Source organism: Oryctolagus cuniculus, chromosome 10 (assembly GCF_964237555.1).
Source record: "Oryctolagus cuniculus chromosome 10, mOryCun1.1, whole genome shotgun sequence".
Lineage (NCBI taxonomy): Eukaryota > Metazoa > Chordata > Mammalia > Lagomorpha > Leporidae > Oryctolagus > Oryctolagus cuniculus.
The window spans coordinates 76761200-76904843 of NC_091441.1; the positions used below are offsets into that span (position 1 = coordinate 76761200).

A 143644-nucleotide genomic window follows, 5' to 3' on the forward strand; every position below is an offset into this window, starting at 1 on the left:
TAAATAAATAAATCTTGAAAAAAAAAAAAAGAATCTATGACGTCAGCTCCACTTAGTTAAATTCTTACGTCGGGGTGAGCACCTGCGTCAGAAGTTAAGATGCCCACACCTATGTCAGCGTGCTTGGGTTCAATGCCTGCCGTGGCTTCTGACTTCAGATTTCTGCTAATGCGGACTCTGGAGGCAGCAGACAGTGGCTCCAGTAACTGGGTCCCTGCCACTCACGTGAGAGACCTGGGTTGAGCTCCCAGCTCCTGACTCAGGTCCATGCCATCCCCAGTCCTAGTGGGCTTTTGAGTGAACCAGTGGATGGGAACTCTGTCAGTCTCCCTGCCCCCCTTACATAAATTAAAAAAATAAAAATAATTTTTATCAGAAGAGATTGATCTGGGGGCAGGGCCTATACCAAGAGATTAAAGCATTTAACAGAAGAAAGCAGTCAAAAGCATCGTCTTCGACTACCGCTCCATGGGTCTCAAGGTTTCACATTCATGCAGCTCCTGTTCCATTCTTCTCATCCTAGTCATACTGCTAAATACTGAACTCCATCACATCGCATTACCTTCAATAGGTCTGGAAAATGTGCTCCTGGCATCAAAATTCCTAAAGGGAAGAATCATTTTCCCTGCTCCCCACCTCACCTCCTCACTTCTGCTCCGAGTCTCAGTGTGAATCTCCAGTGGCCACGTTGAGCTGTCAGATGAAACTGTAGCCCTGGGAACAGCTTGACTACCTTGGACTGTGAGCACCAGGCTGAGCTGCACCAGACTACTACCCCAGAGCTTGGGCTATAATGATGACTTGCATTTTGGAATAATTTGTTATGCAGCACTATTGTTTGGTTATCAATTCAGGTGCATTTTTTTAAGATTTCTTTTTACTTATTTGAAAGACAAAGTGATAGAGAGAAAGATCTTCCATCTGCTGGCTCATCCCCCAGATGGTCACAATGACTGGAGCTGAGCGAGCCTGAAGCCAGGATCCAGAAACTCCACCCTAGTGTACCTCCTACAGCGGTGGCAGGGGCCCAAGTACTTGGGCCATCTTCTGCTGCCTTCTCAGGTGCATTAGCAGGGGGCTGGATTGGAAGAGGAGCAGCCAGGATTGAAACTGGCACTCCAATATGGGATGCTGACTTCATTGTGATGCCACTGAATCACAGTATGACCCATGCATGGTCCATGTGTTAAAGGCTTGACCCCAAAGTCTCATATTAACAGTTAGAGGATGGACATTTCAATCAGTTGTGTTATCTGAAGGTGGGGTCTTTGGGGAGCAGTTGGAATGGATTAGGTGGCTAGGGTGGAGGTTCTGTGACCAAATCATGGTGACTTTATAAGGAGGGACCATATGGGTGTAGATGACAAGCAGGCTCCTGTCCCTCTGCTTCCTGGCTCACCCTGTGATTGTTCCTCTGTATGCACTCCTCCATGGCTGTCCTCTAGCCTCCCTCGACAGTCAAACCCATGGGGTCTGTCCGATTCTGGCCTGTGACCCTCCAAAACTGAGAGCCAAATAAACGGCTTTTTATCATAAGCAACTTCTCTCAGGTATTTGTTATCACAATGGAGAGCTGACTGATGTATGTAGTGATAGACACCTAACACACCGTCAATGCATCTGGCTCAGGCAGAATATGATGCAGACTCTTCCATTGCTTTCCAATACATAAAAGTATATTTTCAAGAATGCACACACGGGGGCCAGTGCTGTGGTGTAGTAGGTAAAACTGCCGCCTGCAGTGCCAGCATCCCATATGGACGCCGGTCCGAGTCCCCGCAGCTCCACTTCTGATCCAGCTCTCTGCTGTGGCCTGGGAAAGCAGTGGGAGATGGCCTAGGTCCTTGGGCCCCTGCACCCACATGGGAGACCTGGAAGAAGCTCCTGGCTCCTGGCTTCAGATAGGTGCAGCTCTGGCCATTGCAGCCAGTTGAGGAGTGAACCAGGAATGGAAGACCTCTCTCTCTCTCTCTCTCTCTCTGCCTCTTCTTCTCTCTCTGTTTAAATCTGACTTTCAAGTAAAATAAATTAATCTTTTTTTTTATTTGACAGGTAGAGTTTATAGACAGTGAGAGAGAGAGACAGAGAGAAAGGTCTTCCTTCCATTGGTTCACCCCCGAAATGGCCACCACGGCTGGCGTTGTGCCAATCTGAAGCCAGGAGCCAGGTGCTTCTCCTGGTCTCCCATGCGGGTGCAGGGCCCAAGCACTTGGGCCATCCTCCACTGCCTTCCTAGGCCACAGCAGAGAGCTGGACTGGAAGAGAAGCAACCGGGACAGAATCCGGCGCCCCAACCAGGACTAGAACCTGGTGTGCTGGCGCCGCAGGTGGAGGATTAGCCTAGTGAGCTGCAGCACCGGCCAATCTTTTTTTTTTTTTTTTTTTTTAGAAGAATGCACACATTTCAAAATTTCTTGCATCCAAGTAAACAACTTTAGTTCTATTTTCCATGAACTTAAAAAAATTTTATCTATTTGAAAGGCAAAGTAGAGGCTGATGCTGTGGCACATCTGGTTAAAGCCACAGCCTGCAGTGCCATCATCCCATAGGGGCACTGGTTGGAGTCCCTGTTTCTTCACTTCTGATCCAGTTCCCTGCTCATGCACCTAGGAAAGCAGCAGATGATAGCCCTAGTCTTTGGGTCCCTGCACCTATGTAGGAGAGCCGAAAGAAACTCCTGGCTCCTGGCTTCAGCCTGGCCCAGTGCTGGCCATTGTGGACACTTGGGGAGTGAATCAGTGAATCAATCTCTCTCTCTCTCTCTCTCTCTCCCCCCTCTCTCTGTCTTTTCCTCCACCACCTCCTCCTCCTCCTCTTCTTCTTCTTCTTCATCTTCATCTTCTCTAACTCTGCCTTTCAAAGAAATAAATAAATCTAAAAAAAAAAAAAAAAAAGGCAAAGCAACAGAGAGAGACAGAGACAGAGATCTTCTATCCATTGGTTCATTCCTCAAATGACCACAACAGCTAGGGCTGTCCCAGCCTAAAGCCAAGAACCAGGAACTTCATCCAGGGTTCCCACATGGATGGCAGAGACCCAAGTACCCAGGCCATCATTCTCTGCTTTCCTGGGTGCATTAGCAGGGAGCTTGAATAGGAAGTGAAGTAGTTAGGACCTAAACTGGCACTCTGCTTAACCCACTGAGCCCCACAATACTGACCTCTCCATGAATTTTTGAGGTACCCTTGCATTGTGATAGGCCAAACAGTGGGCCCCTGAAATGTCCACATCCTAATCCTTACTACGTCACATGCCAAAAGGGACTTTGCAGGTACAATCAAGGTTACAAACTTTAAAACACAGTATCTTCGAGGGTCTGAGCGGACCCCACTAACCACGTGAGGCCTTGACAAGCAGAACCTTGGCTGGAGACAGGAGAGGCTCCGTGGCGTGGTAGATGTGGAGGGGTGAGGGGTGAGAGGAGCCTCTTTATGGCTGGAGGGGGCACAACGTAAAGCGTGAGAATGAACACAGGCAGCCTCCCAGAGCAAGGACCAGTCCCCACGGGTAGCCAGCAAGGAAGTGGGGTCCTGGGCCCTACAGCCCAGGGAACTGGATCCAGCCAACAACCTGAAATGGCTGGGAAGTGATTCATCTCAGAAGTCTCTAGCAAGAATCTCAGCCCTGCTGACACCTTGATGTTGGCCTTGTGAAACCTGGAGCAGAAAAACCAGTTGAGCCAACTGGGATTTCCAGACCTTGCGGAGGTGAGCAATGAATAAATGTGTTTTTTCCAGTCGCTCAGTCTGGGGTAATTTGTTATGGCAGCAACAGAAAACTAATATATACACCCCTGCATATGCTATTTATTGGTCTTCCGTCTGTTTGCACCAGGTATCATTGCTATGCAGATGCTGGGCAGCGCCATTCATCATTTTCCACTTACCCTACTGAAGCCATCACTCACTCTCTTAGTGGCTCTCCATGCATCGCTCTCAAGGCTCTCTGGGAAAGACACTCCTTCTGTGGGAGCCTGGCGTCTGACTGGAGAAGACTGAGTGCCTGCGCATTGTTTCCGAGGCTGCTGATCGATACTTACCATTAGGACGACAACTCCATGCATCACTAAACTTTGACCTCCGTGCCCTGGAGCAGTCCCAAGACGCCAATTGACGTACAGGCAATATACATATTCCATGAACGCAATACCACTTTCATAGACTTGCCTGAATTAAATTTTAGAGGCTTTGGCGATTGCGAAATAACGCTGCTAATGTACTGGTGAGGCCAGGATACTCAGAAAGGGTGCTTGGATTAAACCAATTGTGTTTATGATTTTTTTAGAAAGATCTTTTGGCTGGGTACTGTGCTGGGAATGTTGACTACATGGCCCTGTCTTTTGCTCAGCCAGTTGGTGCTGGCATAGGGTGCTTTGTAAGCCAACTAAGTACTTGCCTGTGAGCCCAGCACCTGAAAGCAACCAGGTTGCCTCTCCCTCACCACCACCCCCAGCCCCATCCCTGGAAATCAGAAAGCAGGTCTAAAAGAACTTCCATTGCATTTTTTTAAATATACAACTTTAGGAATTTTATTTCCCCGGAGGTACTTATCTTTCAGGGAACCCTTCATAATGGTCTATTATCAGATAAGAATTGTGGTATTCCCAATAAAAGGCAATGATACTCCTGTTTCCTGGATTTGTTCACATGAGATCCATTGCCCAACAGCTATCCATATTAAAACCAAATGGTTGATCAGGTTTTTAAGAGGCAGTTATTTTGCTTAAAAGGATCATACCTAATGACCTTGGCAGCTTCTTATGTCCGATCAGAGGGCCCCACACACCCAGCCTTTTGCAGAACCTGGAGCCCTTGATGGCCCAGGGAGAAAGGGGTTTCCAGAAGAGAAGGTGCATGAACCCCTCCCTGTCCCCCGAGGAAAGACGGGATAGTCCAGCCCCAAGGAGCTGGGCAGCTATTAGGAGGCGCAGAGGGCTGCTCCTCCCATGTTGTCTCATCTCTCTCAGGGGCTACTTGACCTCCCAGTGTTGCTCTCCTCTGCAATTCTCTGCTTCCTAATTGGCATGCCCCAGGCAGAACACTCCATCCAGCTCTGCGGAACTGGCTCTGCACACCAACTTCATCCTGAGCTTGAATTCGTGTTCACTCACTTTTAAATTCCCAGGAGAAAATGTGATTGGTTTGGCAGGGGCATGTGTCTAGCTCTGTCCAATCAGCTGCATCCAGGATGAGTCAGGGGTCACAGGACATGGGGAGCTGACTCTTCCCGGAGGGTGGTGGACAGGGAAGAAGTAATCGATGCATCCAGAGTATTTCCTGAACTGACAATACAGGTGCATCTTTATGACTTCTTTTCATACCTGCAAACTCGAAGGTACAGGACGTTTTTTTAATCTTCACCTTCACCACCCTCCTTAGCTCAATACCTCATCCAAAGAAGATGCCCATACATTTAAAATATATACAAAGCTGGTCAGGCCTATTTCCAACCATGCATCCTTTTTTTTTTTTTTTAAAGATTTATTTATTTATTTGAAAGGCAGAATGAGAGAGAGAGAGAGACCTTTCATTCTCTGATTCACTACCCAAATAGCTGTAATCATCAGAGTTGGGCCAGGTGGAAGCCAGGAGCCAGGAACTCCATGCAGGTCTCGCACATGGGTGGCAGGGCCCCCAGGCACTTGGGCCAACTTCTGTTGCTTTCCCAGGTGCATTAGCAAGGAGATGAATCTGAAACAGAGCAGCCAGGGCTCAAACCAGCGTCCTGATATGGGATGCCGGTGCCGTCACAGGCTGTGCCACAGTGCTGGCCCCCTACGCAAACTTTGAATGGTGCTGAGCACAACTCATCTCAGTGTTAAGTGAGAAGAAAAGAAAAGTCAGCTAGGTTGAGCATTTCTGAGCTCTTTCTTCTAGTTCTGCTTGGCTCAAGGATAGCTGTCTCCATCCGCAGAAGTCTCCATCCCCTGATTCACTCTCCAAATGGCTGCAACAGCCAGGTCTGGGCCAGGCTGAAGCCAGGAGACAGGAATTCCCACGTGGGTGGCAGGGTCCAAGTGCTTGGGCCATCTTCTGCCACCTTCCTAGGCACATTGGCAGGGAGCTGGACTGGAAACAGAGAAGCCAGACTCTAATCACATTGCCGTTTGAGATGCATCCGTCACCAGCTATGGCTTAATCAACTGCACCACAACACCAGCCCAGGATAGCTATTCCTTATTGTCCATTTTCCAGAGGGGAAAAGCATTGTGTAAAGTGCTTTCTACATTAATATCTCATTTATTCCCTACAATACTCCTGTGAGGAAACCAGAGCTCAGAAAAGTAAAGCAACGTGCCGAAGGACACGCAGCTCCAAAGAACTGTGGCTACTTCTGAACCTGCATCCTACGCCAGGCCTCCCTCCAGTGCTCGGAGGAGTTGTGAATGAGGCTGACTCAATGCCAATTTTGTGGAACTAAACAAAATTGTTCCAAGCTAACAGTTTTTGAAAGCCTTTTGAACATGGCCTTGGGCCTTGCATGGTTCTGAGGTTTTCCTACAACTCATCTTAATGGAGTCTTTCCAGGCTGAGCTGCGGGATTTAAGCGATTCGACAACCAAAGAATTCTCAAAGAAGTTCCCTCCTTTCCCCTTCAGCTGGGTGCGAATGTGGCCCCCAGCTTTCTGCTGCTCACCGCAGGAAAGCATCCTGGTTATCAGGGTCCAGACCTGGTCAGGGCCTCCATTCTCTAGCGTGCCTTGTACTGTGGGCGGTGAGACCCAGTCCGGCCTGCCCTCACCAAGTCACCTAGGCTGGGCTGGCACAAGGCTGGGCGGCCTAGGGGAAGGAGTCACCCGCCCCACCCACAGAGCACTCTGGGCTGGGCACAGGGCTGGTGGAGGGCAGAAATAGATACCTTCTGTCTGCAGGTACTGCTAAAACGCCTTACCAACATGCCACTGTGATTTTACTTTATGTGTGGGTATTTGTCCTGAAGTGCATGTGGGATAAATATATGCCTTGGAACAGAACTGGGATTTTAAAGAGATGGAAGGAATGTGAGTCTCTGCATCTCCTTCCGCTGGCCCTATCTCCAGGTGTGGGGTGAATGCCCAGGGAAGTCTCAGGGGAAGGCATCCTGGTACAAGGAGAGGGGAGCGTGAGGTGAGACTCCTATTTGTTCCTGCCCACTTCCTCCCTGCTTCCAGTTCTATCATGTGATGATGGGATGCTTGGAGCTGCTGCTGCTATCTTGTGACCATGAGGACATAAGCAAGAGGACAAAAGCCAATGCATTTAAAGATTGATTTTATTTCTTTGAAAGGCAGAGTTACAGAGAGAGAGAGAGAATCTTCCATTCTCTGGAAACCAGGAGCCAGGAGCTTCAACCAGGTCTCCTGTGTGGGTAGCAAGAGAACCAAGTACTTGGGTGATCAACCACTGCCTTCCCAAGGGCATTAGCAGAGAGCTGGCTGGGAAGTGGAGCATCCAGGACTCGAACTGGCGCGCGCATAGGATGTCAGCATAGTAGGCGGCGTCTTCACCTGCTGTGCCACAAGGCCGCCCCAGCCGAGGCATTTCAGATGGCAAATATCTGGAGATATTTCTGTACCACAGCACCTAGGGAATGCCTAGTCAGTAAAGCTCAGTAGTTAAACATGATCAGCCTGGAGGGACAGATTTGAGTGGGTTCTCATTTCCTCTCTGCCATCCACTAGCTGTGACGTCTTCAGCCAATTGCTTAAACACGCCAAGCCTCATTTTCCTCATCTGTGAGACAGAGGGAGACAATAGAAGCTTCTTCCTCTAACTTCATTAGGAGGTTCAGTGAGCTTGATGCATGCAGAATATTCAGCACAGAGCTGAGAATCTGGTTAGCCCCAGGGAAGGCCAGCTCTCGCCACATCTCAGGGTGGGGCCCCGCGTGCCACCTGGGAGCTTGTTGAATATCTGAGGCCGCCTTTGCCATCTTTGGCTGGAGATCTTCCCCCCTTTTCCTCCGACTGGATTACCTCTGCATGTGTTCGCCGCTCCTGGCATCTCGTCCACGTGGCTGCTCCGACCTGGGAGAACTTCTGGTTACCATGGCGTGCACTTATGCTGTGAGCACGCCTCGCCATCTCATTCTCCAGGTCCCAGGGGTGCACTGCATGGTGAGCGAGCTTGTAAACAAGGGTGCCAAGCTGCTGGAACGGTGGCTTCGCTGTTGTCGCACAGGTGCATGGACAAGCAAACGCTGAAAGCTCAGGACACTGTTAAAGGGAGCCTGCTCACAGCAGCCAATGTTTCCTTCTTACGTACAATCATTCTTACCGCCAGAGTATAAGAAAACGTTCCAGTGACTTCTTTTAACCAAAGCAGGTAGTGGCCTGTCGTCAAAATAGGCACTAGCCAAGGCTGGAGACAGCCCAGGATGACTGCTGCTAGCTGAAAGACCTTGGGCAAATTATTGAAGCGCTCTATACCTCAATCTTCTCCTCTCTAAAATGGGACTATGATTAGCATCTGTGTCACTGGGGTTCCGGGGAGCAATCAGGACCATGGGTGTAAGGTGCCTGGCAGGTGGTAAGCTCGCAATAATCACATCCGATCGCCTGCACTAGCAGCACAATTATCTCCCACTTGGTGTTACGGAGTGTGGATCTGCCGAGGAACCAGCCTGCTGCCGGTAGCTGGGGTGGATCTTCTGATGTCGCCGGTGTGCAGATCGTTAACACTGATTGTCCTTGTCACTGTTCTCCAAGGGCTCAGTCTCATCGTGGCAGGCCTCCCTTCTGCCCTCATCGGCCACACTGCCTCCCTGCCCTGGGCGTGGCCAGTGCCCCTTCTTCCTTGCAAAGAGAGCACCCATTTAGTTCAGGCAGCCAGGTGCCTAGGCTGCGGGAGGAACCACGGTGGTGCAAGCTACGTATGGCTATCTCACCTGCCTTTGCGGGGCGTGATACAGGTCAGGGCGTGGGAAAGCATTCTAGGCAATGAGCCCCAAGGGAAGGCATCGTGATACAGGAGAGAGGTGTGTGGGGAGAGACTCGTGTTTGTCCCTGGCCTCGTCCTCCCTGCTCTCGGGAGTGTCACGTGAGGATGGGAGGCTTGGGGCTGCTGCTGGGATTTTGTGGCCGTGAGGATGTGAGCAAGGGGACGAAAGCCGTCACGTTTCCGGTGACAGAGCGGAAAAGTGGGAAGTCTAGATTCTTAATGACATTGCTAAACCTCCAAATCAACTCCAAGGCTGCATGTCTGCAGACTTCTTTTTAAACCTATGATAACCGCTCCGATCTGGGCTCCTGTTAATCTGCTTTTCTGCCACTTAATCGGCGTACTCCTTTTGTTTGCCAAAGTTGGAAAATGACTGCTATTCAAATTCTGCCTCTGTATAAAGACATTGCCTGTCCACTCTCTTCCTCTACAATTGGGTCATCAAGTGTCTTTAAATGAATTCCACCCGCAACCTTGTAGTGAAACTGCTCTTGAAAAGGTCACCGGTGACCTCTTGATTGACATGTCCAACAGCTTCATCCAATTTCCCATCCTGCCTAACCTCGGGTGCAGGGGCAGCTTGACCAGGCTCTTGTTCTTCACGTGAACCACTCCCTTGGGAGCCCACACTGCTCTTTCTTTCTGCCTCTCTGGTCCTCCTTCTGTGTCCCGTCTCCTCTGTCCCTTAATTCAGTACAATCACTGACACTCTGCCCTCTGCCTCCCTCTCTCACAAGGTGCCTTTCCTCAATGTTACCCTCACCTGCAAGTCTTTGATTCCCCCCACCCCTCGTATTTCCAGGGCAAATCTTTGTTTATGGACAAGTCCACGTTTCTATGGAACATGTCCTCCTGGATGTCCTTACAGGACTCTCAACACCATCTTTTCTTTTCTTAAAGATGTATTTATTTGAAAGATGGAGCACAGAGAAAGAGAAAAAGGGGGAGAGAGAGAGATCAATCTTCCATTTAGTTCACTGTCCAATGGCTGCAATGGCCAGGATTGGGCAGGGACAAAGCCAGGAGCCCGGGACTCCATTGAATCTCCTTCATGGGTGGCAGGGGCCCGAGTTCTTGGCCCATCATCTGCTGCTCCCAAAGGGGAAGAGTCACTTAGAGCTACTGAGAATGGAGAGCTCACTCCGCTCCAAGGTGCTGTGTGCGCATGCTCTTCCCGCACTGGATCCTGGGAGGTGTTAACAGCCTGATGCTCACTTGCAGGCGTCCTGAGGACACTCTGCAGCTTGCTCGCCACCTGATGGCTCGGAAAGCCGGAGGCTCCCGTGGACTCCAGGAGACAAGAGAGCTGTGAGCTTGTTTATTTATTATAGTTTTTTTTTTTTTAAGATTTACTTATTGATTTGAGAGAGACACAGAGAGAAAATGATCTTTCATTCACTGGTTCATTCCCCAAGTGGCTACAACCGCTGGGGCTGGGCCAGGTGAAACCAGGAGCCTGGGACTCCATCTGGGTCTCTCACATGGGTGCAAGGGCCCAAAGACTTGGAACATCCTGGCACTGCTTTCCCAGGCACACTAGCAGGTACACTCTGCAGAAGTAGAGCAGCCGGGACTCGAACCAGTGCCCATATGGGATGCCGGCAATGCAGGCAGAGGTGTAACCCACTGAGCCACAACGATGACCCCTCCACAAACTTATTAAAGTAAACATTGAAAGGGTTGTTAGAAAGGGGACTCAATTGCTTGGGAGAAGAGTTTCATACTCAAAAAAGAGTTGGGTAGCTTTTTATGCACCATAGGTGGCTAATATGCATCCTTTAGTCACAAACGCCCGTGGGGAGAAGATGCTGAAGTTAATATTTATATATTTGGCATCCAACTCTCTGCATAAATAATAGCACAGAGGCCCAGTGTTTGAACTGAGGTCAGTTCCATTTAAATAGCTAGCCCAGGTGCAGGCACACACACTCGGGACCTTTGAACCCTGCATGTTGCAATCCAGCTGTTCAGCAAAGGTGATGAGCTCGGGTCACTGACGGTGAGAGAGTGTGTGCTACTCTTTTCCAGCATCTTCCATGGGGAGCCCTGGACAGAAGACCTGGCCCCAAGCCCACTTTCCCCGCCAGAGTCGGGAAACAGTAGCAGCTGCAGTTGTTGCTAGGGAAGAGGAATCATCCACTTGGGAGTAGAGATAGCCAGGACGGGGAGGTGGGTAGCAGGAAGGAGGTCATGAAATTGACCGTGCTTAGCTGCTGCCCACGTTCGGATTACTCAGAGACATTGTGCAACGGGAAAAATATTAGGCCTCTAATGACAGCCCTGACAAACAAGACCAAATCAATCTCAAAACCAACTGCTCTCATTTATTAAAGGAGGATTTACCAAATTGCATGGTTCTTCTAGAATTTTCTACTTCTACACTTTGCTTCAAGCATGCACACAGAGTGAGGGGTTTGAACTTTCTGGGTTTAATGCAAAGCACATATGTTTGAGTTTTTTTTTTTATTTTTGCAAAAATATGCTACATAACAAAGAACCACACAGTAATAAAACGGCAATGTAAACACGACCCCTCCAAAAGGATGGAACATATTTCTAAAGAAAGGGAACCACCACCTTCGTTTTATCCACAAAAAAATTTAAACAGAAAAAAGGATGGGGAGGGCCATTTGGCCCGCAGACGATGGACCCCTGCTGTTTACTGCTCTCCAAATGAGTATGTGCGTCTTCTAGAAAAGCAGCTCCTGGCCTTGGGCAAAGACCGCCAACGTGACAGCCAGCGGACAGGGAGCCTGGGCTGGCCTGCTGACCCCTGCTTCCTGGCTCGCCGCCCCAGCACTCCACTCCAAGGGCTCTCGTCGAGGGGACCACGGCCGGCTAATTGCTAAGTCCAAAGGGCATTTTCCAGTCCCTCTCTGGCCTGACCTCTCTTCAGCAGAGGACATAATTGCCCACTCTCTCCTCCTTGACATCCTCTCACCCCGGCCTCCACGACACCTCCCTCCCCGGTCAGTCCCCTGCTTTGCCATCGCCTCTTTGAAGACTCTCTTAAAGCTGTCTTCTTTCCTCTCAACAGCCGGGAGCAGCTGTGGCGTGTGTCTGAAGCAGGTGTGGACACTTTACATGCATTTATGTTGTTGATGTTAAAGATATTTCTTTCTTTATTTGAAAGGCAGAATGGGGCAGGAGGAGACAGACAGACAGATCCTCCATCTGCTAGTACACTCCCCAAATGGCCACAACGGCCAGCCCCAGCCAAAGCCAGGAACCCGGAACTCTCTCTGGGTCTCCCATGTGGCTGGCAGGAGACCAAACACTGGAGCTATCTTCTGCTACTTTCTAAAGTGCCTTAGCTGGAAGCAGGATTAGAAGTGGAGCAGCTGGGACTGGGACTGGTACTCTGATATGGGATGCTGGTGTCACAGGTGATGGCTTAACCTGCTGTGCCACAACGTCGGCCCCTGCATGCATGTTCTGATCAACTCATCATGCCAACCATGGGAGGGAGGCCTTATCGGTCCCATTCTACAGATAAGGAAACAAGCACCAAGTGATAAAGGGATCCTCACCCAAGGGCACGTAGCCCATGAGTTGCAGGCCTGTTACTAAACTGCAGTTTCTCTTTCTCAGCTGGGCCCTCCCTGACTCAGAGGTGTTCTCCAGAGATCTGGGTTTCTGCTCTCTGCTCCTGTCCCTACAGGGCTCATTCACAGAGCTTGCCCTCGGCTAACTCCCAGACAATGCCTTAGCTAAAGCCTGTCCTGGTTTCCACCTGTCTCTAAGGCATCTCCACTTCCATGGGTCACCTCACCTTGCAGAGGTAGGCATGGGGTCTCCCCAGTCCTAATTCCACTCCTGGTGATTGGCCAAAGCCAGAGATTGCTTACCAGAAGGGCCTGTCACCCAACTCTGCCAGTAAAACAGAGGAAGAAAGGGGAAGATTTCTGGGGACATCTAGGAAAAGTCGTTCTCCCTTCTAAAAAGATGTGTGAAAATGGTCCCTTTCCCCCTGTAGATGCTGGGCTGCTATTTCTGGAGCAGTGACAACAATCCACCACATCACAAGACACCGACAAGAACAGAACCTGAGTTGTTTACAAAGATTTGGTTGAAAGACAGAGAGCTCTCCCACCTGCTGGTTTACTCCCCAAATATCCATGGGCTGGGGCCAGCGCAACACAGGAGCAGGGACCCAACTACTTGAACCAGCCCGACTGCCTCCCAGGAGGCCCACTACAGGAAGCTGGAAACAGGTGCAGTGCTGGGACGTGAACCCAGGCACTAGGATCTGGGATGCCAGCATCTTAACTGCTACACCACATGTGCATCCTGGAACTTGGGTTCTTAACGACCAGCTAATTGCACCTCATCTGGTGCCGGAGCATCCAACTATGATAAATAATGCATTTCCTTGTTGTTTGTATAGGCTTCATGTTTCGTTTCATTTTCATTTTCATCACTTATAGCCACAAGCATCCTAAGTGACACATTAGAGTTTCCATATCCCCGATGCTACTTGGTATCTCCTCCATGACGCTATCTCTGTTGACACCACCATGACTCATCAGTCACCTCAGTTGGGAACCTGAGTTTCATCCTTGGCTCTTCCTTCCACCTCTCCCCTAAAGGCCAATCTTAAATTCAGTCTAGGAGATTCATTCGCTGAAATCCTTCTTCTGTTCTTCTGTCCCCCCCTTCCTTACTCTGGCCCAAGCCACTACCATTTGCATTGCTCCCAAAGATACACACACACACACACACACACACACATGTATATATATATATATATATATATATATATTTAAGATTTATTTTATTTACTGGAAAGATAGCTACGGTTGGGGGGGGGGGTCTTCCATCTGCTGGTTCATTCCCCAAATAGCTGCAACAGCCAGAGCTGAGCCGGTTTGAAGCCAGGAAACAGTTTTTTCCAGGTTTCCCACGTGGGTGCAAGGGCCCAAGGACTTGAACCATCCTCCATTGCTTTCCCAGGTACACCAGCAGGGAGCTGGATCTGAAGTAGAACAGCTGGGATTTGAACTGGTGTCCATATGGGATGCTGGTGCTGCAGGCCAGGGCTTTAACCCACTGCATCACAGTGCCCACAACCCCAAAGAGATTTTTAAAATTCAGTGTGTCTTGATCTCTCTGATTATGATCTGTGGATAGCCCTTCCATCGGCTTTGGGACGAAGTCAAACCAGTCAACATGGTTTATTGGGTACGGCAAGCCAGGAGCCATTTCTGCATTCTCACCCACGCCTTCCACCCAATCCACAGCAGCCCACAGCCATCTCTCTGCGTGTGCTGTGCCCGGCCCAGGATGCCCTCCTCCACAGCCATCTCTGCGTGTGCTGTGCCCGGCCCAGGATGCCCTCCTCCACAGCCATCTCTCTGCGTGTGCTGTGCCCGGCCCAGGATGCCCTCCTCCACAGCCATCTCTGCGTGTGCTGTGCCCGGCCCAGGATGCCCTCCTCCACAGCCATCTCTCTGCGTGTGCTGTGCCCGGCCCAGGATGCCCTCCTCCACAGCCATCTCTCTGCGTGTGCTGTGCCCGGCCCAGGATGCCCTCCTCCACAGCCATCTCTGCGTGTGCTGTGCCCGGCCCAGGATGCCCTCCTCCACAGCCATCTCTGCGTGTGCTGTGCCCGGCCCAGGATGCCCTCCTCCACAGCCATCTCTCTGCGTGTGCTGTGCCCGGCCCAGGATGCCCTCCTCACCTATCTCCCTGGCCCGCTTGTTCTCCCCACCTAGGTTTCCTCTCCTAACTCATAGCAAACATGCATTTCAAGTGCATGCCAGCAGTGTCTTTCCTTAAGTCAATTCTCACCCGTGGATTCTACCTAGGAGTCTCACTGTGCAGGGGGTGTGTACCTGGTCTCAGATCATCTGTTCATCACAGGTTGCCCCCAAGGACGTCCCTGGTTTTACGATTTATTTATTGGGAGCCGGTGCTATGGCAAAGCGGGTAAGGCCAGTTCGAGTCCCGCTGCTCCACTTCCAATCCAGCTCTCTGCTATGGCCTGGGAAAGCAGTAGAAAATGGCCCAAGTCCTTGGGCCCCTGCACCTGCATGGGAGACCCAGAAGAAGCTCTCCTGGCTTTGGTTGGCACAGCTCCAGCCATTGTGGCCAACTGGGGAGTGAACCAGCAGGTGGAAGACTTCTCTTTCTCTCTCTGATTCTCCTTCTCTCTCTGTGTAACTCTGATGTTCAAATAAATAAATCTAAAATTAAAAAAAAATATTTATCTACTTGAGAGGCAGAGTTAGAGAAAGGGAGAGAGAGAGGGAGATCTTCCATCTGCTGGTTCACTTCCCCAGATGGCCACAACAGCTGGAGCTGAGCAGATCCGAAGCCAGGAGCCAGGAGCTTCTTCTAGGTCCCCAATGTGTGTTTAGGGGCCCAGGCACTTGGGCCATCTTCTGCTGCTTTCCCAGGCCACTAGAAGGGAGCTGAACTGGAAGTGGAGTAACCAGGACCTGTACTGGCACCCATATGGGATGCCGGTGCCACAGGTGGAGGCTTAACCTACTATGTCACACCACTGGCCCCTCCTTGTGGCCCCTTTGAGTCCAGGAGTACCCTTGGCCATATCCTGCACGGTGGATGACAGCTTTGTCTGTGTGGACGTGACCGCCCTCACTCCAGCTCTGGGGTCTTGGCACCTTCCCAGGGCCTAGCCTGTGGGCGGACTAGGCCACTCCCTGGCCCGCTGTGCTCCCTGTCTCGTGAATTCCTCTCTCCTTGTCTGAAACAAGCTCTCCCCTCCCTTTGCTTCTTCAGGACATTTGTCTACTCCCACCCTGCCCTGTTCTCTGGTTGGGAACCTTGAGACGCGAGGACTATGGAACACAAGAGGCAGAGAACGAAGAACCTTCCTGACTTCTCTTCCATCACATTCATTCCCCAAATAGCACACCTGCCCACCTGTCTTCCTGGGGAAGGGGACATCACTGGGAGCCCCGACAACGAGTACTGATGACCCGTCACCCTCCACCGCCCCCTTCTCAGGACGGACTTAGGCGTAGAGTTCTCCCTGGCTGCAGGTCCAGCCTGCCTGGCCCTTTATCCCAATGTTGTCGGTCCTTGATATGTGGCACAGGTAGGTTTCCCGTGTCCAAACTGAAAGTGGAAATAAGGAGAGAATGGACTTTGGCGTCAGGAGACCGGGATGGAGCCAGCCAACTGCCTCCCTGGCTGCATGACCTTGGGTAGGACACGTCACCTGGCTGTCTCCTGGCAGGTGGAGCGAGGACAGAGTGTGAAAAGGAGGGGAGGGACAGGGTGCTCTTCCATGCTCTGTGGCTTGTACTTTCCCCCTCTTAGACTCTGGCTCAGTTTTGTCGTCTCCTCTCTCTCATCCTTCAATTGCCTGGACTTGATGTCAGAACCTCCCCTCCCCCCACCTCCCGCAGGTGAAGCATCCCCTGTACAAGCGGATTTTGGCCCCCCTCTCTCTGGATGGGTCCCTTCCCTCCCTCCAGTTAACAGCTCTCAGGATTCTTGAGTCCCAGGGATTAGGTTGGTGAAGTACCCAAACTCGCAATTCTAGATCCGCCACACCTTAACTGTGGGATGTTGAACAAGTGCCTGAGCCTTAAGCCTCCTTGCGTAGAAGGCGGGAATGATGATAACTAATGTCCTAGCTCCTTCAGCACGTGCAGTCCTGAGCCCAGGCTGCCTAGGTTCAAATCCCAACCTGGCCACTTTCCAAATGTGTGACTTCACTTTTCCTCATTCATGACAAGGGCTCCGTACCATCATGGGCACTACCTCGCAAGGTGGTTTTCAGTCTTCACTTTGTTAAAATGCCTCAAGTGCTTAGCAGTTGCCTGGGTCAGCCCTGCATGGGTTATAACCATCCTGTGGGCTGCCCACTGCTTAGCAACCCCATGTAGATGGGTGAACGCAGGCTGCTGTTCCACAAAGTTCCATAGGCAGGGCAGCTTGGATGATAGAAAACTGCTTCCTCACAATTCTGGAGCCGAGGGCCCGAGATTAGGGTGTTGGCAAGCTTGGTTTCCTCTGAGGCGTCTCTCCTCGGCTCGCTGGTGGCTGCTTTCTGCTCTGGCCTTTCCTCTGTGTCTGATGTCTCTGCAAGTCCAAATTCTCTATTCTCATAGGGAGGACAGGGCTCACCCCTAGGGCCTCATTTTAACTTCAATAACTCTTTAAAAATCCTATTCCAGGGGTTGGCCTTGTGGCACAGGGGGTGAGGCCATCACTTGCAATGCAGGCGTCTCATATTGGGGAGCTAGTTCTAGCCCCAGCTACCAGCTTCCAATCCAGCTTCCTGCTAATATGCCTGGGAAAGCAGTGGAAGATGGTCTAAGTACTTGGGTCCCTGTCACCCATGTGGAAAACCCAGATGGAATCCCAGGCTCCTAGATTTGGCTGGCCTGGCTCAGCCCTGGCTATTGTGGCCATTTAAGGAGTACACCAGTAGATGAAAAAATCTGTCCAGTTTCATGCTGTCTCACAAATAAATGAATAAATCTTAAAAAAAAAAAAAAAGACTTGGGGCTTGAACTGTGGTGTAGTGGGCTAAGCCTCCACCTGTGGCGCCAGCATCCCATATGGAATGAACTGGCTGCTCCACTTCCGATCCAGCTTTCTGTTATGGCCTGGGAAAACAGCAGAGGATGGCTCAAGTCCTTGGGCCCCAGCACCCACATGGGAGACCTGGAAAAAGCTCCTGGCTCCTGGCTTCAGATCAGCCCAGTTCCAGCTGTTGTGACCATCTGGGAAGTGAACCAGCAGATGGAAGATCTCTCTCTCTCTCTCTCTCTCTGTAACTTTACCTCTCAAATAAATAAATAAAATCTTAAAAAACAAAACAAAACAACCAAACAAGCTGCTGAGGAAGCCATTTATGGGCCCCAGGCTTCAATGAACCTGTTGAACAAATGAGAGAAATTATACTTTTCTAGGGGACCAGCCACCTGTGTGTTCACTAGGCCCAAGGCGGGCAGTACTGAAGTGTGCCATCCGTTTCCTGGATACTGGCACCTGCAGCAAAAACTCATGGTAAGATGAGCTCATAAACAAGGCTGGCCAGGGCCAAAAGCTGCCTGCCTTTAGGAAGCCCCCTGGGATCCTCTCTGGGACATGACCACTTGAACGTCCACCTCAGCCTGGCTTCCCGGGGCACCCACCAAGTGACCTGGCTGTTTTTCAATGCTTTAGAAGCGGCAGAATAAAGAGAGAGATCAAGACATGGAGCTGATGAGCAAGGCTGAGTTTGAATTCAAATTCTCTCATGTGGGTGCAGGGGCCTAAACACTTGGGCCATCTTCTGCTGCTTTCCCAGGTTATTAGCAGGGAGCTGGATCAGCCACAATCCAGTGCCCATATGGGATGCTGGTGTCGCAGGTGAGGGCTTTACCCACTAGGTCATAACGCTGCCCCTCCTCCTGCCCCATTCTCTTGCTGCTCTTCCCTTCGAAGTCAAATCCTCCTTCTACCCCAATCCCTGGCAACCACTGATCTATTGTCCATCCCTACAGTTTTGCCTTTTCCAGAAAAAAGTCACAGATGTGGAATCAAACAGTACATGGCCTTTTGAGACTGGCTGCTTATTAGGGTAATGTACCTGTTCAAGGGCATTTGTGATGTTCCCCAATTTTGGTCATTATGAATAAAGCTGCTACATATATCTGAATCCAGTTCTTTTTATGTAAAGGATTAATTTATTTGAAAGGCAGAGTGACAGAGAGAGGGAGACAGAGAGAGAGAGAGAGAGAGCGAGCGAGAGAGAGCACATGAGCTTTCATCTGCTGGTTCACCCCTCAAATGACTACAAAAGCCAGGGTTGGGCCAGACTGAAGCCAAGAGCCAGGAACTCCATCCTGGTCTCTCACATGGGTGCAGGGGCCCAAACACTTGGGCCATCTTCCGCTGAATTCTCAGGTGCATGGAAAGCAGATTGGAAGCAGAGTAGCTGGGGCTCAATTCAGTACTGAGTAGTTTTTTTTTTTTTTTTAAGATTTATTTTATTTATTTGAAAGACAGAGTTACAGAGAGAGGTAGAAACAAAGAGAGAGGTCTTCCATCTGCTGGTTCACTCCCCAGATGGCCACAACGGCCGGAGCTGAGCCGATCCGAAGCTAGGAGCCAGGAGCTTCTTCCGGGTCTCCCACGTGGGTGCAGGGGCCCAAGGACTTGGGCCATCTTCTACTGCTTTCCCAGGCCATAGAAGAGATCTGGATTGTAAGTGGAGCAGCCAGGACTAGAACCAGTGCCCATATGGGATGCCAGCGCTTCAGGCCAGGGCTTTAACCTGCTGCGCCAGAGCGCTGCACCCCCCCCCCCCCCCCCCCGCCACCAGTAGTTTTTTTTGTGAGAACATATGTCTTCATCTCTCCTGGTAAATCCCTAGGAGTGGGATGGCTGGCTCGTATGGTAAGTGTGTGTTTAACTTGATAAGACACTGCCAAGCTGTCTTTCCAGAGGAATTGCACCATATTGCACTCCCACTAGTAAGGTAGGAGGGTCGGTCCACATCTTCCCTAGCACTTGGGATTGTCAGGTTTTTTTTTTTCTTTAAGCCATTCTAAAGCACAGTAGTACTTCATTGTGGTTTTCCTTGGCATTTCCCTCATGAATAATGATGCTAAGCCTCTTTTCATGTGCCCACTGGACAGTCATGTATCTTCTGTGGGGTGAAATGTCCATTTATATCTTCTGCTCAAGTTTTCATCAGGTTGCTCGTCCTGTCATAAAGTAAAAGGTCTTCAAATATTCCAGAAACAAGTTCTTTTTTTAAAAAAAAAACAATTTTAGTGGGTGTTAGCTATCTTAAGTTTTAATTTTTACTTATTTAAAAGGCAGAGAGACGAGCCAGCATTGTGGTATAGAGGATAATCCAATTGCTTGTGACACTGGCACCCCATATGGACTCTGGTTCGTGTCCCTGCTGGTCTGCTTTCAATCCAGCTCCCTGCTAATGGACTGGGCAAAGCAGTAGAAGATGGGCCAAGTGTTTGGGTCCTTGCCATGCACATGAGAGACCCGGTTTGAGTTACAGGTTCCTGACTTTGGTTTGGCCCAGCTCTGGCCATTGCAGCCATCTGGGGAGTGAACCAGCTAATGGAAGCTCTCTTTTTCTCTCTTGTTGCTCCTTCTCTCTCTTTAACTATATCAAATAAATCAATAAATCTTAAAAAAAAAAAAGGCAGAGAGAGAGAGAGAGAGATCTCCTATCTATTAGGCCAGTTGCAAATGCCTACAATAGCTGGGGCTGGACCAAGCCTGAGCCATGAACCAGGAATTCAATCTGGATCTCCCATAAGAGTGGCCTGGGACTTGAACCCAGGCACTCTGATATGGAATGCAAGTGTCCCAAGAAGCGTCTTAACCATTATTCCAAGTGTTCATTCCCAGAAATAAGTTCTTTATCAAAGAAGCGTTTGTGCAGGGGCAGGTGTCTGGCTGGGCTCCACCCCTGACTCCAGCTTCCTGCTAGTGAACACCCTGGGAGGCAGCAGTGATGCCTCAAGTAGTTGGGTCCCTGCCACCCACAGAGGAGGTTGGCATTCAATTCTGGGCTCTTGGCTTCGGCCTGGCCCAGACCTGGCTGTTGGGGGCGGGGGGCATTTGGGGAAGGAAATGAACAGATAGGAATTCTCTCTCTCTCTCTCTCTCTGACTTTCAAATAAATGAAATAAATATGATAAAAATATAAAAATAAGTATGTTCCAATTTTTCTCCCAGTCTTTGTCGCTTGTCTTTTGCATTTTCTTAACAGTGTCTTTCAAAAGAAGTTTTTCTTAAATTTTGATAAGACCCAAACAACCAAGTTTTTCTTTTAAAGCTCATGTGCTTTTGTATCATATTTATGAAATCTTTTCTGGAAATTTTAGGTTTTACATTAAGGTCTGTGATCTAGTTTGAGTTTTTTTTTTTTTAAGATATATTTATTTATTTGAAAGTCAGAGTTACACAGAGAGAGAAGGAGAGGCAGAGGGAGAGAGGTCTTCCATCCACTGGTTCACTCTCCAATTGACCGCAACAGTGGGAGTTGCACCAGTCTGAAGCCAGGAGCCAGGAGCTTCCTCTGGGTCTCCCACGTGGGTGCAGGGGCCCAAGGACTTGGGCCATCTTCTGCTGCTCTTCCAGGCCATAGCAGAGAGCTGGATTGGAAGTGGAGCAGCCAGGACTTGAACATGCACTCATACGGGATGCTGGCACTGCAAGCAGCAGTTTAACCTGCTGCGCAACAGCATCGGCCCGAGTTAATTTTTTTAAAAGATTTATTTATTTATTTGAAAGGCAGAGTTACAGAGAGGCAGAGAGAGAGAGAGAGAGAGAGAGAGAGAGAGAGAGAGAGAGACAAGTGTGCTTCTATCCGCTGGCTCACTCTCCAGATGGCTGCAATGGCCAAAGCTGAGCCAATCTGAAGCCAGGAACCAGGAACTTCCTTCAGGTCTCCCATGTGTGTGCAGGGGACCAAGGCCTTGGGCCATCTTCTACTGCTTTCCCAGGCCACAGCAGAGATCTGGACCAGAAGTGGAGCAGCTGGAAATCGAGTCAGTGCCCACATGGGATGCTGGTGCTGCAGACCAGGGCCTTAACCTGCTACACCAAAGAGCCGGCCCCCAGAGTTAATTTTTAAAAATGACTTGAGGTATAAGCCAGGACAATTTTGACTTGTGATAATTCCTACTGTGGAAGACGCAGATCAATGCAACTTCACATTTCTGATAAGCACGTGCCCCGGGTGACATTGTAACTGATTGCAAAATCTGGTTAAGGTTCAACACAGATGGCCAGGGAAGCCCCACCTCTCTGAATCAGGGTTGCTCCTTTAGAAGTTAATCATTTAAACATATATTTTCATTTTTCGAAAGACAGAGAACTCTTCCATCTTGATTTACTCCTCAAACACCTGCAACAGCCAGGGTTGGGCAAGGCTGAAGCCAGGAGCTAAGAACTCAATCTAGGTTTCCCATGATGGGGAAGTGGGTGGAGGCGGTCTTGGGTGGGGGCGGTAATGGGTGACTGGAACCACTTGAGCCATTATTTGCTGCCTCCCAGGGTGCACATTAGCAGAAAGCTCTCTTGGAAGCAGAGAAGCTGGGACCCAATCCAGGTACTCTGATAGGAGATGCAAGCATTCCAAGTGGCAGCTTCAGCACTGCAAACATCTGCCCCCAATGTTAGTCTCGTCGGCATCATTCTCCAGGTGTCTCCGGTGATAACCGGCTGGAGCGCTGTCTTTAAGGGGCATGCTCTAGGTTCTTCCTGGTTCCTAAGATACGCCAGGATATGCATTTTCTCTCTGAAGCCACCTACAGAATGTTCCTTGCAAAGCAGAGCAAGAATTCTTAGCAATTAGGAATGGAACCTTAACCTTCCCAGCTTCAGTCACCCAGGGATCCTGTCTTCTTCCACTTCCCCTCACTCGCACTGGCTCGAACATTTCATTAAGATTATTTACATCTTGCTACCCTGAAAACTTCAGGGATAGAGCTAGGGAGGAAAGAGGGTTGCAGAAGCAACCTGGAACTGCCCACTGGTGATTTGGCCAATAGAAGACATATCAGGAAGCTCAAATGCCATTTCCAGCTGTGATCTGTTCATTAGAGACGGGACATTTAAATTACCCAGTCCTCCAAGAAAAGAAAAAATTGGAAGGAGAGAATCTCAGGGGGAAAAAAGTGTTCTTCCCAAGAACTGACCTTGAGTGATTGATTTACTTGGACTTGACCCATTATTTTTCTCATTTCCTCGCAGACTGGGGAAAGCCTCACCCTAGCCCACAGCTGGGACTCCGGACATAAGGCATCACGAGTGGGGCGGGGTGAGCCCAGAAGTGTAGGGAGAAATGCTTTTCCCTCCCACGTGGTTTACCACACTTCCATGGGTATTTCTGAGGTTCAAAGTCCTAGGCTTAGGGAGCGCTTGGGTTTCCTGGCTGGGAGGAGCACCTGTGTATTTAAAGGTAGGAGGAAGCTGAGTTGGTAACTTTCCAGCCTTTTTCTCTGGCACAGGCTAATGGCTTTCCCTTCTTTCTTGAGCTAAAGAAAGGAGAGCTGCTCACCCAACCTGCCTTCCTGGAGCAGCTCACAGGCCACTTTGACTGTTCTTGCAGTGCCTCCCCTCCCCCCGGAGTGGGCCTCTCCCCCAGCACCCCATTCATTCAGATACCCCAGGTAGACCAACATTCTCAGTAAATCCGTCAGTGGCTTCCACCGTATTCAGGATGAGACCTCACTCGCAAGCCTGCCTACCTTGCCCTATGAGATCCAGCCAGCATCTGCCTTTCCAGCCTCACAGTTCCTCTCTCGGGGGACTCCAGCCACGGCTGCCTGCCTTCTGCCTCCCCAGTGCCTGGGATGCTCTCGCCTTGTTTTCTCCCAGGCAACCCTCACTTTTTTAGGGAAGTCCCTCCTCCACCAGCTGCAGGAACCTGCTCCCTGCTTTAATACCCGCTCACCTTGCTTCTTGTATGGCGCCTTTATAGCGATTGGCACATGGTAATTAATTATTTGCACAGGGTCTGGTTTTTCACCTAGAATGTAAACTCCAAAAGGCCAGGCATGAAGCCCCTTTTGTGTACCTGGTCTTCCAGTCTCTGGCATGGGCACGGCACCTTAAGACATTATTGTTAAACGGAAAAATCAGTATCTTCAACACATGGATGCCAGGCACTGTTCTGGGCACTGGAGCCTAACGGGGGTCACAGAAAAATAAATCCTTGCATTATGGAGCTCATGGTGAGTGAACTGCAAGCTATGGAGATGGTGATCTGTGCTCAGCACAGCAGGAGAGGGGCACAGAGACATAAGGACAGTGTGGGCTGGCATGTGAAATGCTTAGGCTGTGACTTCTAGGAAATGCATGAAGGAAGCGAGCAGCTGGCAGTACGCAAATCTGGGGAGAGCCTTCCCGGCCGAGGGAAGAGCAAATGCAAAGGCCCTGAGGCCTGAAGATAGCAAACTGCTCCAGGGACAGCAGAGCAGCCAGTGGGGGGGGGGGGGGCAGCGGCAGGGAACTCAATGTGGCAAACAGACTCCACACACAGTCTTCTCATAGGTCCTATCTACCTGTGGAATCATTTACAGCAGGCATTTCTGGGGGAGGGTTTCTTAATAGCCTCTACTCTCAAAACCATGGGTTTCAAGTAGTGCTTCCTTCCTTCAAATGAAACATGCAGTCTGTTTAAGACAGGAAACCGAGGAGCAGCAAGGGGTTGCCAGCTGTCACCTGTTCCCTCACGCCTCACGCCCCACGGGGACCAAGGCCAACACCTCGAGGGATGGTCTGCTCCCTACTTGGCTCAGGCTGCCACCTACCCACTCCAGATCATGGTGCCTGAGCCATTCCCTTCTAGAGCTCGCTGCTCCAGAAGTGGTGCCACGTGGTTCCTGTAACTTCCTAGACTTCCAGCGGATGCTAACCTCGTACATCTGAACACTATGAGAGCACCCACGGCCACACACACCTGATAAGCTGTGGTTCTGAGAAGTTCCTAGAAATTACTTCTCCATTCCGGAACTTCTTTTTTCTTAAAATAATTTTTAAAATCATTTCTTTTTTTGGAATAGGCAACACTATGCAAAGATACAAAAAGACATAGTCAAAGAAGTCCATTTCCTACGGATAAATACGCTGTTACATGCAGTGCAATTCTACATGCTTAAACGAACAAAAACTGATGTAGGTGACAATGTGGATGAAGATTCCAGATACTGTGTTGAGCAAAAGGTGCCATCCCAACACAAGAGTGCATCCCCGGGGACCCCTGCATATGACATTTATGAACAGGCAAAACTGAACGTTGAGGACAGAAGCTGGAACAGTGAGTGGGGAGTAGGGGGACTGGTGATTCACTGGTGATTCACTGGTGTTAGTGAAATGGCTCATCTTATCTGTGGTGCGATCTATGCCCTGGACATGATCCTGGGCTCTAGCCCCCTGCCACTGCCATTGCTGGAAGCCAGGTGGCCACGTGGCCCAAGCACCGGTGTCAGCTCCACCCCCACCCTAAAGGGATTCATTGCTGCTACTTCGAAGCCCTCCTCAAAGGTTTAACAGGACTTGTTGGTTAATATTTGTCTCTCTGTCTCTCCTTACACTCTCCTTTCTCTCTTTCTCTCTTTCTTTCCTTCTTCGCCTCATCCCTGTCGGGTTTTCCCCAATAAACCTCTTCCTTTACTCCAGTGTTTGGAGTGTTTTGCAGTGGCCTTACAAGATGAAAATGCTCTGCTTTGGTCTGGATGGTGGGTCCAGGCACAGAGCTGCTAATGACAATCTGTGTATTTCCCTCTACATAGATGGTACTGGTAAAGTCAGCCTGCTGGTCGCTACCTGTGGCTCCCTTCTACCCAAGTTCCCTCCCCTGAGGTCACTCTTCCAGCTGGCATTTCTTAATGTCCCTTTTCATGCGCAACCTTCACGCCAGGGGCAGAGTCCTGGAAGCATGCCAGGCAGGCACGGGAGGCCATGGCTAGCGAGCTTGGCCCTTCACTTCTCGGCTCTCTCTTCTTCCTCCTACCCTCCGTCCCCTCCTAAGGGAGGCAGCCGGGCCAGCCCTGGAGGCTGCTGCTGCCCCTTGCTAAACTGTTGCTCCTTGGGCCCTCCAGGGTGTGCCGGCCTGGAGAGAACGTGATGTGCTGATTGAGCTTATCGAGGACACAGTCCCTCCCTCCTTTATTCTCTCTGTTGGGAGCCTTTGAGCTCTCCAGGGACTTTCTGCTCCCTGCGGGCTCTCCTGTCCCCTGTGCCCCTGCTTCCCTTCCAGGGCCAGTGCTGAGGACAGCTGACCTGTCTTATCTTTCCTCCACACCCCATTCCCATCTCCCTAGGTCTGGCATCAGCTATAGCCCTGTCCCATCCCCCATCTGTGCCTCTTTTCTTATCAGCCAGGGTCCTCCCCCTGCCATGCCTCCCCCAGGGCCCGAGGGGTAAGAGGACCCGTGACGTGACTCCCGTTCAAGTCAATTTGGCAAGCATTCTTGGAAGTGGGGCAGAAACTGATGGGTACTACCTGTTCTTCAAACATCTCCCAGCGCGGGGAAGCACAGCCAGGGCCTAGCCATACCCGCTCCCTACCCAGTGCCTGCCCAAGTGCCAGGATCTCACTGCGCGCTTTCCACGCATCTGTCTCTAAGGAGAAGGGTTATTAGCCTCATTTTGGAGACACAAGGTTAGAAGGCTGGCCTGAGGTCGCCACGATTTCAATAGCAACTTCCCTAGGGAAACGCCTTATTTAGGCGCCCGGGGGTCCGAGAAGTCAGAGCTCCGCGGCCAGCCCCGGGCAGTGAATTACGCCACACCCTTTCTGCAGAGTTCCCTCCCGCAGCGGGGGCCCCGGAGGGCTGCGGGCTAGCGTCTCGGCGTGGGGGGGGGGGCAGGGACTCCCGGAGAGGCAGCTACAAAGCTCCGCGTGGCAGAGGAACACAAGGGCGCAGGGGGGGCCCGCGGGCTCAGCGAAGCCCCGCGGTCTCCCGGGGCGCAGCAAGCCTCGAGGCGCTGCGGGCGGCGCGGCTGTGGCCAACCCCCACCGCGCGCGCAAACTGCCTGGAACTACTTCCCCGGAGCGGCTGCGGGGCCCAGGGCCGCGCGACAGCCGCACCGGGCGGCCGCGCGGGGCCCCGAAGCCCGTTGCCGGCGCCCGGGCGCGGCCACGTGCGCCCCGCCGAGCTCGCACGCTCCGCCGCGCCGGGCCGCGGGGCCAGCGGCAGGCACGCGCGCCCCCAGCGCGCACACACTCCCGGGCACGCACACCGACGGCCCGGCCCACGTCCGCCACGCCCCGCCCTCCCCCGCGCCCCGCCCCCGCCCTCGCGGCCCCGGCCGCCGCCCTGCCATTGGCCGCCAGGCGCGTGACGCGCGGCGCCCGGCCCCGCCCCTCGTCAGTCACTCGGCGGAGGCGGCGCTGGCGGGGACTAGTCTCGTCCGGAGACTGGCGGCGGCGGCGGCGGCGGCGGCAGCGGCCGGAGCTCGAGCCCCAGCGGCTGAGGGAGGGCGGGCGCGGGGGAGGGAGGGGGGCCGTTCCGCGACGACTCCCCGGACGGCGTTTCTCCTCCGAGCGGCGCGGGTTTCGGCTTGGGGGGGGCGGGGGTACAGCCCATCCATGACCATGGGCGACAAGAAGAGCCCGACCAGGTACCTGCTCGGAGCCGAGGGGCGGAAGGGGAGGGCGGGCTGGGGGCGGGCGGGGGCCGGCGACGACTAGGCCCCGGAGCCACCGGGCGGGGGGAGGCGCTGCTAAGATGGAGATCCGGGGGCGGGGAGGCGGCGGCGGCAGCGGCGGGCGGCGGCGGCGGGAGGCGGTGTCGCTCCTGCCCGGGGCCGGCGGCCGTGCGCGCCGCAGCCATGGCGGCTCCTCCTCAGCCGCCCTCCTCAGCCGCCGCCGCCGCCGCCGCCGCCGCCGCCGCCGCCGCTCCTCCCAGACAAAGGGAGATTTAACCAGGTGGGGAGGGAGGGAGGGCGCGAGCAGGGGAGGGGAGCGGGAAGGAGCCGGCCCACTCCCCGCCGCCGGCCTCGGGCTGCCCCTGCGCGCCCCCTCCAGATCCGGCCCGCGGCTCCCCTCGCGGCCCCCCCAGCCCCGCGCTCGGGTCCACAAGTCCGCCCGCTTCCTGCGCCCGCCGCGGCCCTTCCCGGGGCGCCGCCGCCGCCTGGCGAGCGCGAGGCGATCCGGCCCGGCCCGCGGCCGCCGCGGCCGGCGGGGGCGCCCGGTTCCCGTGCCCGCCCGGTTCCCGTGCCCGCCAGCCTGCTCGCTCGCTCGCTCACTCGCTCGCCCTTCCAGTTCCCGGGAAGGGGGGTGGGTGGGTGGTCGCGCGGGCGAAGTTTCCAGCGCCGGATTCCTGCGAAATTACGGCGGCTCACAGCGCCTGTGTTTTTGCTGTCTCTCCCTCTTTTTCCCTGCTCTCGGTCTCTTCCCTCCCCTTCCCCCGGCTCCCGACTCCTCCGAAGGCCGAAAAGACAAGCGAAACCTGCCGCCGATGAGGGCTTTTGGGATTGTAGCGTCTGCACCTTCCGAAACAGCGCTGAAGCCTTCAAATGCAGCATCTGCGACGTGAGGAAAGGCACCTCCACCAGGTACCTGCCGCTCTGTGTTACCTTTGTTGACGGACTCGGCCCGCGGTGCGGGGACAGGGTCCTGAGCCGGACTTTGCTGCCCTCTTTCCAACTTGTTGATTGCGGCCTTCGTTGCCTTTGGGGGTGGCTGATGCGGTGGTGTGGGTTCCGTGTATTTCGTGTGGGTGCATTGCCTCGTGTTGCCCGAATGATTTATGGGAGGGAGTTTTTCCCAGCTTAACTTCACACAGCCTGCATCTATTTGACACTTGTGTCCATTGGCTTGGAAGGAGAGGAGAGAGCGGCACCATGGCTGCGGATTTGGGACAGGAACCTTTTTATTTATTTTTGCCATGTGCGGAGTGGCTTTGCTTTGCTTGCCCTAAGTTATTTTTCTCTGAGCAGTTTGGTGGTGGTGGTAGTACAATAAGGCTGATTGAGCTTTTCTGGTAGGGAGCTGCAAATGTCTGTTACTTTCTTGCACTTGAAAATGACTGTTGGGGTTTGATAAGGAAAGTGCATTTTTTTCTTTTTTTTTGGCTGAGCTGTTCAGTTTTTTTCCCCCCGTGGTGGTGGTTGTTTTGAGACTGTTTATTTGTTTTTGATGAGCTTACACCGATTTTGCAGAATGGTGAAGAGTGACTGTTGAAGTCTGTGTTTAAACCTTCATTATAATAAAGAATGTTGAAAGAATTCCTTTCCATTTCGATGAGGTGGTAAACTGCAGGTGTTATCAAAACGAGTTCAGCAACTTTAGATTGGACATTTAGATACACTTGGAGAGAATGTCAAGACTGGCTTTGTGGTCTGTTGGTCATCTTTTAACTTCTATCTGGAATTTGTTTCAGTAGTGTTAGAGTTGAAGTTAAACTGTTGGTCGCATTTGATGGACTGACATTGAAGGTGCGAGAGTGAGAGTGAGTGCTTGGTGAATAGAAGTTCTTGGGGACTAAGAATTGATTTCTTTGAGTCTCCTAGTCTCCTTCCACAGGTCTTCTGGGCTTGAATTGGTGGCATTCCTCTGTGACTGTGTAGTAGTACCCTGCATGTCCAGCTGAACATTGTTCTCTTGGCGAAATGAATGTATCCTGTTAAGGTTTCGTTGCTTCATTTATATCTGGTATTAAATAGGATATTGGGCAACCTGAAGGAATGTAACTCTGAGATTAATTGCTCTCATTACTGGTAGAAGAGTTCTGTGAATTCCACTAACTCTAAATAATGGGACCTTTGAATAAAAATACCCAAGAACTACAAATATTTCCCCCATAAGTAGTTTTTAAAGTAAACGCATGTCAAATTTTTGTGTTCGTGGCTTTGTAGGTTTTGTTTTGCTGTCTTCAAAAGTGGGAATTCCATCGAATGGCATGAAAGTTTAGAAATGTATTTGTTATTTAAAGCAATGATGATTGTGTAGCATCTATGAGTAATGTTTTTTTTTTTTTTTTTTTTACGTGTAGAATCCCTCAGAGGCCAAACCTCTTTATTGTGGTTTTGCTTTGAGTGTTACTGTAGATGATGTTCAAGTAAATGACTAGGAAACTCAGAAGAACTTGAAAACCTTATTGATGAAGAGAAACTTAAACCGAATTCCAAGAGTTCATATCTGATTTAATGCTGGGAATAATTGTAACGAAATGCGTTTCAGTTTCTACATGTATTTTTAAAAAACCTGACTCATCAACTTTTTGGAAACATGGGGAAGGCTTTGACTTTAAAAATAACATATATGCTTAAACTTCTTTCGGAGCCACAGATGACAGTAAATTAACATTATTAAACCATTAGATTTTTAAGAAGAATATTTTGGAGGGTTCACGAATAGGATAATCCACCTAACTTACTATCTTCAAGAGTTGTTGTGTAACTTTGATGTCTGTTATTGGGTAGGATTTGAACACAGATCTGAGGACTTATATTTATAATACTCTCACCTGACCAAATTGGTTTCATTTTGGTTACTGCCAGTACATATATTTTGCTGTTTTCAGTTCTATGTAGAAGTTATTAGTGACCAGAACGCGAGTAACATTTTGGTTTTCTTATGTTATAAATGGGCTTTATGTGGAGAAGTGCATTTGACAGATTTTCATTCTGTCCTATCCAGTATGGTGTTGGCTAAGTACTCTGGTACTGCTTATTGCTATGTTTTCTGCTTGGGCCTTTGCCTTGTAATTTTCTTTTTCTTTCTTTCTTTTTTTTTTTTTCTTTTTTGGTATTTCAAAGTCTTGGTATGAACTTGACATTTTCTGTTTTGGGTAGTAGTGATCAGACTTTATTGATGTCAGTAAAAGACATGATAATACTGGGTTTGGGATATTGGGTAATGGGCAAAATTTGTGATTTTAGAATAATGTGTTGACTGTCACAGAAATTGGTTTTACTGCTTGTTTTTATATTTCTGGTAGCCTTGGCTAGTTGGCTAGCTGGTGGTTATTTAGGAAATTGTGGCCATTTTTGTTACTGTTGTCTCATCGTCTACCAGTCAATCAAGGAGACCTGTGCTGAATTAGTGGTAGTCCAGTAGGACACAGAACTGTATTTGCCCTTTGAAGATAAAGTTGATATTCCTCAGTGTGATGAGAAAAAGACTGCCATTCATTCAAACAACATTTATTAAGTTCCTAGGATGTGAGAGATAGTACTGAAGACATTGGGAATGAGGGAGTATCAAAAGGTTGGTGGGACATGTACCCAGATGCTCATTAATTCAATTACAGACATGCTACTGGAGCTATAGATAGGTGCTGTAGAAGTTTGGAACAGTTTGGCTTGGCCAGTTAGAAGGGTCCCCTCCCTCCTATTTCTTATGGACAATGACAATTGGTTTCTACAAAATCACCTGCCAGCTTTTCATCACTGTTGCCATGTGCATCAGATATATAATTATTTGTTGAATTTATTTACACAGAGAGCATGTACACACTTGCTCCCATCTCCTAGATCGCTCTCCAAATGCCCACAGTGATGGGTTGGGCTGGCCCAAAGCCAGGAGCTGGAAGCTCCATCTGGGTCTCCCACGTGGGTGGCTAGGACTCAAGTACTTGAGCCATCATCTGCTGCTTCCCAGGGTGCACTTTATCAGGAGCTGGGACTTGAGTCCAGGCACTCTGGGATGTGGACATCCCAATCCAGTGGCTTAACCTCCAGGCTGAACACCTGCCTCAGCATCAGATGTGTTAATTGTGCAGGTGGAATTGTGAAGGAAATTTAGAATAAGATGAGTTTTCTCTTTGGAACAACTTAAAGCAGGTGAAATGAAAGTTAGAAGGTCCTAAGAACCACAATGAAGGAAGGACACTTAATAGGCTACTTTGAGGCTCAGTGGGTAGTCGAGATCTATATTTTAGATCTGTTATCAATTTTATTTGGGTCATTGATACATTTACTTTTTCAGCTATACTGTCTCATTTTCTAACCCTTGCTGGTTATGATTTTTAGCCTTTGATCATGGAGGGGGAGGGATAGGAGATTGGAAGGTTGCTTCCCCACCATGCCGCTATATATATTCCAAGGTTTTCAAGGTAGAAGATAGGGTATGTATGTAAGATGGCAGGTGGGTGGGTAAGAAATACTATCTCTTTCCAGTGTGATATCTAAAGTAGCAGTCTTTTTAAAAGTTGGTACTCAGGATATGAATTGAAGGGTTAAAGAAACAGTGGTTTTGTGTTTATTCAATAACTCCATGATTCTTGGAAATTCTAATGTTTGATTTTTCCTCCCTCCTCAAATTCAGAATCATGGTTATGATCATGGTTATGATCTTTGCTAGAAGTTTAAAAAACACCTCATCCTGTGATACTTTTCAGATGGGAAAATTTGCTTAAAGGAAAGGAGTTAGGTAACTACCCTGGGAGCAGAGCCAGGCCTGTTAACCTGCATTTCCTGGTATTCCTTAAGAGTGGTTCTGCTCCCCAGGTCCCGCTGGTTTTATTGTAGCGTTTGTCTTTCATAACAGTTCCCTGTAAAATACATCGAAAAATTACTTCTGTCTTCCAACGCATCAAAGCTTATCAAACCTGTCACCCTCAAAGCTGGTACAAAAGCTGGTACAGTTTTAAAGATTACTCTTATCCAGAAGTGAAGTAATAATTTATTTTGTATTTGCTGTTGCATTGGACTTACTGATTTATTGGTACTGACTTGATCTTATGTGTACTTGGTGACCCTAAAGTAAATTACCTGGGTAGTTGTGGTCATTTGACAAGTTTTTATTGAGCATACTGCCATCTAGGCTGTGGATATAGGGTAAAGACAGGTCCCTGTTCTCATGCAGTTTAAAATACCATGGAGAGACAGAGAAAATTAACAAGCAAACAAATAAGTTCAACTAGTGACAAGTGCTGTGAAGAAATGAGAGCAGGGTAAGGTGCTGTAGTGATGTGAGCTGGTGGAGTGACCACTTAAAAGACAATGTTGAGATAGACATTTGGCTTTTTTGGTAAGCAGCAGTGCTACTTTCTTTTGGAGCCAGAGGATAGTTCTTGGCATAGACTTACCTGTGCCATTTAGAAAGCTCATTTGGTTCGGACCTTTAGAGTTAGAGCCTCTGTACAGCTTACATGTAAGCTTAAAGGTTTGATGGACTTAGAGGAAGTAAGCGCATTTTGGTAACTGACACACAGGTTCTTAAAGAGAACCAGAAGCCCCAGTACACTATCTCCACCTCTTGCTATCTGATTTCTAACACTTGAGATTAGTTTCATTTGTTTTTGAACTTTGTGAGTCATACTGTATGTACATTTCTGGGTCTGGCTTCTTTCACTCATTATATTTGCAAGATTCATCATGCTGTTGTGTTGTTTTGTGCTTTGCATTCAGATCTTTATACTAGATTCTGGAGAGAAGATCCCTCTTCACTCTGTGTTCAACAGTTGTCTCCTTCCTCAGTAGCATGAGTCCATACATCTTTATGTGAATGGAATGAAACCTGCTGTGTACAACTTTGTAGAAGTCATACCAGGAGTCAATTTTTGCTTCTCATAAGTGGGATTGTTCATCTGTCATTTCTGTTTCAAGGCATTGGTTAAACACATGGAAAATTCTTGCTTTCAAGGAACTTAACCTGCTTGTTGAAAAGATAGCCAGTGTAATAAAGCACCCAGGGATGTGAACATCCTAGGAGGGATGGAATGAGTGAGACAGGGGAGAACCTTTGAGGAGGTTAGAGACAGACAGGCTGGACCTTTACCCAGGAAGACCTCTCTAGGTCTTAATCGAGGCCTTCATGATTCTTCGATGTAGAATTTATTGTCCAGGCTGATTCCAAGTTAGTTTTTTGTTCCCCCCCTCAACCTCATTTTAAACTGTTCACTCTATTTGGATGATGCCATCTACACCTTTTCACTTGTCCCTTAGACAAGTGATTTCCTGATATGTTTCTTAACCACCCATCCACTTCCTCCATGCATGCATCCATGGAACAGACCAGCCCACCTGCTTCCCTAGGCTTCTCTCCACATGGAAAACCTAAAGACAATTTGAATTTCACAGATTGAAAAATAGTTCATCTATCTTAGTGCTTCTAAAATGCCAAACAGATCCCGTCCCATTCCTGCTTAATTATATCCTGCTTGTTACTGCCTTTAGGATAAAACCAAAATTGTGAGTGTCAGAGTGGGCTTGTGATTTGGTCCTTTATTGTATCTTTCTCTAGAATTTTTGCAAGCAGCCTATAACAGCCCCATACAGCATGTGTGTGTTTTGTATCAAACCGCTTATTGTTTTCTGAGTGTGTACCAGGATGTCTCACTTTCATACCTTCACATCCTTTTTTTTTTTTTTTTTTTTTTTTTTTTTGGTATTCTGAAATGCTTTTGCTTGGTTTTGAGTCCAGGCTGACTTTTATTTCTCCTTCTAGATGTCTCAGGAAATCCATCTCCCTTGAGTCATGCAAACCCCTGTTAACAATACTTAACCTTATTATTATTTGATTTCCAACCTGCCTTTGTTAGGTTGGCACCTCTTTGGAGGGCAGGGACTTTGTTTTAGCTTTATTTTCTTGTGTCTATTACAGTAGTTGGCACTTGGTAGGGTTTCAGAGTGTATAGAATAAATGAATACGGGGGAAAGGAGTTGTGTTTAACAGTTGTAATAATTGTTCTTTCGTATTAGTGCATTTGTCTTGTGTGTTCAATGTTTATGGATTAGAGGAAAGTTTTCTTTGTAAAGTGTGCCCTTAAAAGTAGTATTCTTGCTTTTCTGATTTTTGTTTTTAAAGATTTATTTATTTTGAAAGTCAGAATTACAGGGAGAAGAACAGAGATTCCATCTGCTGGTTCACTCCCTACATAGAAGCAATGGCCAGTGCTGGGCCAGGCAGAAGCTAGGAGCTCCATCTGAGGTTCCCACATGGGTGGCAGGGTCCCAAACGCTTGGGCTGTCTTCCTCTGCTTTTCCCAGGCCATTAGCAGTGAGCTGGATTGGAAGTGGAGCAGCCGGGACTGGAACTGGCACCCATATGGGATGCCAGCATAGCATGCTGCAGCTTTACCACAATGCCAGCCCCCTGGTTTTGCTTTCTAAACAAATATTAGTTCGAACTTAAAAACAGAACCAAAGCTTTGCAGCCTGTAAGCAGTGAATTTAAAGTACTTTTGGAGTGGTTTTGAGCCTCAGAGCTTTGGCAGACTTACCTAAATGACATTGACTATGACAGTTCTCTATTCCTGTTTGGTTGCCCATTTGGTAATTTCAGTAGCCAGAAGTCAAAGTCTGGAAATAAAACAGGGGATCAGTGACATACACAGCCAATTTGGAGAAGTCTCAAGTAAAGTAGGATAAGGCACTAGATTGGTGTGTTTGTAAGCTGACACCTAAGGTGAGATATTAATGGTTACAGAACATTGAGTATTGCTGGGAATGCTAGTGCTGTCCATTGTGTTTCCGTGTTAGTATACTCAAAAGTTGATAGTTGACCTTGTTATACTTAATAGTCCTACATTGGGTACACTACTATTCTGTTCAACTGTTTGGATTGGTTACTTCTGTTAAATCTTGACTCATTCACTTCATTCATTTATTTAGTTGTATTTTTAGCTCCATGCAGTGATTGATAGAGACTGAGGTGCCAAGAATGAATTCTCAGTAAAAGCAAAGCAAATACCAGTACTGTGTTACTCAGAAATCATAAATAGGGGCTCGCGTTGTGGTGCAGTGGTTTAACCTACTGCTTGGGATTCCCACTTTGCGTATCAGGGTCCTGGTTTGAGACTTCACTGTTCTGCTTGTGGTATAGCTTCCTGCTTATGTGCTTGGGAAGGTCCCTGATGCAGTGCTTGGTCCAGAATTGGCTGTTGTGGCCATTTGGGGAGTGAACCAGTGGATGGAAGATATCTCTCTTTTCCTCTTTTCATTCCTCCTATCAAATACATAAATATATTTTAAAAAATCATGACTAGTTGTAATCACAAGGTAAATAGATGAACATTTTATTTTTAAGTGTACTAGCTATGACTTCTCCTCTACCTCTGCCAGTATAGAAAAATCTGCTTAATATCCTGTGGTTATGAAAAGAAACCGAGTGGAAGGGATGTGTAAAAAACAATCTTATTTAAACCTTGCTCAATATGTGTTTCTACAACTTTAGAGCATTTAGAGCATTAGCAATACAACTTGAGATGAAACTTTGGGTAGGACAAGAAACTGAAGAGTGGTATATTGAATTTTACTCAATGCATGGTGGTAAGTAGGAGGGAAAAGTTAAATCTGGTGCCTGCTCTCTAAAAGCAGACCAGATTTTGTATGTATATTTTGTATGTATATTACAAGTTTTATTAACTGTTCTCTTTAATTTTTTTTTAAACAAAATTAAACGTTTACTGCCATAAGTAGTATGAGATTAGTTAAGGTTATGAGACTAGGGATACAACTTGAGCTACTTTAAGCCAAAAAAAACAAAACAAAATTTTCTGGTTTACATAGCCAGTATAATGATAAGTATACCATTCTGAATTTGGAATCAAAGTAAGAACTGCAAGAATCAGAACTCCTGTTTTCTTTTCTTTTCTTTTTTTTTTTTGACAGGCAGAGTGGACACTGAGAGAGAGAGACAGAGAGAAAGGTCTTCCTTTTGCCGTTGGTTCACCCTCCGATGGCCACTGCGGCCAGAGCGCTGCAGCCGGCGCACCACGCTGATCCAAAGGCAGGAGCCAGGTGCTTCTCCTGGTCTCCCATGGGGTGCAGGACCCAAGTACTTGGGCCATCCTCCACTGCACTCCCTGGCCACAGCAGAGAGCTGGCCTGGAAGAGGGGCAACCGGGACAGAATCCGGTGCCCCGACCGGGACTAGAACCCGGGGTGCCAGCGCCACAAGGCGGGGCATTAGCCTACTGAGCTGTAGCGCTGGCCCCTGTTTTCTTGCCTAATCTCTGACTCATTCTTGGTTTCTTAGAAGTTGGGCTACCATGATTGGTGAAACCTAATTCACTAGAATTTGTTAGTTGAAGAAGGAGATGGGTAGAGGGGACTGTGTTGTGGCATAGCATGTTAAGCAGCTGCTTGCAACACTGGCATTCTACATGGGCACCACTTGGAGACCTGACTACTATGCTTCTGATCCAGCTCCCTCCTGGTGTGCCTGGGAAAGTAGCAGAAGTCCTTGCACCCACTAGGGAGACCCGGAAGAAGATCCTGGTTTCAGCCTGGCCTTTGTGGCCATTGGGGAGTGAACCAGTAGATGGAAAATCTACTCCCCACCCCCAAAACTCTGCCTTTCAAATAGGAAGATGGGACACCTATTAGGTGGACAGAAATTTGCTATCATAGTTTAATATACCATTTTTGTTACCAGGATAATATGTATGATCAGTTCTGACTTTGAACTACAATGATGGGCATTTGGCACAGTGGTTAACTCATCACTTGGGACACCTGCGTCCCATAACAGAGTGCTTGGTCTACATCCTGGCTCCTCCACTTCGAGTCCAGTTTCCTGTTAGTGAGCATCCTGGGGGGCAGCAGTGAAGGCTCAAGTACTTTGGGTCCTTGCCACTGACATGGGATACTCAGATTGAGTCCCTGGCTCTCAAGTTTGATGTGGTTCAGCCCTGGCTGCTGTGGGCATTTAGAGTGAACTAGCAGATGGATACTCTGTCCCTCTGTGAGTCTGCCTTTCACATTAAAGAAAGAAAATACATTTGAACTATAATAAGTTGTTGAAGGTGGGGGAGCTGTATTTCTGTCTGATGCCACCCCAGAATCTTGTAAATTACTTAAAAAGATGTTTATTGTGTGGGTAAAGGAGAGAAAGAATATCATTGGAGCTTGGTAAAATCTAAAGATACTGATGCTTTGAAGATTATTATTTAAAAAAAAAAATTTTTTTATTTGACAGGCAGAGTGGACAGAGAGAGAGACAGAGAGAAAGGTCTTCCTTTTCTGTTGGTTCACTCCCCATTGGCCGCTGCGGATCCGAAGCCAGGAGCCAGGTGCTTCTCCTGGTCTCCCTTGCGGGTGCAGGGCCCAAGGACTCAGGCCATCCTCCACTGCACTCCCGGGCCACAGCAGAGAGCTGGTCTGGAAGAAGTGCAACCGGGACAGAATCCGGTGCCTCGACCGGGACTGCTGGCGCTGCAGACGGAGGATTAGCCTATTGAGCCGCGGCGTCAGCCGATTATTTTTCTTTACATATTTTACTGAAATACAGTACACATACTAAGATACACATATAAGTGTACATATAAATGTAGGGTTTTTTTGTACTTGGTCACAACTCATGGCCAGCGCCCAAATTAAGAACAAAGCATTGGGTCCCATGCCGTAACAAGTGGGTAAAGCTGCCACCTGCAATGCCAGCATCCCATATGGGTGCCTGTTCCAGTCGCGGCTCCTCCACTTCTGATCCAGCTCTCTGCTATGGCCTGGGAAAGCAGTAGAAGATGGCCCAAGTCCTTGGGCCCCTGTACCTGCGTGGGAGACCCGGAAGAAGCTCTTGGTTCCTGGCTTTGGATTGGCCCAGCACTGGCTGTTGCGGCCAACTGAGCAGTGAACCAGTGGATGGAAGACCTCTCTCTCTCTCTCTCTCTCTTTGACTTTCAAATAAAAATAAATAAATCTTTTTTTTTTTTTTTAAACAGTATTATAGGTCCCCCCTCAGTTCTTTGTAACATGTGAATAAGTATACTGTCATTTGCATGGTATGATTCAGTGAAGCACTGTGTATAACTTTATACTGGATGATATGACACCCACACAATTTTTAAAATTTTTTTAAATATCTATTTAAGATTTATTTATTTTACTTGAAAGTCACAGTTACACAGAGAGAGGAGAGGCTTCCATATCTTAGCTATTGTGAATTGAGCTGCAGTAAACATGGGAATGCAGGTAACTTTCATATGCTGATTTCATTTCCTTTGGAGTCAGAGAGCTGGGTCATTTGGCAGATCTATTTTTAGTTTTCTGAGAACTCCCCATACTGTCTTCAAAAATGGTTGTACCACTTTGCATGTCCACCCATAGTCTATTGGGATACTTTTTTATTAGATTTTATTTATCTATTTGAAAGTCAGAGTTACAGAGAGAGAGGAGAGGCAGAGGGAGAGAGGGGTCTTCCATCCGATGGTTTACTCCCCAGATGGCCGTAACGGCCAGAGCTGTGCCGAACTGAAGCCAGGAGCCAGGAGCTTCTTCCCAGTTTTCCACGTGGGTGCAGGGGCCCAAGGAGTTGGGCCATCTTCTACTGCTTTCCCAGGCATAGCAGAGAGCTGGATTGGAAGTGGAGCAGCTGGGTCTGCAGTTGGCGCCCATATGGGATGCTGGCGCTTCAGGCCAGGGCATTAACCCACTGCACCACAGCGCCGGCCGCTTGGGATACTTTTTTCTCCACATCCTTGCCAGAATTTGTTATTTTTTTATTTTTGTATGACAGGCATTCTAATCTTTCTCATAGGTTATTTTCTTTTATAGCCTTTTTTGGTCATTGGTCTTTTGCACTTTAGTTATGAAGGTAATCTATACTTACAGAAAATTTGGGATAAAACAAAACAAAAAAAAGCACAATTTTTTTGCAATCTTGCCACTCAGAATTGTTTTATTCATTGAGCAATGTATTTATTCCTTGGATCCACAAATATTTGAGTAACTACAGGTTTCCAGGTGTTGTGTTTTAATATGCTATTTCATTACATTTTCAAAATGATTTGGGTAGTAGTTCCAAGTAAGTACAGTTCTTTCTGATTTTTTTTTTCATTTGGAAAGGATCAAGATGTTGAAATCTGTAGCATAATTAACTTTACCCAAGTCCTCTGTTAAAGATCAAGTATGAGGGGATCCACTTTTAATGTTTTTATTCTGCATTTGTTTAGAATGATAGCTCTCAACTTTTCGTGTATGTCAGTCATCTAGAAGGCTTGTTTAAACGCGTTTCTGGATCTTACCTTCAGGGTTTCTGATTAAGTGATACTAATGTAGGAGCCGAGACTTTGCTTTTCTAAGAAGTTTCCAGGTAATATTGATGCAACTAGTTCCGTACAGCACAACTTTGGAAACTGTTGGTTTTGATGACCTTAAAATTTTTCTACACATGAAGCTGGCCAGCTTTCCTGATAATTAAGATGAAGATTTTGATATTACAGAAAAATTATATGTTGGCATTTCCAAGTGAACTTAAGAGAAATAAGAAGACATCATTCAAGGAACTATTTTTTTAATCTAGATTTGGCATTGGAGAGGGTTCCTTAATTAATACATTGTACATAGAATAGGAATATCTGTATATTTATTGATTTATTGAAAGGCAGAGAGAGATAGACATATCTTCCATCCGCTGGTTCACTCCCCAAATGACCACAACAGTCAGGGCTGGCCAGGCTGAAGCCAGGAGCCAGAAACTCTATCTGGGTGGGTCTCCCACATGAGTGGCAGGGGCCTAAGAATTTGGGTCATCAGCTGCTGCCTGCCGGGGGCATTAGCAAGAAGCTGGATTGGAAGTAGAGCAGCCAACAGTTGGGTTGGATTTCATATTCAAGTGAAATGTTTATAAAAATCCTATGTCTTTGTTCCACATGTTAGATGGAAACCAAGTCTTATTATTGGTAAACCAATATTCCAGTGAAAAGAACTACAAAGTAAGTAATGGTGAGAACATGCAGTCTTCCCATGATTCAGAGTTACAAAATAAGAGAACTTTTTTTAAAAAACATTTTTTTATTATTTTTTTTGACAGGCAGAGCGGACAGTGAGAGACAGAGAGAAAGGTCTTCCTTTGCCATTGGTTCACCCTCCAGTGGCCAGTGTGGCCAGCGTGGTGCGGCCGGCGCACCGCGCTGATCCGAAGCCAGGAGCCAGGTACTTATCCTGGTCTCCCATGGGGTGCAGGGCCCAAGGACTTGGGCCATCCTCCACTGCACTGGCGGGCCATAGCAGAAGGCTGGCCTGGAAGAGGAGCAACCGGAACAGAATCCGGTGCCCCGACTGGGACTAGAACCTGGTGTGCCGGTGCCGCAGGCGGAGGATTAGCCTATTGAGCCATGGCGCCGGCCGAACTTTTTTTTGCAAATTAAATTTTAAAGATTAAAAAAATTTTAGTGAGGCTGAGGAACATACCTTTTGTGGGTACGTTTAAGTTTATTTAAATTTTATGGAGGACCAATATGGCAGTTGATAACAGGTAACTTTTGAAGTATTTGTACCCTGGGGGCTGGTGCTGTGGCACAGCAGGTTTAAATCACTGCAGTGCTGGGATCCCATATGGGCACCTGTTCGAGTCCCAGCTGCTTCACCTCTGATCCAGTTCCCTACTGATGTGCCTGGGAAAGCAGTAGAAGATGGCCCAAATCTTTGGGCCCCTGCACCCACCTGGGAGACCTGGATGAAGCTCCCGGCTCCTAGCTTCGGTCTGTTCAGCTCTGGCTGTTGTGGCCATTTGGGAAGTGGACCAGTGGATGAAAGATCTCTTTGTCTATCTGTAATTCTCTCAATCAATAAATAAATCTTTAAAAAAATAAGAAATATTTGTATCCTGTAACCCAGTAACATAACTTACACAAATTTGTATGCCCTGCATGTACAAATTTCTGTGTTAGGTATACTAATCACATCATTATTAATAAAAAGGACATTACCTAAGTTTAAGAATTAATAGAGAATTATTAAGAGTTTGAAATAACCATGAGGGAATTATTTTTCAGCTATTAAAAATGTAAAGGGGTGTGGGAGATTCTTGTATTCAAGTAGCTGTTGACTCGAGTTTTGTGTTGACTCTGGTGGGATTTAGTAAACATGCTAATATAGAACGGGCATGAGAGAATAGAGTGGTGGATGATGCATACCAAAATATGGTTAGGAAGAATAAGTCTTAGTATAGTTCACAGAAACTTAACTGAGAGGTGGTATTTGTTTACTGTTGAAGAAGCTGAGGCTCAGAAAAGTAGCTTAGCTGTTTTTATAGCTAGCAGAATAGAAGAAAGGTGATTAAAATTACGTGGCATCAGAGCATTGTAACTGCATTCTACACACACACCCACATCCCCACACCTCCCCCCTTCCACCTTGCCTTCTCCAGGGAGAACACATCAGCCTCTCCCAGGCCATTCAGATTAGAGGAGGACAATAAAATAAAGCAAGCTGAATAGTTACCTGCTCAGAGTCAGCCTGAGATTAACCTCATCAGATCACCTATGATACAGAAAGTGACCATGAGCTTGTTTGGACTAGGTGGTTTATTTTTCTTGTTGTGATGTTTTGCTTAATAAAGTTGAGTGTTTCTCATCTATCTCTTGGATAAACATAGCCATAAAAAAAATGGGCTGAGAATAAGCAGTATTATGCGACTGCCTTAAAGTCAGTCCTTGAAGTGCTGTTTGCTGCTTGGTTTACTCAGAAAGTTGCACAGTTCTTTGAAAGAACAGTGCATGCCACGAAAAATCACTGGTGAGAGGCAGTGAGTTTGTGAACGAATGATTGCCAAAGCGGTGGTGCAATGGAAGGCACTTGTCTACTGGGCGGAATCAGACGGAACCGTACATATATCATTAGTTACTCAGGCTCTGGGTTCTGGATAGGTAGGTTCTGCTTTTGTAGTATGCATTGCTAGCTTTATTTACAGCTCCTCCTCTAGTTAAAATACTGACCATGTCTTATTTCTGAGTCATAAGGGACAAAATGTATGATGGTGAGCTGTCAGCTCCTCTTGGGGAGAGTATTTTTGGTGTACATATTTGAAACATGAGGATACATCAAAAAGTTTAGGAAATATGGAATTTAAAGGATTTATTTTGCTGCAAAAAGTTTTTAAAACTGCATATGAGGTTTCCAGAACGTTCATGGAAAACGTATATTTTGAAAAACTGCATAATCTCAAAAATTTTGCACCAAATAAAGTAAAAGTTTTTATTTTTTATTTTTATTTTTATTCATTTGAAAGCATGACACAGAAGTTTTCTATCGCTGGTTCACCCTCATACCCCCTACCCCCTAAATGGCATTTATTGGTTTGAGAGGCAGAGCTGCAGAGAGGGAGAGACAGAAGAGAAAGGTCTTCCATCTGCTGGTTCACTCCCCGAATGGCTGCAATGGCCAGAGCAGTGCAGAGCTGAGCTAATCTGGTTGAAGCCAGGAGCTTCTTCCAGGTCTCCTAAGCGCTTGGGCCATTTTCCACTTATTTTCTAGGTTATAGGAGAGAGCTGCATCAGAAGTGGAGCAGCCGGGACTTGAACCGGCATTCATATGGGATGCTGGCACTGTAGGCAGCAGCTTTACCCACTATGCCGCAGCGCCGGCCCCAGAGGGTCTCTTCTAGTTTAAAATACTGTGATTTATGTCCATTCTGGCAATTTATAATTCTTTTATTTAAGATTTATTTATTTGAAAGAATTAGAGACAAGAGAGGGAGACAGATCTCCCATCTGCTAGTTCACTCAACAGTTGGCCGGAAACAGCCAGGGCTGGGCTAGCTGAAGCCTAGAGCCAGGAACTTCTTCCAGGTCTCCTATGTGGGTGCAAGGGCCCAATGCACTTGAGTCATCTTCCACTGCTTCTCCTAGGCCATTGGCAGGGAGCTGGATCAGGAATGGAGCAGCTAGAACTCAAACCTTGGCTCCCATATGGGCTGCTGGAGTCACTGGCTGTGGCTTTACTTATTATTTCACTATGCCGGCCACTATATAATAATTCTTACACATCATGATGTCAATTACTTGTTTAGAAATGTACATGGAGGAGCCACTACCTGCAGTGCCGGCATCCCATATGGGCGCTGGTTCATGTCCCAGCTGCTCCACTTCTGATCCAGCTCTCTGCTATGTATAGCCTGGGGAAGCAGTAGAAGATGGCCCAAGTCCTAGGGCCCCTGTACTCACGTGGGAGACGTGGTAGAAGCTCCTGCTCCTGGCTTGGGCTTGGTGCAGCTCTGGCCATTGTGGCCAGTTGGGGAGTGAACCAGCGGATGGAAGATCTCTTTTCTCTCTGCCTTTCCTTTCTCTCTGTGTAACTCTGACTTTCAAATAAATAAATAAATATTAAAAAAAGAAATGTATATGGAAAAATAATTTATTTGTGATGTACTCTTCCCCAGTGATATATAAATAGGAATGTATATGTTTGGAGATCTCTGGAAAACATTCCTCTCAAAAAATTTTTTTGGTTAAGGTTGAGTTTATGTGTAACTGGGCAATTTTCTCATGTAAATTATAGTTTTATAGTTTTCAGTTTTTATTTTGGAATTCTGAATTTATAAATTAATAAGTATTTTCCCATGATCTTCCCATCCTCAGAAATTAAACTCAATACAGATTGGCAAACAGCTAGATTCAGCTAATCTCCTATTTAGGATTTCTTAGATTAGGGCTTCTCTTCAGAACACCTGGTATAGAATAAAAGTGTGTTTTTAAAGTGGGGGTACACTACAGCCCTGTGGCTATTCTTACTTAATCCTTGTTATCTATTACTTAATTTAAAATGACAGTTGCTCTTTTTAAAGTATTTAAAATTTTATTTTATTTAAAAGACACACAAAAAGAGTGGGATAGAGACAGACATAGAGAGATAGATATACCCATTGAGGTTTATTCCTCAAATGCCTGTAACATCCAGTGCTGGGCCAGGTTGAAGCCAGGAGCCCAAATCCAGGTTTCCGCCATGGGGGTCAGGGAACCAATTACTTGAGCCGTCACCTACTGCCTCCCAGGAGGATGTGCATTAGCGGGAAGCTGGGATTGGAAGCAGAGTCATGACTTGGGATATGGCCATCCCAAGGAGCATACCAAATGTATCTCCTTAAAACATTTTTATTCCCGGGGCTGGTGCTGTGGCGCAGTAGTTTAAAGCCCTGGCCTGAAGTGCCAGCATCTCATATGGGTGCAGGTTCTAGTCCCGGCTGCTCCTCTTCTGATCCAGCTCTCTGCTGTGCTCTGGGAAAGCAGTAGAAGATGGCCCAAGTCCTTGGGCCCCTATACCTGCGTGGGAGACCTGGAAGAAGCTCTTGGTTCTTAGCTTTGGATTGGCCCAGCACTGGCTGTTGTGGCCAACTGAGGAGTGAACCAGTGGATGGAAGACTTCTGTTTCTCCCTCTCTGTAACTCTCTCTTTCAAATAAATAAAATAAATATTTAAAAAATTTTATTCCTAAAATATTAATACTGAATCATGCCTCAAGGCAAACCTTGGTTTGATGGAACAGGTGCACATCGGATGTTTTCTTTGTTTAGCATTATTGAACATCAGTTGTCTAGTGAGTATGCTGTGCTGTAAGTGTAATACAGACTCCAGGGAAACTTGATTGTTTAGAGCAGTGGGACTGGGTCGGTGCTGTGGCACAGCGGGTTAAAGCCGTGGTCTGCAGTGCCAGCATACCATATGGACAGTGGTTAGAATCCTGGCTGCTCCTCTTCCGATCCAGCTCTCTGCTACGGCCTGGGAAAGCAGTAGAAGATGGCCCAAGTCCTTGGGCCCCTGCACCCACATTGGAGACCCGGAAGAAACTCCTGGATCCTAGCTTCGGATCAGCTCAGCTCTGGTCATTGTGGTCATTTGGGGAGTGAACAAGCAGATGAAAGACCTCTCTCTTTCACTCTCTTTCTCTGTAACTCTTTCAAATAAATATAATAAATCTTCAAAAAAAAAAAAAAAACAGTGGGACACAGTTCATCAGAGTTCTTAGGTCCTAGCTTACCATATTGATAGAGACAATTATTGAGCATTTAACAATCATAGACACTATGTTAATCCCATTTCATCCATTGTCTACTCAAATACTTAGAAGATTGATATATACATAGGTGTATTCCCATTTTACAGATATCCCAAGTTACATTTAACTTCACAGGATTGCTTATTGTTCTATTTAGTGTTTTTTTCTGATAATGACATTACCTTCTGTACAGCCATACAGTATATAGACATTACTTTAGATGCTTGCCCATAGGTTCAGAGCTATACCAAATTGTACTGATGATTTTATTCCTCTAGTATTCTTAGCTACTACTACCTTAATTTAGGTTCTCATTTCACTTTTTTTTTTTATCAGTATGAACTTAATTGCAAGTTCATACTTGTCACCAGTTTCTGTGCTGTCCCAGTGGCCTTGAAACTGGTCTACCAAGTCTAGTAGGTGTTTCTTAAAGACACCTCGAGAACCACAGATCACGTTGTAGCTATTCTGCTTAAAAACTTTGTGTGCTCCCTTATTGTTCAAGGAGGTCTTTCCTTTCTTAGTGTGTGCGTTCTTGTCATCTTGTTCAGTGCTTCTCGAACCTGTTCTCTTATGCCACTATGCAGGCTGCCGTATGCATTTTTTTTAAGGTTTATTTATTTATTTGAAAGTCAGAGTTACATAGAGAGAAGGAGAGGCAGAGAGAAAGGTCTTACATTCGCTGGTTCACTCCCCAATTGGCCACCACATCCAGAGCTGCACCTATCCAAAGCCAGGAGCTTCTTCCGGGTCTCCCATGTGGGTGCAGGGGCCCAAGGACTTGGGCCATCTTCTGCTGCTTTCCCAGGCCATAGCAGAGAGCTGGATCGGAAGTGGAGCAGCCAGATCTCTAACTGCCGCCCATGTGGGATGCTGGCATCCCAGGTGGGGGCTTAACCTGCTACACCACATCCCCCATATGCACTTCTAAAAGTGCCTGAAGACTTTATCTCTTACTGCCTGGTAACTGCCAGCTTCCACTTAAATAAAGACCCAGCTCATGTTAACTTTTGGGGAAACCTTCCTTGATTCTTCCAGGGTCATTGATGCCCTTTATGCTATATCTCCAGCAGAGAATTATTTTGTACTGGAACTTCTTGCTTATATTTGTTGCTCCATATTTATATTTGAAGCTCTAAGGAGCAGAGGCAGTGACCTACTGTTAAGCTTCAGAGGCGGCGTTTTACTGTGTCCTCATTGTACCTTCTTATACTGCAATCAATCTATTCTCCTGATCTCTTAAGATTTTTTTTTTTTTTCGGACAAGCAGAGTTAGAGAGAGAGAGAGAGAGAGAAAGGTCTTCCTTCCATTGGTTCACCCCCCAAATGGCCACTATGGCTGGTGTGCTGCGGCTGGCGCACTGCGCCGATCCGAAGCCAGGAGCCAGGTGCTTCCTCCTGGTCTCCCATGCGGGTGCCAGGACCCAAGCACTTGGACCATCCTCCACTGCCTTCCCGGGCCACAGCAGAGAGCTGGACTGGAAGAGGAGCAACTGGGACAGAATCTGGCGCCCCAACTGGGACTAGAACCTGGGTGCCAACACCGCAGGCAGGATTAGCCAGGTGAGCTGTGCCGCCGGCCAAGATGTTTTCTTTTTAATATAAATGTGTTCTATGTTAGTTAATCCTCTTTGCAAGTGGGAATATTTTAAAAAAATAAGAACACTTAGTAGTAAATACCTCAGAAATACTTCCACATTAGTTTCCTTCCTCACTTTAGTTTCTAATTTTATTTGTATAGGCTCTGTTACTTTTAAGAAAATTTCCTTGATTATCTTCCTTTGAGATTCTTTTATATATATATATATATATATATATATATATTTTTTTTTTTTTTAAGATTTGTTTATTTGAGAGAGTTACACAGAGAGAGACAGAGAGAGGTCTTCAGTCCACTGGTTCACTCCCACAATGGCCAGGAGCTTTTTCCGGGTCTCCCAAGCAGGTGCAGGGGTCCAAGGACTTGGGCCATCTTCTACTACTTTCCCAGGCCATAGCAGAGAGCTAGATCGGAAGTGGAGCAGCTGGGACTCGAACCAAGTCCATATGGGATGGCAGGACTGCAGAGGGTGGCTTTACCCACTATACCACAGCGCTGGCTGTATAATTCTTATATGCTCTTTTGCTCACAACTGAGACAACGATTAATTACAAAGTAAGATTGTTCTGAAGCAGTGATTGTTGTTAAAAAGTGAAGACTCTTACTAGGAAAGCTCCCAAGGAATTCTCTCCTCTGAAGTTCTGTTGCATTCTCTGCTTGCTGGCTGAAGGTTTTAGCAGCACAGTGACTGGAGTACTGTAGATTCAGAACATGGCTCAAGGAAGCAAAGGTGGACCAGAGTCCACAAGATCAGGAAGTCTTTTTTTCTCTCTCTCTCTTTTTTTTTTTTTTTTTTTTTTTGACAGGCAGAGTGGACAGTGAGAGAGAGAGACAGAGAGAAAGGTCTTCCTTTTGCCGTTGGGTCACCCTCCAATGGCCGCCGCGGCCAGCGCGCTGCGGCCGGCGCACCGCGCTGATCCGATGGCAGGAGCCAGGAGCCAGGTGCTTTTCCTGGTCTCCCATGGGGTGCAGGGCCCAAGCACTTGGGCCATCCTCCACTGCACTCCCTGGCCACAGCAGAGGGCTGGCCTGGAAGAGGGGCAACCGGGACAGAATCCAGCGCCCCAACCGGGACTAGAACACGGTGTGCCAGCGCTGCGGCTCACTAGGCTAATCCTCCGCCTAGCGGCGCCGGCACACCGGGTTCTAGTCCCGGTTGGGGCGCCGGATTCTGTCCCGGTTGCCCCTCTTCCAGGCCAGCTCTCTGCTGTGGCCACGGAGTGCAGTGGAGGATGGCCCAGGTGCTTGGGCCCTGCACCCCATGGGAGACCAGGAAAAGCACCTGGCTCCTGGCTCCTGCCATCGGATCAGCGCGGTGCGCCGGCCGCAGCGCTCTGGCCGCGGCGGCCATTGGAGGGTGAACCAACGGCAAAGGAAGACCTTTCTCTCTGTCTCTCTCTCTCTCACTGTCCACTCTGCCTGTCAAAAAAAAAAAAAAAAAAAAAAAAAAAAAAAAAAGAGGTGGTCTAGAAAATTTTTTGAACTAGTAAGTAATTTAGACACTGTAATTTATTCTTCAAGGGTAAAGTTTTACATCTTTCCCTTTCAGCTGGTACTGTTTTATAAGTAAAGCCTCTGAATTGTTTGTTAGTATTTTCAGAGACTTAATGCTGAACTGCAGAATTGGTTTCTCAATAGATGTTACATAGAAATCTCAATACATAGTTTTTAAAATGTTTATAAACAGGAAATGTTCTTTACAACACTTAGTAAATTTCTTACATAGTTATGAGATTAATCCCTAGATAGGGAAAGTTTTTCTTGTAGTTAACTTGACTAATGATAACTCCATGAATCATTCTGATTCTTTTGTGGTTTTCAAAGATATATTTCAAAATTAATTTTATTACTCATAACACTGCTTATGGCATGTTTTCATAAAGATGCCGCTTTGGTTTTCTTGGTGATCAATATATTTCTTTTAAAAATTTTTTAAAAATATATTTTACTTTTTTTTTTTTTTTTTTTTTGAAAGAGTTACAGAGAGAGGTAGAGACAGAGAGAGAGGTCTTCCATCTGCTGGTTCACTCCCCAGATGGCCGCAATGGCCGGAACTGCACCAACCTGAAGCCAGGAGCCAGGAGCTTCTTCCAAGTCTCCCACGTGGGTGCAGGGGCCCTAGGAGTTGGGCCATCTTCTGCTTTCCCAGGCCATAGCAGAGAGCTGAATCTGAAGAGGAGCAGCCGGGACTAGAACCGGCGCCCATATGGGATGCTGGCACTGCAGGCCAGGTTAACCCACTGTGCCCCATCGCAGGCCCTTAAAATATATTTATTTATTTGAAAGGCAGAAATACAGAGGAGAGAGAGAAAGAGAGATATCTGGCATCTGCAGGTTCATTCCCGAATGGCTGCAACAGTTGGGGCTGGAGCCAGGAGCTTCTTCCCGGTCTCCCATGTGGGTGCAGGGGCCCAAGCACTTGGACCATCTTCTACTGCTTCTCCCAGGTGCATTAGCAGGGAGCTGGATCGGAAGTGGAGCAGCTGGGACTCAAACCAGTGCCCATATGGGATGATGGCACTGCAGGTGGAGGCTTAACCCGCTTGCCACAGTGCCGATCTCACCAATATAGTCTTTTAAAGTGCAATTTTTACTATAGATTATCACTGGACCTATTTATTTTCAGTTTAATGATCATGTCAAGGAAGCAGATCCTAATTGTGTAATCCTGTTCCCTTATCATTTATGCAGGCTATATAGTTTTATGTGAAATAATACATTACAAATAAGATTTTTGGGGCCAGCGCCTGCAGTGCCAGCATCCCATGTGGGTGCCGTGTCGAGTCTCGGCTGCTGTACTTGGAATCTAGATCTCTGCTGTGGCCTGGGAGGTTATGGAAGATGGCCCAAATCCTTGGGCCCCTGCACCTACATGGGAGACCTGGAGAGGAGGCTCCTGGCTTTGGATTGGCACAGCTCCAGCTCTTGTGGCCAACTGCGGGAGTGAGCCAGTGGATGGAGGATCTCGCTCGCTCTCTCTCTCTCTCTCTGCCGCTCTTTTCTTTGTAACTCTGACTTTCAAATAAATAAAAAAAAATTTTTTTTTTTTTACAGGCAGAGTGGACAGTGAGAGAGAGAGACAGAGAGAAAGGTCTTCCTTTTACCGTTGGTTTACTATCCAATGGCCGCCGCGGCCTGCGTGCTGTGGCCGGCGCACCGCGCTGATTTGATCCGAAGCCAGGAGCCAGGTGCTTCTGGTCTCCCATGCGGGTGCAGGGCCCAAGTACTTGGGCCATCCTCCACTGCACTCGCGGGCCACAGCATAGAGTTGGCCTGGAAGAGGGGCAACTGGGACAGAATCCGGTGCCCTGACCGGGACTAGAACCCAGTGTGCTGGTGCCGCAGGCGGAGGATTAACCTAGTGAGCCGCGGCGCCAGCAACAAATAAATAAATCTTTAAACAAAGATTTTTATTGTAATTCTTACCTTGTTCATTTGTCTGTAAAATGAAACTCAAATCTATAGTAATTTATTATTTGACTTCATTGTAGTAAGCAGTGTGGTGAGGTGAAAGATCTCTTCAAACTCTTAAAATTATGATAAATATATCTTGAATTGTTTTGTGTATAGTTGTCATTTTAACTTTTTTACATTCTCTTGCTAATCACTCATAACTAGAATTTGTGGTAGTATCTGTTACTCAGTCTTTCATAATAAAACTCTTCTAACTGGCTTATAAACTAAGTAAACTTACCTGGATCATAGATTTTGTTTTTAAGAAAGTTACATGATCATTGTTTTTTGCTTTACAAAAACATGATCATATTTTGCTTTCAAGAATAGGCCTTGGACTAACTGGTTGTTCTTTAGAACCAAGGTATCAATAGTGTAGATAAGTCAAAATTGTTCTATAGTTTTGTGTTTGTATTTTGTCTATAGTTTTGAATTTGACCTTCAGTTTATTAGCAGAATATTTGCATTTAGTTCATGTCATTCATTGTGAAAGGGAACTTTAAACATTTTTGGGAAAGTGTAATTAAAAGATAAACTTACTTTGGCGCAAAAAATTTGCACAGTGTTTTCACAACCCACATTTTCCATGAACTTTTCAAAAGTTTATATATTTATCTGAAAGAGTGATGGGGTGAAGAGTTAGAGAGAGACAGAGACCTGTGACAGTGGGAGAGGGATCTTCCATTCATTGGTTCACTCTCCAAATGCCTGCAACAGCCAGGAACTCCATCTGTGTCTCCCAAATGAGTGGCAGGAACCCAAGCACTTGCACCATCATCTGCTGCTTCCCAAGCCTATTAGCAGGAATCTGAATTAGAAGCAAAGCTAGGACTTAATCCTAGGCACTCTGATACCAGGATATGAGTCCCAAGTGTCAGCTAGCTGTGCCACAAGACCTTTTCCTTCTGTGAACTTTCTGATGAACTCTTGTATATGAATAAACGTATTTTTATTTCTTGCCCTGAACTGTGTTTAGAATCAAAGAAAGTTAAATCTTTTTTACAAATGAAAAGAACCGAAGAAACCAAGGCCTGCTGCTCACTTTGCTTCATTCTGTTTTTACTGCAGAAAGCAATGTAAGAATGGTGAATGCAGAACAGTTAGCAGCCAATTTCACTATCTTACAGGATTTGGAATTTCCTCATTTAAATTAAGAATTTGCTTTAATCATTAGGTTTAACCTTTACACTGCCTCCATCCTGCCCCTGACACCGCCCCCCCCCCCAAATAAACCCAAAATCTCACCCTTAGAATTAAACTTGTTGAAGAAAAAAATTTTTGACTTTTCTTCCCTTATCTCTGTCCTTTCAGGACTCAAAAGTAGTGAAAGAAGTTATCCTTCTCTATTTCTTGCCTACAAAACTGTCAGGTTATGTGAAGCAAGAAAAGAATAATTAGATAATTGAGTTTTAAATGAAGTCAGGCTGGCTGCTTTTCTTTTTTTTAAAGGTTTATTAATTTATTTGAAAGAGTTACATAGAGAGAGGAGAGGTAGAGAGAGATCGATCTTCCTTCTGCTGATTTCACTCCCCAGATGGCTGCAACAACCGGAGCTGTGCCGATCTGAAGCCAGGAGCCAGGAGCTTCTTCCAGGTCTCCCATGTGGGTGCAGGGGCCCAAGGACTTGGGTCATCTTCCACTGCTTTCCCAGGCCATAGCAGAGAATTGGATTGGAAGAGGAGCAGGCAGGATTAGAACCGGCGCCCATATGGGATGCTGGCACTTCAGGCCAGGGTGTTAACCTGCTGCGCCACAGTGCCGGCCTCTGCTTTTCTTTTCTTGTGCTAGATAGAAAACATTTGGGTTAGATACTGGGGTGGAGGTAGAGAAGAGTTGGCTTCCTCTACTGTTGAGAACTTTGGAAATAACATAGTGATAGGATCCATGAAAGATTTATTTCAATGCAAGCAGAGTATGGATAAGATGGCTAAAACAACTAGGGCTGGACCAGGGAGAAGCCAGGCGCTTCCTCCTGGTCTCCCATATGGGTGCAAAGGCCCAAGCACTTGAACCCTCTTCTGCCGCTTTCCCCAGGTGCATTAGCAGGGAGCTGGATCAGAAGTGGATCAGCTAGGACTTGAACTGGCACCCATCTGGGATGGCAGCATCACAGCTGGCGGCTTTACTACTGTGCCACAGTACCAGCCCCTAAGAATATTTTGAAAAACCTTGAAACTGTTGGGAAAAATCTTTGCTGAATAAAAAATTGATTTATTGACAGTATTTCTAGATTATATCTTCAAATAGCACTAACTAGACTTTTATCTCCTGATATAAAAGATGGTAAACAATAAAATTGTCTAAATTTGTAGATCAATGTATAATTTCTGTACTAGTCTCTGTACAGATTTAAGAAAACCCAAAATATACTGCAATTGGAGGAAACACCTAGTATTTTCTCTTTAATTTTCTTTACTTTCATTATAATTGGCATGTAAGAAACTTCATGTTTAATATATCCTGGGGGCTGGCGCTATAGCGTAGCGGGTAGAGCCACTGCTGGCAGTGCTGGCATCCCATGTGGGTGCCGGTTCGAGTCCCGGCTGCTCCACTTCCAATCCTGCTTTCTGCTGTGGCCTGGGAAAGCAGTAGAAGATGGCCCAAGTCTTTGGGCTCCTATATGCATGTGGGAAACCTGGAAGAAGCTCTTGGCTTCAGATCGACACAGCTTTAGCCGTTGGCGGCCAATTGGGGAGTGAACCTGTGGATGGAAGACTCTCTCTCTCTCTCTCTGCCTCTCCTCTTTCTGTGTAACTCTGACTTTCAAATGAATAATTAAATCTTTATAAAAAATACATATATATGCTGGGAAACCACCACAGAGTGAAGAAAATGATCACATTTATCTGTTATAAAAAAAGTTTCCCTTTATCTGTTTAAAAAATTTTCCCTTTCTGCTTCTTTCTGTTCTTGAACAGCCACTGTCTGGTTTCAGTCACCGTAGGTTGGTTTGCATTTTTTGTATTTCATGTATTATTCTTTCTAAGCAGATAATCTAGTGGCATCTCTTTAGGGTTATAACTGCTTGATAACTAATGGTGTGCAGCATGTTTTCATGTACTTAATTTGCCATCTGCATATTGTTTGTTCATCTCCTTTCCTTGATTTTAGATTTGATTGACTTAAATGAATTGTGAGAGTTCTTCTTTTTGAGATTTGGAGGTATGTTTTAAGAGTAACTTGGCCACCGCCGTGGCTCACTTGGCTAATCCTCTGCCTGTTGTTGGGGTGCCGGGTACTGGTCCCTGTTGCTCTTCTTCCAGTCCAGCTCTCTGCTGTATCCCGGAAGGGCAGCGGAGGATGGCCCAAGTGCTTGGGCCATGCACCCGCATGGGAGACTGGGAGGAAGTACCCAGCTCCTGGCTTCGGATCAGCGCAGCACGCTGGCCTTAGCGGCCTTTAGGGAGGTGAACCAACGGAAGGAAGACCTTTCTCCCTCTCTCTCACTCTCTCTCTCTGTCTCTGTCTGTCTCTCTCACTCTCACTGTCTAACTCGGCCTGGCCAAAAAAAAAAAAAAAAGAAAGAAAGAAAAAAGAAAAAACTTTTGACGGGCTGGCACTGTGTGGCTCAGTGGGTTAAGGCCCCAGCCTGCAACGCCGACATCCCATATGGGTGCCGGTTAGTCCTGGCTGCTCCTCTTCCTATCCAGCTCTCTGCTGTGGCCTGGGAAAGCAGTAGAGGATGGCCCAAATCCTTGGGCCCCTTGCACCCGCGTTGGAGAACTCGAAGAAGCTCCTGGCTTCGGATCAGCTCAGCTCTGGCCGTTGAGGTCATTTGGGGAGTGAACCAGTGGAATGGAAGTCCTCTCTCTCTGGCTTTACTTCTCTCTGTAACTCCTCTGTCTTTCAAAATAAATAAAATAATTATTTAAAAAAATAACTTTTGAATGACAGACCTTAATAGTTTTGATAATATCCAATTAATATATTTGTAACTTTGTGATTTGTATCATATCTAAGAAATCTTTGTCACATCCAGGATTTTTAAGATTTTCACATAAATTTACATTTTTAAGTTCTGTAGTTGTTTTTTTTTTTTTTTTTTTTTTTTTTTTTTTTTAAGGATTTATTTTATTTATTTGAAAGAGTTGCAGAGAGAGGTAGAGACAGAGAGAAAGGTCTTCCATTCGCTGGTTCACTCCCCAGTTGGCCACAACGGCCGGAGCTTTGCTGACCGAAGCCAGGAGCCAGTAGCTTCTTCCAAGTCTCCCACGTGGGTACAGGGGCCCAAGGGCTTGGGCCATCTTCTACTGCTATCCCAGGCCATAGCAGAGAGCTGGATTGGAAGAGGAAAAGCCGGGATTAGAACTGGCTCCCATATGAAATGCTGGTGCTTCGGGTCAAGGTTTTAACCCGCTGCGCCACATCGCCGGCCCCAGCTCTGTAGTTTTAACTCTTATACTCTTTATACTCATTTAAGTTAGGCTGAATGAGTGTATCTATGAATCTGGTTCTGGATTTCAGCTTTGTTCCATTAATCTATTTTTCTTTATGTCGGTACTTACTTACACTATGATCTTGATGTAGCTTACAGTAAACTGCAGAAATATCGGTAATACCAATATCAGAAATATCAGTGTTCTTTTGCAGCAATTTTGGGTGTTCTAGGTCATTTGCATATCTATAAAAACTTTAGAATCAGTTTTTCAGTTTCCCTGTGGAATGCATTTTGGGATTTTCATTGGGATGCATTGAATCTCTGGATAAATTTGGGGAAAACTGATAGCTGAAAGCATTGTATTCAGTTTTCAAATCTATGAATGTGGTATATCTCTCCATTTGCTTAGGTCTTCTCTCAGCAGTGTTTAATAATTTTCAGTCTTACATGTTTTTACATTTCTTTTGTTAAGTTTTCATTAAGTATTTGATATTTTTGATGCTATAAAATATCCCTAATATCACAATTTCAGTTTGTGGTTGTATGTGGCTAGTTCATAGAAAACTTACGTATTCTGCTAGCTTTTAAAAAACAGATTCCATAGAATTTCCTATGTAGACTACCATGTCTGTGAATCTAGACAGTTTTTCTTCTTGCTTTCCAGTTTGGATGCCTTTTAATTCTTTAACTTGCTTGTTGCTATGTTACGGATATTAGTGTGGGTGTTCCCTAAAGGCTCATGTATTAAAGTTGACAATGGAAATCTAATTCAGTTTGTGGTGTTGAGAAGGTAGGTGGTCCTTGGGTCACTGGGGCCATGCCCTCAGAAGGTAGTTTTCATGAAAGGTTTGGTTATATAAACTGAATTGGACCTAGCTGTTCTTTCTCTTTCGTGGCTTGCCCTGTGATTGTTCTGCTGTGCAGTTGCCACCCTCCAGCTTCATTAGACAGCCGAACCAGTAAGGCATGCCCGATCTTGGCCTGTGAACTTCCAAAACCATGTGCCGAAATAAACTTCCTTTCTCCATAAATAGCTCAAGTATTTAGTTGCAGTGAGAAGCTAATACAGCATTAGAACTGGCAAAACCTCTTCCAGTACAGTGTTGAATGGAATTTTTGATAGTGGACATCTTTACATTACTTCAAATTTTAGAAGTGATAAAGCATTTGATCTTCTACTATTAAGTATGATTATGTTGGGGCCGGCGCTGTGGTGTAGTGGGTAAAGACGCACATAAACACCAGGCCAAGACGGTTTTTCTTTTTAAGAATTCCAGTGCCAGCATCCCATATGGGCACCTGTTCGAGTCCTGGCTACTCCACTTCCGATCCAGCTCTCTGCTATGGCCTGGAAAAGCAGAAGATGGCCCAAGTCCATGGGCCTCTGCACCTGCATGGGAGACCTAGAAGAAGCTCCTGGCTTCAGATCAGCACAGCTCCGACTGTTTAGGCCAATTGGGAGTGAACCAGTGGATGGAAGGCCTCTCTGTCTCTCTCCCTTTCTGCCTCTGTTTCGCTCTCTGTGTAACTCTTAACTTTCAAATAAATAAACAAATCTTTTTAAAAAATGATGATGTTATCTACAGGTTTTTTTTGGTAGGTTTAGGAAGTTCTCTTCTATTTCACTTTGTTGATAGGAGTTGGATTTTTTCAAATGGTTTTTCTTCATTTATATGACAGTCATAGTTTTCTGTGTACAGCAGTTTTTCTCTTTTAAAGTAAAGTTATCTTTAATTCCATTTTCTTTGACCCTTGCGTAAATATTTTATATTGAATAAATATTTTGTTTATTTTCATCTGCTTGAAAGGAGAGAAGCAGATTAAGAGAGACCTTCATCTGCTGGCTCACTCTTAAATACCTGCAATAGCCAGGGCTAAATCGGGCCAGAACCAGGAGTTTGGAACGCCATCTGTGTTGCCCACTTGGGTGTCAGAGACCCAAACTTGAGCCATCATCTGCCTCCCAAGATGCATTACCAGAAAACTCAATCAGAAACAGAGTATCTGGGACCCTTAGGCTACAATGCCTGCCTCTGTAGCAATTACTGATTTTGGAATTTTAGCACAATTTGGGTTTTCTGTGTTAAATCTCACTTTGCCACTAGATATTCTAGCAATAATCCTTATTGGTCTGTAATTTTTTTACCTTGTGTCGCTTTTGTAATTAGGGAAATGTGAGTTTCCTAGAATGAATTGGGAACTATTACCTCCAGTTTTCTAGAAGAGTTTGTATAGAATTGGTTTTATTTTCCTTGATTAATAATTTACCAATATAGGGATGGTACCTCTCATTCTTCATTAGTAGTTTCTTCCTTTTTTTTTCTTTCGGCTTACCATGATGTAAATGATCTCAAAGGTTTTTTTTTTTTTTTTTTTTTTTTTTTTTTTTAAGATTTATTTATTTATTTGAAAGTCAGAGTTAAACAGAGAAAGGAGAGGCAGAGAGAGAGGTCTTCCATCCGATGGTTCAATCCCCAGATGGCCGCAATGACTGGAGCTGAGCCGATCAGGAGCTTTCTCTGGGTCTCCCACGTGGGTGCAGGGGCGCAAGGACCTGGGCCATCTTCCACTGTTTTTCCAGGACATAGCAGAGAGCTGGATCGGAAGTGGAGCAGCCAGGACTCGAACCAGCTCCCATATGGGATGCTGGTGCTTCAGGCCAGGGCGTTAACCCACTGCGCCACAGTGCCGGTCCCTCAGCAAGCTTTTGATTTCACTGCTTTTCTCTTTGTTTCTGTTTATTTCATTGGTTTTTAGTTTGATCTTTATTTTCTTTTGCACATTTTTAAGTTTTTTTTTGTGTGTGTGCCTAGTTTCTTAAGCTGTTAACTGGGGCTCTTGATTTGAGACCCTTTTCTCCAGTTCTTCATCTTTTACACTGTAAACTTCACTGTCATGTACTGCTATAGTTGCAACCCAGCACATTCTGGTATTGTGATTTCATGTTAATTTATTTCAATATACTTTCTAATTTTTCTTTCCATTAGTTTTTTTTTTTTTTTTTTTTTTTTGGACAGGCAGAGTGGACAGAGAGAGAGAGAGAGAGAAAGGTCTTCCTTTGCCATTGGTTCACCCTCCAGTGGCTGCTGCGGCCGGCGCACCGCGCTGACTTGATCCAAAGCCAGGAGCCAGGTGCTTCTCCTGGTCTCCCATGCGGGTGCAGGGCCCAAGGACTTGTGCCATCCTCCACTGCACTCGCAGGCCACAGCAGAGAGCTGGACTGGAAGAGGAACGACTGGGACAGAATCCGGCGCCCCGACCAGGACTAGAACCTGGTGTGCCGGCGCCGCAGGCGGAATATTAGCCTAGTGAGCCACAGCGCTGGCCTTCAGTTAGTTTTTTTTTTGTTTGTTTGTTTAATAAGTTATTTAGTATTATGTTAGCTTTCAGATATGTGAGGATATTCCAAATACTGTTTTCTAATTTAATCCAGTTATGCCTGACTTTGTTTTTAGGTGCATAAACATTTAAAACTGTTAAGTTTTCTTGATGAATTTGCCCCTTTATTTCTGTGAGATACCCCCCTCCCCCTTTTTTTTTCTTTAAGATTTATTTATTTGAAAGAGTTGCAGAGAATGAGAGGGGAAGAGTGAAAGAGACAGCTTCCATCCTCTGGTTCATTCCCCAAATGACTACAATGACCAGGACTGTGGCAGGCTGAGGCCAGGGGCCAGGAGCTTCTTCTGGGTCTCCCACATTGGTTCAGGGGCTTAAGCACTTGAGACATCTCCCCTGCTTTTCCCAGGCTGTTAACAGGAAGCTGGCTATCAAGCAAAGCAGCTGGGACTTGAACTGGTATCCATATGGGATACTGGTGTCACAGGTGGTAGCTTTACCCAGTACACTACAATGCTGCCCTGAGATAAGCCTCTTTATGCCTGTTAATATTTGCTCTGAAGTGTATGTGGCCACTGTTAATAATGCTATTCCAGCTGTCTTTTGACTAGTGTTAGGATGGTAGTCCTTTCCCCATATTTGTGACTTTATAATAGCTTCTTATAGGCAATACATAATTTTTTCTTGTCATGTGATGGTACCTCACAAAGCTCATGTAAAAATAATTAAAATATGTATATTTGGGGGGGTGTAACATTTTTCTAAATTATGCATAATTTTTTCATAATATGCATTTTTCATGTAGTTTTTGAAGACCTTGTATGCGTGGATTTAAAAAAAATTATGCCAAAACAAGCTTTAGTTTTACTTCCATTTCCATGAATTTTTGAAGTGCTTTTGTATATCAATATCTTCATTTTAGTTGTGATATTTAGTCCATTTACATTTAATGTGACTTGATATGATTTATTTTAAACTGTAGTCTTGCCATTTTTTCCCACCTAGTCTTTGTTCACTTTGTTCTTCTGCTTTTTGTTGGCTTGTTGAATTATTTTTTAAAACTTATGTCATTTCTTATCCTAGCAGCTATAATTCTGGCTGTTTTTTAAAGAAAGTTATTTATTTATTTGAAAGGCAGAGTGACAGATTTTCTATTTGCTGTTGTGTGTTGTGTGTGTGTGTGTGTATATATATATAAGAGAGAGACACAGTGTGTGCATGCCTGTGAGTTTGCTGCTTCACTTCCCAAATGCCCACAACAGCCAGGGCTGGGCCAGGCCAGAGCCAAGCACCAGTAATTCCTTCTAGGTCTCTCACATGGGTAACAGGGACCCAAGTACATGGGCCATCATTTGCTGTCCTTCTGGGTGCATTAGCAGGAAGCTGGATCAGAAGTGGAGTAGCCAGGACTCCACTCAGCGCTCATGGGATGCCAGTGTTCTAAGCAGCAACATAAGCTGCTATGCCAAAATTTCTTTCCCCAATTCTTCAGTTGCTGCCCCAATGTAAGTCTTTCTTCAAGTGATGTTATACTTCATCACATACAAGAACAGTACCTTTTTCTCTTGTCCTTTTTGCTGTCTTAAACTCCTATAATAAGTTGTTCTTAAAGTTGTCATATTTTATTTATTCATGTGTAAAGATTTGTTTATTTGAAAGTCAGAATTACAGAGCGGGGCAAGAGACAGAGAGAGAGAGAAACTTCTACCCACTGATTCACTTCACAGATGGCCAAAACCTGGAGCCAGAAAATTCACCCAGGTTTCCCATGTGAGTGACAGGGACCTGAATGCTTGGACAATCTTCTGTTGCTTTCCCAGGTGCATTAGCAGGGAGCTGGATCAGAAGTGGAGCAGGCAGGACTCCAACTGGCGCCTATATGAAATGCCAGCATTGCAGGTGGCAGTGCCAGCCCTTGACTGTTGTATTTAAAATCGATTTTAAAAGTATAACAAAAGAAACCTTTCTTTTTTCCCTTATTTGCCATTTTAAGTGCTGTTTATTACTTTGTATAGCTCTAAATTTCCATTTGGTAATATTTTCCTTTTGCCAGAGTGACTTCTTTCCAAGTAATTCTTATGGTGCAGGTCTCCTGGTGATTGATTCTTTTTTTTAATACCTTAAGTTATTTTTGCCCCTTTTCTGATACCAGCTTTATTAAGGTATAATTAGAGTATAACCTTCACATACAGTTTGTTCTTTTAAAGTATGCATTTCAGTGGTGATTAGTATGTTCAGAGTTAGGAAACTTAGGAACCATTGCTACATCTTGCCCCCCCCCCCCCAAGAAATCCTATACCTTTCAGCTATTCCTCCAGCCTTCCCCTGCTCCTTTCTGTACCCAACCTCAGAGAGCATCAGATGGATTTTCAGTCTCTGAAGATTTTTCCTAATCAGAGCACTTTATATTAATGAAGTCATACAATGAGTGGTCTTTTGTGATCTTTTTGCTAGCATAATGCTCTTGAAGTTCATCCATGTTGTGACATTTGCATTATTGCCTCATTTCTTTTCTGGCTGAGTAATACTCCATTGTATGGGTATACATTTTGTTTATTCGTCAGTTGATCACATTTACATTGTTCCTCCTTTGTACTTTTTTTAAAAATACTGCTTATGGGGCTGACATTATGGCATAGTGGGCTGCCAGCATCCCGTATAAGTGCCAGTTTATGTCCCTGCTTCACTTCCAATCCCACTTCCTGCTAATGGCCTGGGAAAAGCAGTGGAAGATGGCACAAGTGTCTGGGCTCCTGCCACTCACGTGGGGAGACATGGATGATGCTCCTAGCTTTGGCCTTGGCCAGTGTTGGCTGTTGAGACCATCTAGGAGAGTGAACCTGCAGATTTATGTTTTTTTCTGCTCTCTGTAATTCTGATGTTCAAAATAAGTAAATAAAATCTTTAAAAAGAGTTTCAAGAAGTAAAAATAATGCTACTTACTATGTTAATGCTTTTAAAAAAATTATATGAGTGACTAGTAGTTGGTTTAATCCCCAAATGCCCAGCTGGCTAGAGCCAGACCTGTCCGGTAGTTTAGTTCAACTCTCTTACATAGGTGGCAAGAACTCACCTATTTGAGCCATCACTGTTGCCTTCCAGGGTCTGAATTAGCAGGAGGCTGGAATCGGGAGCCAGAGGTAGGAGTCCTACCCAGGGCACTGTGATGTGGGACACCAGCTTATGTGTACCCTCTATGTGCCCATTTTTGTGTGAATAGATATTTTCATTTCTTGGGCATATATTTAGGAGTAGAATGGCTGGGTCAAATGGTAAGTATGTTTAGGCTTTTGAGGAACTATCTTCACTGTTTTCCAAAGGGGCTTCATCATTTTATATTCCTGTCAACAGTATTTGAGACCTGTCAATAGTGTTTGAGACCTCCAATTTCTTGCTGTTGTTTCAAAAGATATTTTCAACAAGCATTAAGCCTAGTCCAACCTAGCTGTTGGGGACATTTGGGGAGTAAACCAGTGACTGGAAGATCTCTATTTCTTCCTCTCTTTGTGTCAGTCTTTCTCTCAAACAAATAAATAAATCTTTTCAAAATTTAAAACTAGACCTTGAAGATAATTCTATCCATCATTATATATAAGAATGCTAAAATCCAATGAGGTTAAGTTACTGGCCTAAGGTCGTGGAGAAGGTTATAATAGTGATAGAACCTGGATTAGACTCCTATTCTGTGTTTCATTTGTTCCCATCAAATTGTACTGTCTCTCTGACAAACCAAGCATTAGTAAAGTCAGTAAGGGTTTTGCTGTGAACTCAATGGAGTGTGGCTGCTGCTATACTCTTGTTTTAGGAGTCCTTTACTTCTGACTTTAAAAAGTAGTATGCTTCTCCTTTTGTGTCACCAATTGTTCATCTTTCTGTTTTTCATAACTAGGGTAGAAATGTATATTTCTTTTTTTATTTTTATTTTTTGACAGTCAGAGAGAGAGAGAGAGAGAAAGGTCTTCCTTTTTCCATTGGTTCACCCTCCAAGTAAGTGGCTGCTATGGCCGCAGCGCCAGCCAGCGCACTGCACTGCACCGATCAGGAGCCAGGTGCTTCCTCCTGGTCTCCCATGTGGGTGCAGGGCCCAAGCACTTGGGCCATCCTCCACTGCACTCCTGGGCCAGAGCAGAGAGCTGGGCTGGAAGAGGAGCAACAGGGACAGAATCCGGCGCCCCAACCGGGACTAGAACCTGGGATGCTGGCGCCACAGGCGGAGGATTAGCCTAGTGAGCCGCGGCGCCAGCTGACATGTATATTTCATAATTAAATAGGAACTGTTTTCTTCTCAGTTTCCAGATCTCACATTTCTCCCAAACTCTTCTTTGAAATATTTCCTATCATAGTCCGTAAGCAATGATAACTATTTCATACTTCTAGTTCCTGTTTGTGTTTTGATTTAATATTTATTTATTTGAAAGGCAGAGTTGCAGAGGGGCAGAAGCAGAGAAAGAGATCTTCTATCTGCTGGTTCAGTCCTCAAATGGCTGCAATGGCCAGAGCTGGGCAGATCCAAAGCCAGGAGCTTCTTCAGGGTCTCTCACGCAGGTGCAGGGTCAAGCACTTGGGCCATCTTCCCAGGCCGTAGCAGGGAGTCGGATCAGAAGTGGAGCAGCTGGCATCTATATGTGATGTTGGCATTGCAGGCAATGGCTTTACCTGCTGTGCCACAGCGCTGGCCCCCTATTTGTTATTTTTAAAATGTCTATGATTTGGTTTTGCTTGCGCAAACAGGCAAGCTTTTTGTTTTGTTTGAGGGTTTCAGGGTGTGAGCTTGCTTTCCCTTATGTTTCTGCTATTCTGCCCACCTAATTTCTCCCAGTGTTAAGCCTGTATGTGTGGATTGGTGATTTTTTTTAAGTTACCATCTGTATCACATCCATAGTACTTACGTTGCATTTGTAAGGTTTCTTTTTAGAATTCTTTCATATTGATTAATTCTTGATTACTTTCTTTGTAGATAATTGTGGAACACCTGGGCCATTTTGGCAGGGGTGGAATGCATTTTTACGTCTTTGTCCCTTTTGAAGCTTATCTACTTGGTTGTACCCCATACGTTAGAAACAGATTGTTTAGTAATGCAGAACATTCAGTCTCCATATCGTGCAGAGTTTCTTTGATGAAGCTCATGAAGTGAGACTCTCTGAACACTATTTAAAGTACCTGGTTAGTTTTCATTGGAAAACTGAAATGTTACAGCATTTTACATAAAAGAGAAAATTTGAGAGTGTTTCTTGTCGGATTTATTGAGGTATATTTACATATACATAAATATGTAAAGATTGTCCTTTTACGGTATACAAGTCTGAGAATGTTGATGAATGTAAGTCTTGTCACAATAATTAAGAAAACATATTCCTGTGATCCTAGATATTACCATTTTACCTTCTCAACAACAGTGCTAAATTCCAATTTCTGTACATTGTCCCCAATCTTTGTTATTAACCAGCTTTTTTTTTTTTTAATTTTTTTTTATTTTAAAGGTCTTCCTTCCATTGGTTCACCCCCCCGCCCCCAAATGGTTGCTACGGCCCGTACGCTGTGCCGATCCGAAGCCAGGAGACAGGCGCCTCCTCCTGGTCTCCCATGCGGGTGCAGGGCCCAAGCACTTGGGCCATCCTCCACTGCTCTCCCGGGCCACAGCAGAGAGCTGGACTGGAAGAGGAGCAACCGGGACAGAAACCGGCACCCCAACCGGGACTAGAACCTGGGGTGCTGGCGCCGCAGGCAGAGGATTAGCCTAGTGAGCCGCGGCGCCGGCCATTAACCTGCTTTTTAAAAGAGTAGTCATAGCCATGCTAGGCTGAAGCCAGGAGCTTCTTCTGGGTCTCCCATGTAAGTGGCAGGGGCCCAATCGCTTGGGCCATCTTCTGCTGCTTTTTTCAAGCCATTAGTAGTGAGCTGGATCAGAAGTGGAGCAAACAACTGTACTTGAACTGGTGTCCATTTGGGATGCTGGCACTGTAGGCGGTGGCATTACCTGCTGTGCCACAATGCTACCCCTTTTAGTTTTTAATTCATCAGTGTTTGGTTTTTGGTGTGTGGTTTTTTTTTTTTTTTTTTTTTTTTTTTTTTTTTTTTTTTTTTTTTGCGGCATGCAAATATTGTTAGATTTATCCCTGAATATTTTATATTTTTCAGATACTATTCTAAGTGGTATTTTTTCCTTCCGTAATTTTTTTAAAGATTTATTTATGTATTTGAAAGTCATAGTTACACAGAGAGAGAGGAGAGGCAGAGAGATCAAGAGATTGATCTTGCATCTGCTGGTTCACTCCCCAGTTGGCCGCACGGCTGGAACTTTGCTGACTGAAGCCAGGAGCCAGGAGCCTCTTCAGGTCTCTCATGCAGGTGCAGGGGCACAAGGACTTGGGCCATCTTCTGCTTTCCCAGGCCATAGTAGAGAGCTGGATCAGAAGAGGAGCAGCCAGGACTCGAAGAGGCGCCCATATGGGATGCAGGTGGTGGCTTTATCTGCTGTGTCACAGCGCTGGCCCCCTCCTTCCTTAATTTTAACTTCCAGTTACTCATTGTTAGTCTGTAGAAAGAAAATTGATTTTTTATATTGACTTTTGTATCCTGTGACCTTACTAACTTCAACTTCAGTCATTCTAATACATTTTTAAAATAGATCCTTTGGGAATTTTCTGTATAGACATTATGTATACTACTAGTAAAGACAGCTTTATTTCTTCCTTCCCAATATTTGTACTTTTATGTATTTTTTTTCCTGTTATTGTATAGGCTAGGACAGACATTACAGTGTTGACTGAAAATCTCTTTAAGATTTATTTATTTAAAAGGCAGAATTATAGAGAGAGGGGAAGAGCAATAAAGAGAGAGAGATAATCTCTCATCTGTTTGTTCACTCCCCAAGTAGGCACTGTAGCCAGTGCTGGGCCAGGTTGAAGCCCAAAGCCTGCAACTCCATCTGGGGCTAAGGCACTAGGCCCATCTTCCACTGCTCTTCCAGGTGCGTTAGCAGGGACCTCGATCAGAAGCAGAGAAACCAAGACTCATGGGATGATCGAGCTTAACCACACTGTACCATAACAGCAGCCCTATCACTGAATTTTTGTTGATGCTTTTATTGCATCTGTCACCATGTTCCTATATTTTTTTCTTTAGTTTGTTGATATGTTGAATTTTATTCTTTGTAATTGAACCAACTTTGCATTCATATCATAAAACTCTGCTTTATTGTCACATGTAATCCTTTTTTATGTATTGCTGAGTATCTCCCCCTCTGAAATGCTTTGAACCCAGAAATGTTCCAGATTTTGGATTTTGAAATATTTGCAAAAATCTATACTGAAATATTTTAGGGATATAACCCAAGTCTAAATATGGAATTCATTTATCATTTGTATGTGTGTGTGTATTAAAGATTTATTTATTTATTGGAAGAAATAACTCAGAGAACAGAAAGTGAGAGAGAGGGATCTTCCATCTGCTGGTTCACTCCCCAGATTGCTACAATGGCGGGGGCTGGACCAGCTTGAAGCCAGAAGCCTGGAGCTTCCTCCAGATCTCCCATGTGTGTGCAGGGGCCCAAGGACTTGGGCCATCTTCTGCTGCTTTCCCAGGCACATTAGCAGGGAGCTAAATCGGAAGTGGAGCAGCTGGGTATTGACTTGGCACCCATATGGGATGCCAGCTTCAAAGGTGGTGGCTTTACCTGCTGTGCCACAACACTGGCCCTCATCTTTTGTATGTGCCTGCCTTTTGAGTAAAACCTATTGCATGGAGTTAAATGTGGAATTTTCTACATGTGACATCATATTGACACTCAGAAAGATTGAGATGTTGGAACATTTTGGGGTTTTCATAATGGAAGCGCTCTGTGTAATTTTTAGATTCATGTTCTGGATGGAGATTGGTTTGTAATCTCACATTGTCTTTGTCTAATTTTGGTATTCTGGTAATGCTGGTTTGTATCATTGAGGTAGAGAGTGTTCACCGTCACCACCTTGCTCCTAGAGGTTGTGTGGAATTTTTTTTTCTCTTTTTAAAGCTTTATTGATTAATTTGAAAGTCAGAGAGAGAGAGGGAGGGAGAGAAAGGTCTTCCATCCGCTGGTTGACTCCCCAGTTGGCTGTAACAGCCAGAGCTGTGCCAATCAGGAGCCAGGAGCTTCTTCCAGGTCTCCCATGTGGGTGCAGGGGCCCAAGGACTTGGGCCATCTTCTGCTGCTTTCCCAGGCCATAGCAGAGAGCTGGATGGGAAGTGGAGCAGCCAGGACTCGAACCGGCACCCATATGGGATGCTGGCAGTGGAGGCAGCAGCTTTACCCACTGTGCTACAGTGCTGGCCCTGGAATTCTTTTCTTAAAAAGAAAAACCGTCTCAGCTTGGTGTTTGTGTACATCTTGTTTTGTTTGTTGAACCTTTATTTATTTATTTATTTATTTGAAAGACAGAGAGAGAGAGGTCTTCCATCTACTAGTTCACTTCCCACAAGGGCTGGGGCTGAGCCATGTCAAAGCCAGGAGCTTCTTCCAGGTCTCTGACTTTGGTACAGAGGCTCAAGCACTTGGGTCATCTACTACTTTCCCAGGCACATGAGCAGGGAGCTGGATTTGAAGTGGAGCAGCCAGGACTCGAAACCAGTGCCCAGATGGGATGCTGGTGCTGCAGTCAGTGGCTTATCCCTATAACACCATGGCACTGACCCCTGTTGAAGCTTTTTAAGCATGAGTCAGTTGATTTTATAGGAAGGAGTATATGTTATCTGTTTCTTAAGTGAGCATTTAGGCAGGCACCGTGGCTCACTTGGCTAATCCTCTGCCTGCTGTGCCGGCACACCGGGTTCTAGTCTCGGTCGGGACGCCGGATTCTGTCCCGGTTGCCTCCTCTTCCAGGCCAGCTCTCTGCTGTGGCCCGGGAGTGCAATGGAGAATGGCCCAAGTGCTTGGGCCCTGCACCTGCATCGGAGACCAAGAGAAGCACCTGGCCCCTGGCTTCGGATCAGTGTGGTGCACCGGCCGCAGCAGCCATTGGAGGGTGAACCAACGATAAAGGAAGACCTTTTTCTCTGTCTGTCTCTCTCACTGTCCACTCTGCCTGTCAAAAAGAAAAAAAAGTGTTAGCATTTATAGTTCTTTTAGGGGACATGCATTTTATCTGTCAACCTTAAAATATAGAATTGTTTATAATCTTCCCTTCAGTAAGTTTCTAAGACTTGTAGTGATGTCTCTGCCTTCATTCTTGATACAGAGAATTTGTATCTTCTGTTTTTTCTTGGTTATTATATTGCCCTTCTCAAAGCTTAAGAGAAAAAGCAAAATGCTGCAAATAGAAAAGCCCAAAAAGCATAACTGTATGCTTACTGCCTAACGTTCATAAGTGTTGACATTTTCAGATTTACTTTAGTTTTAATTACTAGTTTTCAAGCAGTACATATGTAAAGGGACAGCTACTCTGACTCTTCCTATTCTAGTGCTGTTCCCAGCCACTATTATTTAAGGTAGATATTATTCCTATGCATATTTTTTGTTTTTGATACTTGCTTATATGACTCTATCATGGATATGTACCTTTCTTTATTTAGAAAATAAAGTTATGATTTGAACATGACTTGGTAAGGAAAGTATGTGTGTTGTGTGTTATATAGCCTTGAAGGCATGGCTCCCTTCTTCCACACTGCACAAAATAACTATGATGAGATTGTTGTCATGCAGCATAGTGTAAAAATCATTACATGCTGGATTTCTTTCTTCCTCCCTTTTCTCTTTGTTTTTGGGAATCAATGGTTGATTTTTATTGTGTCATTTCCTACTTCTGCTTACGGTTTGGAAAAGGTTTCTGTTCTATAAAATAGAGTAACATATTACTGGACTTAAATATAGTTCAGCAACAGAGTATGTCAGGTTTTGGTATTCCATACAAGTAGAATTGCAAATACAAGGCATTGAATTATGCTTTAATTTTAAATAACCCATATGTGGAAATAATTGTAGATTGACATGCAGATATAAGAAATAACTAGAGAAAAATCTCATATAACATTTTCCCTGTTTTTCCTAGTGGTGACATCATACACAACAGCTATAGGACAATAACACATCCAGGAAACAAAAATAATGTAATCCAAACTTTATTCAAATCTCACCATTTTTGCCTAAACTGTGTGTATATTTTTAGGTCTGTGTAATGTAACCATGTGTGTTTTGTGTGACTACCATCACAGTCAAGATTTAGAATAGTCCCATTACAAGAGTCCTTCACACTACTGTGTTGTAGCTATAATCACTGGGCAGTGCATGGCATTTTTTTTTTAACCCTGTTGATAAGACTGGCTCATGTATGTACTTGGTTAGAAATTTTTTTTTTTTTTTTTTTGGACAGGCACAGTGGACAGTGAGAGAGAGAGACAGAGAGAAAGGTCTTCCTTTGCCGTTGGTTCACCCTCCAATGGCCGCTGCGACCGGCGCACCGCGCTGATCCGATGGCAGGAGCCAGGAGCCAGGTGCTTTTCCTGGTCTCCCATGGGGTGCAGGGCCCAAGCACCTGGGCCATCCTCCACTGCACTCCCTGGCCACAGCAGAGGGCTGGCCTGGAAGAGGGGCAACTGGGACAGAATCCGGCGCCCCGACCGGGACTAGAACCCGGTGTGCCGGCGCCGCTAGGCGGAGGATTAGCCTAGTGAGCCGCGGCTCCGGCCAACATCATGTCTTAAATACTGTTTTCTTGAGTTCTTTGGAATTCTGCATAAAATTTGTTCTTGAACATTAATGACAAGATGTGAGACTTTGAGAAATTGCTAGTCTCCATAGTAAAAATTTGTGGAATATTAGTTTGTTAATTTCTGACAGTTTTATTGTAGTATAATTACATACCATACAAATAGCTCAACCAAGAGTTCAGTGTTTTTTTGTGAATATATACAGTTGTGCCACAGCCAAGTATTAATACACATCATTTCCACAAAGTTAATGGTGGCTGTTTGCAGTCATTCCACTCTTACCATATCATCACTGATCTGCTTTTAGCTTTGTAGACATTTTGTGTCAGGGATCATATGCATAGTCTTGTGTCTTGTTCACTTAGTGTTTTCTTAGGCTTTTCTGCCTTCTTGCATTAGCCGTGTTTCATTCCTTTCTGTGGCTGTGTAGTGTTCTGTTGTCTGATAAACCACATTTTCTGTGTTCGTTAGTTGATGGATTTTAGGATTGTTCCCATTTTTTTTTTTTTTTAACTGTTAAGAACAGTGCTGCTGTAAAGAGTTCTGTAGAAGTCTTGTAGACACATGTTTTAGTTTCTCTTGAGTAGATACCTAGGAGTAGATGGCTGAGTTGTATAGTAGTTGTATGTTTAATTTTTGAGGGAACTGCTGTAATTTCCAAAGTGGCTTAATACCATTTTATATTACCACCAACTTAAGAGGGTTCTGATTTCTCTGTGTCCTCATCAACACTTGGTATTATCTTTTATTGTTACAGCCTTTTGAGTTGGTGTACTGTGAAACCTCACTGTGGTTTTAATTTGCAATTCTCAAATGACTAGTGATGTTTGGCATCTTTCCCTTGTGCTTGTTAGTCATTTGTGGGTCTTTGGTCAAGTTATCTCTTCCAGTGTTTTAACCATTTAAGAAGTTGAATTGTCTTTTTGTTGTAAGTTGTAAAGAGTTCTTTGTATAGTCTAGATATATATCCTTCCTAAGATATAAGTGTCTTGTCATGTTCTTGCTGCTATCCTTTGAAAAGCAAAAGTTCTTAATTTTGATTAAGCCAGCTGTGGCTTTAACGTGTTTCCCTCCAAAATTCCTGTGTTGCAGTTTAATCCCCAGTGTGCTGTTATGAGGAAATGTGTGACATTCTCGAGGTTTTTAAGTCATGAGGGCTCTACTCATGAATAAAAAAGCCCTAATGAGTATTTTTGCCCCTTTTCCCCATGTGAGGACACATAGTAGCAATGAGCCCTCTTCAGATACCAGTCCTACTGATATCTTATTCTCAGACTGCTCAGCTTCTAGAACTGTGAGCAATAAATTTCTATTTTTATAAATTACTCAATTGAAGATATTTTGCTACAGCCTGCTTCAGGAAAGTACCTTTTTAAGGAAAATAAAAACCTTTGGAGATTTTTTTTTATTTATTGCAAGGCAGAGGGCCCAGCAAACTTAGCTGCTGCTTGAAATGCAGGCATCCCATACAAGCTCTGGAGTTCCCACTGCTCCACTTCTGATCCAGTCCCCTGCTAATGCATGTGGGGGAGCAGTGGAGACATGAAAGACCCAGTTGGAGTTTCAGGATCCTGGCTTTGGCCTGGTCCAACCCTGGCCATTGTGGCCATTTGGAGAGTGAACCAGTGGATGGAAATTTTCTCTCTGTCTCTCTATCTCTCTGTAACTCTGCCTTTCAAAATAAAGAGAAGAGAGCAGTATCTTCCATCTGCTGTTCACTCCCCCAAATGCCTGCACTCAACAGTGAGCAATTTATAGGTCTTTGTGTTCTAGAACCTTCAGTGTGTTATAAATCTTGAGTGAAAAGTTGGGTTTTCATTGTATTACTTTGTAGTGAGAAAGCAATAAATACTTGTTTAGTCCTACTTAAGACATTTCATTTTTTAATTTGGTAGACAGAGACAGAAACACAGCTTCCATCTGCTGACTCACGCCCCAGATGCCCACAATGTCTGGAGCAGTGCCATGCCAGGTTAGGGCAACTGGGAACACAATCTCTGTCTTTTACCTAGGTGGCAGATACCTAATCATTTGAACATCACCTGCTGCTTTCCAGGGTCTGCATTATGAGGAAGGTGGAGTCAGGACCCAGAATTGTAAATTGAACCTAGGTACTCCAGTGAGTGCCTTAACTGCTAGTCCTGCTCCTAGGACATTTTCTTTAATTAAGCTTGATAGAGATACACATAGTTTTATATGTATTACAACTAATGCCATCTGATTGTTGGAAATGCAGGCTTGTGGGAGATCAGTGTTTGTATCTGAGGTCTATTGTGTATCCTCACTATACACTACTAGTGTATAGAATCTAACAGCAAATGAAATAAAAAGAAAACTAATTTCTTCTTTTGCAGCTTTTTTTAAAAAAAAAAAAAAGATTTATTTATTTGAAAGTCAAAATTACACAGAGAAGGGGAGACAAAGAGAGAGAGGTCTTCCATCTGCCAGTTCAATCTCCAGATGGCCACAATGACTGGAGCTGTGTTGATCAGGAGCCAGGAGCTTCCTCTAGGTCTCCTATGTGGGTGCAGGGGCCCAAGACTTGGGCCATCTTCTGCTTTCCCAAGTCATAGTAGAGAGCTGGATTGGAAGTGGAGCAACTGGGACTTGAACTGGTACCCATATAGGATGCTGGCACTGTAGGCAGCGGCTTTACCTGTCAAGCCACAGCACTGGTCCCTCTTTTGCAGTTTTTTTAATGCAGGCTTTATTATCGGAAATTTAAGTGCTTAGAATAGCCTTCTGGAGATCAAGTACAACAGTGTCGTTCTGGTTTGAGAGCTGTCAAATTTTGGCGGCCCCCCCCCCCCCATTAGCTCACTTGTAATAAGTTATCTAAGTACAAGATAGATCTTGAGTATATATATTAAAGATATTTATTTATTTGAGAGGTAGAGTTACAGACAGAGAGGAAAGACAGAGAGAAGTCTTCCATCTGCTGGTTTAACTCTCCAAATGGCTGCGACAACCAGAGTTGGAAGTTCTGAAGCTAGGAGTTTCCTCCAGGTCTCCCCTGTGGGTGCAGGGGCCCAAACATTTGGACCATCTTCTGTTTCCCAGGCCATAGCAGAGAGCCAGATCAGAAATGGAGTTAAAAACTGGTACCCATGTGGAATGCTATCGCAGCAAGTGGAGGCTTAGCCTACTACGCTGCAGTGCCGGCCCCTTGAGTATATATTCTTAAATACAGCAAAAGAAGAGAAAATCTGCTAAAGGAGGGACTACAAATATATCCTTAATTATAGCATTTTCTGCCCCCCTTCTTCATTATCTTCACATGGCAAAAATCAGCACAATAATAACACACTTAATTGGAAGTGAGTCTTTCAGTTGGTTTTCAAGGTGGATGCAAGTTAGAGATCTGTGCCTGTGTCCCTTTGTAGAAGTCTCCTGGCTTTGGGGGAGTCTGTAAACACATGGACCACATGCAATGTGAATGACCCTGATAATAAAGATGAGAAGCTACAGGGACCTGAGCTCACCTCAGGGTGTGATGATGTGGACTATGGAATTATCTTAGTGAGTTTGTGCTTTTATAACAAAATACCTGAGTCTGGGTAATTTTATTTTCTCACAGTTTTGGAGTCTGGGAACTCAAAGATCAAGATGCCAGCAGATCGTATCTGATGTGGGGTTACTCTCTGATTTCCAGCCTGGTTGCTCTGTTCTCACGTGGCAGAAGGTGGAAGGGCAAAAGAGTCTAAGCTTGTTCCCTTTAACTCTCTTATGAGGCACTGATCTCATCCATAAGGTAGAGCCCTCATGGACTCATCGCCTCCTTAAATTCCACCTTTTAGTGCTGTTGCATTGATGGTTGTGACTCAGTGTGAATAATAGAGGAAACACACATGTAAAACCATGGTAATTTCCTAATTCATGAGCATATTTTTGCCTGTAAAAACTGTAGATTTTTCTTGCTAAGTAATATGATGCATCTGAAATTGGTGGTAACATGGGGATAAGTTAAAAAGGAATTCTGTTTGTAATTCATGGAGAATCTACTTAAATGAGAATTTTGTGATGGGGAAAGTATGTGTGCATTTGGAACATAGGTAGAGTAAGACTTTAAACCCTTGGGTGAGATATTCTCATCAGAGAATTAGCTGTGCCTTTTGGGAAGGGGTCTCTTTTGCATTACACACAGCTATATGGAGGTCCATCTGATGAATGGAACAGCTGCCTTTTTATGTTTAAATTATAATCTTATTAGCAATAATTATATTTATGGGTGAGTTTCTTGCAGACATGTAACAACACAGTTTTTTTTTTTTTTAAAGAAAGCTTTTATTTAATGAATAAAAATTTCATAGGTACAGCTTTAGGAATATAGCGGTTCTTTCCCCCATATCCCGCCACTCTTGTCCCCACCTCCTACTCCCTCTCCCATCCCATTTTTCATTAAGATTCGTTTTTAATTAACTTTATATACAGAAGACCAACTCTATATTAAGTAAAGATTTCCACAATCTGTACTCACCCAGGCACGCAGTATAAAGTACTGTCTGAAAACAAGTTTACAGTTAATTCTCATAGTACAACTCATTAAGGACAGAGGTCCTACATGGGGAGTAAGGGCACAGAGACTTCTGTACAGCACAGTTTTTTAAAGGAGATATATTTCTTATTTATTTTACTTGGAAGGTAGAGTGACAGCATGAGCTCCTGTCTGCTAGTTCATTCCCTGAATGCCCATGATAGCTGCAGTTGGGCCAGGCCTATGTCAGGAGCCTGGGACTCCATCTGGGTCTTTATCCCATGTGGGTGGTAGGGACACAAGTACTTGAACGAACAATCATCTGCTACCTTCCAGGATGCTGGTGGCTGGATCAGATGCAGAGTCACCTGGACTCAAACCAGGCACAGATTGTAGGCTTCCCAAGCAGCAGCTTAACCTCAGTCCTGTAAGTTTTTTTTTTTTTCCTCCCAGTGTAGATGAGGCACAGAAGTGCTAATATGGAAACTCCAGAGTTTTGTTTTCTTTTTCCTTTCCTTTCCTTTCCTTTCCTTTCCTTTCCTTTCCTTTCCTTTCCTTTCCTTTCCTTTCCTTTCCTTTCCTTTCCTTTCCTTTCCTTTCCTTTCCTTTCCTTTCCTTTCCTTTCCTTTCCTTTCCTTTCCTTTCCTTTCCTTTCCTTTCCTTTCCTTTCCTTTCCTTTCCTTTCCTTTCCTTTCCTTTCCTTTCCTTTCCTTTCCTTTCCTTTCCTTTCCTTTCCTTTCCTTTCCTTTCCTTTCCTTTCCTTTCCTTTCCTTTCCTTTCCTTTCCTTTCCTTTCCTTTCCTTTCCTTTCCTTTCCTTTCCTTTCCTTTCCTTTCCTTTCCTTTCCTTTCCGTCTCCCTCCCTCCCTCCCTCCCTCCCTCCCTCCCTCCCTCCCTCCCTTCCTTCCTTCCTTCCTTCCTTCCTTCCTTCCTTCCTTCCTTTGACAGAGTGGACAGTGAGAGAGAGACAGAGAGAAAGGTCTTCCTTTTCCATTGGTTCGCCCCCCAATGGCCACTGTGGCCGGCGCACCATGCTGATCCGAAGCCAGGAGCCAGGTGCTTCTCCTGGTCTCCCATGAGGGTGCAGGGCCCGAGGACTTGGGCCATCCTCCTGCACTCCCTGGCCACAGCAGAGAGCTGGCCTGGAAGAGGGGCAACTGGGACAGAATCTGGCGCCTCGACTGGGACTAGAACCTGGTGTGCTGGCGCCACAGGCGGAGGATTAGCCTAGTGAGCCATGGCGCCAGCCACTCTAGAATATTCTAATAAGCGTGTTGTAACCTTTTAAATATCCATTGTCAGTACTGGTGCTGTAGCACAACAAGCTAGCTGCCATCTGCAGTGCTGGAGTCCCATATGGGCACTGGTTTGAGTCCTGGCTGCTCCTCTTCCGATCCAGCCTGCCATCCACCCCTCCCTTCTGCCCCTGGCCCCCCCCCCCCAAGTTCCTGGGAAAGCAGAGAAAAGATGGCCCCAAGTCCTTTGGTCCCCCTGCCATCCACGTGGGAGACCTGGAAGAAGTTCCTGGCTTTAGCCTGCCCTAGCCCTGGCCATTGCAGCCTTTTGAGGAGTGAACCAGTGGATGGAAGATGTCTGTCTCTATATTTGCCTTTCAAATAAATAATCTTTTTTTTAAAAAAAAAATCTGGAGTTTGCCTGAAACAGATTAAGAACTCTCAGATCTTCTGAGGTATTGGAGCCTGCCGAGTTACCCATAGGCTTTAGTTAGGCTGTAGTTAGCAAAGCAGCATGTTTTGTCCTTTTACCAACCACAGTCTAATGAACTGAATGAGCCAGTCCATGCCCTTTTGCTGATTTGGATGCTTTCCCTAAATTATAAAGTAGAAAGCATGTTTTGCAGATTGTTGAAGAAATGTGTATTGCAAGTGAGTGGAGTTAACTTCTTTTAGTCGTTTCTCAAACATGACAGGTGTTGCTTGCGTTAGCCACATTTTTACTATATAAATTAGATTTTCTGCACAGCATTTAGTGCTAATGATATGCTTTATTTTTCTGTTTTTGAATAGTACCCTCTGGTATGCTTGTTTGTCAGTGTCTTTCTTGGGAGTGTGGAGAGGGGGCATTTTTGATTTGGCCAGGAAACTTGGCACTGCTTCCTTCTCTCCAGGCTGCTGTATCTCATATGAACATGGTGTGCCTAGAAAGGTAAATCTGCTAACAAATAGTGGGAGTCCCGGTTAGTGCAGTGTAGAAAGAGGTTTTGGGTTGGAACTTTCTGCGTCTGAGCCTTAACCAGCCTCACTTTGACCCCCCTACAGATTTCAGCCTTGAATGATATGAAGGTGCATCTGCAGTCCTGGGTACCTGTGAAATGGTTTCATGGGACATGGTGGGGATTGGGGGAATCCTTCTTTTACATTAGTTTCTAAAGAGAAACACTGAAGTGGTTTCTTGCCATAGATCTATGAATTGGCGAAATCATCCTTAATCTTTGCTGTTTGCTGCTCTAGAAGTTGTTCTGTAGGTTGAAGTAGTTTGCTTATTTGCCTTATATATGAAATATATTTAGGCTTACAATATACTGTCATTCCCAAATAGCTTGTAGCAAAAGAACAGTAAAAACCATTCTTTCAACCTATAGCATAGTGAAAATACTATTACTTTTTTTGCTTGAGCTAACCAAGTAAATTCAAACTTTGCTTATTCTCACTGGTAAAGTGAAGACATAGATAAGACATGATGTTACTGGAATTGAATTTTTTAAATATCTTACAGAATTCTTAAAGTTGCAAATAATTTTTATTTTTAACGTTAGAAATTGCTACAGAATTGGTGTCTGTATGTTAGATGTTCTTAGCAGATAAGAAGATGCTCTTCATGGGCTGGCACCGTGGCTCCTTGGTTAATCCTCTGCCTGCGGCGCTGGCATCCCATATGGCACTGAGTTCTAGTCCCGGTTGCTCCTCTTCCAGTCCAGCTCCCTGCTGTTGCCCGGGAAGGCAGTGGAGGATGACCCAAGTGCTTGGGCTCTGCACCCGCATGGGAGACCAGGAAGAAGCACTTGGCTTCTGCCTTCGGATTGGTGTAGCACTGGCCGTAGCTGCCATTTGGGGAGTGAACCAACAGAAGGAAGACCTTTCTCTCTGTCTCTCTCTCACTGTATATAACTCCACCTGTCAAATAAATAAAAAAAAAAAAAAGAAAGAAAATGCCCTTCATAACTGCGTTCAAGTGGTTATAAACGCCAAGTTTGGAAAGCATTGTTAAGTAATGCTTTTTCTTCCCCCTTATTGCTATTACTAATTATTACCCAAGGAAAACATCTGTCTTCTCCTTGTTTTGAAGTTGGGTTTTGTGGATTCAAAGCAGGACAAGAAGTAAACTCAGAGAGAATGCTTGGAAAACTCTTGAGCACCATGTGTGATTTCAGTCAAACTGTGTAAACCTTCCTTGCGTTCTCCGAGCTATAAAATGAAAGACTCAAACTTTTTAGATGTTGGCAGTGCAATCCCCACTTTAAATATATAAAGTTGACCCACTGTATCTGTGGTTTCTGCATCCTTGGATTCAACTAATCTTGTATTGAAAGTCTTAGAGGAAAAATTGCATCTGTACTGAAAATGTAGACTTTTTGTTTTGTGTTATTCTCTTAAACCTTTGTTTAAAGTCATTTAGAGGTGATTTAAAGTATACAAGAGGCAACGTGTACATAATGTGAATGCTATGCCATTTTATGTAAGGAGCTTGAGCATCCACGGATTTGGAATCTGCAGGGGGTGTGGAAGGCCCTTGTGGCTAATCTCCCATGAATCTGTATATAACTGTATACTGTCCAGTATGCTTCACAGTGAAGTTATTTGCAAATATATTGCAGATTGTGCTCCCCCCCACACACACAGGAGAATGTAGCAGCAAGTGAAAGTTCCTTGCCTTTTAGTAGCTTTCCTATGACAACCCAGACCTTGAGTTGATTTATATAAGCCTACTGTCTTCAGTGTGAAGATAACTACAGAGACAGTTTTATTAACTCTGAGAACATTAGACTCTGCTGCTCTAAGACTCCCACGTGGGTAGTCACCATTTCCCCGTCTATTCAGAACCAGCTTTTAGGTCCTTGAGAGAATTGAGATTTTTTTTTTTTTTGGGAGGGAAGCAGGTGTTCTGTACTTCAGGCTGAGAAAGGCTGTGAACCTAGAAGAATATATTGTGATATACTCAGTTTTTGTGCCAGTATAAAAATGCAAAAACAAAACTGACTACAAACATGTTTTTTGTACTTGAGATGTCACTGCCTGTCTTTGTGTGTGTGTGTGTTTGTTTTTCAGTAACCCAAATACTCAGAGAACATTTGTAGTCTTTTTTTTTTGTCACTAGTGTTAGTATGCTTTGGCTGTCCACACTGCACATAGAGATCTGTGTACTTATGTGGTGCATGTGAAAGGCAAGAAACAAGTAATTATGCTGCCAACAGTGGGCCCCACTTTGTCTACTTATTTGAGAGACAGAAAGAAGGCGGGAGAGAGATCTTCTGTCTGCTGGTTTACTCTCAAATGGCTACAAATACCAGGGCTGAGCTAAGCTGAAACAAGGAACCAAGAACACCATCCAGGTCTCCTACATGGGTAGCCAGAACTCAGTACTTGAACCATCATCTGCTGCTTCCCAGGCTCATTAGCAGGGAGTTGGATCAGAAGTAGAGTAGTTGGGACTCTATCCAGAGCTCTGATATGGAATGTGGGTGCCTCAAGCTGTGACATAGCATGCTATGACCCACTGTGCTACTCAGGTGCCCCTAATACATTTAGGAATACTGTGTTACAGCATTGTCTCACTGCTCCTATCCCTTTTCTCTTCTCTTCTCTTCTCTTCTCTTCTCTTCTCTTCTCTTCTCTTCTCTTCTCTTCTCTTCTCTTCTCTTCTCTTCTCTTCTCTTCTCTTCTTTTCTTTTCTTTTCTTTTTTGACAGGCAGAGTGGACAGTGAGAGAGAGAAAGAGGTCTTCCTTTGCCGTTGGTTCACCCTCCAATGGCCGCCGCGGCCAGCGCGTTGCGACCGGTGCACCGCGCTGATCCGATGGCAGGAGCCAGGAGCCAGGTGCTTTTCCTGGTCTCCCATGGGGTGCAGGGCCCAAGTACGTGGGCCATCCTCCACTGCACTCCCTGGCCACAGCAGAGAGCTGGCCTGGAAGAGGGGCCACAGCAGAGAGCTGGCCTGGAAGAGGGGCAACCGGGACAGAATCCGGCGCCCCGACCGGGACTAGAACCTGGTGTGCCGGCGCCGCAAGGTGGAGGATTAGCCTAGTGAGCCGTGGCGCCAGCCCGCTCCTATCCCTTTTCATCCCTAGAGACTGTTATATTTGCTAACACCTAATATATGTTGGAGGAATCATTCATTTGCTCTTTTCCTACTAAGTAATGATGGGCATCTCCAGTAAGGTTTTGCTCTACTCACAGCTCTGTGAGCAGCAGAACACCTTGGCCTACACGGAGTTAGAAATACAATCTTGGTCTCTTTAACATCACAGTGAAATCAACAGAGTTCACAAATACAACCTGATAGGAGCGTAAAAACATCAAAACACTCTGAATGGGCCAGTGGTGGTATAGTGGGTTAAGCTACCACCTGCAGCCAGCATCCCATGTGGGTGCTGGTTTCAGTCCTCACTACTCTACTTCTGATCCAGTTCCCTGCTGATACACCTGGGAAAGCAGGGCTGGTAGATGCTCAAATGCTTGGGCTCCTGCCACCCATGTGGAAGACCTGGTTGAAGCTCCTGGCTCCTGCCTGGCCCAGTCCCAGCCCTAGACATTGTGGCCATTTGGGGGAGTGAACCAGCCAATGGAAGATTTATCTTGCCTTCTCTTTTGTAACTCTGCCTTCCAGAAAAAATAAATTAATCTTTAAAGAAAAAAGTTCTGAATGATAGAAGAGCATATAATACTGCAGATTGAGGTATGCGGTTAACTTGCAGAAAATGAGCCAGCAAATTTAAAGATAAATAAGAGCTTCCAAGGAGCTCTGTACCCAGAAGACAGAAATTGAGAGTCACTGGCTAATATACTAAACGGTCACTACCATCTACTTGTCCCTTATTCCATTTTCTCATTTGTGCAGATTGTTTGGAGAAAATTTCTTGAATATATGAGCAAGTGGGTTGAAAGTGAGAAAGCAACAACAAAAAAAGATGTGTGAATTGTAGTGAAACTTAACAAAATTTTAAGTTTGAATTGTTAAGCTTTCTGGCTATCACTTGTTGATCAGAGAGAGTCTAACAAAGCCTTGTCTAGTGGGTGTTAAATAAATATTTGCAGAGTCAGTAGAAGAAGTGAGAGAGACTTCAGGTTATAATAAGAATTGACACTAAAGGTAAACTAGAGAGAAAGCATAGTCTAGGCAAAGATGCTTCTGGATAAGATCTGAAAGCACCAGAGATATTTGAGAATGGGTTGGGAAGTTTGGAGACCTTAGATCTGGCCTATAGTGCATTGTAGGAACTCTTAGTTTTGAGGGAGAGAGTGGTGTAATCAGTGAGAGCGGAGTAATAAACTTTGATACTCTTTTTTTTTTTTTTTTTGATAACTAAGCTCAGGTGAGCTGTACTTTGATCTACAGCAGGAGGTGGGATAATAACCATTTGAGAGGTCATGATAAGCCATGCCCGGTACAAGTACAAGGCATTTTAAAGATAAGTTTTATCTTTACAGCAGCCTTGAAGACACTTATTATTACATACCTCATTCAGAAGATGAAGGCATGAAAGTAAGCCATCCAGAACATACATAGAAAAAAGTATGATATGGTAAGAAGAAAGAGTTACATGAAAAGGAAAATGAGAATGGGGTGGTAGTTTGTGTTATGAAGGATTGTCCTTCACCCTGGAGCTCTTAAGCACTCTGCAGACTTGGTGGGGGCAACTTGATCAGAGGCAAAACTGCTTTTGCTTCCTATGGAAACCATTTACTTGTTTTTACTCTAGTTACTTACCAAAGCCTTTAAATTTGTTGAACCTTGTTCCTAGTATGAAGAAGGATAACACTTATATAATGCCTTTCACCTATTTTTAAAAAAATCTTTGGTGGATGTGTGGTAATGCATTGTAAAAGCACTGAATTTTTAGAGGGAAATAAACAGTTACATGCTTTTAAATTAAAATTAAGAACTCTATCCAGTAGTTTAATCTCTTAACTTCGAAGAATTAACCATATTAACCACTCAAAAAGACATGAAAATTAAATTATTTAAATAGTATTGGACTGTATAGATTGTACCTGTTTTTACATTTGGAAGCCCTCACTATTGGACTTACAACATTTTTTCTCTACTGTTTTACTTTATCTTCTATGAAAACTGGTGGAGCAATTCACTTCATTTTTCTGTATTCCTGCATAGGAGTTTCTTTCTAATTGTATTTATGTCTTATTTTTAAAAGATTTATTTTATTTATTTGAAAGCTGGAGTTAGAAAGTCTTCCATCTACTGGTTCACTCCCTAAAGAAGCTTCTTCCAGGTCTCCCACATGGGTGCAGGGGCTCAAGGACTTGGGCCATCTTCTGCTGCCTTCCCAGGCACATTAGCAGGGAACTGGATCAGAAGTGGAGCAGCCAGGACTTGAACCAGTGCCCATATGCGAGCCAGTGCTTCAGGTTAGGGCTTTAACCCGCTGCACCACAGCGCCATCCCCAATTGTATTTATTTCTGAAATAACCTTACAGCATCTTGTCAGATTTTTTACCTCACCATTCTGAATCAAATAGATTTCTTTTTCTTTTTCTTTTCTTTTCTTTTTCTTTCTCTTTTTCTTTTTTCTTTTTTTTTTTTTTTAATTTGACAGGCAGAGTTAGAGACAGAGAGAAAGGTCTTCCTTCTGTTGGTTCACCCCCCAAATGGCCTCCACGGCCAGCACGCAGCGCTAACCTGAAGCCAGGAGCCAGATGCTTCCTCCCAGTCTCCCATGTGGGTGCAGGGGCCCAAGCACTTGGGCCATCTTCCACTGCCTTCCGGGCCACAGCAGAGAGCTGGACTGGAAGAAGAGCAACCAGGAAGTGAGCCACAGCGCTGGCCCCCAAGTAGATTTTTTTTTTTTTTTTTTGACAGGCAGAGTGGACAGTGAGAGAGAGAGAGAGACAGAGAGAAAGGTCTTCCTTTGCCGTTGGTTCACCCTCCAATGGCCGCCGCAGCCGGCTCGCTGCGGCCAGCTCACCGCGCTGATCCGATGGCAGGAGCCAGGTGCTTTTCCTGGTCTCCCATGGGGTGCAGGGCCCAAGCACCTGGGCCATCCTCCACTGCACTCCCTGGCCACAGCAGAGAGCTGGCCTGGAAGAGGGGCAACCGGGACAGAATCTGGTGCCCCGACCGGGACTAGAACCTGGTGTGCTGGCGCCACAGGCGGAGGATTAGCCTAGTGAGCCGCGGCGCCGGCCCAAATAGATTTCTTTACACCAAAAAATAATCAGTTATTTTATAGGAAGTCATGATTGTTTTTTTCCAACATAATGCTGTAACTCCTTCACCTATTCATTCCACTACTGGACTACTTAGTGTGTTATTAAGTATTTTTTGTTTGCTTTGTTTTTACTTTGTATGCCCTTGAATATATCATGTTCTTTATAGGATAGGCTTAGATCATACTCTCCAAAGGGAGTTGTAATATCTAACTTGTTCAGTATTGAACTTAGCCCACAGTTTATTTAGTAGTTTAGTGTTTTAAGTGATATTGGTTGGATGAAATACTAAAAGAAAATGGTTTTGGAGTATTAAATTGCTGCGTTTGTTGAAATAACATAAAAGTACCAGTTGAAGAGAAACGTATTTGAAAAAGACGTGCAATGTATGATAAAATAATTGTGTTATATCTGCCAGCCCTAAGATTCATAAGTTAATACTTTAAAGACATACTATTGCCTTAATGATGATCATGGCCCAGCTCATGTTTCAAAAAATATAGCTATTGTGAAAAGAAGGATTTCTATTAGAAGACATTTTAAGGTCATCCTTCTTTTTAAAGTGTAACTGTTGAGGAAAAAAATTTAAAAAAAAAAGAAAGAAATGTGTTTTAAATGATGTCATCAGAAGGTGGAATGATATGTTTTTGTTCATAGATTTTTTTTTTTTTTTTGAGAGGCAGAGTGGACAGTGAGAGAGAGAGACAGAGAGAAAGGTCTTCCTTTGCTGTTGGTTCACCCTCCAATGGCCGCCACAGCTGGCACCTGCGGCCGGCACACCACGCTGATCCGATGGCAGGAGCCAGGTACTTATCCTGGTCTCCCATGGGGTGCAGGGCCAAAGCACTTGGGCCATCCTCCACTGCACTGTCTGGCCACAGCAGAGAGCTGGCCTGGAAGAGGGGCAACCGGGACAGAATCCGCCACCCCAACCGGGACTAGAACCTGGTGTGCCTGCACCGCAAGGCGGAGGATTAGCCTAGTGAGCCACGGCGTCGGCCGTTTGTTCATAGATTTTTAAGAAACAGTGTTTTGTGTGTGTTTGAAACTTTGAAGTTGGCAAATGTAGACAGACATTGTTTTTCTTCTCTTTCATTCATTCATTCTTTTATTCATTCAAAACTATGTGACAACTGTCAGACTGACAGATCCAGATGTGTTATGCAGTTTAGGCACAATGCCAACTGTTTAACCATTAACAGACAGTAAGTGAAAACAATAAGAAGCCAAACAATTCTTGCATCAGTCTCTGAATACTCTGTACAGGTGTAGGTGTGGAGAGATTGTGGGCATTAATAAGTGAGATCAGTAATAAAAGGTACTTCTGGCATTGATGTGACTCTATAATTGTTCCAGGCTGGTGTCATTTACAGTTGGCCTGGATTCATCTTGGAATGGGAAGTTCTTAGAACTAATTTATTTTTTCTCATTGTGGTTGGTCCTTGTAATTTTTACTAGAATGGGTTTAGTTTTAAAATGGAGGAGAAAATTCTGTCTTCTATTGACATACGTTTTGGTAAACAAGGGTTTTTTATGTAAAGTTGCTTATTAAATGGTTTAAATCTCTTCATACTTTAATGTAAACATTTGTAATCAAAGATGCACAGCAACCTGATAGTGAACAGATAATCCAAAGCAGCCAGGGAAATCTTAAAGTTATGCATAATGGGCATGTAGTTTTGAATTATAAACATTACTTGTTTATAACAAATATTAAGAATAGGGTCCTAATATTATAGTAGTATTGGCTGGATAAAACAGCCAAATTGTTTCTGCTTAAGTTTAGACAATTTTAATATAGAATTTAATTTGCATTTTTTTAAAGATTTACTTATTTATTTGAAAGTCAGTTACACAGAGAGAAGGAGATACAGAGAGAGAGAGGTCTTCCATCTGTTGGTTCACTCCCCAAATAGTCACAACAGGAGCTGGGCCGATCTGAAGCCAGGAGCCAAGAGCTGCTTTTGGGTCTTACATGCGGGTGCAGGGCCCAAGGACTTGGGCCATCTTCTACTGCTTTCCCAGGCCATAGCAGAGAGCTGGATCGGAAGTGGAGCAGCCAGGTCTCAAACCATTGCCCATTTGGGATGCTGCCCATTTGGGATGCCAGCACTGCAGGTGGCGGCTTTATCCACCATGCCAGACCACCAGACCCTTAATTTGCATTTGTGCTATAATTCTGATAGTCCTGCAACATCAAGAGCGTTGGATGTACTCTCCCTCCTCCAATTCTTTGGTACCTCAACATCTCTACCACTTTTTATCGCTCTCCGAGAAAGTCTTACCACTTTCTCAGATGTCTTTTGCCTGCAACACAACAAACATTATTGCAGTGGGTTCCCTTTCCCTTTTTTTTGTGATGATGGTGGTTGGGAGAAAGTCACTTTCTTGTCATTTTGTCCATCACTTTCTTTTTCTTTTTTTTTTTTTTTAGAGATATATTGTTTCAGCACATTCATATCAACGTTTAACTTACTCTCTAGCAAGTGAATTTTTATTTCACAAGCAGGTAGTATGATAGTGGACAATATGGGGGTTTATAGTAACTGAATACACGATCTTTAAATAACAGTGCTGGAACAGGTATTCAGCCTAGCGATTATGAAGTTTGTGTCCAGACCAACTCATAGGGTCTGGGTTCATTGCCTTACTCCACTCTTGAGGATATATCTTCCTGATAGTCCAAGCAGTTGGGTCTCTGCCATGCATATAGGAGACCTGCATTGCATTCCAGGCTCCTGGCTTCAGCCCAGCCCAGCCCCAGCCATTGTGGACATAGGGGGTGAACTATTTGATGAGAGGTCTCCCCTACTCACCCTGCATCCCAGCTCATAAATTAATTAACAGTCATGCTCTGCCTGCCTGCCTATTGTGGCTGTCTGATCTATTTATGCCCAGTCCTTAATTCAGCCATCTTGGCCTTTCAGAATTAACCAATAATTTGTGATATTCTTTCTGGCACAGCACTATTTTTTACTTCTGCTCCAGAATACCCAATATCAACCATCCCCTAATTCTGAATAGCTCCCTCATCCTAAACATGACCAGTTTGTTTAATATGCCCCATTTCTTGCTCTCAGTTGCAACTTTATTTATGTGATTATTTACTTATTTGACTCTCTTAAAGGTCAAGCTCTTTGTATTTCTAGCATCAAAATAGCAATTAAGATACAACGTGTATTGAATGAATGAGTAATTAAAGTGTAAGGCATCTGAACAGAGATTCCTTATGTATCTATAGAACCAAATAAATATGAGAGCAAATATGCAATAATAATACAAAGGCTTCTGGGGTTGGAGATAATGTTGTAGACAGCCGCGGCCCCAAAAGACATTAAATCTGAGGTAGAAGATGGGAGAGTTGAGTAACGGTTGACAGGTTTGGGAGGATGAGGCAAGTAACCAGACATTACATGTTGAAGATAAAGTAATCATGCTGAGAAAAGGCAGTCATTAGATTAGTATCATGGTGCCTAGGGTTTAGGCTTTGATTGAAACACATTGAAGGTTTTAGAGGAAGAATCAGTGCAATATTTTGAAAGATGAATTTGACATTAGGGTCAAGTTTAAAGGGGAAGGAATTGGAAATATTAGACGCAACTTTTTGAATGTAGTTTTGTGAATTTTGAACTCTGTTTTTGCTCTTGTTATGTTTCCTCTTGGTTTGTAAGGGAGAGTATTTATGCTGTGTATATATCATCTCTGGACTTGGAGGAATGACTACAGGATGAATGGTAAGGAGTCATTGAGAAACCTTGTGAAGAAAAATAGCCAGTGTTTATAGAGTGATTAGTTTTCAGATGAGTTGTTATTAAATGATAGCTAGTACTTGTTGAAGCAAAATTGACATGAGTGAGGTAGTTCAGATGTCTCTGGGTTGCTTGGTTGTTTCTTTCTTTTCCTTCTCTTCTCTTTTAGGTAGGAGTTAATCCAAACGTTCTAAAGTTCCAAATTGGAAAACTAATTGTTCATTAATTATTTGAGGTTTGTTAACAGCAGATGAGCTTTATGACAAATCTAATCATTTGGGAGTGTGTTTTTTACAGATCTGAGAACATCAATTGTAGATAAGTTACATGAATTTATAAGGCAGGCAGTGTGATGGAATTTAAAAAGCTATACCACTGTACCCAGGGTTTAGAAGGCACTAAATGGCAGTAAAACTTTTGGCAAATCACCGAGTATTTGCATTTCATTTTTGTCATCTGTAAAAGCAGAATTAGCTAAATACATTCAAAGCAGGAAGACCCAACAGAACATGGTTGCTTACTATTCTTTATTGTCGAATTTACCCCACAGCTTGAAAGAAAGCACATCCTAAATATGAGAAGAAAGATAATTATGTTGTCTTTTTTTTTTTCTTCCGTTTGTTGTTCCTGTGTTTTAATTGTCCTGAGAATAAAATGCATGGGGACTTATCCGTGTACTTTGCTAACGACTACCCTTGCAGGAAGCCTAAGCCTACTTAGTGGTTAATCTCCCTGGAAAGCATTGTCAAAGCCAAAATATCCATTGCAGTATCTTGAAGGCTTTTTTGTGATCCTGGGAAGCACCTGCTCTGAGTATTTGGCGTACAAAGATTACCTTACATTTAAGGTTTGTGGTATAGAACTTCTTAGGGAGTCAGTTTAGTACTTGGATATTTGCTGAGCTGGGCTCTCCAGATAACAAAAACTGAGAAGTGGGATGGTGTGCCTGATTTTTATTTTATTTTGCCATATTCAGTACCTACCTGTGTGTAGTTTCTAGTATCTAGGCCTTTGGGAAATATCTCTCTTAATTGCTTCCTATTCTATTACTCACTTAAATTTGGTACGCATTGGTTTTCATGGAAGATTAATTACTTAGTCCATTTGTACTTGATCCTTAAGGAAAGCAGAGCTAACCAGCGGTTGTTAAACCCAGTGGGTTTCACAAGTTCAGGGATCTATCTTTTCTTACCGTAAGGAACTTGGTTGCTTTGCCAGGTGTGTCCTGTGGGCTCCCCACTTTTGAGTCCTCTCATTGTCTCTGCTGTTCCATTGGAGCTACTTGGAAACTCAGAGCCAAAATTTTCAAGTTCTGCTAACAGTAGCTAAGTAAATGTTCTTTTTCCTAGTCCTATTTTTTCTCCCCCATTTTTAAAAACAGTTATCTGTGATTTTGCTTGTTCAGCTGCTTCATCCTTTTTTAGAAAATAGAAGGGGAATACTGGTTAGATTAGATTTTAAGTTTCATATAAGCACATTTAAATATTAATTTCATTTCTACACTGAAACAGTTCTGTTGCCATACCTTTCCTTATCACCCCCCAACCAAGAAAGTGACAGAATAGATTTATTGGAAGGGGATTAACTATCCATGGACTAATACTAGTTTTATTCTTAAGATAACTTTTAAGAAAATTGTTTCCTTAAAATGATGAGCTTTCTTGAAGTATTTTTTAAGATTTAGATTTATTTATTTGAAAGAGTTACACAAAGAGAAGGAGAGGTGAGGGGGTGGGGCTTCTATCCAATGGTTCACTCCCCAGTTGGCTGCAACGGCCAGAGTTGTGCTGATCCGAAGGCAGGAATCAGTATCTTCTACTGGGTCTCCCATGCAGGTGCAGGGGCCCAAGGACTTGGGCCATCTTCTACTTCTTTCCTAGGCCATAGCAGAGAGCTAGATTGGAAGTGGAATAGCCAGGACTCGAACTGGTGCCCATATAGGATGCTGGCATTGCAGGCGGCGGCTTACCTGCTGCCAGCCCCTGAAGTATTTATTTGTTTTTAAAGAAGTTTATTTCATTATGGACTTTGTATTAATTGTATTCACAACTTTATGCTAAGTATGTCTAAAATAATGAAGACTTTAAAACATTTTCTTACTAAATATTGTGCTTGGATTAAGCTGGGTCTTTACCATCTACCAGATGCCAAATATAAGACATTGAGGGGACTGGCACAACAAGTTAACACCCTGGCCAGAAGCGCTGGCATCCCATATGGGCGCCGGTTTGAGAATTGGCTGCTCCACTTCTGATCCATCTCTCTGCTATAGCTTGGGAAAGCAGTAGAAGATGACCTTAGTCCTTGGGCCTCTACACCCACATGAGAGACCTGGAAGAAGCTCCTGGCTGTTGGATCGGCATAGCTCCAGCCATTGCAGCCAACTGGGGAGTGAACCATCGGGTGGAAGACCTTTCTCTCTCTCTCTGTAACTCTTTCAAATAAATAAATAAATAAATATTAAAAAAAAAATGACAGTGAGGTTTCCCAGCCTCCAAGGAGGAAACTGGGTAGCCAAGTGGATGCCAGGCTTTACATGTAATGTCACAGTGAGCACGCTTCTGTTTGTGGCAGATGTGGCTTAATTCTGCTCTTCTCTCCTGGAAATATTCAGGGCCATTGATTGGCCCACCAGGCTGATATGAAGTGCTTTCAGTGGTATTTTCATTTGAGAAAGGACTTCTAATGGGAAGCTTTTATTGGAGGGGAAAAGAATTCTGCTGAGATTAATGGTTCTATAATTTGAGAGACAGAGACAAAACTATCTTAAGACAAATTAAACAAGGAGACAGGCATTCCCTTTAGGAAAACATTTCACTAACTTCTTGGAAGGAAATTTTTCCCAATGTGAGAGCCTTAGCAAATGTAATGTTTTCCAGGCATTAGTTTCTTCATTTTCTTTCTTCTTTTTGGTATAAGAACACTCAACAAAATTAGATTATTTTGAGGCATTTTCATATTTGTTCATATTAAAATCATGAATTTTTGTCATCCAAGCTGTAGCATATGGACCTACCATGAATACTGAATCTCAGAGGAAACATGGCCAGGCACAGTTCATACAGCCAGTCAGAGTGTAAGGGCTAGGTGTTGGAGGTCACCTGACACACATTGTTATGAGGGTTGATTTAATTTGATTAGCCTCATTCTAGGTGTCCATTAGTCCAAATAAGTTGAATTGACAGAACTGAGTGCTCTTTATTCAAATAAATGATGAAGCTTTTAACTTGAGGAATTTTAATACCAGAGGATATGATAATGGCAATATTTGAAGGTAAATTGTATGATTGCTCACTGCGTTGGGTAACCAATATGTTAGTCTTGCTACTTACTTACTTGATTGGCTGGGAACATAATCGCTAATACCCTTGTCTTAGTTCAGGCTGCAAAAACAAAATACTACAGACTGGATATCCTATAAACAACAGTTCAGGAAACTGGGAAGCTTAAGATCAAGATGCCCACAGAGTGTGCCACAGATGATGAAGGCCTGTTTTCTTGTTCATGATGCATTTTCATTGTGTCCTTAGGTGGCAGAGAGGGGAGAAAAGCATCTCTCGGTCTCTCCCTCTCCCTTCTCCACTCACCCCTCTACTGAAAGGGCTCTGCCTTCCTAACCCAATCACCTTCCCAAAACCCCACCCCCACCATCATTTTGAGGTGCTAAAATGCGTGATGGATTTGGGGAGACAATCAAACTGTGGAGACCCCCTTTGTCCCCTCTATATTCTGACACAAATTTGCTTTTGTGTGTTCCTAGAGTTCTATTAGTTGACTGTATATCAAATACTGTTAACTTTAGAATGACAAACCCTACTCTCAATTGAAAAGCAGCTATTCAACATAAGTTTTGTTGCTGTGAGAACCTACATAATATTCTAGATTTTACCTTTTTACCTACAGAGCCCTTTACAGAGAAAACACTTGATTCCTGACCTAAAGGAATACAATAAATATTATTGAAAAAATTTGAATATCTGAAGAGGTAATTGTGAGGTCAGCTCTGGGTTACTAATACAGTCATGCACTTAATTGCATAATGATATTTCTGTCAACAACGAACCTACATATACAACAGTCTCATAAGATTATAATGCAGTTGGGGTTGGTGCTGCAGTGCAGCAGGTTAAAGCGACAGCCTGTAGCGCCAAAATCCTATATGGGTGCCTGTTCGAGTTCTAGCTGCTCCACTTCCTATCCGTCTCTCTGCTAATGAGCCTGGGAAAGCAGCAGAGGATGGCCCAAGTCCTTGGGCCCCTGCATCCACATGGGAGACCTGGAAGAAGCTCCTGGCTCCTGGCTTTGGATCTGCTCAACTCCAGCCATTGTGGCCATTTGGGGAATGAACCAGTAGATGGAAGACCTCTCTCTCTTAACTCTTTCAAACAAATAAAATAAATCTTTTAAAAAAAATATATAGTGGAGCTGGAAAGTTCTGTTCTCTGGGAACGTTAGAGCTGTCTCAACATTATGGCCCCGTGCATTACTCTTGTGTTTGGTGGTGCTGGGGTAAACAGCGTGTTGTGCTCTGCTGCCAGTTGTGTAGAAATACAACACTTAAAATTATGGATGCTACATAATACACAAGATTCACTTCTGGCTTCCTCAAAGTAGCCTTTATTACTCCCACCAGAGTAGCTCTGACCAGAATGTGTACATACTTTATAAGAGGTTTTGGGAGAAAATGGTAGATAGATAGATAGGAACGTACATTTTCTGTTCTAGACTTTTTGTTGTTGTTTCATTTAAAAAAAAAATTGTAAATGTGGGCCATGCCAAAGAAAATCTGTATGAATTGTCTGTTGCTGTTACCTCCACCTCCACAATTTAAAACAAACATCATCTCATACATTTTTTGAGAGTCGGGAGTCTAAGAATTTTTTAATCTTCTATTAAAAATTATTATTTATTTGAAAGAGTTACATGGAGAAGAGAGGCAGAGAGAAAGAGAGGTGTTCCATCCGCTGGTTCACTCCCCAGATGGCCACAGTGGCCAGAGCTGTGCTGATCCAAAGCCAGGAGCTTCTTCCAGTTCTCCCATGTAGGTGCAGGGGCCCAAGGACTTGGGCCATCTTCTACTGCTTTCCCAGGCCATAGCAAAGAGTTGAATTGGAAGTGGAGCAGCCGGGACTGGAACTGGCGCCCATATGGATGCCAGCACTGGAGGCAGCGGCCTCACGTGCCACACCACAGTGCCAGCCTCTGTTTATGCTTAAAAGGTGGAGTGACAGGAAGAGAGAGAGATCTTCCATTTGCTGGTTCACTCCCCAAATGGCCACATGAGCCAGGAATTCCATCCTGGTCTCACATGGGTGTTAAGGGCCCACGCACTTGGGCCATCCTCTGCTGCCATCCCAGGTGCATTAACAGGAAACTGGATTAGAAGCCGAACAGCTGGGACTTGAGCCAGTACCACTGTTGCAGGAGGCAGCTTAATCCACTGTACTACAGCATAGCCCTAGACCTGAATCATGTAAAAATGCTTTGTTTTATAAGCAGTGAAGGTCCTTTTTATTGGCAGTTGATAGACATGGTTAATTTGGCCACCTCCCTGAAGCTTTATGTTAAGTATTAATAAATGTTAAGTATTATAATGTAATTGAGGGACAAAATTAAATCTGGCTCACAACTTTCAAGACTTCCAGTGGATGCATAGGTAGGTACCAAACCCTGTGTATCTTTACTGTGCTTTTTCCATACCTCTAATAAATAAATGAGGCATAGTAAAAGATTAGTAGCAATAATAAAACAGAAAAATACAGTAAAAAGTGTTTAAAAGTTATGAATTGTTGGCCGGCACTGTGGCACCAGCACACCAAGTTCTAGTCCCGGTCAGGGCACCAGATTCTGTCCCGGTTGCCTCTCTTCCAGGCCAGCTCTCTGCTGTGGCCAGGGAGTGCAGTGGAGGATGGCACAAGTGCTTGGGCCCTGCACCCTCATGGGAGACCAGGAGAAGCACCTGGCTCCTGGGATTTTCCATGTAACGTTTGTGGACCATGGTTGACTGTGGGTAGCTGAAATTGCTATTACTAAGTAGTTCACAATTAATTTGGTTTATGTGCAAGCACTTTGTATTGTTGCAGTGCTAGCTACTTTAGGCAAGTGTTAAGTGACCCATAGGAGTAAATAGATATTACTCTGTCTTGTTGGCTCTCTAACAAAGGTTTTCCACATTTCATTTTCCTGAAATTGTGACACATTAAAATCACTAAGTAGAAATGTGGAATACTTGTATGCAAATTCCTGACACCTGATAAAATTAAAAAATACAACCTAAGTTGGGGCTTAGGAGTAGATGACCTACTCCTAAATTAGTTAGGCTCTAACCCTTCTGTTATAGATGGAGAAGAAATTTTAGGAGTCTTGGTATGTTTATTAATGGCATTAAGACTCAGATTCTTGAGAAAATTCCTAGGTCTCTAAGGTTATTTATTCATCAGTAAAAAGGAGTTAATTTTTCATTATTCTGAAATAACAATTACTTTGAGACAAATCAAAAGAGGGAGAGCATTGCAGATACTCTCCTGCCTCTGTATTGTTAGCATTCCATAATACTGCTTCTAATGATGTAGCAGTTAGATTATCCTGAGCCTTGTGTTGTGTCATGTATATAAACTCATTACCCTGGTGGTTACTATCCCAAACATTTATCAAAGATACTTGGTATTATGGAGAAAACTTTTCTTGCTAGAGAAAGGGGAAACAATAAGCCACAATTTCATTTAGAATAAGAGAATACCACCTCCTCCTAACACTACTCCTGTCCCTACACAAACACTAAAGCACTTACTACTTATTCCACTAATGTAGCAAAGATACCCTTATTGGAGAATTTCAGTGCATATGTGCAGAGAAAACAAAACCAAAGAAGGTTCTGTGAGGAAATAAATATGGACTCAGTGGGTAAAAACAGAATTAATATAGAACTCTTCAGTCTTTGATGTTTACTGTGTTATGTTTGCTGCACCCTTCTCTTTGGTTGTTTTTATGGTTTTTACGTGTACCATACTGTACCACATATTATGGCCCCTGGTGGCTGCTGCTGCCTTTTTTTTTTTTTTTTTTTTTTAAATACTTATTTATTTGAAAGAGTTACACAGGCAGAGAGAGAGAGAGAGAGAGGTGTCTTCCATCCGCTGGTTCATTCCCCAGTTGGCTGCAATGGCTGGAGCTGCACTGATCTGGAGCCAAGGAGCTGCTTCTGGGTCTCCTGCGTGGGAGCAAGGGCCCAAGGACCCATCTTCCACTGCTTTCCCAGGCCGTAGCAGAGAGCTGGATCGGAAGTGGGATGGGATGCCGGCATGCAGGCAGCTGCTTTACCTGCTGTGCCACAGCATCCATCGACCCCAAGCCCCCGTCTTCTATACACCTTGATTTCTTCCCTTAGCTACGCAGCTTGCACAGGCAGAATTGTGGCTTCCAGCAGGGTCTAGTTGATTAAGATATGGGCTTTTCAGGAGCTGGATACACATGGAAGGGTTTGTCTATTAGCCCCTTAGTCCCCGAAGCTTGTGGCAAGGAAGATCTGCTGCAAGCTCCCCTCACGAACAGCCCAGTTGGTCTCATCATCGATTGTATTTTAAACATGTATGTATTTTTCTTAACTCTGGGGGACAATTTGATTTTTTTTTGTCAAAACCTTGTTAACAGAATATGTCATATTTAGTAGTTGAAGGCTGGATGAAGTTAATTCTGTTAATGTGCAATCAAGTTAAATTGATACTTGGTGTCTAGGCTTATTTTGAATTTTGCGCCTTTGTACAAACTAGGAATTGAATTTGCTGATCTTTGAGGGTAACAGGTCATTTGTTAGATAGGCCACACCACTTTCACAATTTAGGATTTTAATGGTTAGCCCTGGTATGTCCTTACCCATATCGCTACCAATAAAAAACAATATATTTCTGAGCTCTTGTTTGAAGGGAGGAGTTTTGGCCTGCTTAACTGTATTTATTGTTCTTGCAGTAGTTAAAAATGATAATTGATTAATGTTAGAATCTTCTTGAGTTTTTTCTGTATAGATTTTAAGTTTGGGATGTACAGGCATACTGAAATAACATACCTATAGCTTGTTTATGAAGAATAGTTATTTATTTGAAAGTCAAAGTTACACAGAGAGGAAGATACCTTACGTCCACTGGTTCACTCCCCTAGGTGGCCTCAAGAGCTTCTTCCAGGTCTTCCACATGGGTGGCAAGGGGCGAAACACTTGGGGTCATGTTTGGCTGTTTTTCCCAAGCCATTAGCAGAAAGCTGGATCAGAAGTGAAGCAGCCAGGACTCAAACCAGCACCTGTACTGGACACCAATATTGTGGGTAGTGGCGTTACCCTCTATGCCACGGTGCTGCTGACCCCTGACTGCTAGTTTTAATGTAGTAATGCCTCATTTAAGAAGATAATTCTTTTTGAAAGACAGGTGGAGAAGATATGTGAATTAGTGGCCAAAAACAGAACTCTGAATTGTGGTCTGCTTCTGAAACATGTTTTCTCAACTCCGGCATTTTAATTTAAATGCACTCTAGGGGCCGGGTTAATGCCCTGGCCTGAAGCGCCGCCATCCTATATGGGTGCCGGTTCAAGACCCGGCTGTTCCACTTCCCATCCAGCTCTCTGCTATGGCCTGGGAAAGCAGTAGAAGATGGCCCAAGTCCTTGGGCCCTTGCACCCACATCAGAGACCTGGAAGACGCTCCTGGCTCCTGGCTTCCGATCAGCACAGCTCGGGCCGTTGCAGCCAATTAGGGAGTGAACCATCAGATGGAAGACACTCTCTCTCTCTCTCTCTCTCTCTCTCTCTGCCTCTCTGCCTCTCCTCTCTCTGTGTAACTCTGACTTTCAACTAAAATAAATAAATCTTTAAAAAAAAAATTTAAATGCACTCTAGTTTTCCAGAAAGAGGGCTGGATGCTGATGTGGAAAACTTAGAATAACAGGAACCATGGATAGCTGTGAGTGTGCTGGAGCGAAGGCAAACCCTGCAAGGCGCTGTCCTGTGTACCATGAAAACAGTGACATGGTTGTCCAGAGTCGGGCAGCTCTGCATACTTCTTCAGGCAGCCTCACTGTAATAGCAGCCTGAAGCAGTCAGATGGACAAGTGTTTTCTGTGTTGTGTTTAATAAAATAAGGAATATGGAATACGATTCGTAAAAACTACAATCAATAACTGTAGTAAGGCAATTAAGGCTTACCTTTCTTTTTCCCCCTGCTGGAAAATCTCCTATGTAGCATCAGCCCTTACAGGATATATTTGATATTGATATTCTTCTATTTCACCAGAGCTTTTAAAACTTGTTTGCAGGACTGGCTTAATGGCATAAGGGGTTAAGCCACCACCTGGGATGCCAGCATTCCATATGGGCACAGGTTCAAGTCCTGGCTGTTCCCATTCCCCTGCTAATGTGCATGAGAAAGAGCAGAAGATGGCCCAGATGCTTAGGCTCCTGCACCCATGTGGGAGGCCGAGAAGATGCTCCTGGCTTCGGCTGTTGCAGATGGAAGGTCTCTCTCTCTGTCTCGGTCTCTCTCTCTCTAACTCTACCTTTCAAATAAATAAAATAAATCTTAAAAAAAAAAAAAAAAACAGCAAGCAGATTATCTGCATGAATATTGCTATCCAATGAAATCTTACTATTCAGTATCAAATCTATTATTCTAGTTCATTGAACTCCTTCGGATTTTGATTGTGTCATCAATAGTGCTCTCTTTCCAGTCTTGTCAGCTGTCTGCTGTGTCTACATCCAGATCACTGATTGTACATACAGACTTTATATCTTAAGTACACTCTTCCTCATCTGGGTTAATTGGTTAATTTTTTAAGAGTTGGTTGATACAGATTCTTACAAAAATGTTTAGCTCCGAGTATTACTCTATCCAAATGAGACAAGTAACTTGACTTTTCACTTCCTTTCTTTCTGAGTCTTTGTACCTCAGTTAAGAGGTTAAGACATTCTCTGGCCGTGCAACTTAATAATCTTCTAGATTACTTGATTATTTAAACTTGTTTTAATAAATATAATCAGAACACAAAAAGCACTGCCACCCAAGTTTTTTTTTTTTCTTTTTTTGGCCATATCAGCAGACTTTCTGATCTCCGTAAATATTGTATAAGCATATTGTTTCTGTTAAGCAGTCTTTGGCACTTGTATAAAAGTATGTTCTAGCCAAAAAGAAAATGGCTGAACATCTTTAGTCATCAGGGAATTGCAAATTAAAATCACATTGAGATGTACTGTACTTGAATGGCTCAAATTTATTTCTGACACTTGACAGTATCAAGTGTAATTGAGAATGTAGAGCATTTAGAATGCTCATCTGCTAGAGTTAACATTAAAAAAAGTACCTCTTTCCCCCAAAAGAAGTTAAACATCTCTTACTTGTTTTTTTGTTTGCTTGTAAGAGAAAACTCCAACCACTGTCTCACTACTCAGATGCCCACAACAGCTGAGAGTGAGCCAGGCCCCCACTGGCAGCTAGGAACCCAACCCACCACATGGGTGGTGGGAATCCAATTGCTTGAGCTTCATGCTGCTTCCCAGTGTGAAGGACTGGCCCCTAGGCTCTCCATTGTGGGATGTGGGAGTCCCAACTGGCAGCCCATCCACTAGGCCAAATGTACTCCCCTGTATAATTACTTTGAAAAAGGAGTTGAAGTTTATTATAAATTTGAACGTGCATTTCCAAGAGAAAGGAAAACATGTTCATGCAAAGATTTGTACATGAGTGTTCATCTCAATTCATGGTGGCAGAAACTAAGAGTCCAGTGACCATCAAAGGAGACTAGATAACAGAACACACATAATACGAGTGAGTCTCACAAACATCATGATCACTGAAAATAACCAGAGGACACACTTGAGTGTATTCCATCCTTGTGAAACGTGAGGAAAGACAAATTAATCCATCATGACAAAGTATATTAGTGGCTGCATAGTGCTGGGAGTGAGAATTGTCTGCAAAGGATTGAGCATTTGTCAAAATTTCTTAAGTGGGGGCTGGCATTTGGCACAGTGGATAAGACACAGCTTGGGCCAGCGCCGTGGCTCACTTGGCTAATCCTCCGCCTGTGGTGCTGGCACCCTGGGTTCTAGTCCTGGTTGGGGTGCTGGATTTTGTCCCGGCTGCTCCTCTTCCAGTCCAGCTCTCTGCTGTGGCCCAGGAAGGCAGTGGAGGATGGCCCAGGTGCTTGGGTCCCTGCACCTGCATGGGAGACTGGGAGGAAGCACCTGGCTCCTGGCTTCGGATCAGCACAGCGCTGGCTGTGGCGGCCATTAGGAGAGTGAACCAACGAAAGGAAGACTTTCCTCTGTCTCTAACTCTGCCTGTCCAAAAAATACAGACACAGCTTGGGATGCCCACATCCCATATCAGAGTGCCTTGTTCTAGTCCCAGCTCCTGTGCTTCTGATCCAGCTTCCTGCTAAAAATAAATAGCACTTAAAAAAAAAAAAAGCTTATTTAATGTACACTTAAAACTGTGCTTGCATTTTATTGTATGTGAATTGTGCCTTATTATAATTTGCCCTAGGCAAAAATCGGCCACGTCAGCAAACTGCAGCACCTGTTGTTAATCAATCTTAGCCCACTTTTTGGTGGTTTTTCTTTGGACTACAGGTGTTTGGATGCACCTACAAACAAGCCAAGAGTAATCTTGAAAATATCACTAGTCTTTAGTTTTATAAAGAGCTGTGGAGAGGGCTAAATTCAGGAATAATTTGTGCAGAACCTACATTTGAATGCTAAAATTAGTGACTGAAAGAAAGTTTGAGGAGAAGCAGCTTACTTCCATAGTCTTGAAATTATCTTTGCTAAGAGACTTCCTTGAAAGATATTTAACCTTAAGATAGAGAAACAAGACATGAGCCCCTGATAGGATATACTGCGGAAGGGTGCACCATCATTGCTTGCTATTGTCAAGAAGCATGGCCTCATTTTGAAATGAGCAAACATCAGATAGTCCTAAATTGAGGGTCTATAACAGAAAAACTGACCAGCTCTCTAAAAAGTATCAAGATAAGAGACAGACCTAGTAGTTAGCTTTCATGTAAGAGATTTGAAAAATGACACCATGCCACTTGAAGGCCTGGGTAGGATCCTGAGACAGAAAAAAACGGTAGTGGGAACACTGGTGAGATTCAGAAAAGGTCTATCCTTCATAGTATTTTGCAGGTATTGATGTTCTGGTTCTGATCATTATACTCTTTGGGTAAAGAGTATGTAGAAACCCTAAGTTATTTTTATAACCTTTCTGTAAGTCTAAAATTAGTTAAAAATAAAACATTTAAGTTTTCTACTTTGTTTTACATTTAAAAAAATTATTTTTGTCTTTTCAGTAATTAGTAAGTTTTCAGTAAATCTTTAGCAAGTGTTCTTGCAACTTATTTCAAAGGGAGGAGAGGATTCCTTAAAAAAAAAAAAAAAGATTTTTCAGAGTTATTTATGGATCATGCACACTCCTGACCTTGTTAGAAACTTTACAAGGAATAGGCAAATACCTATTTGGAGTAGAACCCCAAATTGAGAAGTTCTTAAAACGATTACATCCGTGCAGATGCTTTCGTGTATGCAGTATAAGATTATCCCAGTTCATCCAGATAAGCTAAAGATTGAATAAATCTATAATTGGAGATCTTGCTGGTAGTATGGGATCCTTCTTGATGTATAGTATTTACTCATAAAATAATTGATTTCTCTTCAGTTTAAGCAAGCAGGTTTATTAATTGTTCCATGTTTGGGGAGTTAGTTTTTACCATCCATACTCTTTACTTTGGTAGAGAAACAGAAGAGACCAAGAGCATTAGAATTCTTTACTTACTAAAAATTTTGTCCTAGTTTATTGGCCTCAGATATTTAAAAATCACAGGTACTGTAAAACATGGTGAGAGTCTGGTCCCTCCCCCCTCACTCCCTGGACACACACACACCTGTATTGTTGGGAATTTAGATGGGATATGTTTCAGTACTTGAGATATTTGAGATATGGGGAAAGAAAGTTAAGGGACTTACATGTGATATAGTGAAGGAACTGGAAATGGAAGGAATCTGTGCTAGATTCAGAAGCATATTCTCAGTTCTCATTTGCTGTGACTTGTAATATTATGATCCATTTTTCCTGGAATTTTTTTCTGTCCCTTCTAATAATGGTTGCCTGAGAGTGAGAGTAATGTTGCCCAGCAGGTTAAACATCCCCCATCCCCCCCCCACACACACACACCTGCACACTTGCACTGAAAGCAGTCATAGCTGCTCTGCTTATGCACTAGCTTCCTGCTAATGCACCTGGGAAGACGATGGAAGATGACCCAAGTGCTTGGGCCCCTGCCACCCAAGTGGGAGATCTGGTTGGAGTTCCAGGCTCTTGGCTTCAGCCTGGCCCATTCCAGGTGTGCAGCCATTTAGAGAGTGAAGCAGTGAGTAGAAGACCTCTCTGTCTCTTGTCCCTTCCTCCCTCTGTTGCTCTGCCTTTCAGATAAGTAAATAAATCTTTGGGGGGGGGGGGGGCGGGAAGGAATCCCATGGCCTAAATAGTAAATACATGTTGGAGTCCTAGGTGGAATTCCTAATGTCTGGCTTTGGCCTGGTCCATGCTTGCTACTGTGGCCATTTGGGGAGTGAGGCAGCAGATGAATTTGTCATTCTGCCTTTCAAATAAATAACTAAACTTTTTTTTACATTCAAAATTATATCCTGTTCCCCTTTATTTCACCTTACCTTTCACTGGCTTCTGTTCATTTGTCTTCCTTTTTCCCAAGATAAGGGTCATTAGTGAAAAGAGCATAAACTTGGATTAAGCTTTACTTGTGCTACATTTACTGTTGGACTTTCAGCCTTTGATTTCTTTAATAACCTTAGAAAGCTGTAAGTTTTGTGAGAGATAACATATGTGAAACACTCAGCACAGTGCCTCTTCATAGGAAGCATTCATTACCTGTTAACTTTGTACTTCTTTCTCTTTTAAACTGGGAGCTGGTTTATCTCTGGGGAGTGGATATTTATATTCATTGAGGATCTACTATGTCCCAGGCTTTTCTGCTAGGGAATGTCAGCATAAAGGGTACACACACACCAGTCTGTAAAAGAGCCCTGTTCTGAGGCACAGTTAAGTACAGTGTGATAATATAGTGTTCAGCTACATGCTGATAAAGCATCTGCTGTTTGCACCACATTATACAGAGATCATATATTCTTGTAGCCAGCATCAACTGAGCTGTCAGGAAACAATTATTTTAAAGCAAGTTTGGAGTGCATGGCGTAACATTAAAGGTCAGGGCCAGTGCCGCGGCTCACTAGGCTAATCCTCTGCCTGCGGCGCCGGTACCCCGGGTTCTAGTCCTGGTCGGGGCGCCGGATTCTGTCCCGGTTGCCCCTCTTCCAGGCCAGCTCTCTGCTATGGCCCGGTAGTGCAGTGGAGGATGGCCCAAGTGCTTGGGCCCTGCACCCGCATGGGAGACCAGGAGGAAGCACCTGGCTTCTGGCTTCGGATCGGCGCAGCGCGCCGGCCGTAGCAGCCATTGGAGGGTGAACCAATGGTAAAGGAAGACCTCTCTCTCTCTATCTCACTCACTGTCCACTCTACTTGTCCAAAAAAAGAAAAAAAAAAAAAGGTCAGTACTGGGGCCAGCGCCGTGGCACCAGTTAATCCTTTGCCTGCGGTGCTGACATCCCATATGGGCGCTGGGTTCTAGTCCCAGCTGCTCCTCTTCCAATCCAGCTCTCTGCTATGGCCTAGGAAAGCAGTAGAAGATGGCCCAAGTTCTTGGGCCCCTGCACTACATGGGAGACTGGGAAGAGGCTCTTGGCTCCTGACTTCCGATCAGCGCAGCTCCGGCCGTTGCAGCCATTTGGAGAGTGAACCAATGGGAGGAAGACTTTTCTCCCTGTCTCTTCCTCTCACTGTCTGTAACTCTACCTCTCAAATAAATAAACAAAATCTTTATCAAAAAAAAAAAAAAAAGGTCAGTACTATCCCAGACATGCTCATAATCTCATAGGGAGTGGCACACATAGGCAAAAAATTATGATGTAGACCATTACATGTATGTTAGGGTAGTTTGGGAGCTCTAAAACATGGCCACAGGTTATTACTTGCCAGGAGATGCTGGGGAAGAAGTGGCATACTTTTTTTTGTTTTTTAAAGATTTATTTATTTGAAAGTTAGAGTTACACAGAATGAAAGAGAGGGAGAGAGACAGAGAGGTCTTCCATCCACTGGTTCACTCCCCAGTGGGCCGCAACAGCTGGAGCTGGGCCAATCTGAAGCCAGGAGCTTCTTCTGGGTCTCCCATGCAGGTGCAGGGGCCCAAGGACTTTGACCTGCTTTCCCAGGCCATAGCAGAAAGCTGGATCAGAAGTGGAGCAGCCAGGACTTGAACCAGCTCCCATATGAGTACTAAAGGCAGTGGCCTTACCTGCAAGTGCTCAAAGGTGTCTTCTGAGAAAGTCATTAAAGTCTAGACTAGTATGGGTGAGCAACCCATGCTGGGGGTACACGTATGGAGGAAAGGCCAGCTGGTGAGGAATGTTGGAACAAAAAGAGATAGACTTCAGGCACTTTTAGAAGTGCATATGGGGGCCAGTGCTGTTGCATAGCAGGTTAAGCCCCCACCTGCTATTCCAGCATCCCACATGGGCGGCAGTTAGAGACCTGGCTGCTCTCTGTTAACTCTTGACTTTCAAATAAATAAATAAATCTTTAAAAAATTCTTATTTTTAGTCAAGTTTCTGTTCTTGCATTACTTTCTGGTGGTTCTGAGACAAATTGTATCCAAGTGTAATAAATAGGACCAACATTTAATTCCAGGATTACTGTTTAAGCATTGGCATATGAATTTTCCATCTACTTTTGCCACACTATCCTCTACCACCCTGGCAAAACAAAACCATTTTTATTTGAGTTGAAGGAATTCTCAAACTTAACAGAGTCTCTGTCTGTTGGATACTAGTAACTTAGAACTCTTCACTTTGATTCCTGTCTAATATTTCAACCATTTGAAATAATGAAGATAACCTAAAGTTTCCCTTCCTTTACTCAGAAGGTGTTTGCTTTGTAATTGTTTAAAGACCATCAGATGGTAAGGTCTTACCTCAAGAACAAAAAAAAATTATTATTATTTTTTTATTTTGAAAGGCACAGTTACAGAAGAGAGTTGTTTTGTTTTGTTTTTTGGAAAAGGGGAGTTAGGAGGAGAAATCTTCCATTCATTGGTTCACCCCCCCAAATGGCATAGTGACCTGGTCAGGGCCATGCTGGAGCCAGGAGCTTCTTCCAGGTCTCCCATGTGGGTACTTGGGGATCTTTTACTGCTTTCCCAGGCCATAGCAGAGAGCTGGATTAGAAGAGGAGCAGCCGGGACTCGAACCAGCACCCATATGGGATGCCGGCACTTCAGGCCAGGGCTTTAACCCACTGCACCGTGGCACTCGCCCAGGTTTATGCATGTTAAATGAGATCTTTGACAGCCATAAGTAATTTGCTGGGCAGATGGGATTATTTTTATGGTTTAGTATTTTTTGGAGAAAGACTTGATTTATCAAGTTTATTTGTATCTGAAAATACAATGAGCTTAAAGTTTCTAGTTTCTAGGATTCCTGTTAATCATTAAGCATGGTTTGTAAGGTAATTTGGTATGTCTTTAGGGGAGAAGAAGAGGGTCCAAGTCACTAAACCATCAGTTTATAGTTTGTAGAATGTCAGTAAAATGTGATGCTTATTTATGATTGTTGAAAACAAGCTGATGACTGCATAAATGGTGAGCTTGCCTGCACCTCAAGAATAAATAAATGCATAGTTGTCTTTATTAAATATGGAGTACAAGTGTCCGAGCAAAAAGGACTTAGAGATCCCTTGTTCCTAATCTTTTTTTTTTTAATCAATGAGGAAACTGAAGTTTGCAAAGATTGTGTAACCATCCGAAGTCAGAGTTAGTGATCCAAAATAAACACAAAGCAAAGAAGGGAGAGCTTTGGCAGCTCACCTATTAACATCTAATGTTCTGAGGCCTGTAAAGCTGCCACCTGCAGTGCTGGCTGGCATCCCAGATGGGTGCCAGTTGGTGTCCCAGCTGCTCCACTTCCTATCCAGCTCCCTGCTAATGCACCTGGAAAAGCAGCAGAGGATGGTCCAAGTCCTGGGGCTCCTGCACCCATATGGGAGACCTGAAGAAGCTCCTGGCTTTGGATCGTGTCAGCTCTGGCCTTTGAAGCCAACTGGGTTCAGTGAATGGAGGATGGATATCTCTCCCTCTCCCTTTTCCTGCCTCTCTGTAACTCTGCCTTTCAATAAATAAATAAATCTTTAAAAAGAAAAAAAAAAGTCCAATGTCCTAGCTTCTGTAACAGGACAACAGGACAAACTCCTTAAAATACAAAGCACCCTCACCAGAGGTTTTGGCCATTGAAATCTAATGCACACCTTGGAAAATGAGGATAAATCCAACACACATCCAGAACACACAGCCCCCCTTTCCCTACTTGTAACAGCCACCAGGAGAAAAGTTAGTTTAATGAATTTGAAAACCATAAGCCAGAATACAAAGGTGAAACGGAGCTAGCAGAGATACAGCACAGGGTCATCTTCGTCCCTTTACCCAAACTGCACCTGAGGAGCAGTGGGCGCTGACCTGGGAGTAGGGTTGGGTGTTCACCTAGGCTTTCCTCTTCTGAGCAAGGCAGAAGAAAAGAATTTTGTGCTATGCCCATGGTTGCAGGACTGGCAGTGGCTGTGGAACTGAACACTGCTTCATGTGTGACAATGATCCTGAAGTGTTTCAGACCCAATCTTCCCAGCAAAAGAGCCTAACACACTGGTGTAAGAATGCAGAGTAGGGCCGGCGCCGTGGGTCACTAGGCTAATCCTCCGCCTAGCGGCGCCGGCACACCAGGTTCTAGTCCCGGTTGGGGCGCCGGATTCTGTCCCGGTTGCCCCTCTTCCAGGCCAGCTCTCTGCTGTGGCCAGGGAGTGCAGTGGAGGATGGCCCAGGTGCTTGGGCCCTGCACCCCATGGGAGACCAGGAGAAGCACCTGGCTCCTGGCTCCTGCCATCAGATCAGCGCGGTGCGCCGGCCGCGGCGGCCATTGGAGGGTGAACCAACGGCAAAGGAAGACCTTTCTCTCTGTTTCTCTCTCTCACTGTCCACTCTGCCTGTCAAAAAAAAAAAAAAAAATGCAGAGTAAAATTTATGTTGAAGATACTGAAGTGCTTTGGGAGATCTTTATACCTTCAGGGCATATTTATTTGGGGACATGTACTTAAAATATTTTAGTGACCACAGAGAAAATTCTGTTACTTTGGTTTCTCCCAGGGAGTAAAAATGGAAGGACGCCAGATTTTTTTTTTTTTAAAGATTTATATATTTATTTATTTATTGAAAGAGTTACACAGAGGAGAGGCAGAGAGAAAGATCTTCCATCCGATGGTTCACTCCTCAGATGGCCGCAACGGCTGTAGCTATGCCGAGACGAAGCCAGGAGCTTCTTCTGGGTCTCCCACATGGGTGCAGGGTCCTGGGGACTTGGGGCATCTTCTGCTGCTATCCCAGGCCATATAGAGAGCTGGATCGGAAGAGGAATAGCGGGAAGCAGAACCAGCACCCATATGTGATACCGGCACTTCAGGCCAGGGCTTTAACCTGCTGCGCCACAGCACAGGCCCCAGGAAGCCAGATTTATAGTCTGTGGTTGAAATACTTCAAGCCCACTTTTGAAAAGTTGTTTTGGTGTTTTGTAAGTGCAGATGTTTTTCTTATTTTCAAGGTGTTTTCTTAACTTGCAATTAGAGTTGATGTACCTTTTCAGTTTTCTTTTGAAGTTTTGCTAAGGAAGAATTTAAGCTTGAGATATTTTAGAAGTTGTATTCTCAAGTGGTTGTTGTCGCCCTGTTTCTGGCTCAGGCAGTGCACACAAGAGAAGTTTCACGCTCAGGACCAGGAGAAAAAGTTAGTTTAATGGTTAAAGACCCCAGGTACTATTCTTCATTGTGGTAGGTAGTTTAAATACCAGAAATTAAAACTGAGAAGTATTCAAGACCTAAGTAAGTATGCAGGCTGTCAGAGCAATGATATCACACATAAAGTTTTTTGAAAGCTCCATTGTAAAAAATGAAGGTGAAAAGACAAGTGGTGTTTTCAAATTACTGTGGAAATAGTTTTGACCTGAGACTCTCCTGAAAGGGCCTTGGGGACCCCCTGGACCAGCACTTGGCCAAGATAATCTGTCCATTTCTGCCCTATATGTTCATGAAATATGTGCTTTTGTTTCCTAGAATCTAAACCTCTTGTAGCCCTTTGTATTTTTTGAATATTTGTTCCTGAGTTGCAGAAAAGTGACAGTGCTTTAACCTGCTGATGCTTAAGTCCTGAGTGTATTTTCAGGGCATAAAAGGCAATTGAATATTCAGAACAAGAGTTTTGAATCTCGAGTAGAACACTTCATAATCTGCTGGTTAAGCATACATGTTGGTTCTGTTGGAGCCCATTGCTCCTACCAAACTGTGTCTGATGAATTTGCTTCTTGCCATGCATAGTGTACAGTTAAAGTCTGGTGGCCTCTCCTTTAGGCAAGGTGTGCAGAAAAATTGGCAGCCATGTTGTTGAGGCTCCCTTGGCTTATAGACAGCATAATTACCTTTAGGATTTTTAACCTGTGTGAAAAATCTATAGCTGTAACAACTCCTCATTCTGGCCCACCTCTTTCACTTGTAAATCTTTCCCTCCAGTGTCTGAGGTGGTAGTCATGTCTACAGCTAGGAAAGTATTGCTTTATAGTATATGTGGTTTTGTGGAGAATTATTTCACTGAATAGAATATCTGCATGTGCTGTGACAGAAGCTAAGTGAACTTTACCTCATTTCATCTTCATTTTAGCCCTGTTAAATTAGGTGTGGCTCTATTCCATTTCAAATAATTTACCCAAGCTCAGAAACAGCGCCTGGAGAAAATCCAAGGGCTGTTCTTAACTCCAAAGCCCACATTCTTTCCTTTATACTACATTGTTTCCCCATTACCTCTGAAGATCAGAGAAGGGAGGATGTTTGGGGAAAAGGGGAGAGCCTAGGTTGTATAGTTGAATAGTTGGAATCAGACTTTTTTTTTCCCTGACAGCAGAGGGATTCTCTTAAGTCAAGGAGGTATACTGGTGGGAAAGTGTCCTAGAATTGAGACCGAGGCCCCTCACCTGCTTTTCCTAGAAGGTGAGCCAAACGACTTGAGAAGGTAAAGACAAGAGTTTCTGTGAGAGAGAAAAGTACTGTTGAGGAGGAAAAAGAACTGTATAAGAAGAGATACTGTTTGGGAAATGGGGATTCATAATACCTGTAACTTATGATCCTAGTGAATATGTGCAACAGTTGAAGTTTTTAGTTGTCCATATTATAATGATGATTGGTTTCAATGATATCATAAGGTCATATAGGTCCTTTAGTATTTGAAATACATCATGGGTCAGAAGCAGCGGGTTCAGTGAACAGAAAACAAATTACACTAGTTATCATAGCCAGAGGCCATCAGTGTTGGGTGATGCTGTTGAGATAGAAAACTCTGATACAGACATTATCCATTTTAAAAATGAATTCCAAATCCAAAAATGTATTTACAGCTTGGAATACATTTTCTTATACAGAGTAGTTCAAGCAAAGATGAGATTTTTTTTTTTTTTTTAAGATTTATTTAGTTATTTGAGGGGTAGAGTTACAGACAGAGGGAGAGATGGAGAAGGGTCTTCCATCCACTGGTTTACTCCCCAAGTGACCTCAATGGCCAGAGCTGGGCCCATCCAAAGCCAGGAGCTTTTACTGGGTCACCCATGTGGGTGCAGGGGCCCAAGCAGTTGGGCCAAAAGATGAGATTTCTTTTAGCCATAGTGTAACTTTAACATGCACTTTGCAAAGAAAAAAAAGTACAGATCACAGAGCATTTTCACACATTTGGCCTATCCGATTTCCTGAAACTGGATTTGATCGGCAAGTACTGTTGAATAATGACTACACACAGAACACTTTGGTGTGTTCCAGCTGGGATAGGTACATTTTGGGGAGTGATACAGAGCTCCAGTCATTGCTGAAAGAAGGTACGATCCATCCAAACTGACCTTGTACATGTAGAGTTTTGGGACAGAAAAGCAGGTCACATGGACAAGGTTCCTTTTAATTGCAGCACTGTGTTGAGACCTATCATAAAGAATCCTAATAGAGTGTGCTTAGTTGAGGCTGCTTAGATTGGTTAAGTTGTCAAAGTTGCTCATTCTCAGCTGACAGATTGCCAAGGCAAAGAAAGGTTTAGGGGCATGTAAAGGAAGTGCACAGTGAGCCCTGAAGGACATTGTGAGCTGATTTGATGAAGACATTTTGTAGGTTGATCTCGGGTTCCCTTGAGTACACAAAAGGAAAAAGAAAAGAGAAGGTGTATATGGAAGAAATCTCTTAAAAAGACAAGATTTCGCCTGTATGACCCCAAAGTGGTGTGAATATGCCTATGAAAGCAAAAGGATTTTGCCTTGTGTTTTTATGTTCGTGAACACTTCTCCTTTGCAAAAATTAAAGATGTTCCCCGATAAAGATTTGCTTCTTTTTTATAGCCCAGGCTCATGTGAAATAAAACTAACTTTTTAAATGTAAACAATTAGACGTGTTTTCTTGATGTGTATGATTGACGTTTTATAGCACATTTTCATTTGTAAGCTATTGAAATAGCAACGATAAACCTATAAAATGTTTCCACAAAGATCTGCCAAACTTGTAAGGGAGACAGCACTGTTTACTCTCTTGTATATCTGGTAAGTAGTTTTCCTTTGTGGAGGTGTGTGGGGGGGGGGGTGTTGGTTTCAAATTGAAGCTTAGATGTCAGAAGCTCAAGTGGACATGTTTTGATCTAATATGTCCAGCATATGGTGAAGACTGTTAATTGCTTCTTTTTAAGGTTTATTAGGTGGGAAACTTGGGATGATCCTGGAGATTGAGATGTTCAGCTCCATTTTGAGGGATTGAGTTTCTACCACTTGTTGAAAGTTCTGCCCATTGACCAAGAGCTGTGTACACTATGTTATATGATACTTAGATGATATCATTGACAGTGAAAATTTGTGGAAGGTCACTATTTCTCACTGATGAACTGTGTTAAATGTAAAGGTAAGGGTTCATTCCTTACCCGTGGTATTCCAAGGACAGTGAAAACAAAGAGAGCAGGTTTTCCAGCTCCTCTGCCCTTTTTGTCTGCCACAGGACTACCAAGTAGTCCTATTCTTGATAAAGCAAAGCATAGTGATGCTAATAAAGGCAGTGGATTCTTGGGGAGATCCCTGGCTAAACTGGAATCTGAGTTGACCTGAGATCTCATCCCTGGTATCCTGTGCCAAGTCACATCACAGTCTCCCACCCCCACTCACGAACAGGAAAAAACAAGTCAGAGCTCTTCAAAGCGGGGAGACTAGTTTGAGGATACCTTTGTAGGAGAGTCCAAATGGAGCCAGGTTCAGATCTCGGTTCAGCCACTTAACTGTAAACCTTGGACAAGTTTCTCCATCTCTGCTCCTCAGTTGTCTTAATTTGCAAAGTGGAGATGGCAGTTACTCCTGGAGGGGCTGTTGCTCTGAGTCTAGCTTCCTGATGTGCCTGTGCCATGATGGCTACAGAATGACCCTGCCTTTTATGCTGCAGGTCCAATCTGTAATAGGCAGTCTGGAGAACCTGGTGCAGCCTCCACTGTGGTCACTGGACAGTCCCTGTTCTCCCACAAGCAGTCAGGAGAGCATTGCTGAGAGGCAGGTGGCACGAGCTGCTGGAGCAGTTGGAGAGGATGGCACCTTTATGAGGGAGGGCACACTGGTGGTCCTTCGGTTTCCCTTCCCTTCCCCTTCCAAAGGTGAATTTCCTCACCTCACCCCTCCTCCCAAACCTGGAAGTAATGTTGCACTTGCTGAAGAACTAGTAGTGAAAAATGACTACTGATTAATAAATCCTGTTGCTGAAGAAAAGGTTTTGCTGAGGAAGGGACAAATGATGGCTTCAGAGTTGGGTTGTCACTGGGGAACAGGGTGTGTGTAGTGCAGCATGTGGAACACAGCAGTACCTTTCAGGTGACACAGGTGGTTTAGCAGATGTTCCTCTTTCTCTGGGTAGTAATCGAATCCCAAATAGCCTTGGGCCCTTTTCTCTTGTGAAATTGCCTTTTGTTGTGTAAAAGGGAGGAATGTTAATTTCACCACTTTAAGTCAAACATTTTTTTAGGAGCCAGTGAGAAAGTGTGTATTTGTGCTCAAACACAGCAGTCCGGAATTAGAACTGGAGTTGAGCTTATTGTTCATGTAGACTTTGTCCTACAGATACTGTGCTGTGTTGCAGGCACTGAAGAATTCCAAGGGTGGATTTGCCAGCAGCAGAAGCATTTAGATGAACACCTTACTTCTGTGTACCAGTATACTGTTGCAAACAGTAGCCTTGGCAGCTAACTTTAAGGGAACGATCCGTTCTGCATAAACATACTTCCTGGGTAGCCAAAAACTACTTCTTGTAAACATGCCACATTCATGCCATTGAGAGTAATTCATGAGGTATTAGTAACTTCCTTTTTTGTCTGTTCATCGCTAACTCTCTTTCCTACTACAGTTTTACACACATCCAGTCTTCAAGTTTTATAATCTCTTTGATTTCTCATTTCCAGGTTCGCTCCCCACCCCAAGCCCTGTAGTATCCAACTGAGACAGCCTCCCCAAGTTGACTTTTTTTTTATTATTAAATTTATTTGTTTACTTGTTTGTTTATTTGAAAAACAGAGTCACAGAGAGACTTCCATCTGCTGGTTTATTCCCCAAATGGTTGCAGCAGCCGGGACTGGGCCAGAACAGAACCAGGAGTTTCAACCAGGTCTTCTATGTGGGTGCAGGGGCCCAAACACTTGGGCCATCTTCTGCTGCTTTCCCAGGCGTATTAGGGAGCTGGAACGAAAATGCAGCAGCTGGGACTTGATGCCGGCTCTGTAGGCCATGGCTTAACTGCTGCTCCACAGCACGGGTCCCAGAATTGACCTGTTTAACTAGAAAGACAGTTTACTTAGCATTCCTCTCTTGCCTCAGTAGAAAGTGCTTCTGTTCCTTTCCTCAGGGTTTTTCTGGATGGTTCTCTGTCCTTTGCCCCTTTCTCTTGCTTGCGCCCAGTCCTCCCTCCTTCAGTGTACTGCATGATTCAAGACCTCTTTGCTTTAGAAATCTTCCCTGGAGGGCCTGGCACTGTGGCACAGCAGGTTAATCCTCTGCCTGTGGCACCGGCATCCCATATGGGCACTAGCTGCTCCTCTTACAAGCTAGCTCTCTGCTATGGCCTGGGAAAGCAGTAGAAGGTGGCCAGGAACTTGGGCCCCTGCACCCTTGCAGGAGAACTGGAAGAAATTCCAGGCTTCTGGCTTCAGATCAGCCCAGCTCTGGCCATCGTGGCCATTTAGGGAGTGAACCACCGGATGGAAGACTTTTATTGACCTGGCCCTGAGCTGGCTAAACTTGGTGACAGAGGTGGGAAGAATGAGATCTTTACCATTGAGGAATATGTGGCTGATTGGCAGTTATGGGGCCATGTGGTAAGTGACATCCTAGAGCATCATAGGTATCCTGAAGTGAGACACAGCTTTCAGACTCAGCATGAGTGCTAATTAAGCTGCGGGTTCTCTGGGGCCAGGCATCTGACTTAGCTTTGAGTCTCCCTCTTTTTAGGGTCCTCTTAAATTGAAATCCAGGTACCTTCTCTTGTTCTTGAGTCATACTGCTCTGGAGTACAGTACACATACTGGCCCAATTGAAATTCTCCCTCAGAGTGTAGCTTTTCAAAAGTTTGAATGGTTTATTCATATTATTAACCCATTTCATTTTATTTGAAGCCCTGAGTGTTGATAAGTGTATGGCACCTTCACTCTAATTCACCTGGCTTGGTTAGCCCCTTAGCTGATGTGTTGTGTCTCTCCTGAGTGCTTAGAAGTATTAGAAGACTTTTCTTGTCATCCATATAAGAGACTGCAGAGGGAAACTTACCTGTTACATACAAGCGTCCTCCCTGTGTTTGAGGGGCAGGGGCTCAGAGGAAGGATGTTTCTACTTCCTATGTGTTTGAGTCTCTTGCTCAGTGGTGAGTGAGGCCACTTGGGTTCTTGGCAGAAGTGTGCTTTGAGGCTAGTGGTTTCATGGTGTGCTAACCTACGACCAAGGCCTGTGTTGTTGGAGGCTGATAGGAAGTTTGCTCTGAGATTGCACTTAACATCAGATATGTATCCTTGCAATCTGTGCTGCCACCCAGCCAGCACATAGGTCAACCTTAATGCAGTTGTGGAGTAAGCATGTGTCTGTTGCCAGCCACCTTAGACTCCCTTCCAAGAGATGCTCCAGGAGTAACCCTGCTTCACCCAGGGAATCATGCCATGTACCTAGAACAGCAGAACTGTAAAAAGGCAACCTTACTCTGTTTTCCTAGATGGGTGTTTCCTAATCCTTCAACACAGACTCCCCGCCATGCCTGAGCTAGATCTGCTGCTCTGCATTATTTTCCTCTGGGGGTGGAGAGAGCTGTAGGATCTGAAGGTGACCATTAAGTTGTGGCAGACGGTTGTTTCGCCTTGTTAAGGACTCACTTGGGTTTTGTGTTTGGGAAGTATCAGTAGAGATGTCTGTATAGATGGGAATGTCTTTGAAAACTAACATTACAGTAGCCCCTCCCCTCCAATCTAAGACTCCCTTTTCAATTGTGCACTGTACTAAGTATCACAATGAAGTGCCAGGTCCTCCCGTGCCACCCTGACCAGGACACTGATTGCCTCTTTGTCCTGTGTGTCCACGCTGTATCTGCTTCTCAGCTGTTGGTCACTTAGTAGCCATCTCTCAGATCAACAGTCAGAACAATAGTGTTTATACACACACACACACACACACACATACATAGGCTTTCATTCTGGGTTTTCAGGCATCCACTAGTGGGGGTAGGGGAGAGGGCTATAGTATATAGAAAGAATCCATAGGTATTCTTTTCTCCTTTTCTCTTTTGGGTGTATGAATGGCTAGGCCCTGTGAATAGTGTTTGGCACCACTTAGCATTTGTGAACAATAGTGCTGAGAGCCAGTGTCAGTTGGAGATTGGCACGATATGATGGTTGATGCCACAGTGAATGTGTCGTTTGTCTTGAGAGTTCTTCATGGTGACTTTGAACCTTCACGGCCCTTTGGGAGCTGGTGTGAACCAGTGTTACCTTTTATTGCTCTGGATGTGTTATCTATGCCAATCACAGAGCTGCAGGAGAGCAGACCAAGTCAGAATAATTAGATTGAGGAGTGAATGTCACACTTCTGATTTCATTCTCTTTTCAGGGGATTATCAGTGTTCATTTAATAAAATGAGATTAACCCTCTACAACAGAGTTATTTGAAAGCTGTCAGTCAGTATTATCTTGACAGCTCAAAAGAAGTAGTGTTCTCAGCACTGTTAGAAACACTGTCATGCTTATTGGCCAAAAGACTATTTTACCGTATGGGGCTACATGTGTTTGTGTTAGCACACGTCAGTGTTTCATTTCCGTTGAAAAAGAAACCATACTGTCTCAAAATAATAATGTAGAAATAAAACCATATAATGCATTTTCTGTTGCTGGCTATCAATCATGAAATACCTCAGAAGTTAGGAGATCAAACAAAAAATTCAAAGAAATACTTAAAAGCAAATAATGATACTATTTATAAAGCAAATAATGATACATCTTTTCTTGGTTATTTTAGGAAACCTCGAATCAATTCTCAGCTGGTGGCACAGCAAGTGGCACAACAGTATGCCACCCCGCCGCCCCCTAAAAAGGAGAAGAAGGAGAAAGTGGAAAAGCCAGACAAAGAGAAACCTGAGAAAGACAAGGAAATCAGTCCTAGTGTTACCAAGAAAAACACCAATAAGAAAACAAAGTAAGTCCCTGGGTAGCAAAGTACAGTATATTACTTGGCAGGTGAACCACAAGTATCTTCTAAATGCTGCTTTTTTGTATCCTCTCTTTCAGACCAAAGTCTGACATTCTGAAAGACCCTCCTAGTGAAGCAAACAGTATACAGTCGGCAAACGCGACAACAAAGACCAGTGAAACGAATCACACCTCAAGGTACTTTAATAGAAGAAGTTGTGGTTCTGGTGGATTTGTCGTCATCCGGAACTGCAGGGTGGTTTTGTATTTGTGGATCTCTAGGCTAAGAGATACGGGCGGAGGGGCAAGGTGTTTGTTGACCTCTTTATTACTTTAAACTACTTCTCTGTGAGGGTGGTGCAAGTAAGAGAGGGGTAAATTAATAAGAATTTTGCAGTGGATCCGAAGTGCTGCGAGCCCAGCAGTCATTTCCGTGATTGCCAGAGTTGACGCGCACACTCCGCAGCCAGCTTTGTCATGGTTGTTAGGAAGTTTGGATTCACTGCCGTGGTGTCGTGATGACTGTAGGTGTGTTGCTGGTGTTTTGCCAGCATGACTTACTTAATTGACTGTTCTTTCATGGTGTTGCTTTCAGGCCCCGGCTGAAAAACGTGGACAGGAGCACGGCGCAGCAGTTGGCAGTGACTGTGGGCAATGTCACCGTCATTATCACAGACTTTAAGGAAAAGACTCGCTCCTCCTCGACATCCTCATCCACAGTGACCTCCAGTGCAGGGTCAGAACAGCAGAACCAGAGCAGCTCGGGCTCAGAGAGCACAGACAAGGGCTCCTCCCGTTCTTCCACGCCAAAGGGCGATATGTCGGCAGTAAATGATGAATCTTTCTGAAGTTGCACATGGAGTTGTGAAAACTATGAATCAGGGTATGAAATTCAAATCCTCCACCTGCCCATGCTGCTTGCACCCCTGGAGAATCATCTGTGGACATCGACCTCTTAGTGATGCTGCCAGGATAATTTCTGCTTGCCATGGGCATCTGGCCACCAAGGAATTTCGCACCCTGACGATTACTCTTGACACTTTTATGTATTCCATTGTTTTATATGATTTTCCTAACAATCATTTATAATTGGATGTGCTCCTGAATCTACTTTTTATAAAAAAAAAATCTGCTGTGCACAATTTTCCATGTACATTACAACTGGTTTTTTGTTTTTGTTTTGTTGGAGGGAGGGTTGGGAGGGGGAGGGAACTTTTATTTATTGTGTTCACAAACTCCATCCTTTCAGCATATCCTTTTAAGTTTAGTTCTTTCTTCAAGTTATACTATGTACTATCAGTTTTGATATAACTATATATATATAAATATAAAATTATATCTAAAGGGTTATTTGAAACCAATCCATGGCAGCGCTGGTGCTTGATACACTGTGAAGTGAATACAGCATTGAACAGTCACAGAAAGTGCTGAAATTAAATTAAAGTCAGTCTTACATGAAGTGTGTTCCAACCCATGTGGGAACTGGACTCTCATCTGTCTAAAGAGTACTGGATGATATAAAAATATATATTTTTTCAAACAATGTGATCTCAAATTTAAAGACTGCTCCAGATAGCCTGCATTTGCGATGGAATAACTGACAAATCACAAGTGGTTTAGTTGGGGAGGGCTTTGATCACTCAAAAGTAACTAAACTAGCTCCAGAATGCCAAGTATTCGTGTACATTACGGTTACATGTTAACATTGCTGTCTTACATTAGCACTCATGAAAATATGGTATTCTGTAACTCGAATTCCATCCGTTTTCCAGACCTCTACTCATGTCTGAAGGTAAACCTAGAAATTGTCTCTTAGTTTTAGGATTGAAAGCGTCTGAGCTGTGTTTTTGGTCCATAGGAAGCAGCCCCTTGTTCCCACTCTGCACATGACATTGCAGTGGCAGTTGCTCTGATTGAAATGTGTGTGCCTCCATGTCCCCTCACTTTTCAAACTTTCACCTTCCCCAGTTCTGTTGTGAGAATGCTTTGTCTGTCTTTCTTGAAGCCTACTGTGGTTGGTTTTATGGAGCAAAGGTTATCTACCGCACATCCGGTCCTGACGTGGAGCTTTGCAGTGTTCAGAGACATTTCTCAATTCCCTGCTGTGGGAAGAACTCAAGTAGCGAATGGCTTGAGCTGTGGCTGCCAGAGGTGCCGGGAGAGCTCACACTGAACTGTGAGCGCCTGTGATCTTTTTCTTCCTCGACGTAAAGATAGCTTGAGCAAAATTTTCAAGGTTTTCACTCTTTTTTTTTTTCTTTACTGTCTTGAAAAAATCAAAGACCACTAGGATGATTCCACTTCTCCTCATTCAAACAACAAATTCTTTCGCTTCGCTTCTGTTTGATTGGAGTCTCTCTTTGACTTGCATTCATACCGACGGAGTTTGTAGTACTTCCGAGTCATTGCAAGCATGAGGACTGATGTCACCTTCCTTTATTTGGTCATACCTTTAAGGGCTCACGGGAGGGCAGGTAATGTAATGAAGCACCATGTTTTGGTGTGAAAAGCCTGGTTTGCTATTAATCAGGATTAATTTCTGTCTGGAGGCAACAAGTTAAAAAAAAATTAACAGCTTGAATTGAGTAGCCAACAGGAAAGGTTCCTTTCACATTTACATTAAAACTATTGTGCAGTCACTGATGTTCCATACTTTAGATTCTGTTCTGGAAGGTCTAGGTAACGAAGCAGTGCCATTTGTTGCTGTGATCCTACTCTCAAATGCATGGACAATGTTCCCTTCTTTTTAAAAGTAACGCTTGTGTCTGGGATGCAAGCTATGCTTATCTTTTTAAATACATTTTTAAAGTATTTATTAATGAACCAAAGGAAATTAGATGCTTCCCATAAGCATCAGAATATATAATACATAGTAATTTGACTATGAATTTTAAATCCACATTTTAATATTAGTGGGATATTGCAAAGACATTCCTTCTAAAATTTTAATAGTCCTTTTATTAAGGGTCTCAGGGAGGGTAAATTAGTCAGCCATATTTATTTTCCAGAGGTGTAAGGGATTGCTAAGTTTTTTAATTAACTTTTTAAAAGAAAAAAACTTAAATACCACCAAACTCATATGTGGGTTGCACTGCTTTTTGAACCAATTAAGTGTTGGTATGCACTTTGTTCAGAAATACTGTGTACTTTTTCAAAATTAGTTTCATGTAAAGTGATTGGACCCCCTAGATTAGTGGAAAAAGCTGATTAACCAGCTACTCATAGGCTGCTAATTAATTCATTGCCAATGTCTTGGTTCTTCAGTTTTGCCTCCGTGATAAATTAAAGAATGGGGCGGGGTGGAGGGAGAGGAGTAGCTCTAGAACAGGTGGTAGGAGCGGCAGCCAGTGGTTGGTGTCATAAGCACTCAGGTGAGAGTGCGGAGTACCCCTCTGCTGCTGCTGTGCGTCCTGTTGGCATCGCGAGGGGTAGGGACCTCGGACTTGGGATTCCTGAGATTGATGACATCCCTCAGGCATGCATTCTGGAAATGGAATTCCTGTAGACTTCGCATTTGCTGTTTGCCCTACAATTAGTAGGCAGTGCGTAAAAACACTAGTGTAGATGATGAGGAGATATATTAAAAGAGGACCAGAAATATTTGGTATTCAGTGGCACAGAAAGCAGGTTACAAGACACAACAAAAAGCACAGTGTTAACGCTTGCAGTTCCCCAGTTGTTTTATTACCACACGATCGGTCACGTTTGTGCGTGCATGCGCACACACATAGCTTACCTGACTTGCTCTGTTTAGTCATGCAGCTTAAAAAAAAAAAGACATCTTGACACCCACAAAATATGTTAATCTGAACCTTTCTGTTTCAGTCTGGTTATTTAAACAATATTGGCGAAGCTTCTGTGAGTTTAGTTCCACTAAGACGTTTCACCTGCCTTACCAAGACCATTCTCAGTCTACTTTTTTAAGCTACCATATCTTAAATTATTGAAAGTTTATTAATTGCTGAGTATATAATAACCTTTGCTTGTATGTAACCGGAAATGGTTTAAGAGCCAACATTTAGAGTATGACAATGGAGCTGAACAGTTTTTAATGCGCAAGCCGTTCTGTTCTTGTGTATGACTTGTAACCTTAATTTACTGTGTAAAGATGGTTACATTATTTCCTTAGCTTTGTTTGTTGGAGACAAATAGAGAATGCTTGTTAAGTATGTCAAAACATAATCTTATCTTGTGAATTTTTGTCAATGTATTATACGAGCTCTATTTTTCCTTTGCCCAGAAAGACAGCTTGTATAGCGCTTCTGGAAGTTTCTGCTCTGCAGCGTCTTTAGAGCGGGCGGTCTGTTGGGTTTGGTTTTCCTTCATGCTAAAGTGTCAGTTGGTGGTTTTGTGAACTGGTCAGAAATTCACAGGTCTTAAAGGTTTGGGGGAGATTTATATTGGACACTGCTCTTTGTCTAGCAAATAAAAGATGTTAATATATTCCTGTTACTGGCATGTGCACGACCATGTTATTAGAAGCCACTTTATCATTTTCCTGCTTTAAATAGAAATGTCTATTTATGAATTCTGCTTGTAGTTTTTTCACAAATAAAATAGTAAAATTTACCTTGGAAATCTTTATTATTTTTGCATGTGTGGATTTTAGCCCTTAGCAAGAAAAAACAGCTCCTTGTACCCAGAAATTCTAACTTAGAATATTTCCAGTTTGACCAGTTTTTTAGAACTTGAGGTGTTGGATCAGAAGCTGAAGTTGCTTTGGGTGTCTTAATGTGTGTGTGTTTCAAGGATGCCACGAAAGACATCGCTGAGGAAGGGAGTGTGTCCTACAGATGGGGCGCGGTGCTGTAGAGAAACGGGGGTGGCAGCTAAAGGTGACTCGTCCAGGGTTCGTGGGCAGTTGCATGCAGGTGGCGGGCCGAGAATAGCAGGCTGGCACTCAGCCCACCCCGAGGCCCTGGAACCTACTGGGAATCCGGGAACCACTTAGATCCGTCCCTGGGTACTCTTTGCCCTGGGTCTGCACTTGAACTGGTGCTGCGAGGAAGACGGTGAATTGTGCAACAATGTGTCCTGGTGAAACCTAGTGCAAGCTCTGCTTCACAGCCTTCACAAGTGTGAGGAGGGCTTGAAGGGGAGGCGAGGATGGGCCACAAGCCACGCTTTGCACACCGACAGATAATCTTACCCTCAGCCTTCTGTTTCAGAGGGTACCTGAGGGGTCCTTTGTGAGGGTGCCCACTGCTGGTGACATCCTTCAGGGGATGCCAGGAGCTTCTCACTAGGTGTGGGCGCGCAGTGAGTGCTGGGCCCCTGCGGTGGGAGCTCAGGAAGTCTTGTAACATGGTACAGGAAGGAAGGTAACAGGAAGGAAGGTGGAGGTTTTCTCTGGTCCTCAGCTCAGTGCCAGCAGTGACACTCCTAGAGCAGGGTACCGTGCTCAGGCTGTGACTCCTGGTTTTCTTTTTAGACTGATTTATTTGAAAGGCAGAATGACAAGAGATCTATCCACTGGTTCACTCCAAATGACCACAATGGCCAGAACCAGGCCTGGCTGAAGCCAGGACCCCAAGGACTCCGGCCATCTTCCTCTGCTTCCCCAGGCGCATCAGCAGGGAGCTGGAGTGGAAACAGAGCAGCTGAGACTCAGAACTGGCAGTCCAGTATGGGCTGCGATGTCAGAAGCAGCAGCTTAACCCACTGTGCCACGATGCCAGCCCCTCACTGTGTTGGTTTGGATGAAGTGTGGAATGATGTTTTTTGGCTGGGGAGTGCCCAGGCTGCTGTGCCGCTGTCACAGTCCGGTGGCATGAGAAGGTGAACCAACCAGCCTCAGCCCCTCCGGGGAAGAGGAGCAGAGGGAGGCCCTTGGCGATTTTGCCCCAGCCTCCCAGCAGTCCATGTCCTAGCAAAGCCATGCTCCCCAGGAACGAAGTTCAGGAGCAAAGCCCTTGCTGGTTGAAGGAAGCCAGGTTCGAACCTGACAGTCTACGGCTTTTGTCAGGAGGGTGCAGTGGAGCAAGGAAGGCTCTTGTTTTTTTTCTGGAAAAGATGATTGGCCACATCTGGAAATGGGAGAGGCTGGGACCCGGGTCGACCCTGGGGCAGAAGTAGTTGGGCAGGTGTTAGGTTCTGCCTGATGATTAGTTCCTGGAGTTAACCAGCAGCTGGGGACCGGCATGGTCGCTGAGCACTTACATAGTCCCTGTGATGCACGTTATGCTGTGTTCCTTTTTTTTTTTTTTTTTTTTTTTTAATAGAATGGGAGAGTTAGAGGAATAGACAGGTCTTCCATGCGCTGGCTCACTCCCCAAATGGCTGCAACGGCCAGAGCTGGGCTGATTCGAAGCCAGTTCTGCTGGGTCTCCCAGGTGGGTGCAGGGCCCTAGTACTTGGGCCATCTTCCACTGCTTTCCCAGGCCTTTAGCAGGGAGCTGGACCAGAAGTGAAGCAGCCAGGACTCGAACCGGCGTCCATATGGGATGCTGGCGCTGCACGGGGAGGCTTGACCCACTGTGCCACAGCAGGGATGAATGTGTCGAAGGGAGGTCCAGGCTGGAACTGGCCCACTTGTGCAGCTGCTTTGGACCTCGCCTGGCTGCAGTTGTTCCCGTCCCCCCTGCAGCTGTGCCAGACAGCACACGTCAACCACAGGGCTCTTCTTCAGCTGCATCCAGACGCAGAATCCTCAACGCAGCTAGTAGCAAAGCCCTGTGGTAAAACCCAACTGCCATTTCCACTCAGGACAACTGGGGGCCCACGAGGCAGTGTTTTGTTGACTCTTGAATTGCAAAGCCTAGAGGTGCAAGGAGACAGCCATTTGGGAGGCTTGGAGGAGTCGGGAAGCAAGAAAACCAAGTGGTCCAAGCCCCAGCTCTTGGAAGAGCTCAGTTTCCTGTGCCAGCAACGGGGTCAGCCTGGCGTACAGCCACCTTGAACACAGCCTTAAACCCCAGGTCCAGCGGCCTGCCGGCCAGCGTGGCCATCTTGCCTCATGAGGCCAGCCAGGACCTGCCCAGGCTGTTGCACCAGTTCTGTCAACCTCAGACTCTGAAATAACAAGGCCAGACACCAACCGGATATGAGTCCCGGAAACAGCAGGATGCACCTTGGGAGTGAGAACCAGGCAAGACTTCTCCCACTGACTTCGGTGACCTTGGTCAGTCCCTCTTCTGGGCTCATTCTCCTGTCAAGCGCAGGCTGTCCTCGCCAGCCTGGCTGTGTCTTACCATGTTCTTAATGGGGTGTACGTGTGTGTGTGTGAAAATTTTTTTTAAAGATTTATTTATTTGAAAGAGTTACACAGAGAAGGAGAGGCAGAGAGAGAGAGAGAGGTCTTCCACCTGATGGTTCACTCCCCAGTTGGCCGCAGCAGCTGGAGCTGCACTGATCCAAAGCCAGGAGCCAGGAGCTTCTTCCAGGTCTCCCACGTGGGTGCAAGGGTCCAAGGACTTGGGCCATCTTCTACTGCTTTCCCAGGCCACAGCAGAGAGCTGGATCGGAAGTGGAGCAGCAGGGACTCCAACCAGCGCCCATATGGGATGCCGGCACTGCAGACAGCGGCTTTACCCGCTACACCACAGCACCAGCCCCGTGTGTGAAATTCTTTATCTGAACTTTCATGCTGATGCTCCACTGATAACGCCAGGAATGAAAAGAGTTTGTTGCGCCATACTTTTTGATTCTTATTTATTCCCTTTCCTGGCCCCGAGGACGGAGCCATTGCTATAAGACCACATGTCAATCATGAAACCCAGGGGGTATTTTCAGTAGCTCTGTGATGTTTCTGTGTCTCCAAACCAGTGTGACCATGAATATGGCTTTTCTTTTTCGTGATGAGAAGTTTGATCTTTACGTGACGTGTGCTGTCCTGTCACTAACAAAGAAGTCCAGAGTCTCTGGGACACTTAGCTGTCTCACACGGGACAAGCTTTGAGCATGAGCTACTGGGCTGCAAATGATTCTGCCAACACCAAAAACAACACAACACAGGTGTCTCCTGTTGACAGTGGGACCTCTTTGCTTTCATGCATAAATCGACCAGTGCTAACACAGAGAATTTTGAGCCACAAGCTACTAGATTGGCCCATCACACACACTGATGGCGAGGGAACACTGCACGAGAATCGGCTTTTTTCAGCATGCCAGAGCAGTCCCGGGATGAGGAGATGAGTCCCACGCTTGGCAGCAAAGCAGATGGAAGCCATTCATCCTTTGATTTTAGAGGACTTTGTAGAAGTCCCCCAAAGCACAGGTAATCTAATTGACGAAGATTAACACCACAAGGGAAAGGCGTGAATCTGAGGCATCCCCAAGAGGCAAGAGCCGCTAATAAATTCTGCTGTTAGCCTTGCAAGCAGCTCCTGCTGGCAGAGATGGTTCGGACAGTGCGGACGGAGGCAGCAACCAGACAGGGTGGGAAGGGGGAAGAGTTGTGAGTGGCTCCCGTTCGGCTGGACCAATCACAGGGTTGTGACACAGGCTAGACTGGAGACCGCAGAGGCGGGACTGCCCAGTAGCTGGGCTTGCCGCTGCTCTGCTCCTGGGAGGCGGAGAATTCCCCCCAGGGGAGAGAGCGACCTGGTGTCCCCGGATGGTGGCAGATGACAGGCTTTCCTTCTGTTCCCAGCACTGTGACAGTTCCTCACTTTGGTCGACCCCTCCATCAACCAGACTTATGCAACATGGACAGACACCCTCGCAGCGTAGTATACCCAAAGAGTAAGAACGGCCAGGTGTTTTGTGCAGGTATTAACTTATTTAATCCACACAATGTCTGTAGGACATAAGCAGGGCTGAGAAACTGGCATCCACGGGCCATAACCATCCCTCTGCCTAGTTTTTTTTTTTTTTTTTTTTTTTTTTTTTTTTTTTGACAGGCAGAGTGGACAGTGAGAGAGAGAGACAGAGAGAAAGGTCTTCCTTTGCCGTTGGTTCACCCTCCAATGGCCGCCATGGCCGGTGTGCTGCAACTGGTGCACCGCGCCGATCCAATGGCAGGAGCCAGGTGCTTCTCCTGGTCTCCCATGGGGTGCAGGGCCCAAGCACTTGGGCCATCCTCCACTGCACTCGCGGGCCACAGCAGAGAGCTGGCCGGGAAGAGGGGCAACCGGGACAGAATCTGGTGCCCCGACTGGGACTAAAACCCAGTGTGCCGGTGCCGCAAGGCGGAGGATTAGCCTAGTGAGCCACGGTGCCGGCCCTAGTTTTTATTTTTTAAGATTTTATTTATTAGAGAGGCAGAGTTACAGACAGAGGGACAGACAGAAAAGGTCTTCCCTCTGCTGGTTCACTCCCCATACGGCTGCCGATCCAAAGGAGGAGCCAGGAGCTTCTTCCAGGTCTCCTGTGCAGGGGCCCAAGGACTTGGGCCATCTTCCGCTGCTTTCCCAGGCCATAGCAGAGAGCTGGATCAGAAGTGGAGCAGCCAGGACTTGAACCAGCGCCCATATGGAACTCTGGCACCACAGGCAGAGGCTTAGCCCACTATGCCACAGCACCACCGCCCCACCCCACCCCACCCCACCCCCCACCCAGCTTTGTATGGCCTGCGAGGGAAGAAGAGTTTTTACAGTTTAAATAGCTAAAAAACATTTTTAAAGGATCATATTACTGACACAAAGATTATGTAAAATTCAACTTCCAGTGTCTTAACCAAACTATGGATAGCACACTGAACAGCCAGTGACTTTTTTTAGAATGCGGTACTTCATTCGCATATCTGAAAAGTCCTACCTACAAGGAACACATCATTTAACTTAGTGATAGTTTGGGAAAGGCTTTAAGTTAAGCGATGCGAGGTCCTGCGGTGAGGGTTTGTGTGGCAGTTAACACACAGCTTGGGACACCCGCATCCCACATCAGTGCCAGGATCTGAGTCCTGGCTCCTCTTTGGATTACAACTAACTACCACTGTGCACTCTGGGAGGCAGGAAGACCACTCAAGTAGTTGAGTTCCTGCCCCTCAACGTGGGAGATCTGGCTGGAGTCCCTGGCTCCTGGCTTTAGCCTGGCCCAGCCTGGGGCTGTTGTGCACATTTGAGGAGGGAACCAGCAGATGGGAGAATCCCTCCATCCCTCCTTCATCAATAAATAAAGACATGCGAGGTACACCTTTGCTCTTTGTGACATTAAACAAGGCATGGGGCTTCTCTAAAGCGCAGTTTCTTCTTCTAAAATGGAAAGGTGGTTGTAAGGATTTAGTGTGCTGATAAATCCCTGGCTCCTGGTAAGCCCTCAGAAATCTTGAGTTCCCTGCTCTGCCCTGGAGGCGGCCACCTGCTGTTGCCGGGCTCAGTGCGGAGACAATGCAGCCCTGCAAAGTGACAGCAGGCAGGTGCCTCAGATAGGACCCCAGCAAACAGAAGAGGGAAGGTGTGGACTCCTAGCTGCCGGCAGGGACATGACCCGTGGCTGGGCACAGGGCAGGCAGCAGTGCTGGCCACCCCGTAGGTCACTCGGGCGAGAGCTAGCGTGTGCTCTGGCTGCTGGCAGCCTCTCCAGCCGCTCTCGTCTTTGTCACACTTCGTCTTAAGCGACTCGTTCTTGAGTCCCTGGACACCTGAAGCCTTTCTTCTGGACAGCAGTGAGACACGGGCTGGCCCCCGACTTCAGCGCCTGTGACAATTCCGGCCGCCCCCGCGGCGCAGACACTGGAAGACTTGGCTTAATGGATTCCGCGGCTGCAGGAAGGAGGCGTGTGCAGCCTAGCAGGTTCCTCTTGGGTGCCTGCCTTGGCCCCTCGAGGGAAAGCCGCACTCCCCTAGGGGTGGAGCAGGGGTACCACCCGGCAAGCAGCAGGAGCCCAGTGTGCAGTCTCCCTGATCTAGGGTACAGGGACTCAGCACGTGTGCTGGGAGCCAGGCGGCACCTCGGAGACCTGCCCAGATGGGTGCTGTGGTTGGAAGGCTTGAGAGAGCCGGTTATCCTGCCATACTTCCCCCCACCCTCCCCCCCACCCCCCACCCCCGCCTGCCTCCGGCCCAGGGGGGCGGGGGAGGGGAAGTATATACCAGGATAGTTTCAAAGAGTTCCCGGGAAAAAGAACTGAAGGGGACAAAAAAGTTTTTTCATTCATGCATAGCAGGGTCTTTAGGGACTTCATGCTTATTCTGAAAAAGCTGCCCGTGGATTTCAGAATTTTTTGGTACTAAATTAAGCTTTTTTTTTTTTTTTTTTAAGATTTGCTTATTTATTTGAAAGGTAGAGTTACAGAAAGCGAGGGAGAGACAGACAGACAGGTCTTCCATCCACTGGTTCACTCCCCAGATGGCTGCAATGGCCAGCCTGGGCAAGGCTGAAGCCAGGAGCCTGAAATTCTAGCCTGGTCTCCCACGTGAGTGGCAGGGGTTCAAGGACTTGGGCCATCTTTCACTGCTTTCCCAGGCGCATTAGCAGGGAGCTGGATCAGAAGTGGAGCAGACTGGACTTGAACCAGCACCCATATGGAATATTGCTTAAGCCACTGCACTACAATGCTGGTCCCCAAAATTTCTCATTATCTGAAAGACAGAGATCTTCCATCCACTGGTTCACTCCCCAAATGCCTGCAACACCCGGAACTGGGCCAGGCCAAAGTCAGGAGCCCAGAACTCCATCTGAGTTTCCCATAGGGGTGACAGGGTCCCAACTACTTGAGCCATCACCTGCCACTTCCCAGGATGCACAGTAGCAGGAAGCTGAATCAGAAGCAGAGAAATTGAGACTTGAACCAGGCGCTCTTATATGGGGCACAGGTACTCCAAGTGGCGGCTTAACCGCTGTGCCCCACACCTTCTCCTAAACTTATCTTTAAATTCCATTTTCCCAGGTGTGGGGAGCAACTCAGACTAGACTGTTACTGGAATTAAGACTTATTCTATGCATCTGCTCTCCCACAATATGGCGCTGGGAGAGGAGGAAACAGCTTCTACACAGCTGCCTCCAGTTCGACCAATAACCTGCAGGAGCTGATCCTGCTCCTGATTGGAGGAGAGCAGCGTACTCGGCGTGTGGGCAGCTGAGTTGGGATTGGCGGAGGAGGACTATAAAGGAGGAGAGAGACAACATGCACCAGGAACATCTAAGGGGAACATCCGGATAACATCTGAGCAGCCCCCGAGAGAGCCGGCTGGCGGTGTGCCGCTCCCCCGCAGAAGTGGGGAAAGTGGCAGGGGGAGCCACCCTTCCACGGAGGTGGAAGGGACGGTAGCCAACCCGGGAAGAACCAGCAGCAAACCCGGGGAGGGCCGAGCAGACAAAAGAACAGCGCAGGGTCCTGTGTCGTTCCTCCATGAAGAGGGGGAGCGACACCCAGGAACCTTTTGAAGGACCTCGTATTTGATGAGGCATGATGTAGTAACTCAGTCTGTGAAATAAGTGGACAGTCAGCAGATGAACAGGGGCAAAACCATCTTAATGATGTGCATACACACGGTTGTCCTGCAAAATAGGAGAGCGTAAGACAGGCCAGGTGATTGAAGCTTCTACAGCATCCTGAACTGCAGAGAGAAATTGGGGCTCGGACTTCTGGGGTAGGGGGAGGGTGGAGGAGGACATGGAAGCGGGGACAGCCCTCAGAACAGGTGCGCTCCAGGACAAAGCTGCGGGAGACCTTCCATCTCCCCCTGAGACACAAGGCCTCTTCCCTGGCTGAGCGGAGAGCCAGGTCCAGGCTGGGGACTCTCCGCAACTGAGTTTCTTTTTGGAGGATCTGTCTCTAGGAAGATGTGGGCATTGCGGAGAGAGAGCACCCCTTCCCCCGACACTGCTGCGGCGAAAGAGGGTGGGACCTGCAAGAAGCTCTTGGCTCCTGGCTTCATCCTGGCACAGCCCCAGCTTGGGGCCATTTGGGGGAGTGAACCAGCAAATAGAAGAGCTTGTTTTCTCTCTCTCTCTCTCTCTCTCTCTGTAACTCTTTCAAATAAATAAATCAACCTTAAAAAACATGGTCATAGTTTCGTTTCCTAGAACAACAAGGTAGACTGAGTGTTAGAGAGTAGATTGTACCCTGCCCCACGCAACACCCAGTCTGACTGTATTTGGAGACAGGGCCTCTAAGGAGGTGGTTAAGGTTGAGTGAAGTCCCAAGGATGGGGCTCTCCGCAGCTGGACAGGTGTACTTATGAGAAGAGGAGGAGTCACAAGGGATGGCCTTGGAGGCCACCGTGAAAAGTCAGCCATCTGTAAGCGAGGAGAAAAGCCTTGGGGGAAAAAACTGGCCTTGCCCGCACTTGATCTTGGACGGCCATACCTCGGAGCTGTGAGAAGTAAATTTCCATTGTTCCAGCCACACGGTTGGTGGCGTGTTGCTGGTGCAGCCCCGGCAGAACAACCCATTGAGAAAACCAGCAGCCCAGCCCCCACCCCACTTCCTTTCCCCCCTGCAGAAGAAACATTTTATTCCCTGTCACTCCAAGGCAACTTTGAAAGGTTTGTGGAAAAAAAATGAATCAAAAGCATGCATTTATTTTAGTGCAAAAAAAGTTTGAAATCCACGCAGCGTCTCATAATATGCATTTCCCACGAGCTTTTGAAGACGGCTCCCATGCTTTTGATACTTCTAAAGAATCCTTCCCAGTGCTCTTGGGGCATTTTCTGTCTTCTGTGTTATCTCTGGACTTTGTCAAGTAAAATTGCAGGAGGCCGTTGTCCTGGACTAGACTCTAGCACGAGGCCCCACCACCCTGGGCTAAAAACCAAAATGCAGTCCCCAGCACTAAACTCACTCTAAAGTATTACTCTGGCCTTCCAGGAAGTCAGGATTAGAACACTCACACACAAAGGTTGGTTTCATTGGCGTCCTTCCAGACAGCCGTAACCGGACGTTAACTAATGTGTGGGTTTTCTATTATTCTGTCTCTCTATCCCACCTTATAAAAGAAGTAACTTTGAGATGACTAATCTGCTTTTGTCTTTTTTGTCGCTTACCGATGGAGACCAGTGTGTAGGGAGAGGTGCAGGGGTGCAGCGAGGTAAGCCGCTGTCTGTGGTGCCGGCATCCTATATGGGCACCAGTTCGAGTCCCAGCTGCTCCACTTCCAATCCCGCTCCCTGCTATAGCCTGGGAAAGCAGTAGAAGATGGCCCAAGCCCTTGGGCCCCTGCACTCGCATGGGAGACCCGCAAGAAGCTCCTGGCTCCTGGCTTCAGCTTGGCCCAGCCCTGGTCCTGGCAGCCATTTGTGGAGTGAGCCAGTGGATGGAAGATTCACTCCTTCTCTCTCTCTGTAACTCTGATTTTCTTTTGTTTCTTGGAGATTTATTTATTTATTTGAAAAGCAGAGTTACAGGGAAGCGGAGACAGAGAGAGAGAGAGAGAGAGAGAGAGGTCTTCCATCCGCTGGTTCACTCCCCAGATGGCCGCAATGGTTAGAGCTGCACCCATCCAAAGCCAAGAGCCAGGAGCCTCTTCCAGGTCTCCCACGCGGGTTCAGTGGCCCAGGGACTTGGACCATCTTCTGCTGCTGGTACTTGCAGGCGGTGGCTTTATCCATATCCACTACGCCACAGCACCGACCCTGACCCTGACCCTGACCCTGTGTAACTGATTTTCAAAACAAATAAGTAAATACTTAAAAAAATAAAAACTCACCAAGCAGTGAGCTAGAGTGAGCAGAGCTGGACTCATTGAACACACAGCAGGAGAGCAGCAGGCTGGCTGCACAGCTGGAAGCAGAGTGCTGCTGGCCTATTCCAAGGGCAGGAGAGTCAACAGCTGTTTACTACACATACTACAACCCAGAAAGCATACTTGTAACTGCAGTACCTTCGCAGTTAGGGTGAATTTTTCCCATGATCCAGCAGGGTTTCCCAGGTAGGTGATTTGCATTTCTGGGCAGAGGCGTGGAGCCTGCCGCTGCCTTTAGCTTTGAGAATTTCCCAGTGCCCTGGGAAATTTTGTTTCTGCATTCTTTAGCTCTTTTCTATCTGTAAGACCGGCCTTTTCTGCTCAGCTCATTGGAACATTTATTCTATTTTATAGAACGGAGGGTTCCCAATTCTAGAATCAAAAGTAAAGCCAAAGCAGACTTGTACGTGACTGTGACTTTGAACTGTGGCAGCTTCCACCGTGGATGGTGAGATTTTTGGCCCTCTGTCCTCTGCCCATCCTCATCCCACATCAGCACCCATGTTCCTCACCCCCTGCCCAGCCTCATGTATCATGTTTTAGTGGATCAATGTTCCATATTATATGACTTATGTACACCTATTGCAGTGGAGTTTCACAGCAAAGCAACCATGATCCTTTCTCCCTTGCACCATTTCGGTTTCCAAGAGTTCTTCATTACTTTCGTCTGTTTGCTTACTTACCACCAGTTCAACCGCAAACACACACAGGCCTTGTCAGAGCCCTGGCTCAACACAGCATTTAACCCAAGGGACTGCAACCGAGTGGCTCCTGAGAGATGCGTGGGAGAGGATGGAGATGCCCCTGGGACGTTGGCGACAGTGGGTGGCTCTCCACAGTGCCAGGCTTGAAGTGCTAGGGAGTGAAAGAGTGCTCCTAGGACCCAGGAGATTTGGAGCCGGGAGAAGGGGCTGTGCCCGCCAGGTCTGTGGTCAGGCAGGGGAAAGGCAGCTGCTATTACAATGGTGGCATCCAAGCAGGCAGGTAGAGGTGCGGAAGATCCTTGGCCTCTCTCTCTCTCACTCTTGCTCGCTCTCTCTATCTCCCTTCCAGCTTGCCAGGGCCTCCCTTAAGCCAACTCCAACCAGAGCCTGGAGGGAAGGAGCCCAGAGTTTCAGTCCCAAGAGGCGAGGTCACTGCTGGCGGGACCCGGGGGGCAGATCTGGGAACCCGGGTGCTTCTGCACCAGCTCTGGAACAATCCTGCTTCTCCAGTGCTCCCCACACCAACACCTCTGCTTCTGTACCTAGATGAGCATGCAATCTTGACCTTTTGAGGTGTTGGGTTGGCTTTTTTTTTTTTTTTTTAAGTTTATTTATTTTATTTGAAGGGCAGGATTACAGAGCGGGAGAGACAGAGAGAGAGGGGGGAGAGAGAGAGAGAGAGATCTTTCATCCACTGGTTCACTCCCCAGATGGCCATAATGGCCAGGGCTGGGCCAGGCCAAAGCCAGGAGCCTGGAGTTTCTTCTGAGTCTCTCGTGAGGGTGCAGGGGCTCAAGCACTTGGCCCACCTTCCACTTCTTTCCTTGGCTCATTAGCAGAGAGCTGGATTGGAAGTGGAGCTGCTGGGACTTGATCTGGCGCCCATATGGGATGCCGGCGTTGTAGGTGGTGGCCCAACCTGCCATGCCACAGTGCGGCCCCAGTTCTTGCTTTTTCTCACTTGGTTCTAGACTTGGCTTTCTCAAGGTCACGGCCACCTAGCCCTGTATTTTCCAGCTTGAAATATTTTCTTGTTGCTGTCTGCCTCTATTCTCCCAGCCCTAGAGGTTTCTGCAAATAAATAAATAAATGTTTTACTCTTGTTTAAGTAATTTTCCAAGAAGGAACAAGATGGTACATGTTCAATGCTTCATCTTTAACTGAAAGTCCTAAAGTCTCTTTTCTAAAGCTAACAATCACCTTCATGATAGAAACAGGCAACAAACTAGGACTGGAAGCAGATTTGCTCAACCTGATAAAGGGCAGCTATGAAAAATCCACAGAGAGCATCAGGTACAGAAGGGAGAGGCTAAGTGTCTTCTGATCCAGCTCTCTGCTGTGGCCCGGGAGGGCAGTGGAGGATGGCCCAGGTCCTTGGGCCCCGCACCCGCGTGGGAGACCAGGAGAAGCACCTGGCTCCTGGCTTCGGATTGGCACAGCTCCAGCTCTTGCAGCCAATTGGGGAGTGAACCAATGGTTGGAAGACCTTTCTCTCTCTCTCTCTGCCTCTTCCTCTCCTTCTCTCTGTGTGTAACTCTGACTTTCAAATAAATAAATAAAATTAAAAAAAAAAACTGACTACAAAGAAACAGTAATTGAGAGTTGTGGTATGAGCATAAGGGCAAACATTTATCAATGGAACAGACGTGACAGCCTAGAAATAAACCCTTGTGTATACTGTTAATTGATTTTTTACAAGGATACCAAAAGCAAATGGGGAAAAGGAGACTTTTCAACAATTAGTGCTAGGACAACAGACATACAGACACACACCTGCCCCAAATCTCACTATCTGCAGATTAATTCAAAAGGATCAAAGACTTGCATGGAAAAACTAAAACCATAAAGTTCTTAGAAAAGGATTGGCAGTGGTTCTTACTTAAATTGGACTCCATACAAATTAAAGCCTTTTGAGCCTCAAAGGATACCATTAAGAAAGTGAAAAGACAACCACAGAATGAGAGGTAATATTTATACATCAGGGACCAGCATGGTGACAGTGGGTTAAACCACTGCCGTGACACTGGCATCCCATGTCAGAACGCTGGTGAGTCCCAGCTGTTATGCTTCTGATCCAGCTCCCCACGAATGCACTTGGGAAGCTGGCCCAAGTATTTGAGTCACTGCCACCCACCAGAGAGACTTGGATGGAGTTCTTTGCTCCTGGTTTTGGCCACCCTGGCCGTGTGGTCTTTTTGGGGTTAAGCCAGTGGATGGAAGATCTCTGTTTCTCTGTGTGTGTCTCTCCCTTTCTCTTTGTCACTTTGCCAGGAAAGAAAGGAAGGGAAGGGAAAGGGAGGGGAGGGGAGGGGAGGGGAGGGGAGGGAAAGAAAGGAGGGAGGGAGGGAGGAGAAAGGAAGGAAGGAAGAAAAATATTTACAGAACGCATGTCTGATAAGGAACTTGTGTATAGAATATATCAAGAACTCTTACAATTCAATATTAAAATAACCCAATTAAATTGAGAAACACGTATGAATAGATATTCCTCCCACAATTATATACAAATGGCCAGTCAGCTCAGCGTCCTCAGTCTTCAGAGGATTACAAGTCAAAACCATAATGAGAGACACCTCGCACCGGTAACGACGGCTGTCCTAAGAGAGACAGACGACAGCAAGTGCTGGGTAGGAGACACTGGAGCCTTCACACGATGCTAACGGGATTGTAGAGCAGTGCAGCCACTCCACAGAATAGTCTGGATGTTCCTCAAAAACTGAACCAGAGAGTGACCGCATAGCCCAGGAATTCCTGGGCAGATGATCAAGAAAGGGAAACACACAAACGCGCACACAAATATTCGTAGTGGCGATCTTCATAATAACCAAACAGTGAAAAGGACCAGACATCCTCAGCTGAATGGATCAATGAAACATAAGGCATTGTCCAATTTTAATGTTAGCAATAAAAGGAGGCAAAGTACTGATATGTATATGTGTGTGTGTGTGTGTGTGTGTGTTACATAAGGGGTGGAAAACTTTTCTTCTGCCAAGAGCCATTGATATTTATAACACCATTTGCAAGCCATATAAAATTATCAACTTAAAGATTAGCCTGGGGTTGGCGTTGTGGCGTAATGGGTAAAGCTGCTGCCTGCAGTGCTGGCACACCACATGGGTGCCTGTTTGAGTTCTGGCTGCTCCACTTCCGAAGCAGCTCCCTGCTAATGGCCTGGGAAAAGCAGCAGAGGATGGCCCAAGTGCTTGGGCCCCTACCACCCGTGTGGGAGACCTGGATGGAGCTCCTGGCCCCTGGCTTTCGCCTGGCCATTGCAGCCATCTGGAGGGTGAACCAGTGGATGGAAGATCTCCCTTGCTCGCTCTCTCTCTCTCTCTAACTCTATCTCTTTCTCTATCTCTGCCTTTCAAATAAATCTTTAAAAAAAACAATAAGCCTGCCATAGGTTGTATTGAATTTGGAGTCCTGCCTGCAGTTGCCTTGGCAGGATCAGACCAAATGCTCTCTTGGGCCTTATGCGGCCTGCAGGCTGGATGTTCCATGAGTGAACCTGGACAAACTGTGAATGAAAAACTTCAGACGGAAAACTCACATATTGCTTGATTCTGTGGATATGAAATGTGTGGATCTGGCAAAGTTAGGGAGACAGGCGGTAGCTTAGTGCTGGGGAAGGAGCTGGAGAGAAATGGAAAGTGATGTCAATGGCGCAGTTTCTGAGGGGAGCTGAAAATGGTCTTTCAGTTTGTTGATGATGGTCGCACTACTCTGTGGACATATTTCAAACCATTGGATTGCCACTTTTTAAAAAATTTTTAAAGATTTATTTTTACTTATTTGAAAGGCAGAGTAACAGACAGAAAGGGAAGGAGAGAGAGAGAGAGAGAGAGAGAGAGATCTTCCATCCACTAGTCACTAGTTCATTCCCCAAATGGCTGCAACAGCCAGGGCTGGGCCAGGCCAAAGCCAGGTCCAGGAACTCCATCCAGGTGTCTCACATGGGTGGCAGGGGTCCAAGCACTTGGCCCATCCTCCCGCTGCCCTTCCAGGCACATTAGCAGGGAGCTGGATCAGAAACAGAGCAGCTGAGACTCCAGCCAGTTTTCTGATATGGGATGCCAGCATTGCAGGCAGTGACTTAACCCCTAGGCCACACTGCCAGCCCCCTGAATTGTCAACTTTAACATGCTGGATTGTGTGGTATGTGAATTGTATCCTATAAGTAAGTCAGATACTAAAAAATTAAAATATTTTAAAAAATAAAAGGCTACTTTTCACTGTCCTGCTTCTATGTTTCTACCACAACCCTTGTGTTAATTGGGGGTTATGTGTTAATGTGGGGATTACACACCACAAATCAGCAAATGATGCTGAACTTGAATGGAGGAAGACAGGGTCACAGACATTGGGCCAGGCAGACCCGAAGGATTCTCACATCACGTGTAAGCTATAGCTCAGACAGATGCCGGGACCTCTTTGGACCTCTTAGGTAGAATGAGATTAATAAGAGAACATTAATAACAGATTAATAAGATACGCCTACTGCCCTAGGCATAGCCCCGTTTAATGGACAGTAGGCAACACTGAGAAGATTTTTGCCTGTTTTCCATCCAGGAATACAATGTTGGCGCCAGACTTCTCTGGTTGCAAGACACAGCCAAACAAAGCAGCGCCAGCAAACCAAAGGAATGAATGGAGAAATGCGGGGTTGCTCTGGGCATGGTTGCATCCGGGGGCTTAATGGATGTCACCCCTTCCTGTGTCCCTTGCTTGCTCTCTGGTAGTGGTCAAGGGTGAAGGTCATGGATCCAGGCTGCTGACTTTGGCTCCTGTTATATGATGTTGGGCAAATTATTTAATCTTTGTTTTTAAAGATTTATTTATTTATTTGAGAAGTGGAGTTGAGACAGAGAGAGAGAGAGAGAGAGAGAGAGAGAGTCTTCCATCTGTGGTTCACTCCCCAAATGGCTTCGACGACCGGTGCTGGGCTGATCTGAAGCCAGGAGCTAGGAGCTTCTTCCAGGTTTCCTACATGGGTGCAGGGGCCCAAGCACTTGAGCCGTCTTCCGCTGCTTTCCCAGGTGCATTAGCAAGGAGCTGGATTGGAAGTGGAGCAGGCAGGACTTGAACGCAGACCCATATGGGATGCCGGTGCTGCAAGATGCGGCTTTAACCTGCTGAGCCCCAGCACTGGCCTGGTCTAATTCACTCTTCCTATGCCTTGGTTTCTTCGTGTGTATGAAGGAGGAATGGTAAGAGGGCTGGTCTCAGAGGTGGGTCGCGGGACTGGGCGAGCTGATGTGTGTGGCGTGCGTAGAGTAGCAGCTTACAGGGTAAATAGTAGGTTCACTTTTGCTGTTATACCACTGTGGTGATTGTTTAGGATCCAGCTGAAGTCAGGAGCACTCCAGCAGGCAAGAGAGTTGGTCCTTAGAAACCTGGGTCTATGCCTGCACAGCCCAGAAATGTACCGGAGAAAAGCCACCGGACCGTTGTCACACGCCAGCAGTGTGGGTGCGAGCCCGTGGTCGGGCCAGCCCGACTCATGGATCCACAGTGGCCAGGGCCTGGTGAGATCCCGCAGAGACGCACGCAGTCGGAGAGGCCGGAGGAAGCAGGAAATCACCACCCAAGCCTGCTGCCAGGAGGTGTCCCTGCAGCGCCTGCTGGAGGCCGGAGGGGGCCGTGGCAAGTGGGGCGACCCTGGAGGAGCCCCACTGCTGAGGCGGGGTGGGGGTGGGGGGGCTTGGCCAAGGCGCTGGAGGCCTGCTCTGCCCCATGCCATTGCAGCTACCACCAGAATCCGCGTGGGCCCAGGAACCCCATGTGGGACGCATTACTCCGCGAGCACTGGGCCGCTTACCGTCCCCCAAGCCGCGAGCGAGCAGACCTAAGTAGGGGGAGAGCCCCACTGGAAAACGATCGCGTGTCTCTCCTCGGGGTCCCGGAACCCGAGACCCCTCTCCCTTTCGCCACCAGTATAGTATGTTTTAAAGATGGTGACCTTCCTCCTAAATGGAAAACAGTTAAAAAAAAAAAAAAGCAACAAGACCATGTTGTCGGCAGTTGGGGGACGGTTTGAAGTGGTTTCTGGCTGATCACAGCCCCATCGGGCCAGCGAAGAAGTTGGCTCCATCTGGGGCCTGCTGGAGGGAGGAAGCGATTTTGCTAAGCCAGCCTGCATCTTTGTCCCCAAATGTGGAGCTCAAGGAGCCCTCCCAGAGAAAATAAAACAGAAGCTTCCAACAAAGGCTTCTTGGAAGTCAGTTTGTAATTAACCTTTCTGTGTAACATGAGATTTCCTGACTAAATGAAGGGGAAAAAAATAGATTCGATTTTAATAATTAACAGACAGTGGCTTGCCGTGGTTCCACTGTGCCTTCCACAGGATTGAGGACTCACTGGCTGCTGGCCTCCGGCCCCCCGAGCTGGTCAGTTCCCATTCATTCTCTTCCCATCGGTGATGAGCCGGCGGGCCCGGCCTTGCTCCGTACTGCTCTCCCCGGCCTGGGATGCCAGCGCCACAGCCCGGCCCTGGCTCCCGGCCCTGCCTTCATTGCCTCTGTGACCTCCCGGCCTCGCCTCCAAACCATAATTGAATTCCCATTTGATCCGTCTGACCTCAGCCTCCCGCTGAGCTGATTCCTCGGGAAGCTCCCGGGGGCAGCAGGCGGCCACCTCCGGGAGACTCTTCTTTGGCCCACCCAAGGTTGACAAATGTTTTTGAACGTGAACGCTTTCAGGTGCTGTGTGTGCTCAGGAGGGTGCGCCGGCCAAGTCGTGCGAGCCCCTGGTGGCTGTGATGTCCTGGAAGCCGGGGGCCCCGGGCCCCAGGCCCCAGCCAGCAGCCCCAGTGCTTTCTCAGGGCTGCCAGGGATGCGTCTGTTCCAGGCCTCTCTGCTTGGCTCGCTGAGGGCTGTCTCCAGGTTGCCTTCCCTCTGAATGTGACTCTGTCCAAGCTTGCTGTTTTTGGAAGGATGCCCGTCTTGTTGCATGCCCTAACAACCTCACGTTAACTGCATCGCCTCTGTAAAGACTCTGTCTCCGAGCAAGGCCATGTTCGGAGGTCCTGGAGGCTGGGACTTCAGATGTGAATTTTGAGGGCCACATTTCAGTCCCTGATAGCATTTCTCCACAGTCCCCTCCATTCCCTAGTGTGTGCCCTGGACGCCTCTCCTTCCTGACATTCCCTCTTGGCCTCTGTGTGCTTTTGGATTGTGACTGCTCCCATGGTTAGAAGTCCATCTACTCAGGCATCCACCCACCTGTCCATCCATCCACTCACACCTCCACCCACCCATCCACCCACCTGTCCATCCATCCACCCATCCACCCACCCACCTGTCCATCAGTCCATCCACCCACCTGTCCATCCATCCACTCATACATCCATCCACCCATCCACCCACCCACACATCCACCCATCCATCCATCCACCCACCTGTCCATCCACCCACCCATCCATCCATCCACCCACCCACCCAGCCACCCATCCATCCATCCATCCACCCATCCATCCATCCACCCACCTGTCCATCCATCCACTCACACATCCATCCACCCATCCACCCACCCACACATCCACCCATCCATCCATCCACCCACCTGTCCATCCACCCACCCATCCATCCATCCACCCACCCACCCATCCATCCATCCATCATCCACCCATCCATCCATCCACCCACCTGTCCATCCACCCACCCATCCATCCATCCACCCACCCACCCAGCCAGCCAGCCATCCATCCATCCACCCATCCATCCATCCACCCACCTGTCCATCCATCCACTCACACATCCATCCACCCATCCACCCACCTACACATCCACCTATCCATCCATTCACCCACCTGTCCATCCACCCACACATCCATCCATCTACCCATCCATCCAACCACCCACCTGTCCATTCATCCACTCACATATCCATCCATCCATCCAACCACCCACCTGTCCATCCATCCACCCATCCACCCACCCACCTGTCCATTCATCCATCCACCCACCCAGCCACCCACCCAACCATCTACCCACCCACCCAGCCACCCACCCATCCATACACCCACCTACCCACACATCCATCTATCCATTCATTGCAGTACCTACTCCATAATATACATGAGAATACAAAATGAGGTAATATACTAGCGTACTTCAAAAAGTTCATAGAAAATGGAATTAAAAGTTGAGTTTATTTCGGGGGAAAACGTTGAAATCCATGCAAAGTTTTTCCTAAAATATGCATTTTCTGTGAAGTTTTTAAAAACCTCTTGTAGCAACTATCTCAATTTTTTTGGCACCAAAATAAACTTATCTTTTAATTCCATTTTCCTCAAATTTGTTGAAAAGCCCTTTATTTCCATTTTTAGCTTGATGGCTGGTATATAGTGGATATTCAACAGCATTTGCTCGTTCATTTGCTGGTAATTCTCAAGTACTTAACTAAATGCAGGGAACAGGGAGAGGCTGGCCATACAGTTGTGAGCAGAGTCACTGCCGCACAGAGTGCATGGTGAGGTAGGGGAGACGGACTGCTCCAGTGGCTACAGCACAGATGTGCAAACCAACGGTGATAAGTGCTCTGTTAAACTGTGGCCAGAAGCCTGGTGATCACAGGTCTGGAGCAGAACAAGAGAGGCAGCAAGGTAACAGGGAGGCTGCAAGGGGGCAGAGCGGCCAGGCTATGCAGAGCCCACGGCCCAGGAGAGGCATCTGGGCTTCCTTGGAATCTTCCAGAAGGTGCTATTGACAACCCTTCAGCGACTGGGATGTCAGCAGAGTTGCACTGAGGGAACTGAGTGGGAAGAGGGTAGGCAGGGACTCTGGGGGACTCCCTGGGAGGCTGCCGCAGTGCCTGGAGGAGAGATGGGAGCTTGGGTGGCAGGGGAGTGATGGAGATGGAGAACGGGTGGCCTTGGGAGATTAGGGGTAGGACTGGCAGGCTGTGGGGATGGGTTGGTGGGTGTGGAGGAAGGGGCCGGGGGCAAGGGGGCACCTGGGTTTACTGACCTGGCTCTGTGCTGTGGGGAAAAGGGAGCGTGGTATGAATTTGAGACAGAGGAGCATGGACTTAGTAAGGGATGGAGAGTTGCTGTCCCTCCTCGAGCCACTCATTCAACAGCTGTTTGGGGGCGCTTGTACCCAGCACGTGTGGATGCGTGCTGTCAAGATACTGCAGCAAACAATGCGAAGTGCCTCGTGCAATGCTTGTGCCCGTGGAGGGGCTGGATGGTAAACAAACCCACGCATAGGTAGGATTGTCGCACCTGATGATAAGGAAGTGAGGCGGGGAGGGAGGTGCTGGGGAATGGTCAGGTGGGCAGGGTGGGCTAGTCCAGTCGGAGTGGACAGCAAAGGCCTCTGGGAAGAGGTGACTTGAGCTGAATCCTGAGTGGTGAGAATGAGTTTGGTATAGAGGAGCTTGGGGGGACATCCCAGGCAGAGCCTGCAGCAGGTGCAAAGGCACAGAGGCAGGAGAGCGAGGCTGGACTGAGAGGCGGAGGCCAGGTCTGTAAGCAGGGTCGCCCCAGCCCCACGAGTGTGTGTCAAGGCCCCAGGATCACAGGACTTGAGTGCAGTCGGGGCTTCTGGGAGGAGCTGGGGAGACCACGCCCAGCCGAGCCCCGAGCTCCGTTCAGCGTGACAGCTGCTCTTTCATCAGCGTGCACCTGGAAGGCTGCGTGCACCTCCACTTGTGGTTTTCCTGCCTAAAAATGTGCGGCAATCACTGAGCTGAATTTGTGCCCCTCTTAGATAGGCGGAGAAGCTGAAGCCCAGGGAGATTAGGCCACCAGGCATGGATGTGTCAGGCTGGGGAAGCCTGCTGGGAGGGCAAAACGTTGGTGCCTGCCCTGAACAGGGCCAGCCAAGGCCCTAAAAAGCTCCCTCTTCCAGGAGGCCCCTCCCAGGAAAGGGGTGGGGCCAGGGGGCAATGTCCCCAGCAGGAGCCTTGAATGAGGGAGGCCCCCTTCTGGGGTTCCTACAGCACAAGATGGGCAAGAATCCCGCAGAGCCATGTCTCCTGGGGCTGCCGAGGCTGGGAAGGCCCAGGACTGAGCAGTGCGGCTCAAATAGAGATCTCGGGCAAACACAGTGGAATTGGAGCTGAGTTCAAGTCCCAGATCCGCCCCCAGTGAGTTGTGTGATGTGGATGCATCACTTAAAGTGATAGATTTATTTGTTACAGGGTTACAGAAAGAGAGAGAGGGAGAGATCTTCTATCCACTGGTTCACTCCCCAAGTGGCCACAATGACTGGGGCTGGGCCAGACCGAAGCCAGGATCCAGGAGCTTCATCCGAGTCTCCTACGTGGGTGGCAGGGGCCCAAGCAGCCCAAGCACTTGGACCATCATCCACTGCTTTCCCAGGTGCATGAGCAGGGAACTGGGTCAGAAGTGGAGCAGCAGCACTCAAATCAGCGCTCCTAGGGGAGGCCGGCGCTGCAGGCGGAGGCCTAACCTGCTGTGCCATAACTCCAGCCCCTCGCTCAAAATCTTTAAATCTCAGTTTCCTTCGTTGAAATAAAATAGTTGAGGGGCTTTAAAAAGTCTGTGGGAACACAAAATTCAAACACAAGTTTATTTTTGTGCAAAAATGTTGCAATCTATGCAGTTTTTTCATAATACACATTTTTCCATGAACATGCATGGGTTTCAACATTTTTTGCACCAAAATAAGCTTTCCACAAACTGTTAGGAGCCCCCTGGCCCAGCGGCCTCCCAGGAAGCTGAGCAGCTGCACGCCTCACACCTGGCACAGCACCTGGCACCTGGTTGGCACCCAATGGGCGCTCTGCTGCTCGTATTCCACAGTGGTCATTCTCTCCGTCCTATGCTGGGGACAACAGGTCCAGGAAGGCAGGGATCGATCTGGGACTGGCTTGGCAGTTGACTTTTTTAAAAAATTAATTTACTTTTTTGAAAGGCAGAGTTACAGAGAGGCTGAGGCAGAGAGAGAGAGAGAGAGAGAGGTCTTCCATCTACTGGTTCACTCCCCAAATGGCTGCAACTGCTGGAGCTGGGCTGGTCAGGAGCTAGGAGCCAGGAGTTTCTTCCGGGGCTCCCACGTAGGTGCAGGGGCGGCTTTCCCAGGCCATAGCAGGGAGCTGGATCAGAAGTGGAGTAGCCGGGACTTGAACCAGTGCCATATGGAATGCTGGTGCTGCGGGCAGAGGCTTTACCCACTATGCCACAGCGCTGGCCCTGGGGAGTTGACGTTAAAATCCCAGCCTCACTGTAAATTTCCCCTGGAAATGAAGTGCGAGCGTTCAGTGCTTCCCCACTTAATGGAATTGCGACTTTTCTTCCAGGCACGGTTCTTTCTCCTGAGTTTAAAGCGGTGGCAAATGCTGTCACTGTTCGCACTTCTTTGTTTTATTTTCACTGTGTGATGAACGATCAAGATAAATAAATTGGTGGTGTGATTTTAAGTGACTAAAACAAAAACCAGAGCAAGGAAAAAACAAACAAAAACAAAAACAAACCCAGACAAACCTTGTCTCTCTGTGGCCCAAATTTGTCTTCTGCGAGGTCTAGGTGCAGGGGGCTCTTTCTTGGAGGGAGACAGCTACATTTGGTGCATGGCATTGCTAAGGCTCTGAGGAGCGCACTGAACAGTCAGCTGTCTCTGAACTCTTCCAGTTTCATAGAAACAAATAAAGAGTACGTAGTGGATAAAGCCGCCGTTTGCAGTGCCAGCATCCCCTATGGGCACTGGTTCAAATCCCGGCTGCTCCTTTTCCGATCCAGCTCTCTGTTGTGGCCCAGGAGGGCAGGGGAGGATGGCCCAAGTGCTTGGGCCCCTGCACCCGTGTGGGAGACCTGGAAGAAGCTCCTGGTTCATGGCTTCGGATCGGCGCAACTCCGGCCGTTGCTGCCATCTGGGGAGTGAACCAGCGGATGGAAGACCCCTCTCTCTCTCTGCCTCTGCCTCTTTGTAACTCTGCCTTTCAAATAAATAAATAAAATCTTAAAAAAAAAAAAAAAAGTTGTGGAGGGTCCGAGAGGAGGCTGGGTGATTTCCACAGACTTCCCTTGGTGGTGCTGCGCTGCGGCTATTGTCCCAACTTCAGTGGCTGTGCCTTTGGGGTTCCCAGGCCACAGCTCAGAGCATGCTCCCCTCAGTACCCACACAGGGTGGTCCCAGGGTCCCTCCTCAATACCACAATCTGTAGGTCCACACATCCCTTTCATAAAATGTAGTGCTTGCATACGAGCAGGAGTGGGTGTTGTGGCACGGAGGGTTAAGGGGCAGCCTGGGACGTCGGCCTGCTGTGTCTGAGTGCTGGTTTGAGTCCTGGCTGCTCAGCTCCCTCCTAATGTACACTCTGGAAGGCAGCAGGTGCCGGCTCAAGTGTTGACAGAAGCTCTGGCAGACCGTGCTTTGGCTCCTGGAACAGCCTTCACGCCTGCTCCTCTGGGCTGTCCTGGAGTCAGGCTCCAGAGGAGGGAGTCGGGGAGCCCCGTGGGAAGACAGGCTCTCACAGTGGGAAGCTCTGCCTTTGCACCCTTCCTGGCCCCAGGAGCCCTACTCTGGGTTTGGGAGGGGGGAAGGGGCGGGCACAGATAATTTAGAGACCACGCCAAGCAACATTTTGATCTTTAAACATGCTTTATTTATTCGAGAGACAGACAAATAGAGAGGTTCCCAGCTGCTGGTTCACTCCCCAAATGCCTGCAAAGGTTGGCTGGCTGAAGTCAAGAGCCTGGAACTCAATCCAGGTCTCTTATGTGGGTGGCAGGGGCCCAGCTATTGGAACCATTGCATTAGCAGGAAGCTGGAGTGACAGAGGAGAGAGAGGGAGTAAGGGGGAGAGAGAGAGAGACAGAGAGAGACAGAGAGAGAGAGACAGAGAGAGAGAGAGACAGAGAGAGAGAGAGAAAGCTATATACTATTTCACTCCCCAGGTGCCCGTAACAGCCAAGGCTGATCCAGGAGCCCAGAACTCCATGTGAGTCTTCCACGTGGCTGGCAGGGACTCAGATACTAGAGCCATCATCTGCTGCCCGCCCAGGCCTATTAGCAGGAAGATGAATCAGAAATGGAGCAGGCAGGACTTGAAGCATGTCCTCCAAGGTGGGAGGCAGCATCCCAAGCAGCGGCTTAACCTGCTGGGCCACACGCTGGCTCCACACTGTTTGCTTTTGACAGCTGGGTGTTTACATTGGCGGCGATCCCAGCCCTCCCACACGAGTACCAGCTCCAGGAGGGCAGGTGTTCTCAGCCAGAGCCTTGGATAGCACCCGGGAGGTCGCCTGTGCTCCCTCACACGTGCTCCCTCAATGCTTCGCTGCTGGAGTGAATGAGAGGGAGGACGGCGCGAGGGAGTGGCAGGTGCTACGGTATCTCTCCCATCCCACTAGTGGGGAGTCATTTGCAGGAGAGCAAGTTAGGTCCATATTCGGGCAAATGCTCGGGGAAGAGCTGTGCAGGGCGCGGAGTGGAGGCAGCAGACCGGAGGAGCCTGCAAGCGAGCATGGATCCAGGCTGTTTCCGGTGACTGCCCGGGGGCCCTGCTGGCAGGAATTCTGTGATTCTCAGGAGTGCGTGCTTTTGGGAGCAGAGGCAAGAGGAGTCTTCTCTCCCCAACGTGTCAGTCTCCGGTGGCTGACACAATGCACCAACGACAACAGAAATGCGCCGGAGGCTCATCAAGGTGTCAGCGGGGCCGCACTGCGCCTGGAGGCCCTGGGGAGTCAGGGGTCCCTTCCTGGCCTCATCGGCTCCTGCCGTCCATCGCTTGTGGCTACATCTCTCCAGTATCAGCATCTGTCTTCTCTGTGTCTGTCTCTTAAAGGGACACTTGACACAGGATTTAAGATTTTCCCAGGTTATCCAAGGGGAGGGAGGGAGGGAGGGAGGGAGGGAGGGAGGAAGAGAGAGATCTTCCATCCACTGGTTTATTCCCTCAATTGGCTACAACACCACGGGTGGGCCAGGCCAAAGCCAGGGGGCTGGAACTCCATCTGGGTCTCCCATGTGGGTGGCAGGGACCCAAGCATCTTCCCAGGTGCGTTAGCAGAGAGCTGGATCAGAAGTGGAGCAGCCAGGACTTGTTGGTGGCACAGGCAGTGGCTTAACCCACTGTGCCACAACACTGTGCCCCACAAAGACCATTTTTCAAATAAAGTCATATTCACAGGTCCCAGGGGTTAACATCTGGACTCAGCTCTTTGATGATCATCATCCAACACTCCCGGGACCACACCTGGGAACTGTTCGCTGCTCAGCACACCCCACCCCTGCAGCCATGCCCTCTCCATGTCCCAAAGCCTCTTGATGATGGCGTTCTTGGGGACATGGGTGGGGTCTGGGTGAGGAGCAGCGGGATCTCCCGTAGGGAGGCCACTTGCCCCCATGCCTCCCTCGTAGGGGCCATTTCTGAAGAGGACAGAATTGAGCTGGGAGGGCCTGGCCCTGGGGGAATGCAGTGAGGGCAGGCACCTGGTTGTCCCCCTCTCTGCAGTCCTCTACTTCCTTCCAGGACCATGATGAACACTGATCTCTCAGTGCTTGGGGGAAGGCCGAGGGGAGAGGAGGGGCTGAGGGAATGCAGGTGCCAATCAGCACAGATCCAGAGATCACCCCGCTGCACGCCAGGCAGTGGAGCCAGCACCAAACACATGGCACTAGTCCCCATTCCCGAGCACTTGAACCCTAGGAAAGGAGAGGTTAGCACTGGACCGACAGCTCCAACCGTTCCCAGCCAGGATCAGGCTAAGAAGGACAGGGACCAGGTGGAGAATGACAGGGGAGGCTTCTTGGAGGAAGTGGCATTGGAGCTAAGACCTAAGGCTGGGGGAACAGCGTTCCCAACAGAAGGCCCTGGAGTTAGAGAGAGCTCACACAATTAAACAGGGAGAGAGCCGGTGCTGCCTTGTGCTTAACAGAGATGAGAGTGGGAGAGGAGTCAGGCCCTGTGGGCTCAGGTAAGGATTTGGATTGGATCTGAAATATTTTAATAGGTTGTGCTGTGACTTGAGTTCTGGCTTAGTTACAGGGGAGAGGTCCCTTCAGGGGATCAGGCGGAGAAAAGATTACAGGGCCATAATTGGGAATCTTTCTCTGTGAAGGCCCAGATGGCAAGCGCTTTTGGCTTCTCTGTTGTCATCCCAGGAAAGCAGCCAGGGGCACTATGTGAGCTACCAGGCATGGCTGTGAGCCAATAAAACTTTATAGAAACAGGCAGTAGCTGCCTTGGCTCCCGGCAGAGCTTTGCTGATCCCAGTTGTGAAAAATCAGGCCACCGGAGACCACCTACCCGCTAAAGGATGGACTCAGAAACCCAAAGAAAGCAGAAATCGAGGTGTTTATCAATACCCACTCTTGAGAGTGGTAACAAGCCGTGAAGATTCAGCTCCTGCTGTTCCTGTGAGCCGGGGATCCCTTACCCCACTTCCTCACTGATTGAGCAACTTGGGAGGCGCAATCTACATGGGAGATGATGCCCGGAGCAAGGGGAGGAGGCGGCGATGGGGGTCAGGTTTTGCTGGGCAGGTAGGAGCCGGGAGGAGGAGGTTATACATGTGGCCTGAAGAAAACAAAAGTTTCTCCTAAAAAGAATGCAACACCTTAGAAGCAGGTTAGCATTTTACGCTACAAAGTCCTGCCCATAGCCCAGTAGTCTTGCGGGTGGTCCCAGCTTATCCCCCAGGAAAGCCCCCCTGGGAGACCCCTTCTGCCCAGTGCCAGGTGAGTTACTGAGGCTGATTGCGCTGGGTAGTAAAACCTTGGGAGAATGTTCACCTAATTCACACTCAGCAAATCCTTTCTCCAGGAGAAGAGGAGAGGAAGTAGAAACTGTGGGAAGAACTGGACTCCTCTTCCTTAGAAACCCCAGCCTGATCGTAAACGAGGCTCTCTCTCTCTCAGATTCTGTCTGGGGAGGGGCTTGTCGGTTCTGTGGACACCCTACCTCATTAAACCTTTATACCTTGTGGACCACTCCTCTCCGCCTCGCGTCTGGGTTCTTTCTTGCACTAAGACGAGAGCCCATTGCATTCATCGCCGCTAAGGGAGCTCACCAGTTACCTACTTTGGGTTTTCTCCACTGAGCCCCCTTTGCAGCTGGGGCCCGGGCCCTGACATCATGGCTGTACTTGGGCTAAGCTAGGTTCTTATGCAAATATATCACTGGATCACTTTGTAACACCAAAATGGAAAGGAAGACAGTCCTGTGGCCCTGAGAAAATGACTAAACCTCTCTGGCCCTCAGTCTTCTCATCTCTAGAAAAGGCACATCTTCCTACATGGAAATGTGTGGAACTTCCGGGTGTTAATAAGGATGGGGTGCTGAGTGCAGAGTCCTGGTCTGGGGCAGGTGCTGAACCCTCAGGGGTCAGAGCAGCAACAGTGGCTGCTTTGATAACTGCTTTAAAAGATGTGTTTCTTTATTTGCAAGACAAAGTAACAGAAGA

General features: G+C 46.0%; 1 protein-coding gene across 2 annotated transcripts; it reads left to right on the forward strand.

The window, feature by feature from the left end:
* The first annotated feature begins 26742 nt into the window (after nt 1-26742).
* On the forward strand, nt 26743-116570 carry RYBP (RING1 and YY1 binding protein). Of its 2 annotated transcripts, none has more exons than XM_051851475.2 (5): nt 26743-26990; nt 27801-27926; nt 111832-112008; nt 112101-112199; nt 112597-116570. In XM_051851475.2, the coding sequence occupies exons 1-5, from the start codon at nt 26959-26961 to the stop codon at nt 112847-112849; spliced, it is 687 nt and encodes a 228-aa protein (XP_051707435.1). In that variant the 5' UTR covers nt 26743-26958; the 3' UTR covers nt 112850-116570. The 2 variants fall into 2 exon arrangements, with proteins under 2 accessions (XP_051707435.1, XP_051707434.1); XM_051851474.1 differs by lacking the exon at nt 26743-26990 and adding an exon at nt 27083-27297.
* The last annotated feature ends 27074 nt before the right edge of the window (nt 116571-143644 follow it).

Bases quoted from the DNA above. Each gene is read 5' to 3' on its own strand.
- RYBP (XM_051851474.1), top strand. From the start codon at position 27,098: ATGGAGATCCGGGGGCGGGGAGGCGGCGGCGGCAGCGGCGGGCGGCGG. The intron at 27,927-111,831 runs GTACCTGCCGCT...TGGTTATTTTAG, and splicing joins AGGAAAGGCACCTCCACCAG to GAAACCTCGAATCAATTCTC. The intron at 112,200-112,596 runs GTACTTTAATAG...TGTTGCTTTCAG, and splicing joins GAAACGAATCACACCTCAAG to GCCCCGGCTGAAAAACGTGG.